The 126,920-nt window shown below is 57.2% G+C and overlaps 1 protein-coding gene across 1 annotated transcript; it reads left to right on the plus strand.

The window, feature by feature from the left end:
• The first annotated feature begins 66,878 nt into the window (after window positions 1-66,878).
• LOC122562330 (phosphoribosyl pyrophosphate synthase-associated protein 1) lies at window positions 66,879-120,137 on the plus strand. The gene is made up of 8 exons (XM_088000836.1): window positions 66,879-66,969; window positions 67,711-67,812; window positions 72,760-72,812; window positions 77,198-77,264; window positions 80,393-80,565; window positions 84,021-84,136; window positions 113,246-113,301; window positions 119,906-120,137. The coding sequence occupies exons 2-8, from the start codon at window positions 67,730-67,732 to the stop codon at window positions 120,123-120,125; spliced, it is 768 nt and encodes a 255-aa protein (XP_087856962.1). The 5' UTR covers window positions 66,879-66,969; window positions 67,711-67,729; the 3' UTR covers window positions 120,126-120,137.
• The last annotated feature ends 6,783 nt before the right edge of the window (window positions 120,138-126,920 follow it).

The following is a 126,920-nucleotide window of genomic DNA, read 5'->3' on the forward strand; positions in this document are numbered from 1 at the left end:
ATGCACTCCCCCACTGTGCTGTGCAGTGACGCACTCCCCCGCTGTGCTGTGCAGTAACGCACTCCCCCGCTGCACTGTGCAGTGATGCACTCCCCCGCTGCACTGTGCAGTGACGCACTCCCCCGCTGTGCTGTGAAGTAACGCACTCCCCCCGCTGCACTGTGCAGTGACTCACTCCCCCGCTGCACTGTGCAGTGACGCACTCCCCCGCTGTGCTGTGCAGTAACACACTCCCCCACTGCACTGTGCAGTAACGCACTCCCCCGCTGCACTGTGCAGTAACGCACTGCCTCGTTGTGCTGTGCAGTAACGCACTCCCCCGCTGTGCTGTGCAGTTACGCACTCCCCCGCTGCGCTGTGCAGTAACGCACTCCCCCACTGCACTGTGCAGTAACGCACTCCCCCGCTGTCCTGTGCAGTGACGCACTCCCCCACTGTGCTGTGCAGTAACGCACTCCCCCGCTGCGCCTTGCAGTGACGCACTCCCCCGCTGTGCTGTGCAGTGACGCACTCCCCTGCTGCACTGTGCAGTGACGCACTCCCCTGCTGCACTGTGCAGTGACGCACTCCCCCACTGTGCTGTGCAGTAACGCACTCCCCCCGCTGCACTGTGCAGTGACTCACTCCCTCGCTGCACTGTGCAGTGACGCACTCCCCCGCTGCGCTGTGCAGTAACGTGCTCCCCCGCTGCGCTGTGCAGTGACGCACTCCCCCGCTTTGCTGTGCAGTGACGCACTCCCCCGCTGCACTGTGCAGTAACACGCTCCCCCGCTGCACTGTGCAGTAACACGCTCCCCCGCTGCACTGTGCAGTGACGCACTCCCCCCGCTGTGCTGTGCAGTAACGCACTCCCCCCGCTGTGCTGTGCAGTAACGCACTCCCCCCGCTTCACTGTGCAGTGACGCACTCCCCCACTGTGCTTTGCAGTAACGCACTCCCCCGCTGTGCTGTGCAGTAACGCACTCCCCCGCTGCACTGTGCAGTAACGCACTCCCCCGCCGCACTGTGCAGTAACGCACTCGACCGCTGCACTGTGCAGTAACACACTCCCCCGCTGCACTGTGCAGTGACGCACTCCCCTGCTGCACTGTGCAGTGACGCACTCCCCAGCTGCACTGTGCATTGACGCACTCCCCTGCTGCACTGTGCAGTGACGCACTCCCCCCGCTGCACTGTGCAGTGACGCACTCCCCTGCTGCGCTGTGCAGTAACGCACTCCCCCGCTGCGCTGTGCAGTGCCTCACTCCCCTGCTGCACTGTGCAGTAACGCCCTCCCCTGCTGTGCTGTGCAGTAACGCACTCCCCCGCTGCGCTGTGCTGTGACTCACTCCCCCGCTGCGCTGTGCAGTGACTCACTCCCCCGCTGTGCTGTGCAGTAATGCACTCCCCCGCTGCGCTGTGCAGTAACGCACTCCCCCGCTGTGCTGTGCAGTAACGCACTCCCCCGCTGCACTGTGTAGTAACACACTCCCCCGCTGCACTGTGCAGTGACGCACTCCCCCACTGTGCTGTGCAGTAACGCACTCCCCCCGCTGCACTGTGCAGTGACTCACTCCCCCGCTGCACTGTGCAGTGACGCACTCCCCCGCTGTGCTGTGCAGTAACGCACCCCCCCGCCGCACTGTGCAGTAACGCACCCCCCCGCCGCACTGTGCAGTAACGCAATCCCCTGCTGCACTGTGCAGTGACGCACTCCCCCGCTGTGCTGTGCAGTAACGCACTCCCCCGCCGCACTGTGCAGTAACGCAATCCCCTGCTGCACTGTGTAGTGACTCACTCCTCCGCTGTGCTGTGCAGTAACGCACTCGCCTGCTGCACTGTGCAGTAACGCACTCCCCCCGCTGCACTGTGCAGTAACGCACTCCCCCGCTGCACTGTGCAGTAACGCACTCCCCCCGCTGCACTGTGCAGTAACGCACTCCCCCGCTGCACTGTGCAGTAACGCACTCCCCCGCTGCGCCTTGCAGTGACGCACTCCCCCGCTGTGCTGTGCAGTAACGCACTCCCCCGCTGCGCCTTGCAGTGACTCACTCCCCCGCTGCGCCTTGCAGTGACGCACTCCCCCGCTGTGCTGTGCAGTAACGCACTCCCCCGCTGCACTGTGCAGTGACGCACTCCCCCGCTGCACTGTGCAGTGACGCACTCCCCCGCTGCACTGTGCAGTGACGCACTCCCCCGCTGTGCTGTGCAGTAACGCACTCCCCTGCTGCACTGTGCAGTAACGCACTCCCCCCGCTGCACTGTGCAGTAACGCACTCCCCCCCCCTGCACTATGCAGTGACGCACTCCCCCGCTGCACTGTGCAGTGACTCACTCCCCCGCTGTGCTGTGCAGTAACGCACTCCCCCGCCGCACTGTGCAGTAACGCAATCCCCTGCTGCACTGTGCCGTGACGCACTCCCCCACTGTGCTGTGCAGTAACGCACTCCCCCGCTGTGCTGTGCAGTTACGCACTCCCCCGCTGCACTGTGCAGTAACGCACTCCCCCGCTGCGCCTTGCAGTGACGCACTCCCCCGCTGTGCTGTGCAGTAACGCACTCCCCCGCTGCGCCTTGCAGTGACTCACTCCCCCGCTGCGCCTTGCAGTGACGCACTCCCCCGCTGTGCTGTGCAGTAACGCACTCCCCCGCTGCACTGTGCAGTGACGCACTCCCCCGCTGCACTGTGCAGTGACGCACTCCCCCGCTGTGCTGTGCAGTAACGCACTCCCCTGCTGCACTGTGCAGTGACGCACTCCCCCGCTGCGCTGTGCAGTAACGCACTCCCCCGCTGCACTGTGCAGTGACGCACTCCCCCGCTGTGCTGTGCAGTAACGCACTGCCCCCGCTGCACTGTGCAGTGACACACTCCCCCGCTGTGCTGTGCAGTAACGCACTCCCCCGCCGCACTGTGCAGTAACGCAATCCCCTGCTGCACTGTGCAGTGACGCACTCCCCCACTGTGCTGTGCAGTAATGCACTCCCCCCGCTGCACTGTTCAGTGACTCACTCCCCCGCTGCACTGTGCAGTGACGCACTCCCCCACTGTGCTGTGCAGTGATGCACTCCCCCCGCTGCACTGTTCAGTGACTCACTCCCCCGCTGCACTGTGCAGTGACACACTCCCCCGCTGTGCTGTGCAGTAACGCACTCCCCCGCCGCACTGTGCAGTAACGCAATCCCCTGCTGCACTGTGCAGTGACGCACTCCCTCACTGTGCTGTGCAGTAATGCACTCCCCCCGCTGCACTGTTCAGTGACTCACTCCCCCGCTGCACTGTGCAGTAACGCACTCCCCCCGCTGCACTGTGCAGTGATGCACTCCCCCGCTGTGCTGTGCAGTAACGCACTCCCCCCGCTGCACTGTGCAGTAACGCACTCCCCCCGCTGCACTGTGCAGTGATGCACTCCCCCGCTGTGCTGTGCAGTGATGCAGTCCCCCGCTGTGCTGTGCAGTTACGCACTCCCCCGCTGTGCTGTGCAGTAACGCACTCCCCCGCCGCACTGTGCAGTAACGCAATCCCCTGCTCCACTGTGTAGTGACTCACTCCTCCGCTGTGCTGTGCAGTAACGCACTCCCCCCGCTGCACTGTGCAGTAACGCACTCCCCCCGCTGCACTGTGCAGTAACGCACTCCCCCGCTGCGCCTTGCAGTGACGCACTCCCCCGCTGTGCTGTGCAGTAACGCACCCCCCCGCTGTGCTGTGCAGTGACGCAGTCCCCCGCTGTGCTGTGCAGTGACGCAGTCCCCCGCTGTGCTGTGCAGTAACGCACTCCCCCGCTACACTGTGCAGTAACGCACTCCCCCGCTGTGCTGTGCAGTGACGCACTCCCCCGCTGTGCTGTGCAGTAACGCACTGCCCCCGCTGCACTGTGCAGTGACACACTCCCCCGCTGTGCTGTGCAGTAACGCACTCCCCCGCCGCACTGTGCAGTAACGCAATCCCCTGCTGCACTGTGCAGTGACGCACTCCCCCACTGTGCTGTGCAGTAATGCACTCCCCCCGCTGCACTGTTCAGTGACTCACTCCCCCGCTGCACTGTGCAGTGACGCACTCCCCCACTGTGCTGTGCAGTAACGCACTCCCCCCGCTGCACTGTGCAGTGATGCACTCCCCCGCTGTGCTGTGCAGTAACGCACTCCCCCGCTGTGCTGTGCAGTTACGCACTCCCCCGCTGTGCTGTGCAGTGACGCACTCCCCCGCTGCACTGTGCAGTGATGCAGTCCCCCGCTGTGCTGTGCAGTTACGCACTCCCCCGCTGTGCTGTGCAGTAACGCACTCCCCCGCCGCACTGTGCAGTAACGCAATCCCCTGCTCCACTGTGTAGTGACTCACTCCTCCGCTGTGCTGTGCAGTAACGCACTCCCCCCGCTGCACTGTGCAGTAACGCACTCCCCCCGCTGCACTGTGCAGTAACGCACTCCCCCGCTGCGCCTTGCAGTGACGCACTCCCCCGCTGTGCTGTGCAGTAACGCACCCCCCCGCTGTGCTGTGCAGTGACGCAGTCCCCCGCTGTGCTGTGCAGTGACGCAGTCCCCCGCTGTGCTGTGCAGTAACGCACTCCCCCGCTACACTGTGCAGTAACGCACTCCCCCGCTGTGCTGTGCTGTTACGCAATCCCCCGCTGTGCTGTGCAGTAACGCACTCCCCCGCTACACTGTGCAGTAACGCACTCCCCCGCTGTGCTGTGCAGTTACGCACTCCCCCGCTGTGCTGTGCAGTAACGCACTCCCCCGCTGCACTGTGCAGTAACGCACTCCCCCGCTGCGCCTTGCAGTGACGCAGTCCCCCGCTGTGCTGTGCAGTAACGCACTCCCCCGCTGCACTGTGCAGTAACGCACTCCCCCGCTGTGCTGTGCAGTTACGCACTCCCCCGCTGTGCTGTGCAGTAACGCACTCCCCCGCTGCACTGTGCAGTAACGCACTCCCCCGCTGCGCCTTGCAGTGACGCACTCCCCCGCAGTGCTGTGCAGTAACGCACTACCACGCTGCACTGTGCAGTAACGCATTCCCCCGCTGTGCTGTGCAGTAACGCACTCGCCTGCTGCACTGTGCAGTAACGCACTCCCCCCGCTGCACTGTGCAGTAATGCACTCCCCCCGCTGCACTGTGCAGTGACTCACTCCCCCGCTGCACTGTGCAGTGACTCACTCCCCCGCTGCACTGTGCAGTGACGCACTCCCCCCGCTGCACTGTGCAGTAACGCAATCCCCTGCTGCACTGTGCCGTGACGCACTCCCCCACTGTGCTGTGCAGTAACGCACTCCCCTGCTGTGCTGTGCAGTTACGCACTCCCCTGCTGTGCTGTGCAGTTACGCACTCCCCCGCTGCACTGTGCAGTAACGCACTCCCCCGCTGCGCCTTGCAGTGACGCACTCCCCCGCTGTGCTGTTCAGTAACGCACTCCCCCGCTGCACTGTGCAGTGACTCACTCCCCCGCTGCGCCTTGCAGTGACGCACTCCCCTGCTGTGCTGTGCAGTAACGCAGTCCCCCGCTGTGCTGTGCAGTAACGCACTCCCCCGCTACACTGTGCAGTAACGCACTCCCCCGCTGTGCTGTGCAGTTACGCACTCCCCCGCTGCACTGTGCAGTAACGCACTCCCCCGCTGCGCCTTGCAGTGACGCACTCCCCCGCTGTGCTGTGCAGTAACGCACTCCCCCGCTGCGCCTTGCAGTGACTCACTCCCCCGCTGCGCCTTGCAGTGACGCACTCCCCCGCTGTGCTGTGCAGTAACGCACTCCCCCGCTGCACTGTGCAGTGACGCACTCCCCCGCTGCACTGTGCAGTGACGCACTCCCCCGCTGTGCTGTGCAGTGACGCACTCCCCCGCTGCGCTGTGCAGTAACGCACTCCCCCGCTGCACTGTGCAGTGACGCACTCCCCCGCTGTGCTGTGCAGTAACGCACTGCCCCCGCTGCACTGTGCAGTGACACACTCCCCCGCTGTGCTGTGCAGTAATGCACTCCCCCGCCGCACTGTGCAGTAACGCAATCCCCTGCTGCACTGTGCAGTGACGCACTCCCCCACTGTGCTGTGCAGTAACGCACTCCCCCCGCTGCACTGTTCAGTGACTCACTCCCCCGCTGCACTGTGCAGTGACGCACTCCCCCACTGTGCTGTGCAGTAACGCACTCCCCCCGCTGCACTGTGCAGTGATGCACTCCCCCGCTGTGCTGTGCAGTAACGCACTCCCCCGCTACACTGTGCAGTAACGCACTCCCCCCGCTGCACTGTGCAGTGATGCACTCCCCCGCTGTGCTGTGCAGTAACGCACTCCCCCGCTGTGCTGTGCAGTGACGCACTCCCCCGCTGCACTGTGCAGTGACGCAGTCCCCCGCTGTGCTGTGCAGTTACGCACTCCCCCGCTGTGCTGTGCAGTAACGCACTCCCCCGCCGCACTGTGCAGTAACGCAATCCCCTGCTCCACTGTGTAGTGACTCACTCCTCCGCTGTGCTGTGCAGTAACGCACTCCCCCCGTTGCACTGTGCAGTAACGCACTCCCCCCGCTGCACTGTGCAGTAACGCACTCCCCCGCTGCGCCTTGCAGTGACGCACTCCCCCGCTGTGCTGTGCAGTAACGCACTCCCCCGCTGTGCTGTGCAGTGACGCAGTCCCCCGCTGTGCTGTGCAGTGACGCAGTCCCCCGCTGTGCTGTGCAGTAACGCACTCCCCCGCTACACTGTGCAGTAACGCACTCCCCCGCTGTGCTGTGCTGTTACGCAATCCCCCGCTGTGCTGTGCAGTAACGCACTCCCCCGCTACACTGTGCAGTAACGCACTCCCCCGCTGTGCTGTGCAGTTACGCACTCCCCCGCTGTGCTGTGCAGTAACGCACTCCCCCGCTGCACTGTGCAGTAACGCACTCCCCCGCTGCGCCTTGCAGTGACGCAGTCCCCCGCTGTGCTGTGCAGTAACGCACTCCCCCGCTGCACTGTGCAGTAACGCACTCCCCCGCTGTGCTGTGCAGTTACGCACTCCCCCGCTGTGCTGTGCAGTAACGCACTCCCCCGCTGCACTGTGCAGTAACGCACTCCCCCGCTGCGCCTTGCAGTGACGCACTCCCCCGCAGTGCTGTGCAGTAACGCACTACCACGCTGCACTGTGCAGTAACGCATTCCCCCGCTGTGCTGTGCAGTAACGCACTCGCCTGCTGCACTGTGCAGTAACGCACTCCCCCCGCTGCACTGTGCAGTAACGCACTCCCCCCGCTGCACTGTGCAGTGACTCACTCCCCCGCTGCACTGTGCAGTGACTCACTCCCCCGCTGCACTGTGCAGTGACGCACTCCCCCCGCTGCACTGTGCAGTAACGCAATCCCCTGCTGCACTGTGCCGTGACGCACTCCCCCACTGTGCTGTGCAGTAACGCACTCCCCTGCTGTGCTGTGCAGTTACGCACTCCCCCGCTGCACTGTGCAGTAACGCACTCCCCCGCTGCGCCTTGCAGTGACGCACTCCCCCGCTGTGCTGTGCAGTAACGCACTCCCCCGCTGCACTGTGCAGTGACTCACTCCCCCGCTGCGCCTTGCAGTGACGCACTCCCCGGCTGTGCTGTGCAGTAACGCACTCCCCCACTGTGCTGTGCAGTAACGCACTCCCCCGCTGCACTGTGCAGTGACGCACTCCCCCGCTGCACTGTGCAGTGACGCACTCCCCCGCTGCACTGTGCAGTGACGCACTCCCCCGCTGCACTGTGCAGTAACGCACTCCCCTGCTGCACTGTGCAGTGACGCACTCCCCCGCTGTGCTGTGCAGTAACGCACTCCCCCGCTGCACTGTGCAGTGACGTACTCCCCCGCTGCACTGTGCAGTGACGCACTCCCCCGCTGTGCTGTGCAGTAACGCACTCCCCCGCCGCACTGTGCAGTAACGCAATCCCCTGCTGCACTGTGCAGTGACGCACTCCCCCGCTGTGCTGTGCAGTAACGCACTCCCCCCGCTGCACTGTGCAGTGACTCACTCCCCCGCTGCACTGTGCAGTGACTCACTCCCCCACTGTGCTGTGCAGTAACGCACTCCCCCCGCTGCACTGTGCAGTGACGCACTCCCCCGCTGTGCTGTGCAGTAACGCACTCCCCCGCCGCACTGTGCAGTAACGCAATCCCCTGCTCCACTGTGCAGTGACGCACTCCCCCGCTGTGCTGTGCAGTAACGCACTCCCCCGCTGTGCTGTGCAGTAACGCACTCGCCTGCTGCACTGTGCAGTAACGGACATCCCCCGCTGCACTGTGCAGTAACGCACTCCCCCCGCTGCACTGTGCAGTGACTCACTCCCCCGCTGCACTGTGCAGTGACTCACTCCCCCGCTGCACTGTGCAGTGACTCACTCCCCCGCTGCACTGTGCAGTGACGCACTCCCCCGCTGCACTGTGCAGTGACGCACTCCCCCGCAGTGCTGTGCAGTAACGCCCTCCCCCGCTGCACTGTGCAGTAACGCACTCCCCCGCTGTGCTGTGCAGTAACGCACTCCCCCGCTGCACTGTGCAGTAACGCACTCCTCCGCTGCGCCTTGCAGTGACGCACTCCCCCACTGTTTTCTGCAGTAACGCACTCCCTTGCTGCACTGTGCAGTAACGCACTCCCCCGCTGTGCTGTGCAGTAACGCACTCGCCTGCTGCACTGTGCAGTAATGGACTTCCCCCGCTGCACTGTGCAGTAACGCACTCCCCCCGCTGCACTGTGCAGTGACTCACTCCCCCGCTGCACTGTGCAGTGACTCACTCCCCCGCTGCACTGTGCAGTGACTCACTCCCCCGCTGCACTGTGCAGTGACGCACTCCCCCGCAGTGCTGTGCAGTAACGCCCTCCCCCGCTGCACTGTGCAGTAACGCAATCCCCTGCTGCACTGTGTAGTGACGCACTCCCCCACTGTGCTGTGCAGTAACGCACTCCCCCCGCTGCACTGTGCAGTGACTCACTCCCCCGCTGCACTGTGCAGTGACGCACTCCCCCACTGTGCTGTGCAGTAACGCACTCCCCCCGCTGCACTGTGCAGTGACTCACTCCCCCGCTGCACTGTGCAGTGACGCACTCCCCCGCAGTGCTGTGCAGTAACGCAATCCCCTGCTGCACTGTGTAATGACTCACTCCTCCGCTGTGCTGTGCAGCAACGCACTCGCCTGCTGCACTGTGCAGTAATGCACTCCCCCCGCAGCACTGTGCAGTAACGCACTCCCCCGCTGCACTGTGCATTAACTCACTCCCCTGCTGCGCCTTGCAGTGACGCACTCCCCCGCTGTGCTGTGCAGTAACGCAGTCCCCCCGCTGCACTGTGCAGTGACTCACTCCCCCGCTGCACTGTGCAGTGACTCACTCCCCCGCTGCACTGTGCAGTGACTCACTCCCCCGCTGCACTGTGCAGTGACGCACTCCCCCGCAGTGCTGTGCAGTAACGCCCTCCCCCGCTGCACTGTGCAGTAACGCAATCCCCTGCTGCACTGTGTAGTGACGCACTCCCCCACTGTGCTGTGCAGTAACGCACTCCCCCCGCTGCACTGTGCAGTGACTCACTCCCCCGCTGCACTGTGCAGTGACGCACTCCCCCACTGTGCTGTGCAGTAACGCACTCCCCCCGCTGCACTGTGCAGTGACTCACTCCCCCGCTGCACTGTGCAGTGACGCACTCCCCCGCAGTGCTGTGCAGTAACGCAATCCCCTGCTGCACTGTGTAATGACTCACTCCTCCGCTGTGCTGTGCAGCAACGCACTCGCCTGCTGCACTGTGCAGTAATGCACTCCCCCCGCAGCACTGTGCAGTAACGCACTCCCCCGCTGCACTGTGCATTAACTCACTCCCCTGCTGCGCCTTGCAGTGACGCACTCCCCCGCTGTGCTGTGCAGTAACGCAGTCCCCCGCTGTGCTGTGCAGTAACGCACTCCCCCGCTACACTGTGCAGTAACGCACTCCCCCGCTGTGCTGTGCAGTTACGCACTCCCCCGCTGCACTGTGCAGTAACGCACTCCCCCGCTGCGCCTTGCAGTGACGCACTCCCCCGCTGTGCTGTGCAGTAACGCACTCCCCCGCTGCACTGTGCAGTGACTCACTCCCCCGCTGCGCCTTGCAGTGACGCACTCCCCCGCTGTGCTGTGCAGTAACGCACTCCCCCGCTGTGCTGTGCAGTAACGCACTCCCCTGCTGCACTGTGCAGTAACGCACTCCCCCCGCTGCACTGTGCAGTAACGCACTCCCCCGCTGTGCTGTGCAGTAACGCACTCCCCCGCTGCGCTGTGCAGTAACGCAATCCCCCGCTGCGCTGTGCAGTAACGCACTCCCCCGCTGTGCTGTGCAGTAACGCACTCCCCCGCTGCACTGTGCAGTAACGCACTCCCCCGCTGCACTGTGCAGTAACGCGCTCCCCCGCTGTGCTGTGCAGTAACGCACTCCACCGCTGCACTATACAGTAACGCACTCCCCCGCTGTGCTGTGCAGTAACGCACTCCCCCGCTGCACTGTGCAGTGACGCACTCCCCCGCTGTGCTGTGCAGTAACACACTCCCCCCGCTGTGCTGTGCAGTAACGCACTCCCCCGCTTCACTGTGCAGTAACGCACTCCCCCCGCTGTGCTGTGCAGTGACTCACTCCCCCGCTGCACTGTGCAGTGACGCACCCCCCCGCTGTGCTGTGCAGTAACGCACTCCCCCGCCGCACTGTGCAGTAACGCAATCCCCTGCTGCACTGTGCAGTGACGCACTCCCCCACTGTGCTGTGCAGTAACGCACTCCCCCCGCTGCACTGTGCAGTGACTCACTCCCCCGCTGCACTGTGCAGTAACGCACTCCCCCGCTGTGCTGTGCAGTAACGCACTCCCCCGCTGCACTGTGCAGTGACGCACTCCCCCGCTGCGCCTTGCAGTGACGCGCTCCCCCGCTGTACTGTGCAGTAACGCACTACACTGCTGCACTGTGCAGTGACGCACTCCCCCGCTGCGCTGTGCAGTAACGCACTCCCCCGCTGCACTGTGCAGTGGCGCACTCCCCCGCTGCGCCTTGCAGTGACGCACTCCCCCGCTGCAATGTGCAGTAACGCACTCCCCCGCTGTGCTGTGCAGTAACGAACTCCCCCGCCGCACTGTGCAGTAACGCACTCGACCGCTGCACTGTGCAGTGACTCACTCCCCCGCTGCACTGTGCAGTGACTCACTCCCCCGCTGCCCTGTGCAGTGACGCACTCCCCTGCTGCACTGTGCAGTGACGCACTCCCCCCGCTGCACTGTGCAGTGACGCACTCCCCTGCTGTGCTGTGCAGTAACGCACTCCCCCGCTGCGCTGTGCTGTGACTCACTCCCCCGCTGCGCTTTGCAGTGACTCACTCCCCTGCTGCGCTGTGCAGTGACTCACTCCCCTGCTGCACTATGCAGTAACGCACTCCCCTGCTGTGCTGTGCAGTAACGCACTCCCATGCTCGCTGTGCAGTGACTTACTCCCCTGCTGCACTGTGCAGTAACGCATTCCCCCGCTGTGCTGTGCAGTAACGCACTCCCCCGCTGCGCTGTGCAGTAACGCACTCCCCCGCTGCGCTGTGCAGTAACGCACTCCCCCGCTGCACTGTGCAGTAACGCACTCCCCCGCTGCACTGTGCAGTAACGCACTCCCCCGCTGCACTGTGCATTAACGCGCTCCCCCGCTGTGCTGTGCAGTAACGCGCTCCCCCGCTGTGCTGTGCAGTAACGCACTCCCCCGCTGTGCTGTGCAGTGACGCACACCCCCCGCTGCACTGTGCAGTAACACGCTCCCCCGCTGCACTGTGCAGTAACGCACTCCCCCCGCTTCACTGTGCAGTAACGCACTCCCCCCGCTGCACTGTGCAGTAACGCACTCCCCCCGCTGCACTGTGCAGTAACGCACTCCCCCGCTGTGCTTTGCAGTAACGCACTCCTCCGCTGTGCTGTGCAGTAACGCACTCCCCCGCTGCACTGTGCAGTGACGCACTCCCCCGCTGCACTGTGCAGTGACGTACTCCCCCGCTGCACTGTGCAGTAACGCACTCCCCCGCTGCACTGTGCAGTGACGCACTCCTCCGCTGTGCTGTGCAGTAACGCACTCCCCCACTGTGCAGTGACGCACTCCCCCGCTGCACTGTGCAGTGACGCACTCCCCCTGCTGCACTGTGCAGTAACGCACTCCCCCCGCTGCATTGTGCAGTGACTCACTCCCCCGCTGCACTGTGCAGTGACGCACTCCCCCGCTTTGCTGTGCAGTAACGCGCTCCCCCGCTGTGCTGTGCAGTGACGCACTCCCCCGCTGCACTGTGCAGTAACACGCTCCCCCGCTGCACTGTGCAGTGACGCACTCCCCCGCTGTGCTGTGCAGTAACGCACTCCCCCCGCTGTGCTGTGCAGTAACGCACTCCCCCCGCTGTGCTGTGCAGTAACGCACTCCCCCCGCTTCACTGTGCAGTAACGCACTCCCCCCGCTGCGCTGTGCAGTAACGCACTCCCCCCGCTGCACTGTGCAGTAACGCACTCCCCCGTTGTGCTGTGCAGTAACGCACTCCTCCGCTGTGCTGTGCAGTAAGGCACTCCCCCGCTGCACTGTGCAGAGACGCACTCCTCCGCTGTGCTGTGCAGTAACGCACTCCCCCGCTGCACTGTGCAGTGACGCACTCCCCCACTGTGCTGTGCAGTAACGCACTCCCCCCGCTGCACTGTGCAGTGTCTCACTCCCCCGCTGCACTGTGCAGTGACGCACTCCCCCGCTGTGCTGTGCAGTAACGCACTCCCCCGCTGCACTGTGCAGTAACGCACTCCCCCGCTGCACTGTGCAGTGACGCACTCCCCTGCTGCGCTGTGCAGTGGCTCACTCCCCCGCTGCACTGTGCAGTGACTAACTCCCCCGCTGCACTGTGCAGTAACACACTCCCCCGCTGCGCTGTGCAGTGGCTCACTCCCCCGCTGCACTGTGCAGTGACGCACTCCCCCGCTGCACTGTGCAGAGACGCACTCCCCCGCTGTGCTGTGCAGTAACGCACTCCCCCGCTGCACTGTGCAGAGACGCACTCCCCCGCCGTGCTGTGCAGTAACGCACTCCCCCGCTGCACTGTGCAGTGACGCACTCCCCCGCTGTGCTGTGTAGTAACGCACTCCCCCGCCGCACTGTGCAGTAATGCAATCCCCTGCTGCACTGTGTTGTGACTCACTCCTCCGCTGTGCTGTGTAGTAACGCACTCGCCTGCTGCATTGTGCAGTAACGCACTCCCCCCGCTGCACTGTGCAGTAATGCACTCCCCCCGCTGCACTGTGCAGTAACTCACTCCCCCGCTGCGCCTTGCAGTGACGCACTCCCCCGCTGTGCTGTGCAGTAACGCACTCCCCCGCTGCACTGTGCAGTAACGCACTCCCCCGCTGCGCTGTGCAATAACGCACTCCCCCGCTGCACTGTGCAGTAACGCACTCCCCCGCTGTGCTGTGCAATAACGCACTCCCCCGCTGCACTGTGCAGTAACGCACTCCCCCGCTGTGCTGTGCAATAACGCACTCCCCCGCTGCACTGTGCAGTAACGCACTCCCCCGCTGCGCCTTGCAGTGACGCACTCCCCCGCTGTTTTCTGCAGTAACGCACTCCCCCGCTGCACTGTGCAGTAACGCACTCCCCCGCTGTGCTGTGCAGTAACGCACTCGCCTGCTGCACTGTGCAGTAACGGACTTCCCCCGCTGCACTGTGCAGTGACTCACTCCCCCGCTGCACTGTGCAGTGACGCACTCCCCCGCTGTGCTGTGCAGTAACGCACTCCCCCCGCTGCACTGTGCAGTAACGCACTCCCCCCGCTGCACTGTGCAGTAACGCACTCCCCCCGCTGCACTGTGCAGTAACGCGCTCTCCCCGCTGCACTGTGCAGTAACTCACTCCCCCGCTGCGCCTTGCAGTGACGCACTCCCCCGCTGTGCTGTGCAGTAACGCACTCCCCCGCTGCACTGTGCAGTGACGCAGTCCCCCGCTGTGCTGTGCAGTAACGCACTCCCCCGCTACACTGTGCAGTAACGCACTCCCCCGCTGCACTGTGCAGTGACGCAGTCCCCCGCTGTGCTGTACAGTAACGCACTCCCCCGCTGCACTGTGCAGTAACGCACTCCCCCGCTACACTGTGCAGTAACGCACTCGCCTGCTGCACTGTGCAGTAACGGACTTCCCCCGCTGCACTGTGCAGTAACGCACTCCCCCGCTGCACTGTGCAGTAACGCACTCCCCCGCTGTGCTGTGCAGTAACGCACTCGCCTGCTGCACTGTGCAGTAACGGACTTCCCCCGCTGCACTGTGCAGTGACTCACTCCCCCGCTGCACTGTGCAGTGACGCACTCCCCCGCTGTGCTGTGCAGTAACGCACTCCCCCCGCTGCACTGTGCAGTAACGCACTCCCCCCGCTGCACTGTGCAGTAACGCACTCCCCCCGCTGCACTGTGCAGTAACGCGCTCTCCCCGCTGCACTGTGCAGTAACTCACTCCCCCGCTGCGCCTTGCAGTGACGCACTCCCCCGCTGTGCTGTGCAGTAACGCACTCCCCCGCTGCACTGTGCAGTGACGCAGTCCCCCGCTGTGCTGTGCAGTAACGCACTCCCCCGCTACACTGTGCAGTAACGCACTCCCCCGCTGCACTGTGCAGTAACGCACTCCCCCGCTACACTGTGCAGTAACGCACTCGCCTGCTGCACTGTGCAGTAACGGACTCCCCCGCTGCGCTGTGCAGTAACGCACTCCCCCGCTACACTGTGCAGTAACGCACTCCCCCCGCTGCGCTGTGCAGTAACGCACTCCCCCGCTGTGCTGTGCAGTAACGCACTCCCCCGCTGCACTGTGCAGTAACGCACTCCCCCGCTGCGCCTTGCAGTGACGCACTCCCCCGCTGTTTTCTGCAGTAACGCACTCCCCCGCTGCACTGTGCAGTAACGCACTCCCCCGCTGTGCTGTGCAGTAACGCACTCGCCTGCTGCACTGTGCAGTAACGGACTTCCCCCGCTGCACTGTGCAGTAACGCACTCCCCCCGCTGCACTGTGCAGTGACTCACTCCCCCGCTGCACTGTGCAGTGACTCACTCCCCCGCTGCACTGTGCAGTGACTCACTCCCCCGCTGCACAGTGCAGTGACGCACTCCCCCGCAGTGCTGTGCAGTAACGCCCTCCCCCGCTGCACTGTGCAGTAACGCAATCCCCTGCTGCACTGTGTAGTGACGCACTCCCCCACTGTGCTGTGCAGTAACGCACTCCCCCCGCTGCACTGTGCAGTGACTCACTCCCCCGCTGCACTGTGCAGTGACGCACTCCCCCACTGTGCTGTGCAGTAACGCACTCCCCCCGCTGCACTCTGCAGTGACTCACTCCCCCGCTGCACTGTGCAGTGACGCACTCCCCCGCAGTGCTGTGCAGTAACGCAATCCCCTGCTGCACTGTGTAATGACTCACTCCTCCGCTGTGCTGTGCAGTAACGCACTCGCCTGCTGCACTGTGCAGTAATGCACTCCCCCCGCAGCACTGTGCAGTAACGCACTCCCCCGCTGCACTGTGCATTAACTCACTCCCCTGCTGCGCCTTGCAGTGACGCACTCCCCCGCTGTGCTGTGCAGTAACGCAGTCCCCCGCTGTGCTGTGCAGTAACGCACTCCCCCGCTACACTGTGCAGTAACGCACTCCCCCGCTGTGCTGTGCAGTTACGCACTCCCCCACTGTGCTGTGCAGTAACGCACTCCCCCCGCTGCACTGTGCAGTGACTCACTCCCCCGCTGCACTGTGCAGTGACGCACTCCCCCACTGTGCTGTGCAGTAACGCACTCCCCCCGCTGCACTCTGCAGTGACTCACTCCCCCGCTGCACTGTGCAGTGACGCACTCCCCCGCAGTGCTGTGCAGTAACGCAATCCCCTGCTGCACTGTGTAATGACTCACTCCTCCGCTGTGCTGTGCAGCAACGCACTCGCCTGCTGCACTGTGCAGTAATGCACTCCCCCCGCAGCACTGTGCAGTAACGCACTCCCCCGCTGCACTGTGCATTAACTCACTCCCCTGCTGCGCCTTGCAGTGACGCACTCCCCCGCTGTGCTGTGCAGTAACGCAGTCCCCCGCTGTGCTGTGCAGTAACGCACTCCCCCGCTACACTGTGCAGTAACGCACTCCCCCGCTGTGCTGTGCAGTTACGCACTCCCCCGCTGCACTGTGCAGTAACGCACTCCCCCGCTGCGCCTTGCAGTGACGCACTCCCCCGCTGTGCTGTGCAGTAACGCACTCCCCCGCTGCACTGTGCAGTGACTCACTCCCCCGCTGCGCCTTGCAGTGACGCACTCCCCCGCTGTGCTGTGCAGTAACGCACTCCCCCGCTGTGCTGTGCAGTAACGCACTCCCCTGCTGCACTGTGCAGTAACGCACTCCCCCCGCTGCACTGTGCAGTAACGCACTCCCCCGCTGTGCTGTGCAGTAACGCACTCCCCCGCTGCGCTGTGCAGTAACGCAATCCCCCGCTGCGCTGTGCAGTAACGCAATCCCCCGCTGCGCTGTGCAGTAACGCACTCCCCCGCTGTGCTGTGCAGTAACGCACTCCCCCGCTGCACTGTGCAGTAACGCGCTCCCCCGCTGTGCTGTGCAGTAACGCACTCCACCGCTGCACTATACAGTAACGCACTCCCCCGCTGTGCTGTGCAGTAACGCACTCCCCCGCTGCACTGTGCAGTGACGCACTCCCCCGCTGTGCTGTGCAGTAACACACTCCCCCCGCTGTGCTGTGCAGTAACGCACTCCACCGCTGCACTATACAGTAACGCACTCCCCCGCTGTGCTGTGCAGTGACTCACTCCCCCGCTGCACTGTGCAGTGACGCACCCCCCCGCTGTGCTGTGCAGTAACGCACTCCCCCGCCGCACTGTGCAGTAACGCAATCCCCTGCTGCACTGTGCAGTGACGCACTCCCCCACTGTGCTGTGCAGTAACGCACTCCCCCGCTGCACTGTGCAGTGACTCACTCCCCCGCTGCACTGTGCAGTAACGCACTCCCCCGCTGTGCTGTGCAGTAACGCACTCCCCCGCTGCACTGTGCAGTGACGCACTCCCCCGCTGCGCCTTGCAGTGACGCGCTCCCCCGCTGTACTGTGCAGTAACGCACTACACTGCTGCACTGTGCAGTGACGCACTCCCCCGCTGCGCTGTGCAGTAACGCACTCCCCCGCTGCACTGTGCAGTGGCGCACTCCCCCGCTGCGCCTTGCAGTGACGCACTCCCCCGCTGCAATGTGCAGTAACGCACTCCCCCGCTGTGCTGTGCAGTAACGAACTCCCCCGCCGCACTGCGCAGTAACGCACTCGACCGCTGCACTGTGCAGTGACTCACTCCCCCGCTGCACTGTGCAGTGACTCACTCCCCCGCTGCCCTGTGCAGTGACGCACTCCCCTGCTGCACTGTGCAGTGACGCACTCCCCTGCTGCACTGTGCAGTGACGCACTCCCCCCGCTGCACTGTGCAGTGACGCACTCCCCTGCTGTGCTGTGCAGTAACGCACTCCCCCGCTGCGCTGTGCTGTGACTCACTCCCCCGCTGCGCTGTGCAGTGACTCACTCCCCTGCTGCACTATGCAGTAACGCACTCCCCTGCTGTGCTGTGCAGTAACGCACTCCCATGCTCGCTGTGCAGTGACTTACTCCCCTGCTGCACTGTGCAGTAACGCATTCCCCCGCTGTGCTGTGCAGTAACGCACTCCCCCGCTGCACTGTGCAGTAACGCACTCCCCCGCTGCGCTGTGCAGTAACGCACTCCCCCGCTGCACTGTGCAGTAACGCATTCCCCGCTGCACTGTGCAGTAACGCACTCCCCCGCTGCACTGTGCATTAACGCGCTCCCCCGCTGTGCTGTGCAGTAACGCGCTCCCCCGCTGTGCTGTGCAGTAACGCACTCCCCCGCTGTGCTGTGCAGTGACGCACACCCCCCGCTGCACTGTGCAGTAACACGCTCCCCCGCTGCACTGTGCAGTAACGCACTCCCCCCGCTTCACTGTGCAGTAACGCACTCCCCCCGCTGCACTGTGCAGTAACGCACTCCCCCCGCTGCACTGTGCAGTAACGCACTCCCCCGCTGTGCTTTGCAGTAACGCACTCCTCCGCTGTGCTGTGCAGTAACGCACTCCCCCGCTGCACTGTGCAGTGACGCACTCCCCCGCTGCACTGTGCAGTGACGCACTCCCCCGCTGCACTGTGCAGTAACGCACTCCCCCGCTGCACTGTGCAGTGACGCACTCCTCCGCTTTGCTGTGCAGTAACGCGCTCCCCCGCTGTGCTGTGCAGTGACGCACTCCCCCGCTGCACTGTGCAGTAACACGCTCCCCCGCTGCACTGTGCAGTGACGCACTCCCCCGCTGTGCTGTGCAGTAACGCACTCCCCCCGCTGTGCTGTGCAGTAACGCACTCCCCCCGCTGTGCTGTGCAGTAACGCACTCCCCCCGCTTCACTGTGCAGTAACGCACTCCCCCCGCTGCGCTGTGCAGTAACGCACTCCCCCCGCTGCACTGTGCAGTAACGCACTCCCCCGTTGTGCTGTGCAGTAACGCACTCCTCCGCTGTGCTGTGCAGTAACGCACTCCCCCGCTGCACTGTGCAGAGACGCACTCCTCCGCTGTGCTGTGCAGTAACGCACTCCCCCGCTGCACTGTGCAGTGACGCACTCCCCCACTGTGCTGTGCAGTAACGCACTCCCCCCGCTGCACTGTGCAGTGACTCACTCCCCCGCTGCACTGTGCAGTGACGCACTCCCCCGCTGTGCTGTGCAGTAACGCACTCCCCCGCTGCACTGTGCAGTAACGCACTCCCCCGCTGTGCTGTGCAATAACGCACTCCCCCGCCGCGCTGTGCAGTAACGCACTCGACCGCTGCACTGTGCAGTGACTAACTCCCCCGCTGCACTGTGCAGTGACGCACTCCCCTGCTGTGCTGTGCAGTAACACACTCCCCCGCTGCGCTGTGCAGTGACTCACTCCCCCGCTGCACTGTGCAGTGACGCACTCCCCCGCTGCACTGTGCAGAGACGCACTCCCCCGCTGTGCTGTGCAGTAACGCACTCCCCCGCTGCACTGTGCAGAGACGCACTCCCCCGCTGTGCTGTGCAGTAACGCACTCCCCCGCTGCACTGTGCAGTGACGCACTCCCCCGCTGTGCTGTGTAGTAACGCACTCCCCCGCCGCACTGTGCAGTAATGCAATCCCCTGCTGCACTGTGTTGTGACTCACTCCTCCGCTGTGCTGTGTAGTAACGCACTCACCTGCTGCATTGTGCAGTAACGCACTCCCCCCGCTGCACTGTGCAGTAATGCACTCCCCCCGCTGCACTGTGCAGTAACTCACTCCCCCGCTGCGCCTTGCAGTGACGCACTCCCCCGCTGTGCTGTGCAGTAACGCACTCCCCCGCTGCACTGTGCAGTGGCGCAGTCCCCCGCTGTGCTGTGCAGTAACGCACTCCCCCGCTGCACTGTGCAGTAACGCACTCCCCCATTGTGCTGTGCAGTTACGCACTCCCCCGCTGTGCTGTGCAGTAACGCACTCCCCCGCTGTGCTGTGCAATAACGCACTCCCCCGCTGCACTGTGCAGTAACGCACTCCCCCGCTGTGCTGTGCAATAACGCACTCCCCCGCTGCACTGTGCAGTAACGCACTCCCCCGCTGTGCTGTGCAATAACGCACTCCCCCGCTGCACTGTGCAGTAACGCACTCCCCCGCTGTGCTGTGCAATAACGCACTCCCCCGCTGCACTGTGCAGTAACGCACTCCCCCGCTGTGCCTTGCAGTGACGCACTCCCCCGCTGTGCTGCGCAGTGACGCACTCCCCCGCTGCACTGTGCAGTGACTCACTCCCCCGCTGCGCCTTGCAGTGACGCACTCCCCCGCTGTGCTGTGCAGTAACGCACTACCCTGCTGCACTGTGCAGTGACGCACTCCCCCGCTGTGCTGTGCAGTAACGCACTCCCCCGCTGCACTGTGCAGTAACGCACTCCCCCGCTGCGCCTTGCAGTGACGCACTCCCCCGCTGTGCTGTGCAGTAACGCACTCCCCCGCTGCACTGTGCAGTGACTCACTCCCCCGCTGCGCCTTGCAGTGACGCACTCCCCCGCTGTGCTGTGCAGTAACGCACTACCCTGCTGCACTGTGCAGTGACGCACTCCCCCGCTGTGCTGTGCAGTAACGCACTCCCCCGCTGCACTGTGCAGTGACGCACTCCCCCGCTGTGCTGTGCAGTGACGCACTCCCCTGCTGCACTGTGCAGTAACGCACTCCCCGGCTGCACTGTGCAGTAACGCACTCCCCCCGCTGCACTGTGTAGTAACGCACTCCCCTGCTGCACTGTGCAGTAACGCACTATCCTGCTGCACTGTGCAGTAACGCACTCACCCGCTGCACTGTGCAGTAACGCACTCCCCCGCTGTGCTGTGCAGTAACGCACTCCCCCGCTGCACTGTGCAGTGACGCACTCCCCCGCTGTGCTGTGCAGTAACGCACTCCCCCTGCTGCACTGTGCAGTAACGCACTCCCCCTGCTGCACTGTGCAGTAACGCACTCCCCTGCTGCACTGTGCAGTAACGCACGCCCCCGCTGCACTGTGTAGTAACGCACTCCCCTGCTGCACTGTGCAGTAACGCACTATCCTGCTGCACTGTGCAGTAACGCACTCACCCGCTGCACTGTGCTGTTATGCAATCCCCCGCTGCGCTGTGCAGTAACGCACTCCCCCACTGTGCTGTGCAGTAACGCACTCCCCCGCTGCGCTGTGCAGTAACGCACTCCCCCGCTGCACTGTGCAGTAACGCACTCCCCCGCTGCACTGTGCAGTAACGCGCTCCCCCGCTGCGCTGTGCAGTAACGCGCTCCCCCGCTGTGCTGTGCAGTGACGCACTCCCCCGCTGCACTGTGCAGTAACACGCTCCCCCGCTGCACTGTGCAGTGACGCACTCCCCCGCTGTGCTGTGCAGTAACGCACTCCCCCGCTGCACTGTGCAGTGACGCACTCCCCCGCTGAGCTGTGCAGTAACGCACTCCCCCGCTGCGCTGTGCAGTAACGCACTCCCCCGCTGCACTGTGCAGTAACGCACTCCCCCGCCGCACTGTGCAGTAACGCACTCGACCGCTGCACTGTGCAGTGACTCACTCCCCCGCTGCACTGTGCAGTGACGCACTCCCCTGCTGCACTGTGCAGTGACGCACTCCCCTGCTGCACTGTGCAGTGACGCACTCCCCCCGCTGCACTGTGCAGTGACGCACTCCCCTGCTGTGCTGTGCAGTAACGCACTCCCCCGCTGCACTGTGCAGTGGCGCAGTCCCCCGCTGTGCTGTGCAGTAACGCACTCCCCCGCTGCACTGTGCAGTAACGCACTCCCCCATTGTGCTGTGCAGTTACGCACTCCTCCGCTGTGCTGTGCAGTAACGCACTCCCCCGCTGTGCTGTGCAATAACGCACTCCCCCGCTGCACTGTGCAGTAACGCACTCCCCCGCTGTGCTGTGCAATAACGCACTCCCCCGCTGCACTGTGCAGTAACGCACTCCCCCGCTGTGCTGTGCAATAACGCACTCCCCCGCTGCACTGTGCAGTAACGCACTCCCCCGCTGTGCTGTGCAATAACGCACTCCCCCGCTGCACTGTGCAGTAACGCACTCCCCCGCTGTGCCTTGCAGTGACGCACTCCCCCGCTGTGCTGCGCAGTGACGCACTCCCCCGCTGCACTGTGCAGTGACTCACTCCCCCGCTGCGCCTTGCAGTGACGCACTCCCCCGCTGTGCTGTGCAGTAACGCACTACCCTGCTGCACTGTGCAGTGACGCACTCCCCCGCTGCACTGTGCAGTAACGCACTCCCCCGCTGCACTGTGCAGTAACGCACTCCCCCGCTGCGCCTTGCAGTGACGCACTCCCCCGCTGTGCTGTGCAGTAACGCACTCCCCCGCTGCACTGTGCAGTGACTCACTCCCCCGCTGCGCCTTGCAGTGACGCACTCCCCCGCTGTGCTGTGCAGTAACGCACTACCCTGCTGCACTGTGCAGTGACGCACTCCCCCGCTGTGCTGTGCAGTAACGCACTCCCCCGCTGCACTGTGCAGTGACGCACTCCCCCGCTGTGCTGTGCAGTGACGCACTCCCCTGCTGCACTGTGCAGTAACGCACTCCCCCCGCTGCACTGTGCAGTAACGCACTCCCCGGCTGCACTGTGCAGTAACGCACTCCCCCCGCTGCACTGTGTAGTAACGCACTCCCCTGCTGCACTGTGCAGTAACGCACTATCCTGCTGCACTGTGCAGTAACGCACTCACCCGCTGCACTGTGCAGTAACGCACTCCCCCGCTGCACTGTGCAATGACGCACTCCCCCGCTGTGCTGTGCAGTAACGCACTCCCCCTGCTGCACTGTGCAGTAACGCACTCCCCCTGCTGCACTGTGCAGTAACGCACTCCCCTGCTGCACTGTGCAGTAACGCACGCCCCCGCTGCACTGTGTAGTAACGCACTCCCCTGCTGCACTGTGCAGTAACGCACTATCCTGCTGCACTGTGCAGTAACGCACTCACCCGCTGCACTGTGCTGTTATGCAATCCCCCGCTGCGCTGTGCAGTAACGCACTCCCCCACTGTGCTGTGCAGTAACGCACTCCCCCGCCGCGCTGTGCAGTAACGCACTCCCCCGCTGCACTGTGCAGTAACGCACTCCCCCGCTGCACTGTGCAGTAACGCGCTCCCCCGCTGCGCTGTGCAGTAACGCGCTCCCCCGCTGTGCTGTGCAGTGACGCACTCCCCCGCTGCACTGTGCAGTAACACGCTCCCCCGCTGCACTGTGCAGTGACGCACTCCCCCGCTGTGCTGTGCAGTAACGCACTCCCCCGCTGCACTGTGCAGTGACGCACTCCCCCGCTGAGCTGTGCAGTAACGCACTCCCCCGCTGCGCTGTGCAGTAACGCACTCCCCCGCTGCACTGTGCAGTAACGCACTCCCCCGCCGCACTGTGCAGTAACGCACTCGACCGCTGCACTGTGCAGTGACTCACTCCCCCGCTGCACTGTGCAGTGACGCACTCCCCTGCTGCACTGTGCAGTGACGCACTCCCCTGCTGCACTGTGCAGTGACGCACTCCCCTGCTGCACTGTGCAGTGACGCACTCCCCCCGCTGCACTGTGCAGTGACGCACTCCCCTGCTGTGCTGTGCAGTAACGCACTCCCCGCTGCGCTGTGCAGTGACTCACTCCCCTGCTGCACTGTGCAGTAACGCACTCCCCTGCTGTGCTGTGCAGTAACGCACTTGCCCGCTGCGCTGTGCTGTGACTCACTCCCCCGCTGCGCTGTGCAGTGACTCACTCCCCTGCTGCACTGTGCAGTAACGCATTCCCCCGCTGTGCTGTGCAGTAACGCACTCCCCCGCTGCACTGTGCAGTAACGCACTCCCCCGCTGTGCTGTGCTGTAACGCACTCCCCCGCTGCACTGTGCAGTAACGCACTCCCCCGCTGTGCTGTGCAGTAACGCACTCCCCCCGCTGCACTGTGCAGTGACGCACTCCCCCACTGTGCTGTGCAGTAACGCACTCCCCCCGCTGCACTCTGCAGTGACTCACTCCCCCGCTGTGCTGTGCAGTAACGCACTCCCCCGCCGCACTGTGCAGTAACGCACTCCCCCGCTGCACTGTGCAGTAACGCACTCCTCCGCTGCACTGTGCAGTGACGCACTCCCCCGCTGTGCTGTGCAGTAACGCACTCCCCCGCCGCACTGTGCAGTAACGCACTCCCCCGCTGCACTGTGCAGTGACGCACTCCCCCACTGTGCTGTGCAGTAACGCACTCCCCCGCTGTGCTGTGCAGTAACGCACTCCCCCGCTGCACTGTGCAGTAACGCACTCCCCCGCTGCACTGTGCAGTGATGCACTCCCCCACTGTGCTGTGCAGTAACGCACTCCCCCGCCGCACTGTGCAGTAACGCACTCCCCCGCTGCACTGTGCAGTGACGCACTCCCCCACTGTGCTGTGCAGTAACGCACTCTCCTGCTGTGCTGTGCAGTAACGCACTCCCCCGCTGTGCTGTGCAGTAACGCACTCCCCCGCTGCACTGTGCAGTAACACACTCCCCCGCTGCACTGTGCAGTGACGCACTCCCCCGCTGTGCTGTGCAGTAACGCACTCCCCCCGCTGCACTGTGCAGTGACTCACTCCCCCGCTGTGCTGTGCAGTAACGCACTCCCCCGCTGTGCTGTGCAGTAACGCACTCCCCCGCTGCACTGTGCAGTAACACACTCCCCCGCTGCACTGTGCAGTGACGCACTCCCCCGCTGTGCTGTGCAGTAACGCACTCCCCCCGCTGCACTGTGCAGTGACTCACTCCCCCGCTGCACTGTGCAGTGACTCACTCCCCCGCTGTGCTGTGCAGTAACGCACTCCCCCGCCGCACTGTGCAGTAACGCAATCCCCCGCTGCACTGTGTAGTGACTCACTCCTCCGCTGTGCTGTGCAGTAACGCACTCCCCCCGCTGCACTGTGCAGTAACGCACTCCCCCCGCTGCACTGTGCAGTAACGCACTCCCCCCGCTGCACTGTGCAGTAACGCACTCCCCCCGCTGCACTGTGCAGTAACTCACTGCCCCGCTGCGCCTTGCAGTAACGCACTACCCCGCTGCACTGTGCAGTGACGCAGTCCCCCGCTGTGCTGTGCAGTCACGCACACCCCCCGCTGCACTGTGCAGTAACGCACTCCCCCCGCTGCACTGTGCAGTAACGCACTCCCCCCGCTGCACTGTGCAGTAACTCACTGCCCCCGCTGCACTGTGCAGTAACTCACTGCCCCCGCTGCACTGTGCAGTAACGCACTCCCCCCGCTGCACTGTGCAGAAACGCACTCCCCCCGCTGCACTGTGCAGTGACGCAGTCCCCCGCTGTGCTGTGCAGCCACGCCCTCCCCCGCTACACTGTGCAGTAACGCACTCCCCCGTTGTGCTGTGCAGTTACGCACTCCCCCGCTGTGCTGTGCAGTAACGCACTCCCCCGCTGTGCTGTGCAGTAACGCACTCCCCCGCTGCACTGTGCAGTAACGCACTCCCCCGCTGCACTGTGCAGTAACGCACTCCCCCGCTGCGCTGTGCAGTAACGCACTCCCCCGTTGTGCTGTGCAGTTACGCACTCCCCCGCTGTGCTGTGCAGTAACGCACTCCCCCGCTGCACTGTGCAGTAACGCACTCCCCCACTGTGCTGTGCAGTAACGCACTCCCCCACTGTGCTGTGCAGTAACGCACTCCCCCGTTGTGCTGTGCAGTGACGCACTCCCCCGCTGTGCTTGCAGTAACGCACTCCCCCGCTGCACTGTGCAGTGACTCACTCCCCTGCTGCGCCTTGCAGTGACGCACTCCCCCGCTGCACTGTGCAGTGACTCACTCCCCTGCTGCGCCTTGCAGTGACGCACTCCCCCGCTGCACTGTGCAGTGACGCACTCCCCCCGCTGCAGTGTGCAGTGACGCACTCCCCCGCTGCACTGTGCAGTGACGCACTCCCCTGCTGCACTGTGCAGTAACGCACGCCCCCGCTGCACTGTGCAGTGACGCACTCCCCCGCTGCACTGTGCAGTGACGCACTCCCCCACGCTGCACTGTGCAGTGACGCACTCCCCCCGCTGCACTGTGCACAGACGCACTCCCCTGCTGCACTGTGCAGTGACGCACTCCCCTGCTGCACTGTGCAGTGACGCACCCCCCTGCTGCGCTGTGCAGTGACGCACTCCCCTGCTGCGCTGTGCAGTGACGCACTCCCCCGCTGTGCTGTGCAGTGACGCACTCCCCTGCTGTGCTGTGCAGTAACGCACTCCCCCCGCTGCACTGTGCAGTAACGCACTCCCCCGCTGCACTGTGCAGTGACTCACCCCCCTGCTGCACTGTGCAATGACGCACTCCCCTGCTGCATTGTGCAGTGACGCACTCCCCCGCTGCACTGTGCAGTGACACACTCCCCTGCTGCACTGTGTAGTGACTCACTTCCCCGCTGTGCTGTGCAGTAACGCATTCGCCTGCTGCACTGTGCAGTAACGCACTCCCCCGCTGCACTGTGCAGTAACGCACTCCCCCCGCTGCACTGTGCAGTAACTCACTCCCCCGCTGCGCCTTGCAGTGACGCACTCCCCCGCTGCACTGTGCAGTGACGCACTCCCCTGCTGCACTGTGTAGTGACTCACTTCCCCACTGTGCTGTGCAGTAACGCATTCGCCTGCTGCACTGTGCAGTAACGCACTCCCCTGCTGCATTGTGCAGTGACGCACTCCCCCGCTGCACTGTGCAGTGACGCACTCCCCCGCTGCACTGTGCAGTGACGCACTCCCCCGCTGCACTGTGCAGTAACGCACTCCCCCGCTGCGCTGTGCAGTAACGCACTCCCCCGCTGTGCTGTGCAGTAACGCACTCCCCCGCTGCACTGTGCAGTAACGCACTCCCCCGCTGCGCCTTGCAGTGACGCACTCCCCCGCTGTTTTCTGCAGTAACGCACTCCCCCGCTGCACTGTGCAGTAACGCACTCCCCCGCTGTGCTGTGCAGTAACGCACTCGCCTGCTGCACTGTGCAGTAACGCACTTCCCCCGCTGCACTGTGCAGTAACGCACTCCCCCCGCTGCACTGTGCAGTGACTCACTCCCCCGCTGCACTGTGCAGTGACTCACTCCCCCGCTGCACTGTGCAGTGACGCACTCCCCCGCTGCACTGTGCAGTGACGCACTCCCCCGCAGTGCTGTGCAGTAACGCCCTCCCCCGCTGCACTGTGCAGTAACGCAATCCCCTGCTGCACTGTGTAGTGACGCACTCCCCCACTGTGCCGTGCAGTAACGCACTCCCCCCGCTGCACTGTGCAGTGACTCACTCCCCCGCTGCACTGTGCAGTGACGCACTCCCCCACTGTGCTGTGCAGTAACGCACTCCCCCCGCTGCACTGTGCAGTGACTCACTCCCCCGCTGCACTGTGCAGTGACGCACTCCCCCGCAGTGCTGTGCAGTAACGCAATCCCCTGCTGCACTGTGTAATGACTCACTCCTCCGCTGTGCTGTGCAGTAACGCACTCGCCTGCTGCACTGTGCAGTAATGCACTCCCCCCGCAGCACTGTGCAGTAACGCACTCCCCCGCTGCACTGTGCATTAACTCACTCCCCTGCTGCGCCTTGCAGTGACGCACTCCCCCGCTGTGCTGTGCAGTAACGCAGTCCCCCGCTGTGCTGTGCAGTAACGCACTCCCCCGCTACACTGTGCAGTAACGCACTCCCCCGCTGTGCTGTGCAGTTACGCACTCCCCCGCTGCACTGTGCAGTAACGCACTCCCCCGCTGCGCCTTGCAGTGACGCACTCCCCCGCTGTGCTGTGCAGTAACGCACTCCCCCGCTGCACTGTGCAGTGACTCACTCCCCCGCTGCGCCTTGCAGTGACGCACGCCCCCGCTGTGCTGTGCAGTAACGCACTCCCCCGCTGTGCTGTGCAGTAACGCACTCCCCTGCTGCACTGTGCAGTAACGCACTCCCCCCGCTGCACTGTGCAGTAACGCACTCCGCCGCTGTGCTGTGCAGTAACGCACTCCCCCGCTGCGCTGTGCAGTAACGCAATCCCCCGCTGCGCTGTGCAGTAACGCACTCCCCCGCTGTGCTGTGCAGTAACGCACTCCCCCGCTGCACTGTGCAGTAACGCACTCCCCCGCTGCACTGTGCAGTAACGCGCTCCCCCGCTGTGCTGTGCAGTAACGCACTCCACCGCTGCACTATACAGTAACGCACTCCCCCGCTGTGCTGTGCAGTAACGCACTCCCCCGCTGCACTGTGCAGTGACGCACTCCCCCGCTGTGCTGTGCAGTAACACACTCCCCCCGCTGTGCTGTGCAGTAACGCACTCCCCCGCTTCACTGTGCAGTAACGCACTCCCCCCGCTGTGCTGTGCAGTGACTCACTCCCCCGCTGCACTGTGCAGTGACGCACCCCCCGGCTGTGCTGTGCAGTAACGCACTCCCCCGCCGCACTGTGCAGTAACGCAATCCCCAGCTGCACTGTGCAGTGACGCACTCCCCCACTGTGCTGTGCAGTAACGCACTCCCCCCGCTGCACTGTGCAGTGACTCACTCCCCCGCTGCACTGTGCAGTAACGCACTCCCCCGCTGTGCTGTGCAGTAACGCACTCCCCCGCTGCACTGTGCAGTGACGCACTCCCCCGCTGCGCCTTGCAGTGACGCGCTCCCCCGCTGTACTGTGCAGTAACGCACTACACTGCTGCACTGTGCAGTGACGCACTCCCCCGCTGCGCTGTGCAGTAACGCACTCCCCCGCTGCACTGTGCAGTGGCGCACTCCCCCGCTGCGCCTTGCAGTGACGCACTCCCCCGCTGCACTGTGCAGTAACGCACTCCCCCGCTGTGCTGTGCAGTAACGAACTCCCCCGCCGCACTGTGCAGTAACGCACTCGACCGCTGCACTGTGCAGTGACTCACTCCCCCGCTGCACTGTGCAGTGACTCACTCCCCCGCTGCCCTGTGCAGTGACGCACTCCCCTGCTGCACTGTGCAGTGACGCACTCCCCTGCTGCACTGTGCAGTGACGCACTCCCCCCGCTGCACTGTGCAGTGACGCACTCCCCTGCTGTGCTGTGCAGTAACGCACTCCCCCGCTGCGCTGTGCAGTGACTCACTCCCCTGCTGCGCTGTGCAGTGACTCACTCCCCTGCTGCACTATGCAGTAACGCACTCCCCTGCTGTGCTGTGCAGTAACGCACTCCCATGCTCGCTGTGCAGTGACTTACTCCCCTGCTGCACTGTGCAGTAACGCATTCCCCCGCTGTGCTGTGCAGTAACGCACTCCCCCGCTGCACTGTGCAGTAACGCACTCCCCCGCTGCGCTGTGCAGTAACGCACTCCCCCGCTGCACTGTGCAGTAACGCACTCCCCCGCTGCACTGTGCATTAACGCGCTCCCCCGCTGTGCTGTGCAGTAACGCGCTCCCCCGCTGTGCAGTGCAGTAACGCACTCCCCCGCTGTGCTGTGCAGTGACGCACACCCCCCGCTGCACTGTGCAGTAACACGCTCCCCCGCTGCACTGTGCAGTGACGCACTCCCCTGCTGCACTGTGCAGTGACGCACTCCCCTGCTGCACTGTGCAGTGACGCACTCCCCTGCTGCACTGTGCAGTGACGCACTCCCCTGCTGCACTGTGCAGTGACGCACTCCCCCCGCTGCACTGTGCAGTGACGCACTCCCCTGCTGTGCTGTGCAGTAACGCACTCCCCGCTGCGCTGTGCAGTGACTCACTCCCCTGCTGCGCTGTGCAGTAACGCACTCCCCCGCTGCGCTGTGCTGTGACTCACTCCCCCGCTGCGCTGTGCAGTGACTCACTCCCCTGCTGCACTGTGCAGTAACGCATTCCCCCGCTGTGCTGTGCAGTAACGCACTCCCCCGCTGCACTGTGCAGTAACGCACTCCCCCGCTGTGCTGTGCAGTAACGCACTCCCCCGCTGCACTGTGCAGTAACGCACTCCCCCGCTGCACTGTGCAGTGATGCACTCCCCCACTGTGCTGTGCAGTAACGCACTCCCCCGCTGCACTCTGCAGTGACTCACTCCCCCGCTGCACTGTGCAGTGACGCATTCCCCCGCTGTGCTGTGCAGTAACGCACTCCCCCGCTGCACTGTGCAGTAACGCACTCCCCCGCCGCACTGTGCAGTGACGCACTCCCCCCGCTGCGCTGTGCAGTAACGCACTCCCCCGCTGTGCTGTGCAGTAACGCACTCCCCCGCTGTGCTGTGCAGTAACGCACTCCCCCGCTGCACTGTGCAGTGATGCACTCCCCCACTGTGCTGTGCAGTAACGCACTCCCCCGCTGTGCTGTGCAGTAACGCACTCCCCCACTGTGCTGTGCAGTAACGCACTCCCCCGCTGCACTGTGCAGTGACGCACTCCCCCGCTGTGCTGTGCAGTAACGCACTCCCCCGCTGCACTGTGCAGTAACACACTCCCCCGCTGCACTGTGCAGTGACGCACTCCCCCGCTGTGCTGTGCAGTAACGCACTCCCCCCGCTGCACTGTGCAGTGACTCACTCCCCCGCTGCACTGTGCAGTGACTCACTCCCCCGTTGTGCTGTGCAGTAACGCACTCCCCCGCTGCACTGTGCAGTGATGCACTCCCCCACTGTGCTGTGCAGTAACGCACTCCCCCGCTGCACTGTGCAGTGACTCACTCCCCCGCTGTGCTGTGCAGTAACGCACTCCCCCGCCGCACTGTGCAGTAACGCAATCCCCTGCTGCACTGTGCAGTAACGCACTCCCCCCGCTGCACTGTGCAGTAACGCACTCCCCCCGCTGCACTGTGCAGTAACGCACTCCCCCCGCTGCACTGTGCAGTAACTCACTGCCCCGCTGCGCCTTGCAGTAACGCACTACCCCGCTGCACTGTGCAGTGACGCAGTCCCCCGCTGTGCTGTGCAGTCACGCACACCCCCCGCTGCACTGTGTAGTGACTCACTCCTCCGCTGTGCTGTGCAGTAACGCACTCCCCCGCTGCACTGTGCAGTGACGCAGTCCCCCGCTGTGCTGTGCAGTCACGCACACCCCCCGCTGCACTGTGCAGTAACGCACTCCCCCCGCTGCACTGTGCAGTAACGCACTCCCCCCGCTGCACTGTGCAGTAACTCACTGCCCCCGCTGCACTGTGCAGTAACTCACTGCCCCCGCTGCACTGTGCAGTAACGCACTCCCCCCGCTGCACTGTGCAGTAACGCACTCCCCCCGCTGCACTGTGCAGTGACGCAGTCCCCCGCTGTGCTGTGCAGCCACGCCCTCCCCCGCTACACTGTGCAGTAACGCACTCCCCCGTTGTGCTGTGCAGTTACGCACTCCCCCGCTGTGCTGTGCAGTAACGCACTCCCCCGCTGCACTGTGCAGTAACGCACTCCCCCGCTGCGCCTTGCAGTGACGCACTCCCCCGCTGTGCTTGCAGTAACGCACTCCCCCGCTGCACTGTGCAGTGACTCACTCCCCTGCTGCGCCTTGCAGTGACGCACTCCCCCGCTGCACTGTGCAGTGACGCACTCCCCCCGCTGCACTGTGCAGTGACGCACTCCCCCGCTGCACTGTGCAGTGACGCACTCCCCTGCTGCACTGTGCAGTAACGCACGCCCCCGCTGCACTGTGCAGTGACGCACTCCCCCGCTGCACTGTGCAGTGACGCACTCCCCCACGCTGCACTGTGCAGTGACGCACTCCCCCCGCTGCACTGTGCACAGACGCACTCCCCTGCTGCACTATGCAGTGACGCACTCCCCCGCCGCACTGTGCAGTAACGCACTCCCCCGCTGCACTGTGCATTAACTCACTCCCCTGCTGCGCCTTGCAGTGACGCACTCCCCCGCTGTGCTGTGCAGTAACGCAGTCCCCCGCTGTGCTGTGCAGTAACGCACTCCCCCGCTACACTGTGCAGTAACGCACTCCCCCGCTGTGCTGTGCAGTTACGCACTCCCCCGCTGCACTGTGCAGTAACGCACTCCCCCGCTGCGCCTTGCAGTGACGCACACCCCCGCTGTGCTGTGCAGTAACGCACTCCCCCGCTGCACTGTGCAGTGACTCACTCCCCCGCTGCGCCTTGCAGTGACACACACCCCCGCTGTGCTGTGCAGTAACGCACTCCCCCGCTGTGCTGTGCAGTAACGCACTCCCCTGCTGCACTGTGCAGTAACGCACTCCCCCCGCTGCACTGTGCAGTAACGCACTCCGCCGCTGTGCTGTGCAGTAACGCACTCCCCCGCTGCGCTGTGCAGTAACGCAATCCCCCGCTGCGCTGTGCAGTAACGCACTCCCCCGCTGTGCTGTGCAGTAACGCACTCCCCCGCTGCACTGTGCAGTAACGCACTCCCCCGCTGCACTGTGCAGTAACGCGCTCCCCCGCTGTGCTGTGCAGTAACGCACTCCCCCGCTGCACTGTGCAGTAACGCGCTCCCCCGCTGTACTGTGCAGTAACGCACTACACTGCTGCACTGTGCAGTGACGCACTCCCCCGCTGCGCTGTGCAGTAACGCACTCCCCCGCTGCACTGTGCAGTGGCGCACTCCCCCGCTGCGCCTTGCAGTGACGCACTCCCCCGCTGCACTGTGCAGTAACGCACTCCCCCGCTGTGCTGTGCAGTAACGAACTCCCCCGCCGCACTGTGCAGTAACGCACTCGACCGCTGCACTGTGCAGTGACTCACTCCCCCGCTGCACTGTGCAGTGACTCACTCCCCCGCTGCCCTGTGCAGTGACGCACTCCCCTGCTGCACTGTGCAGTGACGCACTCCCCTGCTGCACTGTGCAGTGACGCACTCCCCCCGCTGCACTGTGCAGTGACGCACTCCCCTGCTGTGCTGTGCAGTAACGCACTCCCCCGCTGCGCTGTGCAGTGACTCACTCCCCTGCTGCGCTGTGCAGTGACTCACTCCCCTGCTGCACTATGCAGTAACGCACTCCCCTGCTGTGCTGTGCAGTAACGCACTCCCATGCTCGCTGTGCAGTGACTTACTCCCCTGCTGCACTGTGCAGTAACGCATTCCCCCGCTGTGCTGTGCAGTAACGCACTCCCCCGCTGCACTGTGCAGTAACGCACTCCCCCGCTGCGCTGTGCAGTAACGCACTCCCCCGCTGCACTGTGCAGTAACGCACTCCCCCGCTGCACTGTGCATTAACGCGCTCCCCCGCTGTGCTGTGCAGTAACGCGCTCCCCCGCTGTGCAGTGCAGTAACGCACTCCCCCGCTGTGCAGTGCAGTAACGCACTCCCCCGCTGTGCTGTGCAGTGACGCACACCCCCCGCTGCACTGTGCAGTAACACGCTCCCCCGCTGCACTGTGCAGTGACGCACTCCCCTGCTGCACTGTGCAGTAACACACTCCCCCGCTGCACTGTGCAGTGATGCACTCCCCCACTGTGCTGTGCAGTAACGCACTCCCCCCGCTGCACTGTGCAGTGACTCACTCCCCCGCTGCACTGTGCAGTGACTCACTCCCCCGCTGTGCTGTGCAGTAACGCACTCCCCCGCCGCACTGTGCAGTAACGCAATCCCCTGCTGCACTGTGCAGTAACGCACTCCCCCACTGCACTGTGTAGTGACTCACTCCTCCGCTGTGCTGTGCAGTAACGCACTCCCCCCGCTGCACTGTGCAGTAATGCACTCCCCCCGCTGCACTGTGCAGTAACGCACTCCCCCCGCTGCACTGTGCAGTAACGCACTCCCCCCGCTGCACTGTGCAGTAACTCACTGCCCCGCTGCGCCTTGCAGTAACGCACTACCCCGCTGCACTGTGCAGTGACGCAGTCCCCCGCTGTGCTGTGCAGTCACGCACACCCCCCGCTGCACTGTGTAGTGACTCACTCCTCCGCTGTGCTGTGCAGTAACGCAATCCCCCGCTGCACTGTGTAGTGACTCACTCCTCCGCTGTGCTGTGCAGTAACGCACTCCCCCCGCTGCACTGTGCAGTAATGCACTCCCCCCGCTGCACTGTGCAGTAACGCACTCCCCCCGCTGCACTGTGCAGTAACGCACTCCCCCCGCTGCACTGTGCAGTGACGCAGTCCCCCGCTGTGCTGTGCAGTCACGCACACCCCCCGCTGCACTGTGCAGTAACGCACTCCCCCCGCTGCACTGTGCAGTAACGCACTCCCCCCGCTGCACTGTGCAGTAACGCACTCCCCCCGCTGCACTGTGCAGTAACTCACTGCCCCCGCTGCACTGTGCAGTAACTCACTGCCCCCGCTGCACTGTGCAGTAACGCACTCCCCCCGCTGCACTGTGCAGTAACGCACTCCCCCCGCTGCACTGTGCAGTGACGCAGTCCCCCGCTGTGCTGTGCAGCCACGCCCTCCCCCGCTACACTGTGCAGTAACGCACTCCCCCGTTGTGCTGTGCAGTTACGCACTCCCCCGCTGTGCTGTGCAGTAACGCACTCCCCCGCTGCACTGTGCAGTAACGCACTCCCCCGCTGCGCCTTGCAGTGACGCACTCCCCTGCTGCACTGTGCAGTGACGCACTCCCCCCGCTGCACTGTGCAGTGACGCACTCCCCGCTGCGCTGTGCAGTAACGCACTCCCCTGCTGTGCTGTGCAGTAACGCACTCCCCCGCTGCGCTGTGCTGTGACTCACTCCCCCGCTGCGCTGTGCAGTGACTCACTCCCCTGCTGCACTGTGCAGTAACGCATTCCCCCGCTGTGCTGTGCAGTAACGCACGCCCCCGCTGCACTGTGCAGTGATGCACTCCCCCACTGTGCTGTGCAGTAACGCACTCCCCCCGCTGCACTGTGCAGTGACGCACTCCCCCACTGTGCTGTGCAGTAACGCACTCCCCCCGCTGCACTCTGCAGTGACTCACTCCCCCGCTGCACTGTGCAGTGACGCACTCCCCCGCTGTGCTGTGCAGTAACGCACTCCCCCGCTGTGCTGTGCAGTAACGCACTCCCCCGCTGCACTGTGCAGTAACGCACTCCCCCGCTGCACTGTGCAGTAACGCACTCCCCCGCTGTGCTGTGCAGTAACGCACTCCCCCGCCGCACTGTGCAGTAACGCACTCCCCCGCTGCACTGTGCAGTGACACACTCCCCCACTGTGCTGTGCAGTAACGCACTCTCCTGCTGTGCTGTGCAGTAACGCACTCCCCCGCTGCACTGTGTAGTGACTCACTCCTCCGCTGTGCTGTGCAGTAACGCACTCCCCCGCTGCACTGTGCAGTAATACACTCCCCCGCTGCACTGTGCAGTGACGCACTCCCCCGCTGTGCTGTGCAGTAACGCACTCCCCCCGCTGCACTGTGCAGTGACTCACTCCCCCGCTGCACTGTGCAGTGACTCACTCCCCCGCTGTGCTGTGCAGTAACGCACTCCCCCGCCGCACTGTGCAGTAACGCAATCCCCTGCTGCACTGTGCAGTAACGCACTCCCCCACTGCACTGTGTAGTGACTCACTCCTCCGCTGTGCTGTGCAGTAACGCACTCCCCCCGCTGCACTGTGCAGTAATGCACTCCCCCCGCTGCACTGTGCAGTAACGCACTCCCCCCGCTGCACTGTGCAGTAACGCACTCCCCCCGCTGCACTGTGCAGTAACTCACTGCCCCGCTGCGCCTTGCAGTAACGCACTACCCCGCTGCACTGTGCAGTGACGCAGTCCCCCGCTGTGCTGTGCAGTCACGCACACCCCCCGCTGCACTGTGTAGTGACTCACTCCTCCGCTGTGCTGTGCAGTAACGCAATCCCCCGCTGCACTGTGTAGTGACTCACTCCTCCGCTGTGCTGTGCAGTAACGCACTCCCCCCGCTGCACTGTGCAGTAATGCACTCCCCCCGCTGCACTGTGCAGTAACGCACTCCCCCCGCTGCACTGTGCAGTAACGCACTCCCCCCGCTGCACTGTGCAGTGACGCAGTCCCCCGCTGTGCTGTGCAGTCACGCACACCCCCCGCTGCACTGTGCAGTAACGCACTCCCCCCGCTGCACTGTGCAGTAACGCACTCCCCCCGCTGCACTGTGCAGTAACGCACTCCCCCCGCTGCACTGTGCAGTAACTCACTGCCCCCGCTGCACTGTGCAGTAACTCACTGCCCCCGCTGCACTGTGCAGTAACGCACTCCCCCCGCTGCACTGTGCAGTAACGCACTCCCCCCGCTGCACTGTGCAGTGACGCAGTCCCCCGCTGTGCTGTGCAGCCACGCCCTCCCCCGCTACACTGTGCAGTAACGCACTCCCCCGTTGTGCTGTGCAGTTACGCACTCCCCCGCTGTGCTGTGCAGTAACGCACTCCCCCGCTGCACTGTGCAGTAACGCACTCCCCCGCTGCGCCTTGCAGTGACGCACTCCCCCGCTGTGCTTGCAGTAACGCACTCCCCCGCTGCACTGTGCAGTGACTCACTCCCCTGCTGCGCCTTGCAGTGACGCACTCCCCCGCTGCACTGTGCAGTGACGCACTCCCCCCGCTGCACTGTGCAGTGACGCACTCCCCCGCTGCACTGTGCAGTGACGCACTCCCCTGCTGCACTGTGCAGTAACGCACGCCCCCGCTGCACTGTGCAGTGACGCACTCCCCCGCTGCACTGTGCAGTGACGCACTCCCCCAAGCTGCACTGTGCAGTGACGCACTCCCCCCGCTGCACTGTGCACAGACGCACTCCCCTGCTGCACTGTGCAGTGACGCACTCCCCTGCTGCACTGTGCAGTGACGCACTCCCCCGCCGCACTGTGCAGTAACGCACTCCCCCGCTGCACTGTGCATTAACTCACTCCCCTGCTGCGCCTTGCAGTGACGCACTCCCCCGCTGTGCTGTGCAGTAACGCACTCCCCCGCTGCACTGTGCAGTAACGCACTCCCCCGCTGCGCCTTGCAGTGACGCACTCCCCCGCTGTGCTTGCAGTAACGCACTCCCCCGCTGCACTGTGCAGTGACTCACTCCCCTGCTGCGCCTTGCAGTGACGCACTCCCCCGCTGCACTGTGCAGTGACGCACTCCCCCCGCTGCACTGTGCAGTGACGCACTCCCCCGCTGCACTGTGCAGTGACGCACTCCCCTGCTGCACTGTGCAGTAACGCACGCCCCCGCTGCACTGTGCAGTGACGCACTCCCCCGCTGCACTGTGCAGTGACGCACTCCCCCACGCTGCACTGTGCAGTGACGCACTCCCCCCGCTGCACTGTGCACAGACGCACTCCCCTGCTGCACTGTGCAGTGACGCACTCCCCTGCTGCACTGTGCAGTGACGCACTCCCCCGCCGCACTGTGCAGTAACGCACTCCCCCGCTGCACTGTGCATTAACTCACTCCCCTGCTGCGCCTTGCAGTGACGCACTCCCCCGCTGTGCTGTGCAGTAACGCAGTCCCCCGCTGTGCTGTGCAGTAACGCACTCCCCCGCTACACTGTGCAGTAACGCACTCCCCCGCTGTGCTGTGCAGTTACGCACTCCCCCGCTGCACTGTGCAGTAACGCACTCCCCCGCTGCGCCTTGCAGTAACGCACTCCCCCGCTGCGCCTTGCAGTGACGCACACCCCCGCTGTGCTGTGCAGTAACGCACTCCCCCGCTGCACTGTGCAGTGACTCACTCCCCCGCTGCGCCTTGCAGTGACACACGCCCCCGCTGTGCTGTGCAGTAACGCACTCCCCCGCTGTGCTGTGCAGTAACGCACTCCCCTGCTGCACTGTGCAGTAACGCACTCCCCCCGCTGCACTGTGCAGTAACGCACTCCGCCGCTGTGCTGTGCAGTAACGCACTCCTCCGCTGCGCTGTGCAGTAACGCAATCCCCCGCTGCGCTGTGCAGTAACGCACTCCCCCGCTGTGCTGTGCAGTAACGCACTCCCCCGCTGCACTGTGCAGTAACGCACTCCCCCGCTGCACTGTGCAGTAACGCGCTCCCCCGCTGTGCTGTGCAGTAACGCACTCCACCGCTGCACTATACAGTAACGCACTCCCCCGCTGTGCTGTGCAGTAACGCACTCCCCCGCTGCACTGTGCAGTGACGCACTCCCCCGCTGTGCTGTGCAGTAACACACTCTCCCCGCTGTGCTGTGCAGTAACGCACTCCCCCGCTTCACTGTGCAGTAACGCACTCCCCCCGCTGCGCCTTGCAGTGACGCACTCCCCCGCTGCACTGTGCAGTGACGCACCCCCCCGCTGTGCTGTGCAGTAACGCACTCCCCCGCCGCACTGTGCAGTAACGCACTCCCCCGCCGCACTGTGCAGTAACGCAATCCCCAGCTGCACTGTGCAGTGGCGCACTCCCCCACTGTGCTGTGCAGTAACGCACTCCCCCCGCTGCACTGTGCAGTGACTCACTCCCCCGCTGCACTGTGCAGTAACGCACTCCCCCGCTGTGCTGTGCAGTAACGCACTCCCCCGCTGCACTGTGCAGTGACGCACTCCCCCGCTGCGCCTTGCAGTGACGCGCTCCCCCGCTGTACTGTGCAGTAACGCACTACACTGCTGCACTGTGCAGTGACGCACTCCCCCGCTGCGCTGTGCAGTAACGCACTCCCCCGCTGCACTGTGCAGTGGCGCACTACCCCGCTGCGCCTTGCAGTGACGCACTCCCCCGCTGCACTGTGCAGTAACGCACTCCCCCGCTGTGCTGTGCAGTAACGAACTCCCCCGCTGCACTGTGCAGTAACGCACTCCCCCGCTGCACTGTGCAGTGACGCACTCGACCGCTGCACTGTGCAGTGACTCACTCCCCCGCTGCACTGTGCAGTGACTCACTCCCCCGCTGCCCTGTGCAGTGACGCACTCCCCTGCTGCACTGTGCAGTGACGCACTCCCCTGCTGCACTGTGCAGTGACGCACTCCCCCCGCTGCACTGTGCAGTGACGCACTCCCCTGCTGTGCTGTGCAGTAACGCACTCCCCCGCTGCGCTGTGCTGTGACTCACTCCCCCGCTGCGCTGTGCAGTGACTCACTCCCCTGCTGCGCTGTGCAGTGACTCACTCCCCTGCTGCACTATGCAGTAACGCACTCCCCTGCTGTGCTGTGCAGTAACGCACTCCCATGCTCGCTGTGCAGTGACTTACTCCCCTGCTGCACTGTGCAGTGACGCACTCCCCTGCTGCACTGTGCAGTGACGCACTCCCCCCGCTGCACTGTGCAGTGACGCACTCCCCTGCTGTGCTGTGCAGTAACGCACTCCCCCGCTGCGCTGTGCTGTGACTCACTCCCCCGCTGCGCTGTGCAGTGACTCACTCCCCTGCTGCGCTGTGCAGTGACTCACTCCCCTGCTGCACTATGCAGTAACGCACTCCCCCGCTGTGCTGTGCAGTAACGCACTCCCCCGCTGCGCTGTGCAGTAACGCACTCCCCCGCTGCGCTGTGCAGTAACGCACTCCCCCGCTGCACTGTGCAGTAACGCACTCCCCCGCTGCACTGTGCAGTAACGCACTCCCCCGCTGCACTGTGCATTAACGCGCTCCCCCGCTGTGCTGTGCAGTAACGCGCTCCCCCGCTGTGCTGTGCAGTAACGCACTCCCCCGCTGTGCTGTGCAGTGACGCACACCCCCCGCTGCACTGTGCAGTAACACGCTCCCCCGCTGCACTGTGCAGTAACGCACTCCCCCCGCGTCACTGTGCAGTAACGCACTCCCCCCGCTGCACTGTGCAGTAACGCACTCCCCCCGCTGCACTGTGCAGTAACGCACTCCCCCGCTGTGCTTTGCAGTAACGCACTCCTCCGCTGTGCTGTGCAGTAACGCACTCCCCCGCTGCACTGTGCAGTGACGCACTCCCCCGCTGCACTGTGCAGTGACGCACTCCCCCGCTGCACTGTGCAGTGACGCACTCCCCCGCTGCACTGTGCAGTGACGCACTCCCCCGCTGCACTGTGCAGTGACGCACTCCCCCGCTGCACTGTGCAGTGACGCACTCCCCCGCTGCACTGTGCAGTGACGCACTCCCCCGCTGTGCTGTGCAGTAATGCACTCCCCCACTGTGCAGTGACGCACTCCCCCGCTGCACTGTGCAGTGACGCACTCCCCCTGCTGCACTGTGCAGTAACGCACTCCCCCCGCTGCATTGTGCAGTGACTCACTCCCCCGCTGCACTGTGCAGTGACGCACTCCCCCGCTTTGCTGTGCAGTAACGCACTCCCCCGCTGTGCTGTGCAGTAACGCGCTCCCCCGCTGTGCTGTGCAGTGACGCACTCCCCCGCTGCACTGTGCAGTAACACGCTCCCCCGCTGCACTGTGCAGTGACGCACTCCCCCGCTGTGCTGTGCAGTAACGCACTCCCCCCGCTGTGCTGTGCAGTAACGCACTCCCCCGCTGTGCTGTGCAGTAACGCACTCCCCCCGCTGCACTGTGCAGTGACTCACTCCCCCGCTGCACTGTGCAGTGACGCACTCCCCTGCTGTGCTGTGCAGTAACGCACTCCCCCGCTGCGCTGTGCTGTGACTCACTCCCCCGCTGCGCTGTGCAGTGACTCACTCCCCTGCTGCGCTGTGCAGTGACTCACTCCCCTGCTGCACTATGCAGTAACGCACTCCCCCGCTGTGCTGTGCAGTAACGCACTCCCCCGCTGCGCTGTGCAGTAACGCACTCCCCCGCTGCGCTGTGCAGTAACGCACTCCCCCGCTGCACTGTGCAGTAACGCACTCCCCCGCTGCACTGTGCAGTAACGCACTCCCCCGCTGCACTGTGCATTAACGCGCTCCCCCGCTGTGCTGTGCAGTAACGCGCTCCCCCGCTGTGCTGTGCAGTAACGCACTCCCCCGCTGTGCTGTGCAGTGACGCACACCCCCCGCTGCACTGTGCAGTAACACGCTCCCCCGCTGCACTGTGCAGTAACGCACTCCCCCCGCGTCACTGTGCAGTAACGCACTCCCCCCGCTGCACTGTGCAGTAACGCACTCCCCCCGCTGCACTGTGCAGTAACGCACTCCCCCGCTGTGCTTTGCAGTAACGCACTCCTCCGCTGTGCTGTGCAGTAACGCACTCCCCCGCTGCACTGTGCAGTGACGCACTCCCCCGCTGCACTGTGCAGTGACGCACTCCCCCGCTGCACTGTGCAGTGACGCACTCCCCCGCTGCACTGTGCAGTGACGCACTCCCCCGCTGCACTGTGCAGTGACGCACTCCCCCGCTGCACTGTGCAGTGACGCACTCCCCCGCTGCACTGTGCAGTGACGCACTCCCCCGCTGCACTGTGCAGTGACGCACTCCTCCGCTGTGCTGTGCAGTAATGCACTCCCCCACTGTGCAGTGACGCACTCCCCCGCTGCACTGTGCAGTGACGCACTCCCCCTGCTGCACTGTGCAGTAACGCACTCCCCCCGCTGCATTGTGCAGTGACTCACTCCCCCGCTGCACTGTGCAGTGACGCACTCCCCCGCTTTGCTGTGCAGTAACGCACTCCCCCGCTGTGCTGTGCAGTAACGCGCTCCCCCGCTGTGCTGTGCAGTGACGCACTCCCCCGCTGCACTGTGCAGTAACACGCTCCCCCGCTGCACTGTGCAGTGACGCACTCCCCCGCTGTGCTGTGCAGTAACGCACTCCCCCCGCTGTGCTGTGCAGTAACGCACTCCCCCGCTGCACTGTGCAGAGACGCACTCCTCCGCTGTGCTGTGCAGTAACGCACTCCCCCCGCTGCACTGTGCAGTAACGCACTCCCCCGCTGTGCTGTGCAGTAACGCACTCCCCCCGCTGCACTGTGCAGTGACTCACTCCCCCGCTGCACTGTGCAGTGACGCACTCCCCCGCTGTGCTGTGCAGTAACGCACTCCCCCGCTGCACTGTGCAGTAACGCACTCCCCCGCTGTGCTGTGCAATAACGCACTCCCCCGCCGCGCTGTGCAATAACGCACTCCCCCGCCGCGCTGTGCAGTAACGCACTCGACCGCCGCACTGTGCAGTGACTCACTCCCCCGCTGCACTGTGCAGTGACTAACTCCCCCGCTGCACTGTGCAGTGACGCACTCCCCTGCTGTGCTGTGCAGTAACACACTCCCCCGCTGCGCTGTGCAGTGACTCACTCCCCCGCTGCACTGTGCAGTGACGCACTCCCCCGCTGCACTGTGCAGAGACGCACTCCCCCGCTGCACTGTGCAGTGACGCACTCCCCCGCTGCACTGTGCAGAGACGCACTCCCCCGCTGTGCTGTGCAGTAACGCACTCCCCCGCTGCACTGTGCAGAGACGCACTCCCCCGCTGTGCTGTGCAGTAACGCACTCCCCCGCTGCACTGTGCAGTGACGCACTCCCCCGCTGTGCTGTGTAGTAACGCACTCCCCCGCCGCACTGTGCAGTAATGCAATCCCCTGCTGCACTGTGTCGTGACTCACTCCTCCGCTGTGCTGTGTAGTAACGCACTCGCCTGCTGCATTGTGCAGTAACGCACTCCCCCCGCTGCACTGTGCAGTAATGCACTCCCCCCGCTGCACTGTGCAGTAACTCACTCCCCCGCTGCGCCTTGCAGTGACGCACTCCCCCGCTGTGCTGTGCAGTAACGCACTCCCCCGCTGCACTGTGCAGTGGCGCAGTCCCCCGCTGTGCTGTGCAGTAACGCACTCCCCCGCTGCACTATGCAGTAACGCACTCCCCCATTGTGCTGTGCAGTTACGCACTCCCCCGCTGTGCTGTGCAGTAACGCACTCCCCCGCTGTGCTGTGCAATAACGCACTCCCCCGCTGCACTGTGCAGTAACGCACTCCCCCGCTGTGCTGTGCAATAACGCACTCCCCCGCTGCACTGTGCAGTAACGCACTCCCCCGCTGTGCTGTGCAGTGACGCACTCCCCCGCTGTGCTGTGCAGTGACGCACTCCCCCGCTGCACTGTGCAGTGACTCACTCCCCCGCTGCGCCTTGCAGTGACGCACTCCCCCGCTGTGCTGTGCAGTAACGCACTACCCTGCTGCACTGTGCAGTGACGCACTCCCCCGCTGCACTGTGCAGTAACGCACTCCCCCGCTGCGCCTTGCAGTGACGCACTCACCCGCTGTGCTGTGCAGTAACGCACTCCCCCGCTGTGCTGTGCAATAACGCACTCCCCCGCTGCACTGTGCAGTAACGCACTCCCCCGCTGTGCTGTGCAGTGACGCACTCCCCCGCTGTGCTGTGCAGTGACGCACTCCCCCGCTGCACTGTGCAGTGACTCACTCCCCCGCTGCGCCTTGCAGTGACGCACTCCCCCGCTGTGCTGTGCAGTAACGCACTACCCTGCTGCACTGTGCAGTGACGCACTCCCCCGCTGCACTGTGCAGTAACGCACTCCCCCGCTGCGCCTTGCAGTGACGCACTCACCCGCTGTGCTGTGCAGTAACGCACTCCCCCGCTGCACTGTGCAGTGACTCACTCCCCCGCTGCGCCTTGCAGTGACGCACTCCCCCGCTGTGCTGTGCAGTAACGCACTACCCTGCTGCACTGTGCAGTGACGCACTCCCCCGCTGTGCTGTGCAGTAACGCACTCCCCCGCTGCACTGTGCAGTGACGCACTCCCCCGCTGTGCTGTGCAGTGACGCACTCCCCTGCTGCACTGTGCAGTAACGCACTCCCCCCGCTGCACTGTGCAGTAACGCACTCCCCTGCTGCACTGTGCAGTAACGCACTCCCCCCGCTGCACTGTGTAGTAACGCACTCCCCTGCTGCACTGTGCAGTAACGCACTATCCTGCTGCACTGTGCAGTAACGCACTCACCCGCTGCACTGTGCAGTAACGCACTCCCCCGCTGTGCTGTGCAGTAACGCACTCCCCCGCTGTGCTGTGCAGTGACGCCCTCCCCCGCTGTGCTGTGCAGTAACGCACTCCCCCGCTGCACTGTGCAGTGACGCACTCCCCCGCTGTGCTGTGCAGTAACGCACTCCCCTGCTGCACTGTGCAGTAACGCACTCCCCCTGCTGCACTGTGCAGTAACGCACTCCCCCTGCTGCACTGTGCAGTAACGCACTCCCCTGCTGCACTGTGCAGTAACGCACGCCCCCGCTGCACTGTGTAGTAACGCACTCCTCTGCTGCACTGTGCAGTAACGCACTATCCTGCTGCACTGTGCAGTAACGCACTCACCCGCTGCACTGTGCTGTAACGCAATCCCCCGCTGCGCTGTGCAGTAACGCACTCCCCCACTGTGCTGTGCAGTAACGCACTCCCCCGCTGCGCTGTGCAGTAACGCACTCCCCCGCTGCACTGTGCAGTAACGCACTCCCCCGCTGCACTGTGCAGTAACGCGCTCCCCCGCTGCGCTGTGCAGTAACGCACCCCCCCGCTGTGCTGTGCAGTGACGCACTCCCCCGCTGCACTGTGCAGTAACACGCTCCCCCGCTGCACTGTGCAGTGACGCACTCCCCCGCTGTGCTGTGCAGTAACGCACTCCCCCGCTGCACTGTGCAGTGACGCACTCCCCCGCTGAGCTGTGCAGTAACGCACTCCCCCGCTGCACTGTGCAGTAACGCACTCCCCCGCCGCACTGTGCAGTAACGCACTCGACCGCTGCACTGTGCAGTGACTCACTCCCCCGCTGCACTGTGCAGTGACGCACTCCCCTGCTGCACTGTGCAGTGACGCACTCCCCTGCTGCACTGTGCAGTGACGCACTCCCCTGCTGCACTGTGCAGTGACGCACTCCCCTGCTGCACTGTGCAGTGACGCACTCCCCCCGCTGCACTGTGCAGTGACACACTCCCCTGCTGTGCTGTGCAGTAACGCACTCCCCTGCTGCACTGTGCAGTAACGCACTCCCCTGCTGTGCTGTGCAGTAACGCACTCCCCCGCTGCGCTGTGCTGTGACTCACTCCCCCGCTGCGCTGTGCAGTGACTCACTCCCCTGCTGCACTGTGCAGTAACGCATTCCCCCGCTGTGCTGTGCAGTAACGCACTCCCCCGCTGCACTGTGCAGTAACGCACTCCCCCGCTGCACTGTGCAGTAACGCACTCCCCCGCTGCGCTGTGCAGTAACGCACTCCCCCGCTGCACTGTGCAGTAACGCACTCCCCTGCTGCACTGTGCAGTGACGCACTCCCCCACTGTGCTGTGCAGTAACGCACTCCCCCCGCTGCACTGTGCAGTGACGCACTCCCCCGCTGTGCTGTGCAGTGACTCACTCCCCCGCTGCACTGTGCAGTGACGCACTCCCCCGCTGTGCTGTGCAGTAACGCACTCCCCCGCCGCACTGTGCAGTAACGCACTCCCCCGCTGCACTGTGCAGTGACGCACTCCCCCACTGTGCTGTGCAGTAACGCACTCTCCTGCTGCACTGTGTAGTGACTCACTCCTCCGCTGTGCTGTGCAGTAACGCACTCCCCCGCTGCACTGTGCAGTAACACACTCCCCCGCTGCACTGTGCAGTAACGCACTCCCCCGCTGCACTGTGCAGTGACGCACTCCCCCACTGTGCTGTGCAGTAACGCACTCCCCCCGCTGCACTGTGCAGTGACGCACTCCCCCACTGTGCTGTGCAGTAACGCACTCCCCCGCTGCACTGTGCAGTAACGCACTCCCCCGCTGCACTGTGCAGTGACGCACTCCCCCACTGTGCTGTGCAGTAACGCACTCCCCCCGCTGTACTGTGCAGTGACTCACTCCCCCCGCTGCACTGTGCAGTAACACACTCCCCCGCTGCACTGTGCAGTAACGCACTCCCCCGCTGCACTGTGCAGTGACGCACTCCTCCACTGTGCTGTGCAGTAACGCACTCCCCCGCTGCACTGTGCAGTGACTCTCTCCCCCGCTGTGCTGTGCAGTAACGCACTCCCCCGCCGCACTGTGCAGTAACGCAATCCCCCGCTGCACTGTGTAGTGACTCACTCCTCCGCTGTGCTGTGCAGTAACGCACTCCCCCCGCTGCACTGTGCAGTAACGCACTCCCCCCGCTGCACTGTGCAGTAACGCACTCCCCCCGCTGCACTGTGCAGTAACGCACTCCCCCCGCTGCACTGTGCAGTAACTCACTCCCCCCGCTGCACTGTGCAGTAACTCACTGCCCCCGCTGCACTGTGCAGTAACGCACTCCCCCCGCTGCACTGTGCAGTAACGCACTCCCCCCGCTGCACTGTGCAGTGACGCAGTCCCCCGCTGTGCTGTGCAGTCACGCACTCCCCCGCTACACTGTGCAGTAACGCACTCCCCCGTTGTGCTGTGCAGTTACGCACTCCCCCGCTGTGCTGTGCAGTAACGCACTCCCCCGCTGCACTGTGCAGTAACGCACTCCCCCGCTGCGCCTTGCAGTGACGCACTCCCCCGCTGTGCTTGCAGTAACGCACTCCCCCGCTGCACTGTGCAGTGACTCACTCCCCTGCTGCACTGTGCAGTAACGCACTCCCCCGCTGCGCCTTGCAGTGACGCACTCCCCCGCTGTGCTTGCAGTAACGCACTCCCCCGCTGCACTGTGCAGTGACTCACTCCCCTGCTGCGCCTTGCAGTGACGCACTCCCCCGCTGCACTGTGCAGTAACGCACTCCCCCCGCTGCACTGTGCAGTAACTCACTCCCCCCGCTGCACTGTGCAGTAACTCACTGCCCCCGCTGCACTGTGCAGTAACGCACTCCCCCCGCTGCACTGTGCAGTAACGCACTCCCCCCGCTGCACTGTGCAGTGACGCAGTCCCCCGCTGTGCTGTGCAGTCACGCACTCCCCCGCTACACTGTGCAGTAACGCACTCCCCCGTTGTGCTGTGCAGTTACGCACTCCCCCGCTGTGCTGTGCAGTAACGCACTCCCCCGCTGCACTGTGCAGTAACGCACTCCCCCGCTGCGCCTTGCAGTGACGCACTCCCCCGCTGTGCTTGCAGTAACGCACTCCCCCGCTGCACTGTGCAGTGACTCACTCCCCTGCTGCACTGTGCAGTAACGCACTCCCCCGCTGCGCCTTGCAGTGACGCACTCCCCCGCTGTGCTTGCAGTAACGCACTCCCCCGCTGCACTGTGCAGTGACTCACTCCCCTGCTGCGCCTTGCAGTGACGCACTCCCCCGCTGCACTGTGCAGTAACGCACTCCCCCCGCTGCACTGTGCAGTGACGCACTCCCCCGCTGCACTGTGCAGTGACGCACTCCCCCGCTGCACTGTGCAGTGACGCACTCCCCCGCTGCACTGTGCAGTGACGCACTCCCCCCCGCTGCACTGTGCAGTGACGCACTCCCCCCGCTGCACTGTGCACTGACGCACTCCCCTGCTGCACTGTGCAGTGACGCACTCCCCTGCTGCGCTGTGCAGTAACGCACTCCCCTGCTGCGCTGTGCAGTGACGCACTCCCCCGCTGTGCTGTGCAGTGACGCACTCCCCTGCTGTGCTGTGCAGTAACGCACTCCCCCCGCTGCACTGTGCAGTAACGCACTCCCCCGCTGCACTGTGCAGTGACTCACCCCCCTGCTGCACTGTGCAATGACGCACTCCCCTGCTGCATTGTGCAGTGACGCACTCCCCCGCTGCACTGTGCAGTAACGCACTCCCCCGCTGCACTGTGCAGTGACGCACTCCCCCGCTGCGCTGTGCAGTAACGCACTCCCCCGCTGCACTGTGCAGGGTGATGCCCCGGTGCAGGGTGATGCCCCGGTTCAGGGTGATGCCCCGGTGCAGGTTGATGCTCCGTTTCAGGGTGTTGCCCCGGTGTAGGGTGGTGCCCCGGTGTATGGTGATGCTCCGGTTCAGGGTGATGCCCCGGTGTATGGTGATGCTCCGGTGCAGGGTGATGCCCCGGTGCAGGGTGATGCCCCGGTGCAGGGTGATGCCCCAGTGCAGCGTGATGCCCCGGTGTAGGGTGATGCCCCGGTGCAGGGTGATGTCCCGGTGCAGGGTGATGTCCCGGTGTAGGGTGATGTCCCGGTGTAGGGTGATGCCCCGGTGTAGGATGCTGTCCCGGTGCAGGGTGATGCCCCGGTGCAGGATGATGCCGGGTGCAGGGTGATGTCCCGGTGCAGGGTGATGTCCCGGTGCAGGGTGATGTCCCGGTGCAGGGTGATGTCCCGGTGTAGGGTGATGCCCCGGTGCAGGGTGATGCCACGGTGCAGGGTGATGCCCCGGTGTAGGGTGCTGCCCTCGTGTAGGGTGATGCCCCGGTTCAGGGTGGTGCCTCGGTGCCGAGTGATGCCCGGTGCAGGGTGATGCCCCGGTGCAGGGTGATGCCCAGGCACAGGGTGATGCCCCGGTGCAGGGTGATGCCCCGGTTCAGGGTGATGCCCCGGTGCAGGGTGATGCCGGGTGCAGGGTGATGCAGGGTCCTGCCCCGGTGCAGGGTGATGCCCAGGTACAGGGTGATGCCTGGTGCAGGGTGATGCCCTGGTGCAGGGTGATGCCCCGGTTCAGGGTGATGCCTCGGTGCAGGGTGATGCCCCGGTGCAGGGTGATGCCCCGGTGCAGGGTGATGCCCCGGTGCAGGGTGATGCCCCGGTTCAGGGTGATGCCTCGGTGCAGGGTGATGCCCCGGTGTAGGGTGATGTCCCGGTGTAGGGTGATGCCCCGGTGTAGGGTGATGCTGGGTGCGGGGTGATGCCCCGGTGCAGGGTGTTGCCCCGGTGCAGGGTGATGTCCCGGTGTAGGGTGATGCTGGGTGCGGGGTGATGCCCCGGTGCAGGGTGTTGCCCCGGTGCAGGGTGATGCCCCGGTGTAGGGTGATGCCCCGGTGCAGGGTGATTCCCCAGTGCAGGGTGATTCCCCGGTGCAGTGTGGTGCCCCGGTGCAGTGTGGTGCCCCGTGCAGTGTGGTGCCCTGGTGCAGGGTGATGCCCCGGTTCATAGTTATGCCCCGGTTCAGGGTGGTGCCCCGGTTTGCGGTGATGCCCTGGTGCAGGGAGATGCCCCGGTGCAGGGAGATGCCTCGGTGCAGGGTGATTCCTCGGTGCAGGGTATTGCCCCGGTGTATGGTGATGCCCTGGTGCAGGGTGATGCCCTGGTGCAGGGAGATGCCCCGGTGTAGGGTGATGCCCCGGTGCAGGGTGATTCCTCGGTGCACGGTATTGCCCCGGTGTATGGTGATGCCCCGGTGCAGGGTGATGCCCCGGTGCAGGGTGATGCTCCGGTGCAGGGTGATGCCCCGGTGCAGGGTGATGCCCCGGTGCAGGATGATTCCTCGGTGCAGGGTATTGCCCCGGTGTATGGTGATGCTCCGGTTCAGGGTGATGCCCCGGTGCAGGGTGACGCAGAGTGATGCCCCGGTTCGGGGTGATGCCCCGGTGCAGAGTGATGCCCCAGTGCAGCGTGATGCCCCGGTGCAGAGTGATGCCCCGGTGCAGGGTGATGCCCCGGTGCAGGGTGCTGCCCCGGTGCAGGGTGCTGCCCCGGTGCAGGGTGATGCCCCGGTGCAGGGTGATGCCCCGGTGCAGGGTGATGCCCCGGTGCAGGGTGATGTCCTGGTGCAGGGTGATGCCCCGGTGCAGGGTGCTGCTGGATGCAGGGTGATGCCCCGGTGCAGGGTGAAGTCCCGGTTCAGAGTGATGCCCCGGGGTAGGATGATGCCCCGGTGCAGGGTGATGTCCCGGTGCAGGGTGATGCCCCGGTGCAGCGTGATGCCCCGGTGCAGGGTGATGCCCCGGTGCAGGGTGATGCCGGTTGCAGGGTGATGCCCCGGTGCAGGGTGCTGCCCCGGTGCAGGGTGATGCCGGTTGCAGGGTGCTGCCCCGGTGCAGGGTGATGCCCTGGTGAAGGGTGATGTCCCAGTTCAGGGTGCTGCCCCGGTGCAGGGTGATGCCCGGTGTAGGGTGATGCCCCGGTGTAGGGTGATGTCGCGGTGTAGGGTGATGTCCCGGTGCAGGGTGATGCCGGGTGCAGGGTGATGCCGGGTGCAGGGTGATGCCGGGTGCAGGGCGATGCCCCGGTGCAGGGTAATGTCCCGGTTCAGGGTGATGCCCCGGTGCAGGGTGATGCCCGGTGTAGGGCGATGCCCCGGTGCAGGGTAATGTCCCGGTTCAGGGTGATGCCCCGGTGCAGGGTGATGTTCCGGTGTAGGGTGTTGCCCCGGTTCAGGGTGATGCCTCGGTTCAGGGTGATGCCCCGGTGCCGGGTAGTGCCCCGGTGCAGGGTGATTCCTGGTGCAGGGTGATGCCTGGTGCAGGGTGATGTCCCGGTGCGGGGTGATGCCCGGTGCAGGGTGATGCCCCGGTGCAGGGTGATGCCCCGGTGCTGGGCGATGCCCCGGTGCAGGGTGATTCCTGGTGCAGGGTGGTGTCCCGGTGCAGGGTGATGCCCCGGTGCAGGGTGGTGCCCCGGTGCAGGGTGGTGCCCCGGTGCAGGGTGATGCCCCGGTGCAGGGTGGTGCCCCGGTGCAGGGTGGTGCCCCGGTGTAGGGTGATGCCCCGGTGCAGGGTGATGCCCCGGTGCAGGGTGATGCCCCGGTGTAGGGTGATGCTGGGTGCGGGGTGTTGTCCCGGTGCAGGGTGATGTCCCGGTGCAGGGTGATGCCCCGGTGCGGGGTAATGTCCCGGTGTAGGGTGATGCCCCGGTGCAGGGTGATTCCCCGGTGCAGTGTGGTGCCCCGGTGCAGTGTGGTACCCCGGTGCAGTGTGGTGCCCCGGTGCAGGGTGATTCCCCGGTGCAGGGAGATGCCCCGGTGCAGGGAGATGCCTCGGTGCAGGGTGATGCCCTGGTGTAGGGTGATTTCTCCGTGCAGGGTTATGCCCCGGTGCAGGGTGATGCCCTGGTGCAGGGTGATTTCTCCATGCAGGGTGATGCCCCGGTGCAGGGTGATGCCCCGGTGCAGGGTGATGCCCTAATGTAGGGTGATGCCCCGGTGCAGGGTGATTCCTCGGTGCAGTGTGCTGCTGGGAGCAGGGTGATGCCCCGGTGTAGAGTGATGTCCCGGTACAGGGTGATGCCCCGGTGCAGGGTGATGTTCCGGTGTTGGGTGGTGCCCCGGAACAGGGCGATGCCCCGGTGCAGGGCGATGCCCCGGTGCAGGGTGATGTCCCGGTGCAGGTTGATACCCCGGTGTAGGGTGATGCCCCCTGTCGGTGGTGATGCCCCTTGTAGGGTGGTGCCCCGGTGTAGGGTGATGTCCTGGTGCAGGGTGATGTCCCGGTGCAGGGTGATGCCCCGGTGCAGGGTGTTGCCCCGGTTCAGGGTGATGCCCCGGTGCAGGGTGATGCCCCGGTGCAGGGTGATGCCCCGGTGCAGGGTGATGCCCCGGTGCAGGGTGATGTCCCGGTGAAGGGTGATTCCCCGGTGCAAGGTGATGTCCCGGTGCAGGGTGATGTCCCGGTGTAGGGTGATGCCCCGGTGCAGGGTGATGCCCCGGTGCAGGGTGATGTCCCGGTGCAGGGTGATGTCCCGGTGAAGGGTGATTCCCCGGTGCAAGGTGATGTCCCGGTGCAGGGTGATGTCCCGGTGTAGGGTGATGCCCCGGTGCAGGGTGATGCCCCGGTGCAGGGTGATGTCCCGGTGAAGGGTGATTCCCCGGTGCAAGGTGATGTCCCGGTGCAGGGTGATGTCCCGGTGCAGGGTGATGTCCCGGTGAAGGGTGATTCCCCGGTGCAAGGTGATGTCCCGGTGCAGGGTGATGTCCCGGTGTAGGGTGATGTCCCGGTGCAGGGTGATGCCCCGGTGCAGGGTGTTGCCCCGGTTCAGGGTGATGCCCCGGTGCAGGGTGATGCCCCGGTGCAGGGTGATGCCCCGGTGCAGGGTGATGCCCCGTTGCAGGGTGATGCCCCGTTGCAGGGTGATGCCCCGGTGCAGGGTGATGCCCCGGTGCAGGGTGATGCCCCGGTGCAGGGTGATGTCCCGGTGAAGGGTGATTCCCCGGTGCAAGGTGATGTCCCGGTGCAGGGTGATGCCCCGGTGCAGGGTGACGCCCCGGAGCAGAGTGACGCCCCGATGCAGGGTGACGCCCCGTTGCAGGGTGACGCCCCGTTGCCGGGTGATGCCCCGTTGCAGGGTGATGCCCCGGTGCAGTGTGATGCCCTGGTGAAGGGTGATGTCCCAGTTCAGGGTGCTGCCCCGGTGCAGGGTGATGTCACGGTGCAGGGTGATGCCCTGGTGAAGGGTGATGTCCCAGTTCAGGGTGCTGCCCCGGTTCAGGGTGATGCCCCGGTGCCGGGTAGTGCCCCGGTGCAGGGTGATGCCCCGGTGTAGGGTGATGCCCCAGTGCCGGGTGATGCCCCAATTCAGGGTGCTGCCCCGGTGCAGGGTGATGCCCCGGTGCAGGGTGATGCCCCGGTGCTGGGTGATGCCCCGGTGTAGGGTGATGCCCGGTGCAGGGTGATGTCCCGGTGCGGGGTGATGCCCGGTGCAGAGTGATGCCCGGTGCAGGGTGATGCCCCGGTGCAGGGTGATGCCCCGGTGCTGGGCGATGCTCCGGTGCAGGGTGATTCCTGGTGCAGGGTGGTGTCCCGGTGCAGGGTGATGCCCCGGTGCAGGGTGGTGCCCCGGTGCAGGGTGATGCCCCGGTGCAGGGTGGTGCCCCGGTGTAGGGTGGTGCCCCGGTGCAGGGTGATGCCCCGGTGCAGGGTGATGCCCCGGTGTAGGGTGATGCTGGGTGCGGGGTGATGTCCCGGTGCAGGGTGATGTCCCGGTGCAGGGTGATGTCCCGGTGCGGGGTAATGTCCCGGTGTAGGGTGATGCCCCGGTGCAGGGTGATTCCCCGGTGCAGTGTGGTGCCCCGGTGCAGTGTGGTGCCCCGGTGCAGGGTGATGCCCCGGTGCAGCGTGATGCCCCGGTGCAGGGTGATGCCCCGGTGCAGGGTGATGCCCCGGTGCAGGGTGATGCCGGTTGCAGGGTGATGCCCCGGTGCAGGGTGCTGCCCCGGTGCAGGGTGATGCCGGTTGCAGGGTGATGTCCCGGTGTAGGGTGATGTCCCGGTGTAGGGTGCTGCCCCGGTGCAGGGTGATGCCCCGGTGTAGGGTGATGCCCGGTGCAGGGTGATGCCCCGGTTGCAGGGTGATGCCCCGGTGTAGGGTGATGCCCGGTGCAGGGTGATGCCCCTGTGCAGGGTGCTGCCGGGTGCAGGGTGATGCCCCGGTGCAGGGTGATGCCCCTGTGCAGGGTGCTGCCGGGTGCAGGGTGATGCCCCGGTGCAGGGTGATGCCCCGGTGTAGGGTGATGCCCCGGTGCAGGGTGATGCCCCGGTGTAGGGTGATGCCCCGGTGCAGGGTGATGCCCCGGTGTAGGGTGATGTCCCGGTGTAGGGTGCTGCCCCGGTGTAGGGTGATGCCCCGGTGTAGGGTGATGCCCCGGTGTAGGGTGATGCCCCGGTGCAGGGTGATGCCCCGGTGTAGAGTGATGCCCGGTGCAGGGTGATGCCCCGTTGCAGGGTGATGCCCCGTTGCAGGGTGATTCCTAGTGCAGGGTGATGCCCTGGTGCAGGGTGATGCCCTGGTGCAGGGTGATGCCCTGGTGAAGGGTGGTGCCCCGGTGCAGGGTGGTGCCCCGGTGTAGGGTGGTGCCCCGGTGTAGGGTGGTGCCCCGGTGCAGGGTGATGCCCCGGTGCAGGGTGATGCCCCGGTGCAGGGTGATGCCCCGGTGCAGGGTGATGTCCCGGTGTAGGGTGATGCCCCGGTGCAGGGTGATGCCCCGGTTCGGGGTGATGCCCCGGTTCGGGGTGATGCCCCGGTTCGGGGCGATGGTCTGGTTCGGGGCGATGGCCCGGTTCGGGGCGATGTCCCGGTGCAGGGTGATGCCCCGGTGCAGGGTGATGCCCCGGTGCAGGGTGATTCCCCGGTGCAGGGTGATTCCTCGGTGCAGTGTGGTGCCCCGGTGCAGTGTGGTGCCCCGGTGCAGGGTGATGCCCCGGTTCATAGTTATGCCCCGGTTCAGGGTGGTGCCCCGGTTTGCGGTGATGCCCCGGTGTAGGGTGATGCCCCGGTGTAGGGTGATGCCCCGGTGTAGGGTGATGCCCCGGTGTAGGGTGATGCCCCGGTGCAGGGTGATGTCAGGGTGCTGCCGGTTGCAGGGTGAAGCCCCGGTGCAGGGTGATGCCCCGGTGCAGGGTGCTGCTGGGTGCAGGGTGATTCCCCGGTGCAGGGTGGTGCCCCGGTGTAGGGTGGTGCCCCGGTGTAAGGTGATGTCCCGGTGCAGGGTGATGCCCCGGTGTAGGGTGATGTCCCGGTGTAGGGTGAGGCCCCGGTGTAGGTTGAGGCCCCGGTGTAGGTTGAGGCTCCGGTGTAGGATGATGTCCCGGTGTAGGATGATGTCCCGGTGTAGGATGATGCCCCGGTGCAGGTTGCTGCCCCGGTGCAGGATGATGTCCCAGTGCAGGATGAGTCCCCGGTGCAGGGCGATGCCCCGGTGTAGGGTAATGCCCCGTGTGTAGGGTAATGCCCCGTGTGTAGGGTGATGCCCCGGTGCAGGGTGATGCCCCGGTGCAGGGTGATTCCTCGGTGCAGTGTGGTGCCCCGGTGCAGGGTGATGCCCCGGTTCATAGTTATGCCCCGGTTCATAGTTATGCCCCGGTTCATAGTTATGCCCCGGTTCAGTGTGGTGCCCCGGTTTGCGGTGATGCCCCGGTGTAGGGTGATGCCCCGGTGTAGGGTGCTGCCCTGGTGCAGGGTGATGTCCCGGTGTAGGATGCTATCCCGGTGCAGGGTGATGCTCCGAGTCAGGGTGCTGCCGGTTGCAGAGTGAAGCCCCGGTGCAGGGTGATGCCCCGGTGCAGGGTGATGCCCCGGTGCAGGGTGATTCCCCGGTGCAGGGTGGTGCCCCGGTGTAGGGTGGTGCCCCGGTGTAGGGTGGTGCCCCGGTGTAAGGTGATGTCCTGGTGCAGGGTGATGCCCCGGTGTAGGGTGATGTCCCGGTGTAGGGTGAGGCCCCGGTGTAGGTTGAGGCCCCGGTGTAGGGTGAGGCTCCGGTGTAGGATGATGTCCCAGTGCAGGGTGATGTCCCGGTGTAGGATGATGTCCCGGTGTAGGATGATGCCCCGGTGCAGGTTGATGCCCCGGTGAAGGTTGATGCCCCGGTGCAGGATGATGTCCCAGTGCAGGATGAGTCCCCGGTGCAGGGTAATTCCCAGGTGCAGGGTGCTGCCCGGTGCAGGTTGGTGCCCGGTGCATGGTGTTGCCCCGGTGCAGGGTGTTGCCCCGGTTCGGGGTGATGCCCCGGTTCGGGGTGATGCCCCGGTTCAGGGTTATGCCCCGGTTCGGGGTGATGGCCTGGTTCGGGGCGATGGCCCGGTTCGGGGTGATGGCCCGGTTCGGGGTGATGTCCCGGTGCAGGGTGATTCCCCAGTGCAGGGTGATTCCTCGGTGCAGTGTGGTGCCCCGGTGCAGGGTGATGCCCCGGTTCATAGTTATGCCCCGGTTCAGGGTGGTGCCCCTGTTTGCGGTGATGCCCCGGTGCATGGAGATGCCCCGGTGCAGGGTGCTGCCCTGGTGCAGGGTGCTGCCCTGGTGCAGGGTGATGCCCCGGTGTAGGATGCTGTCCCGGTGCAGGGTGATGCCCCGGTGCAGGATGCTGCTGGGTGCAGGGTGATTCCCCGGTGCAGGGTGATGCCCCGGTGTAGGATGCTGTCCCGGTGCAGGGTGATGCCCCGGTGCAGGGTGCCGCTGGGTGCAGGGTGATTCCCCGGTGCAGGGTGGTGCCCCGGTGCAGGGTGATGCCCCGGAACAGGGTGATGCCCCGGTTCAGGGTGAGGCCCCGGTTCAGGGTTATGCCCCGGTTCAGGGTTCTGCCCCAGTTCGGGGCGATGCCCCGGTGCAGGGCGATGCCCCGGTGCATGGTGTTGCCCCGGTGCATGGTGTTGCCCCGGTGTAGGGTGATGCCCCTGTGTAGGGTGATGCCCCGGTGTAGGGTGGTTCCCCAGTGCAGGTTGATGCCCCGCTTTAGAGTGATGCCCCAGTTCAGGGTGGTGCCCCGGTGCAGGGTGATGCCCCGGTGCATGGTGTTGCCCCGGTGCAGGGTGGTGCCCCGGTGCAGGGTGATGCCGGTTGCAGGGTGATGCCCCGGTGTAGGGTGATGTCCTGGTGTAGGGTGCTGCCCCGGTGCAGGGTGATGTCCCGGTGTAGGGTGATGTCCCGGTGCAGGGTGATGTCCCGGTGTAGGGTGATGTCCCGGTGTAGGGTGCTGCCCCGGTGCAGGGTGATGCCCGGTGCAGGTTGATGCCCCGGTGCAGGGTGATGCCCCGGTGCAGGGTGATGCCCCGGTGTAGGGTGATGTCGCGGTGTAGGGTGATGTCCCGGTGTAGGGTGATGTCCCGGTGCAGGGTGATGTCCCGGTGTAGGGTGATGTCCCGGTGCAGGGTGATGCCGGGTGCAGGGTGATGCCCGGTGCAGGGTGATGCCCCGGTGCAGGGTGATGCCAGGTGCAGGGTGATGCCGGGTGCAGGGTGATGTCCCGGTGCAGGGTGATGTCCCGGTGCAGGGTGATGCCGGGTGCAGGGTGATGCCCGGTGCAGGGTGATGCCCCGGTGCAGGGTGATGCCGGGTGCAGGGTGATGCCCCGGTACAGGGTGATGCCCGGTGTAGGGTGATGCCCCGGTGCAGGGTGATGTTCCGGTGTAGGGTGTTGCCCCGGTTCAGGGTGATGCCCCGGTGCAGGGTGATGCCCCGGTGCAGGGTGATGCCTGGTGCAGGGTGATGCCTGGTGCGGGGTGATGCCCCGGTGCGGGGTGATGCCCCGGTGCAGGGTGATGCCTGGTGCAGGGTGATGCCCCGATGCTGGGTGATGCCCCGGTGCTGGGTGATTCCTGGTGCAGGGTAGTGTCCCGGTGCAGGGTGGTGTCCCGGTGCAGGGTGGTGTCCCGGTGCAGGGTGATGCCCCGGTGCAGGGTGGTGCCCCGGTGTAGGGTGGTGCCCCGGTGCAGGGTGATGCCCGGTGCAGGGTGATGCCCCGGTGCAGGGTGGTGCCCCGGTGCAGGGTGATGCCCTGGTGCAGGGTGATGCCCCGGTGTAGGGTGGTGCCCCGGTGTCGGGTGATGCCCGGTGCAGGGTGATGCCCGGTGCAGGGTGATGCCCCGGTGCAGAGTGATGCCCCAGTTCAGGGTGATGCCTCGGTGTAGGGTGGTGCCCCGGTGCAGGGTGATGCCCCGGTGCGGGGTGATGTCCCGGTGCAGAGTGATGCTGGGTGCGGGGTGATGTCCCGGTGCAGGGTGATGCCCCGGTGCAGGGTGATGCCCCGGTGCAGGGTGATGCCCTGGTGTAGGGTATTGCCCCGATTCAGGGTGATGCCCCGGTGCAGGGTGATGTCCCGGTGCAGGGTGATGCCCCGGTGTAGGGTGATGCCCCGGTGTAGGGTGATGCCCCGGTGCTGGGTGATGCCCCGGTGTAGGGTGATGCCCCGGTGTAGGGTGATGCCCCGGTGTAGGGTGATGCCCCGGTGCTGGGTGATGCCCCGGTGTAGGGTGATTCCCCGGTGCAGTGTGGTGCCCCGGTGCAGTGTGGTGCCCTGGTGCAGGGTGATGCCCCGGTGTAGGGTAATGCCCCGATTCAGGGTGATGCCCCGGTGCAGGGTGATGCCCCGGTGCAGGGTGATGCCCCGGTGTAGGGTAATGCCCCGATTCAGGGTGATGCCCCGGTGCAGGGTGATGTCCCGGTGCAGGGTGATGCCCCGGTGTAGGGTGATGTCCAGGTGTAGGGTGATGTCCCGGTGTAGGGTGAGGTCCCGGTGTAGGGTGAGGCCCCGGTGTAGGGTGAGGCCCCGGTGTAGGTTGAGGCCCCGGTGTAGGTTGAGGCCCCGGTGTAGGTTGAGGCCCCGGTGCAGGGTGATGACCCGGTGCAGGATTATGTCCCAGTGCAGGATGAGTCCCCGGTGCAGGGTAATTCCCAGGTGCAGGGTGCTGCCCGGTGCAGGGTGGTGCCCGGTGCATGGTGTTGCCCTGGTGCATGGTGTTGCCCCGGTGCAGTGTGTTGCCCCAGTTCGGGGTGATGCCCCGGTTCGGGGTGATGCCCCGGTTCGGGGTGATGCCCCGGTTCGGGGCGATGGTCTGGTTCGGGGCAATGTCCCGGTGCAGGGTGATGCCCGGTGCAGGGTGGTGCCCCGGTGCAGGGTGATGCCCCGGTGCATGGTGTTGCCCCGGTGCAGGGTGATGCCCCAGTGCAGGGTGATGCCCCGGTGTAGGGTGGTTCCCCAGTGCAGGTTGATGCCCCGGTGCAGGTTGATGCCCCAGTTCAAGGTGATGCCTGGTGCAGGGTGATGCCCCGGTTAAGGGTGATGCCCCAGTTCAGGGTGATGCCCCGGTTCAGGGTGATGCCCCGGTTCAGGGTGATGCCCCGGTTCAGGGTGATGCCCCGGTGCAGGGCGATGCCCCGGTGCAGGGCGATGCCCCGGTGCAGGGTGATGCCCCGGTGCAGGGTGATGCCCGGTGCGGGGTGATGCCCCGGTGCAGGGTGATGCCCCGGTGCAGGGTGATGCCTGGTGCAGGGTGATGCCCCGGTGCTGGGTGATGCCCCGGTGCTGGGTGATTCCTGGTGCAGGGTAGTGTCCCGGTGCAGGGTGGTGTCCCGGTGCAGGGTGATGCCCCGGTGTAGGGTGATGCCCCGGTGCAGGGTGGTGCCCCGGTGTAGGGTGGTGCCCCGGTGCAGGGTGATGCCCGGTGCAGGGTGATGCCCCGGTGCAGGGTGGTGCCCCGGTGCAGGGTGATGCCCCGGTGCAGGGTGATGCCCCGGTGTAGGGTGGTGCCCCGGTGCAGGGTGATGCCCCGGTGCAGGGTGATGCCCCGGTGCAGAGTGATGCCCCAGTTCAGGGTGATGCCTCGGTGTAGGGTGGTGCCTCGGTGCAGGGTGATGCCCCGGTGCGGGGTGATGTCCCGGTGCAGGGTGATGCTGGGTGCGGGGTGATGTCCCGGTGCAGGGTGATGCCCCGGTGCAGGGTGATGCCCTGGTGTAGGGTATTGCCCCGATTCAGGGTGATGCCCCGGTGCAGGGTGATGTCCCGGTGCAGGGTGATGCCCCGGTGTAGGGTGATGCCCCGGTGTAGGGTGATGCCCCGGTGCTGGGTGATGTCCCGGTGTAGGGTGATGCCCCGGTGTAGGGTGATGCCCCGGTGTAGGGTGATGCCCCGGTGCTGGGTGATGCCCCGGTGTAGGGTGATGCCCCGGTGTAGGGTGATGCCCCGGTGCAGGGTGATTCCCCGGTGCAGTGTGGTGCCCCGGTGCAGTGTGGTGCCCCGGTGCAGGGTGATGCCCCGGTGCAGGGTGATGCCCCGGTGCAGGGTGATGCCCCGGTGTAGGGTAATGCCCCGATTCAGGGTGATGCCCCGGTGCAGGGTGATGTCCCGGTGCAGGGTGATGCCCCGGTGTAGGGTAATGCCCCGATTCAGGGTGATGCCCCGGTGCAGGGTGATGTCCCGGTGCAGGGTGATGCCCCGGTGTAGGGTGATGTCCCGGTGTAGGGTGATGTCCAGATGTAGGGTGATGTCCCGGTGTAGGGTGAGGCCCCGGTGTAGGGTGAGGCCCCTGTGTAGGTTGAGGCCCCGGTGTAGGTTGAGGCCCCGGTGTAGGTTGAGGCCCCGGTGCAGGGTGATGTCCCGGTGCAGGATGATGCCCCGGTGCAGGTTGATGCCCCGGTGCAGGATTATGTCCCAGTGCAGGATGAGTCCCCGGTGCAGGGTAATTCCCAGGTGCAGGGTGCTGCCCGGTGCAGGGTGGTGCCCGGTGCATGGTGTTGCCCTGGTGCATGGTGTTGCCCCGGTTCGGGGTGATGCCCCGGTTCGGGGTGATGCCCCGGTTCGGGGTGATGCCCCGGTTCGGGGCGATGGTCTGGTTCGGGGCGATGGCCCGGTTCGGGGTGATGCCCCGGTTCGGGGCGATGGTCTGGTTCGGGGCGATGTCCCGGTGCAGGGTGATGCCCGGTGTAGGGTGATGCCCCGGTGCAGGGTGATGCCCCGGTGCATGGTGTTGCCCCGGTGCAGGGTGATGCCCCAGTGCAGGGTGATGCCCCGGTGTAGGGTGGTTCCCCAGTGCAGGTTGATGCCCCGGTGCAGGTTGATGCCCCAGTTCAAGGTGATGCCTGGTGCAGGGTGATGCCCCGGTTAAGGGTGATGCCCCAGTTCAGGGTGATGCCCCGGTTCAGGGTGATGCCCCGGTTCAGGGTGATGCCCCGGTTCAGGGTGATGCCCCGGTGCATGGTGTTGCCCCGGTGCAGGGTGATGCCCCAGTGCAGGGTGATGCCCCGGTGTAGGGTGGTTCCCCAGTGCAGGTTGATGCCCCGGTGCAGGTTGATGCCCCAGTTCAAGGTGATGCCTGGTGCAGGGTGATGCCCCGGTTAAGGGTGATGCCCCAGTTCAGGGTGATGCCCCGGTTCGGGGTGATGCCCCGGTTCAGGGTGATGCCCTGGTGCAGGGCGATGCCCCGGTGCAGGGCGATGCCCCGGTGCAGGGTGATTCCCCGGTGCAGTGTGGTGCCCCGGTGCAGTGTGGTGCCCCGGTGCAGGGTGATGCCCCGGTTCATAGTTATGCCCCGGTTCATAGTTATGCCCCGGTTCAGGGTGGTGCCCCGGTTTGCGGTGATGCCCCGGTGTAGGGTGATGCCCCGGTGTAGGGTGCTGCCCTGGTGCAGGGTGATGCCCCGGTGTAGGATGCTATCCCGGTGCAGGGTGATGCTCCGAGTCAGGGTGCTGCCGGTTGCAGAGTGAAGCCCCGGTGCAGGGTGATGCCCCGGTGCAGGGTGATGCCCCGGTGCAGGGTGATTCCCCGGTGTAGAGTGGTGCCCCGGTGTAAGGTGATGTCCTGGTGCAGGGTGATGCCCCGGTGTAGGGTGAGGTCCCGGTGTAGGGTGAGGCTCCGGTGTAGGATGATGTCCCAGTGCAGGGTGATGTCCCGGTGTAGGATGATGTCCCGGTGTAGGATGATGCCCCGGTGCAGGTTGATGCCCCGGTGCAGGTTGATGCCCCGGTGCAGGATGATGTCCCCGGTGCAGGATGAGTCCCCGGTGCAGGGTAATTCCCAGGTGCAGGGTGCTGCCCGGTGCAGGGTGTTGCCCCGGTGCAGGGTGTTGCCCCGGTTCGGGGTGATGCCCCGGTTCGGGGTGATGCCCCGGTTCAGGGTTATGCCCCGGTTCGGGGCGATGGTCTGGTTCGGGGCGATGGCCCGGTTCGGGGTGATGTCCCGGTGCAGGGTGATTCCCCGGTGCAGGGTGATTCCCCGGTTCAGGGTGGTGCCCCTGTTTGCGGTGATGCCCCGGTGTAGGGTGATGCCCCGGTGTAGGGTGCTGCCCTGGTGCAGGGTGCTGCCCTGGTGCAGGGTGATGCCCCGGTGTAGGATGCTGTCCCGGTGCAGGGTGATGCCCCGGTGCAGGGTGCTGCTGGGTGCAGGGTGATTCCCCGGTGCAGGGTGATTCCCCGGTGCAGGGTGGTGCCCCGGTGTAGGGTGGTGCCCCGGTGTAGGGTGGTGCCCCGGTGTAAGGTGATTTCCTGGTGCAGGGTGATGCCCCGGTGCAGGGTGCTGCTGGGTGCAGGGTGATGTTCCGGTGTTGGGTGGTGCCCCGGAACAGGGTGATGCCCCGGTTCAGGGTGAGGCCCCGGTTCAGGGTTATGCCCCGGTTCAGGGTTCTGCCCCGGTTCGGGGCGATGCCCCGGTGCAGGGCGATGCCCCGGTGCATGGTGTTGCCCCGGTGTAGGGTGATGCCCCTGTGTAGGGTGATGCCCCGGTGTAGGGTGGTTCCCCAGTGCAGGTTGATGCCCCGCTTTAGAGTGATGCCCCAGTTCAGGGTGGTGCCCCGGTGCAGGGTGTTGCCCCGGTGCAGGGTGATGCCGGTTGCAGGGTGATGCCCCGGTGCAGGGTGATGCTGGGTGCGGGGTGATGTCCCGGTGTAGGGTGATGTCCCGGTGTAGGGTGATGTCCCGGTGTAGGGTGCTGCCCCGGTGCAGGGTGTTGCCCCGGTGCAGGGTGTTGCCCCGGTGCAGGGTGTTGCCCCGGTGCAGGGTGATGCCCCGGTGCAGGGTGATGCCCGGTGCAGGTTGATGCCCCGGTGCAGGGTGATGCCCCGTTGCAGGGTGATGCCCCGGTGCAGGGTGATGCCCCGGTGTAGGGTGATGTCGCGGTGTAGGGTGATGTCGCGGTGCAGGGTGATGTCCCGGTGCAGGGTGATGTCCCGGTGTAGGGTGATGTCCCGGTGCAGGGTGATGCCGGGTGCAGGGTGATGCTGGGTGCAGGGTGATGCCCGGTGCAGGGTGATGCCCGGTGCAGGGTGATGCCCCGGTGCAGGGTGATGCTGGGTGCAGGGTGATGCCGGGTGCAGGGTGATGTCCCGGTGCAGGGTGATGCCGGGTGCAGGGTGATGCCCGGTGCAGAGTGATGCCCCGGTGCAGGGTGATGCCGGGTGCAGGGTGATGCCCCGGTACAGGGTAATGTCCCGGTTCATGGTGATGCCCCGGTACAGGGTGATGCCCGGTGTAGGGTGATGCCCCGGTGCAGGGTGATGTTCCGGTTCAGGGTGTTGCCCCAGTTCAGGGTGATGCCCCGGTGCAGGGTAATGCCCCGGTGCAGGTTGATGCCCCGGTGCAGGGTGATACCTCGGTTCAGGGTGATGCCCCGGTGCCGGGTAGTGCCCCGGTGCAGGGTGATGCCTGGTGCAGGGTGATGCCCCGGTGCAGGGTGATGCCCCGGTGCAGGGTGATGCCTGGTGCAGGGTGATGCCCCGGTGCTGGGTGATGCCCCGGTGCAGGGTGATTCCTGGTGCAGGGTGGTGTCCCGGTGCAGGGTGATGCCCCGGTGCAGGGTTGTGCCCCGGTGCAGGGTGATGCCCCGGTGCAGGGTGATGCCCCGGTGCAGGGTGGTGCCCCGGTGCAGGGTGATGCCCCGGTGTAGGGTGATTCCTGGTGCAGGGTGGTGTCCCGGTGCAGGGTGATGCCCCGGTGCAGGGTGGTGTCCCGGTGCAGGGTGATGCCCCGGTGCAGGGTGGTGCCCCGGTGTAGGGTGGTGCCCCGGTGCAGGGTGATGCCCGGTGCAGGGTGATGCCCCGGTGCAGGGTGATGCCCCGGTGCAGAGTGATGCCCCGGTGCAGAGTGATGCCCCGGTGCAGGGTAATGCCTCGGTGTAGGGTGGTGCCTCGGTGCAGGGTGATGCCCCGGTGCGGGGTGATGTCCCGGTGCAGGTTGATGCTGGGTGCGGGGTGATGTCCCGGTGCAGGGTGATGCTCCGGTGCAGGGTGATGCCCTGGTGTAGGGTATTGCCCCGATTCAGGGTGATGCCCCGATTCAGGGTGATGCCCCGGTGCAGGGTGATGCCCTGGTTCGGGGTGATTCCCCGGTGCAGTGTGGTGCCCCGGTGCAGTGTGGTGCCCCGGTGCAGTGTGGTGCCCCGGTGCAGGGTGATGCCCCGGTGTAGGGTAATGCCCCGATTCAGGGTGATGCCCCGGTGCAGGGTGATGTCCCGGTGCAGGGTGATGCCCCGGTGTAGGGTAATGCCCCGGTGTAGGGTAATGCCCCGGTGTAGGGTATTGCCACGGTGCAGGGTGATGTCCCGGTGCAGGGTGATGCCCCGGTGTAGGGTGATGTCCAGGTGTAGGGTGATGTCCCGGTGTAGGGTGAGGCCCCGGTGTAGGTTGAGGCCCCGGTGTAGGTTGAGGCCCCGGTGTAGGGTGATGTCCCGGTGCAGGGTGATGTCCCGGTGCAGGATGATGCCCCGGTGCAGGATGATGCCCCGGTGCAGGTTGATGCCCCGGTGCAGGTTGATGCTGGGTGCGGGGTGATGTCCCGGTGCAGGGTGATGCTCCGGTGCAGGGTGATGCCCTGGTGTAGGGTATTGCCCCGATTCAGGGTGATGCCCCGGTGCAGGGTGATGTCCCGGTGCTGGGTGATGCCCCGGTGTAGGGTGATGCCCCGGTGTAGGGTGATGCCCCGGTGCAGGGTGATGCCCCGGTGCAGGGTGATTCCCCGGTGCAGTGTGGTGCCCCGGTGCAGTGTGGTGCCCCGGTGCAGGGTGATGCCCCGGTGTAGGGTGATGCCCCGGTGCAGGGTGATGCCCCGGTGCAGGGTGATGCCCCGGTGCAGGGTGATGCCCCGGTGTAGGGTAATGCCCCGGTGTAGGCTATTGCCCCGATTCAGGGTGATGCCCCGGTGCAGGGTGATGTCCCGGTGCAGGGTGATGCCCCGGTGTAGGGTGATGTCCAGGTGTAGGGTGATGTCCCGGTGTAGGGTGAGGCCCCGGTGTAGGTTGAGGCCCCGGTGTAGGTTGAGGCCCCGGTGTAGGTTGAGGCCCCGGTGTAGGTTGAGGCCCCGGTGTAGGGTGATGTCCCGGTGCAGGATGATGCCCCGGTGCAGGATGATGCCCCGGTGCAGGTTGATGCCCCGGTGCAGGTTGATGCCCCGGTGCAGGTTGATGCCCCGGTGCAGGATTATGTCCCAGTGCAGGATGAGTCCCCGGTGCAGGGTGGTGCCCGGTGCATGGTGTTGCCCTGGTGCATGGTGTTGCCCTGGTGCATGGTGTTGCCCCGGTGCAGGGTGGTGCCCGGTGCATGGTGTTGCCCTGGTGCATGGTGTTGCCCCGTTGCAGGGTGTTGCCCCAGTTCGGGGTGATGCCCCGGTTCGGGGTGATGCCCCGGTTCAGGGTCATGCCCCGGTTCGGGGCGATGGTCTGGTTCGGGGCGATGGCCCGGTTCGGGGCGATGTCCCGGTGCAGGGTGATGCCCGGTGTAGGGTGGTGCCCCGGTGCAGGGTGATGCCCCGGTGCAGGGTGATGCCCCGGTGCATGGTGTTGCCCCGGTGCAGGGTGATGCCCCGGTGCAGGGTGATGCCCCGGTGCAGGGTGATGCCCCGGTGTAGGGTGGTTCCCCAGTGCAGGTTGATGCCCCGGTGCAGGTTGATGCCCCAGTTCAAGGTGATGCCTGGTGCAGGGTGATGCCCCGGTTAAGGGTGATGCCCCAGTTCAGGGTGATGCCCCGGTTCAGGGTGATGCCCCGGTTCAGGGTGATGCCCCGGTTCAGGGCGATGCCCCGGTGCAGGGCGATGCCCCGGTGTAGGGCGATGCCCCGGTGCAGGGTGATGCCCCGGTGTAGGGTGATGCCCCGCTGTAGGGTGATGCCCCGGTGTAGTGTAATGCGCCGGTGTAGGGTAATGCCCTGGTGTAGGGTATTGCCCCGATTCAGGGTGATGCCCCGGTGCAGGGTGATGCCCCGGTGCAGGGTGATGCCCCGGTGCAGGGTGATGTCCCGGTGTAGGGTGATGTCCCGGTGCAGGGTGATGTCCCGGTGCAGGGTGATGTCCCGGTGCAGGGTGATGCCCCGGTGCAGGGTGATGCCCCGGTGCAGGATGATGCCCCGGTGCAGGATGATGCCCCGGTGCAGGTTGATGCCCCGGTGCAGGATGATGTCCCAGTGCAGGATGATTCCCTGGTGCAGGGTAATTCCCCGGTGTAGGGTGGTGCCCCGGTGCATGGTGTTGCCCCGGTGCAGGGTGTTGCCCCGGTTCGGGGTGATGCCCCGGTGCATGGTGTTGTCCCGGTGCAGGGAGTTGCCCCGGTGCAGGGTGATGCTCCGGTGCAGGGTGCTGCTCCGGTGCAGGGTGATGCTCCGGTGCAGGGTGCTGCCCCGGTGCAGGGTGATGCCCCGGTGCAGGGTGATGCCCCGGTGTAGGGTGATGCCCCGGTGTAGAGTGATGCCCCGGTGCAGGTTGATGCCCCGCTTCAGATTGATGCCCCAGTTCAGGTTGATGCCCCGCTTCAGATTGATGCCCCAGTTCAGGGTGCTGCCCCGGTGCAGGGTGATGCCCCAGTTCAGGGTGATGCCTCGGTGCAGGGTGATGCAGGGTGATGCCCCGGTTCAGGGTGATGCCCCGGTGTAGGGTGCTGTCCCGGTGCAGGGTGCTGTCCCGGTGCAGGGTGATGCCCCGATTCAGGGTGATGCCCCGATTCAGGGTGATGCCCCGATTCAGGGTGCTGCCCCGGTGCAGGGTGATGCCCCGGTGCAGGGTGATGTCCCGGTGCAGGGTGCTGTCCCGGTGCAGGGTGCTGTCCCGGTTCAGGGTGATGCCCCGGTGCAGGGTGATGTCCCGGTGCAGGGTGATGCTCCGGTGCAGGGTGCTGTCCCGGTGCAGGGTGCTGCCCCGGTGCAGGGTGATGCCCCGGTGCAGGGTGATGCCCTGGTGTAGGGTGATGCCCCGGTGTAGTGTGGTGGCCCGGTGTAGGATGATGCCCCGGTGTAGAGTGATGCCCCGGTGCAGGTTGATGCCCCAGTTCAGGGTGCTGCCCCGGTGCAGGGTGCTGCCCCAGTTCAGGGTGATGCCCCAGTTCAGGGTGCTGCCCCAGTTCAGGGTGCTGCCCCGGTGCAGGGTGCTGCCCCAGTTCAGGGTGATGCCCCAGTTCAGGGTGATGCCCCGGTTCAGGGTGCTGTCCCGGTGCAGGGTGCTGCCCCGGTGCAGGGTGCTGCCCCGGTGCAGGGTGATGCCCCGGTGCAGGGTGATGTCCCGGTGCAGGATGATGTCCCGGTGCAGGGTGCTGTCCCGGTGCAGGGTGCTGTCCCGGTGCAGGGTGATGTCCCGGTGCAGGATGATGTCCCGGTGCAGGGTGCTGCCCCGGTGCAGGGTGCTGCCCCGGTGCAGGGTGATGCCCCGGTTCAGGGTGATGCCCCGGTGCAGGGTGCTGTCCCGGTGCAGGGTGCTGTCCCGGTGCAGGGTGCTGTCCCGGTGCAGGATGATGTCCCGGTGCAGGGTGCTGTCCCGGTGCAGGGTGCTGTCCCGGTGCAGGGTGCTGTCCCGGTGCAGGGTGATGTCCCGGTGCAGGGTGCTGTCCCGGTGCAGGGTGATGTCCCGGTGCAGGGTGCTGTCCCGGTGCAGGGTGATGTCCCGGTGCAGGGTGCTGTCCCGGTGCAGGGTGCTGTCCCGGTGCAGGGTGATGTCCCGGTGCAGGGTGCTGTCCCGGTGAAGGGTGATGTCCCGGTGCAGGGTGATGTCCCGGTGCAGGGTGCTGTCCCGGTGAAGGGTGATGTCCCGGTGAAGGGTGATGTCCCGGTGCAGGGTGCTGTCCCGGTGCAGGGTGCTGTCCCGGTGCAGGGTGATGTCCCGGTGCAGGGTGCTGTCCCGGTGAAGGGTGATGTCCCGGTGCAGGGTGCTGTCCCGGTGCAGGGTGCTGTCCCGGTGAAGGGTGATGTCCCGGTGCAGGGTGATGTCCCGGTGCAGGGTGCTGTCCCGGTGCAGGGTGCTGTCCCGGTGCAGGGTGCTGTCCCGGTGCAGGGTGCTGTCCCGGTGCAGGGTGATGTCCCGGTGCAGGGTGCTGTCCCGGTGAAGGGTGATGTCCCGGTGCAGGGTGCTGTCCCGGTGCAGGGTGCTGTCCCGGTGAAGGGTGATGTCCCGGTGCAGGGTGATGTCCCGGTGCAGGGTGCTGTCCCGGTGCAGGGTGCTGTCCCGGTGAAGGGTGATGTCCCGGTGCAGGGTGCTGTCCCGGTGCAGGGTGATGTCCCGGTGAAGGGTGATGTCCCGGTGCGGGGTGCTGTCCCCTGTCGGTGCTGCCCCCTGTCGGTGATGCCCCCTGTCGGTGCTGCCCCCTGTCGGTGCTGCCCCCTGTCGGTGATGCCCCCTGTCGGTGCTGCCCCCTGTCGGTGATGCCCCCTGTCGGTGCTGCCGGGTGGAGGGTGAATGTCAGTCTCTTCAGTCCCAGCTCCGAGAGCGGAAGTGCCGCCCATTCCCCTGGTGCTGATTGGTTCGAGCGGCTGTCAGTCAGGGTCCGGGTTAAAGGTCGCAGTCAGGGTTGGCGAGGCTTCCGGTGAGGAGGGAGATCGGCTCCGGAGCGCGAGTGGGATCTATACCCGACCACAGTATAGATCCTATAGGGTGAGGGGTGCGGGGGGAGGGGGCCTGGTTTTGTGGGGTCACTCCCCCCCCCCCCCCCCCCCGTTCCTGCCCCTTTGACCCCGGCCCTCCCGGTCCGGCGGCGTGTTCATTGCCGGGTGTTTACTCTCGGGGCCGCCGTCAGTCAATGAGTAACCGGCTGTTTCTGTTATTCACCCCCCACCCCCTCCCCCACCCCCCTCCCCCACCCCCCTCCCCCACCCCCCTCCCCCACCCCCCTCCCCCACCCCCCTCCCCCACCCCCTCCCCCCCTCCCTCCCCTCCCTCCCCCTCCCCCCCCACCCACCCCCCTCCCTCACCCCTCACCCCCCTACCCCGACCCCTCACCCCCCTCCCCCGACCCCTCACCCCCCGACCCCTCACCCTCACTCCCCCGACCCCTCACCCTCACCCCCCCTCCCCCGACCCCTCACCCTCACCCCCCCTCCCCCGACCCCTCACCCCCCCCTCCCCCGACCCCTCACCCTCACCCCCCCCTCCCCCGACCCCTCACCCTCACCCCCCCCTCCCCCGACCCCTCACCCTCACCCCCCCTCCCCCGACCCCTCACCCCCCCTCCCCCGACCCCTCACCCCCCCCTCCCCCGACCCCTCACCCCCCCCCTCCCCCGACCCCTCACCCCCCCCTCCCCCGACCCCTCACCCCCCCCTCCCCCGACCCCTCACCCTCACCCCCCCTCCCCCGACCCTCTGCCTGACCCTCTCCCTCTGCCTGTTCCTGCAGAATTGTGGAATCTCCAAAGATGAATGTGGCCAAGGGTGGTTATCGTGTATTTTCGGCCAATTCCAATGCAGCCTGTACTGAACTAGCCAAACGCATCACTGAGTAAGTGGAACACCTTTGTTTTTGCTGTTTTGTAATCAATAGTGCATGGAAAAGTTTACTGCAGCTGAAGGCAGCTCAGCTTTTGCTTGCCCTACATTTCACATGTCAACTGGAACTCTGGTTTCCTCCCACATTCCAAAGATGTGCAAGTTAGGTTGATTGGCAATGCTAAATTGCCCATAATATTTGGGGATGTGTAGGTTAGTTGTGTCAACCATGGGAAATAGAGTTTCAGGGATAGATTAGAGGGATGGGTCTGGGTGGGATGTTCTTTGAAGGGTCGGTGCAGATGTGTTAGGCCAAATGGTCTGTTTCCACACTGTGGGGGTTCTATATAAAAAAAATCTGTGAGGGTCTGTGCACTCGGGTTGGAGAGGGAGTGTAGTGGGGTGGCAGTGAGGCTGTGGGGGAGATCATTTACTGGCACTTCCAAAGCAGTCCACATATTCTCATTTTCCCACTTTCTGGGAATATCCCAAATGATGTATATTTAGGTATTCCATTGACAGTGCCGTTACTCTTTGGGAGATCTTAAATGTGTCACCCTGATATATTTTCTGAATTCTGACCAGTAAAGTCTGATAGGTTGCTCAAACAATCAGGTCTCCTAAATTTTCTTGCAACTAGACAGTCGTTATTTCCTTTGCTTATGAATAAGTCTATCTTTTCTGATCATTTAGTCTTCGCTACTACATCTCCTGGCCTATTACCTTGTTGAATGAAGTGTTTGAAACTAATCAGTAGATTTGTGTAATTTTATGGAGGGAAATTACATTCTAGTGAAAATCTCCTTGGGTAAAATATAAAGTTTGCATGTTTTACTTATAAACAATATCCTGTGAGAGCAGGGAATGCTTCAATAACTACTGTAGGTTGAGGCAGTCTGTCGAGACTGGTGAACTTTAGCATGATGAGCCTTACGTTTATTCCTTCAAGGAGGTGGTGTGAGCCGCTGTCTTGATCTACTGTACTCTATGGTGGTCATTTGGAGAGGGAGTTAGGGATTTTGACTCAGGAACAATGAAAGAATAGCGAAACACTGTTAAAGATACCTTGGCAAGTTGCAGCATTGCCTCTTGTGAGTAGTATCTGTTGCCACAACAGTGTCTGTGTTGGAGGAGTGAAAACTTAAGATGATGAAACTGATAACTGATCTGCTTTGTCCTGGATCGTATCAGAAACTGCTGAAGATGCTCTCATTCCAGGCAGGCGGCATGAACTCCATTCGGGAATATTTCAACAGATTCAATGAGTCGTTTGACACAATGTCCAGTCTCTGACCTATTCTTGTAGCTACTGTATTTCTATGGCTGCTCTAGTTCAGTTTCTGGTCAGTTGTAACCTCCAGGATGCTGATAGTGGCAGAGTCAGTCAAAAGGAGATGGTCAGATTGTCCTTTGTTGATGTTCATTGCATGACACTTTTGTGGCATGGATAATATTTACCACTTACCCCAAGCCTGGAATTGTCCAGATCTTGTTGCGTTTGAACATGGACTGGCTCAGTATCTGAGTGGTGGTGAATGGTGCTGAACATGGTGCAATCATCGGTGAACATCCTCATGTCAGACCTTATGACAGAGGGAAGGTCATTGATGAAGCAGCTGAAGATAGTTGGGCCTATGGCACTATCCTGAGGAACTCCTGCAGAGATGTCCTGGACCTGGGATGACTGACCTCCAACAACCATGACCATCTTCCTGTGTGCCAGGTATAACTCAGTGGAGAGATTTCCCCCAGATTTCCAACTACTCCAGTTTTGTTAGGGCCCCTTGCAGCCTTGATGTCAAGGGCAATTATTATCATCTCACTTCTGGAATTCAGCTCTTTTATTCCAATTTGGACCAAAATTGTAATGCCCTCAGATGTTGAATGATCCTTGCAGAACCAAGCAAAGTGTCAGTGAATTTAAATGTTTTTCATGGAATGTGAAAAATGCTGGCCCAGCATTTATTGCCTATTCCTAGCTGCCCTCTAGTTGGTGGTCAGCTAGCTACTTTCTCGCTGTTGCAGTTCTTTGGGTTAAGTAGATGGATTTAATGCTTTTCGGGAGGGAGTTCTAGGATTTGAACCCAGCGACAGGGAAGGAATAGCAATTTTACTTCCATGACAGGGTGATGAGTGGCTTGGAGGGGAACTTACTGGTAGTGGTGTTCCCATGTATCTGCTGTTCTTGTCCTTCAAGATTGTTGTTTTAGAAGGTGCCATTGATGAAGACTTTGCAAATTACTCATTGCATTTTAAGTAGGCTGTGTTGTTGGGACAGAAAGTGTATGTGGTTGATAGTGCCAGTAAGACTGGCTGCTTTGTTCTGAATGATGTTTGACTTGTGATATTGGAGCTGTGCTCATTCAGGCAAGTGGACAGTCCCTGGGTTTCAAGGTTGTGAGAAGCTGGGTCAATTACCACACAATTACCTGCTTTTGACCACTCTTTTACCCATGTTATTTATGGGTCTAATTACCATTCTGGTCAATCTGGCCATCCTGCAGGGTGGTGATCTTGTGGATGGGGTGAATTCAGTGAGGGTAGAGCTGTTGTTGAAGTATCAGTGAAGATGTCAGCCATCTTGAGCACCTCTAATGGGCCCAGGTGGAGGCAATAGAAGGAATGTGTGTGTAAACATGTGCCCCCCTAGCCTCTTCGGGTACCACCACCACCACCACCAAACCTCGCCCCCATCCCCAGCTTCAGGGTGGAATAAAGTCATCATCAATCTCTGGAATGTGCTTTGCTGGAGATGTGGACTTGGTTCTTGATGAACATTGGCTGTGTTGAACAACACAGTCAAAGTTAATTTGCTCCTTTAAACTGAAAGTAACACTCCGTCTGTGTTGTGCCCATTGAATACTGCCACAATGTCGACAGCGCAGGATTAGATACACAGTAAAGCTTTCTCTGCTCTCTCTCAATTGAAAAACCAACGCCGTCTACTCTTTTAAACCAAAATTAAAACTCCATCGACACTGTTCCCATCAAACATACTCAGGAAAGGTGTAACTTGTGGTTAGATACGGAGTAAAGTTCCATTGATCTGAGGAATCCTCCCAAGGTTACTATTTGACTAGGTAACGCCCTGAGTTCATAAATGTTTCCAAGTGGCTTTGTGACTTTACTCTTTGAGAGTTGTAATTATACCCTGGTTGTACTGTGATACAGATACGTCATCTGTTAATCAGTTCTCTGTTTTCCAATGATAGTAAACTGATAGTGACTATCTGTGCTTCCCTTTTCACTGCTGCTTTTAGCATTTTGTGTTCCATAGCTGTTTTTAGTGGTTATGTTACTAGGCTAGTAATTTAGTGGCCTGGGTTAATCATCTAAAGAGATGAAATCTGAACTCCCCATACATTTGGTGAGCTGAACTTTAATTAAAAAGACAGTGCTGAAGAAACTTGCTACTTTTTTTCAGAAGAGTTGTTTCAGACTTGAAGCATTAACTCTGTTCCCATCCCCACAGATACTGCCAGACTCGCTGAATTTCTCCAGCACCTTTTTTGTTTTATTTCAGATTTCCAAAATCTGCGATACTTTATTTTTCTTTGAAGTTTGATTAAATTTAGAATAAATATCTAGTGTTAGGAATAGTGACCATGCAATGACCAAGCTGTTGTAGAAAGCTGCCTGGTTCACTAACATCCTTAACCAAACTAATGTTAATGTAATTCGACAGCAATGAGATTGACTTTTAATAATGCTCTTGAAATGGCTGACCTCAGCTACTTCCTTCAAGGCAATTATACAATGAATGTTGACCTTGCCTCAATTTCTGCATCTCCGATGAGTGTCACGCTTCACTGTGGTCATGAGGAAGTCACACTGCTATTCTCCTCAAAAGTTAACGATTTTATAAAAATCCAGAAAATTCCTAATTTACCTGACTTCAATCATGGTATCAATGAAATTGCCCATTTCCAGCTCCGTTAAAATATTCACCTTCATCTTGGTTCAGATCATTGCAGCTGAAACACCCGTTCACCTTGTCATTACTTCTGATTTTTAGTTCTGTTCAAAAGCATTACTGGCTGGTCTCTCACAACTTTACCTTTTGAGGGATCCAGAACTTTGTCGGTTTCATAATTCAGGGCAAGTTCTGGATTCCTGTCACCCCTATGCACACCAAGTGTCCTGTTCAAGCAGTGTGTGGATTTTAAAATTCTTATTCTTGCTTTCCGATCTCTCCATTCCTGTCCACATCTCTACAATCTTAAATCCCCTGAAATATTAGTTGTACTCTTTATTCTGTTTATCCTTTATTTTAATTCGTCCAATGCTGTTATGTCCTGAACTCTAGAATTCACTCTCTGCATATCTCGATCTTGCTTCCTAAACCCCACCATAAAAGTCCTCTTTCCAAACTCTGATCAGGCCTCATATCTCCAAACAGAGCTCAGTATTCCACTTAGTTTTGTAATGTGTGTGTGAAGCCTCACTGCATCATTTATTGTCTTAAAGGTGGTTTCTAGTTTGAGTTGTTGAGAAATCCATTTACAATCTGTCCTTTCAGATTCTGCGATGATGCAGAATTGCAGGACATTGAATGATCATTTTAAGTCACTCCTTTTTAATTAGATACCAATTACTTGGTGTGTATCCAGCTTCAAACAGCTAAAACTTTGAAAAGACCTATTGAGCTAGCGGAAATATTACACTTGTAATTTTTCCCATGACTTTAATTGAACTTGGAACTGGTTCTGTGGTTTTTTTGAAATGAAAATTGTGCAGTTTGATCTCCTGTGGACTAAAAAGTTAATAACCATTAACCAAAAGTTAATTTGAAAGAAATCAGGAATTGCGTGGCCTTGAGATCTTCAAATGTCTCTTTGTGGTACAATTGCTGTTAGTTGCTCTGAGTCACAGACTAAGTTTGAAGCTAAAATCTTGATCACATTGAACAGCACTGAGCCTGCAATTATAAATGTTTAATCTCGTCTCTGTTTTTCTTTAGACGTCTTGGAGTCGAACTTGGCAAAGCTGTGGTGTACCAGGAACCGAACCGGGGTAAGGGGCTCTGTTCTCTACTGTAAACGGTGAAGTGATGGTATCGGTATATTGATGTACTGTTCAGTGCTGTAAGCATGCATGACATCTATATATGTAGCCTGTAATTATCTAGCTTCCTTGTTTCTCCTCTGCAATTCCACCCCCACCACCAGCCTGTGAGAAATAGTAATTCTGTGATACAGACTGCAGGGACCATGTTAGCTCGGAATCTCCTACTGAATTTGTGGGCTGCCTGTGGTGTACGGGCTCTGGGGGCAGATCGAATTCATGGGGAGCACTTCATATTTACATAGTGCTTTCTTAACCCCATCAGAGGTCTTGAAAATAATTGCATCCCTTCAGTGGGGCCTGTTTGGGGGTGAAGAGTACTACCAAAATAGGGAGGGTGAAGTGGTGGGGGACAGGGGTTGCAATTGTGAACGTGGGTGCCTGTTTGCGCACCATCTCTGCTCCTATGCACCTTTTGGAAAGCCCAGAATTGCCCTGACTGGATGCTTTCAGATAAACCAGGTGACTCAGTGGTTAGCACTGCTGCTCCACCAGTTCAAAACCAGCCTCAGGTGACTGTACAATCTCCACACAGACATTCTCCTTGTGTCTGTGTGGGTTTCATTTGGTTCTTCCGGTTCTTCTCTCTCTCTCTCTCTCTCTCTCTCTCTCTCTCTCTCTCTCTCTCTCTCTCTCTCTCTCTCTCTTTCTCTCTCTCTCTCTCTCTCTCTCTCTCTCTCTCTCTCTCTCTCTCTCTCTCTCTCTCTCTCTCTCTCTCTCTCTCTCTTCCCTCCCCGCCCCCCCCCCAGTCCAAAGATGTGTGGATTAGCCTCAGCAAATGCAGGTTTGCAGGATGGGAGTGGGGAGGTGGGTCTAGGTTGGGAAGCTGTACTGAGGGTCAGTGTGGATTTGATGGGCTGAATGGCCTGCTTCCCCACTGTAGGGATTCTCTGATTCTAAAGAGATAACTATCTGCTTACACGAAGCAATGATCCTGAGGGCACGCACAAAGCAACATGTTGCAAATGCTGGAAATCTGAAATATAAGTAGAATATTTGAAAAAAGTCCATAGTTAGGCATCATTCATGGGGCGCCTGGGAAACTTCAGCTTCTGATGATATATCATCCGAACTGAGGATTTCTGATGAAAACTCATCTTGGCTTGAAACATTTGGCTCTGGTTCTCCAGAAAAAGTCTGACCTGAGTATTTTCAGCACCTTTTTATTACATCAGAATTAAGACCCTTTGCTGTTGCTCCTTCCCCATCTCTGAAATGACCAATACTAATGAGAAACTTGTTGACTTTCTAACTGACAAGTTACCAAAGTGCAGCCATTTCTGTTGGTATCCGAATTGGACAGTAATGAATTGGGAAAGAGCACACTTCCTGATACTGGGTCTGTAACATGTGAATACACTTACCTGTTCACTTTGGGAACAGACTGGGCTAAGGATGGAGCTCACTGTGCTGCTTGTATGTCAAACACTTCCAGTGAATCAGAGCAGGAACTTTGTCAAATGTCTGAGTTTGTGTGTAGGTTCACATTGTGAATGCAGGATATGAACCTTGAATTCCGATTAATACCAATGCCAAGGGAGTGCTGTGCTATAGGGGCTAAATGCTGAGGGAGCACCACACCATGACAAAGGGGAGGTTGGTGGCCAAGACTAAAGGAGCACCATGTCACGGGGGCTCAATGCTGAGGGAGCACTGTTCTCCAATCAGAAGTTAGACATAGGCCTGTTCTCGTGGACATGGTGTGCTGTATAGTATAATGCAGACTCCCTGGCTAAGATGTTTCCTCAAATTTGACCTTGTGGTGTTTTGGTTTGTTTTTTTTTAACTTTCTGCTCTTCCTGTCTGCACTTCCTCAGCTTTCCTGGAAGCTGATTTCAATCTTGTAGCTATTGTGCTAATCATGCAGGATTCTACTCCAGGCTGGCTATGCTGAAAATAACACTGGCATATTTGTCAATGATTGGACTAAATGAATTACTGCTCTAAGTGACAGTGAGATCGATGTCTCATCATGTATTCTTGGATGCACCATTCTGAGTTGCTTCACTGTATCTCTGCTGAGTATTCATGACCTGGAATCATAGAGACAATCATGTGGACTGCAGCTGACCACCACCACCTCAAGGGCAACTAGTCACTGGCAATAAATGTTGGCCAACCAGTGGTGCCTATGTCCCATGAGTGAATGGGAACAAAATAAGGAAAACAAAACAAATATTGAAAAAAAAACCTGGAAATATGAATTTTAAAAAATCTGCTGAAATAGAGTTCTGGTGTCACTTCTGGAAAGAGAACAGTTAACTTGAAAAATTAAATAGCAAAGACCATTCAACCCAATGTGCCTGTGTGGGCTGTTTTAAAAGAGCTCTCCAGTTGATACCAGCCCCTTTTGGCTTTCCCAAGAAACCTGCACACCTTTCCCCTTGTGTCATTTCTAATTTGCTTTCCAAAGTTACTCATTGATAAGCTCCCATTGGTCTTTAAGGGAGCATGTTCCAAATTATAAATCATATCTTCAAAAAGAAACATTTTCCCGTCACTGTTGGTTTTAATTTTGAGCATGTTACCTTTGGGAAACAATCCCCTTTTGGTTTACAGACCCAAACCGTTTATGATTCTAAAATACACATTGAACCCATTCATAAGGAAGCACAGACAAGAACAGAAAGTAACAAAATAAGAGCAAACCAAAATGCCACAAACTTAATTTGAAGCAACAAAAATAATGATCCATATTCTTCAAATTCTGCATGTAACTGAAATCCCTTACCTTTGGTATGTTTCCTGTAAATCTCCACTGAACTGCTGTGAACCTTTTCTGAGGTTTCAACTGGGGTTTTATAAAACTTGCCTGTGGCCTCCTTGCTATGTACTTGATGCTTCTATTATGTGAGCATCTCTCATACGTTTTCACAACTTTCTTTCAAGCGTTTCAGGACATACACCACCAGGTCGATCTTTCTTTCTATATCCCATTGGAGACAGTTGAATGAATTTGAGCTCAGCCTTAGTACACAAAGTGTGAGGATAGAGAGAATGATGCAATTGAGTATATCTATGTATTTCCCCGATTGGACTGTTATCTCTGAAATAGTTTGTATGTAGGCTTATAGTATTGAACTTCAGTTACATTGATCAAAAGAACATAGAACAACACAGCGCAGAACAGACCCTTCGGCTTGTGAATTAATCTAAGCCCATCTAACCTACACTATCCCATATCATCCATGTGCTTATCCAAGGATTGTTTAAATCTCCCTAATGTTGCTGAGTTAACCACATTGGCAGGTAGGGCATTCCACGCCCTTACCACTGAGTAAAGAATCTATCACCCCTTACTTTGTAGTTATGCCCCCTCGTACAAGCTGACGACATCATCCTAGGAAAAAGACTTTCACTGCCTACCCTATCTAATCCTCTGATCATCTTGTATGTCTCTATCAAATCTCCTCTTAGCAGCCGCCTTTCCAATGAGAACAGACCCAAGTCTCTCAGCCTTTCCTCATAAGACCTTCCCTCCTGAACAGGCAACATCCTGGTAAATCTCCTCTGCACCTTTTCCAATGCTTCCATGTGCTTCCTGTAATGGGGCGAACAGAATTGTACACAATATTCCAAGTGTGGCCATACCAACGTTTTGTATAGTTACAGCATGACTTTGCGGCTCTGGAACTCAATCTCTCTACCAATGAAACCTAACACGCCGTATGCCTCCTTACCCGCACTATCCACCTGGGTGACAACTTTCAGGGATCTATGTACATGGACTCCAAGGTCCCTCTGCACATCCACACTACCGAGGATCTTTCCACTGACCCACTACTCTGCCTTCCTGTTATTCTTCTCAAAGTGCATCACCTCATATCTAGCTGCATTGAACGCCATTTGCCACCTCTCAGTCCAATTCTGCAGTTTATCCAAGTCCCCCTGCAACCTGTAACATTCTTCCACTGTCCACTACTCCACCGATTTTAGTGTCATCTGCAAATTTACTAACCTGTCCACCTATGCCTGAGCCTAAGTCATTTATGTAAATGACAAACAGCAGTGGTCCCAAAACAGATCCTTGTGCCACACCACTAGTAACCGGACTCCAGGCTGAATACTTTCCATCAACCACCTGCTGCCTAATAGAAAACCAGTTTTTAATCCGAACTGCTAAATCACCCTCAATCTCACGCCTCTGCATCAACAGCCCACCAAGTGGAACCTTATGAAAGGCTTTACTGAAGTCCATGTATACCACGTTAACCGCCCTACCCTCATCTACATACTTGGTCACCTTCTCAAAATCACTCAGTGAGGTTTGTGAGACATGACCTGCCCTTGATGAAAAGGTCTCTTATTTCTCTGTATGTCGCATTGTCTTGCAGAAACCCGTGTAGAGATAAAAGAATCGGTTCGTGGACAGGATATTTTCATCATACAGACCATCTCCAGGTCAGTGTCGGGTGCCTGAGTAATCAGCGTTGTTCTCTGTGATGGAGACTGTCACTGGAGAGGGATGAGGTGGGCACTCAGCAGGTGATGCAATCCTTCTGTTGTATTTCACAATGTGATTGCAGCGGGTGGTTGGATACACGTTAGTCAGTGTGAGGAAAGCAGGAGCCCCGTGTCACTTGCTGTTCTGTATTATAGAAACAAGCAAGCTTTGGCAACGCAATGTTTCCTCATTCTGTATTCCACAAGGAATTGATTGTTCTGTTTGCTTCCTTATTTTGCAAATTACTCAGGCTGCTCAGTGCACTTGCTTTTGTAGTGTTGTAATGGTCTGAGTTTGTCCAGAGGCCCCTCTGTGGATAGTGGCTGGAGTAAGGGGGTGTTGGAGGAATAGCTTTATCAGTTTGGTTTTCTCATTGCCATAGAGCATAGAGTACAAGAGCAAGGAGGTGACATTGAACTTGTACAAGGCACTTTGTAAGACCTCAGCTCGAGTATTGTGTACAATTGTGGACAGCACATCAGAGACGGTACAAATTCATAACAGTGGTTCAAGGGATGAGAAACCTTTTAGTTACAAGGACAGATTGAGGAAGTTGGAGAGAGATATGATAGAGATTTTCAATATCATGAGTGAGCTGAACAGAATGGATAAGGAGAAGCTGTTCTGCTCACAAAAGGAAAAAAAGAGAAGGCATAGATTTGGAGTGATGTAATCCTATGAGATAGGAGAAGGAGTAGGCCATTTGGCCCTTTTGAGCCTGTTTGCCCCATTCAATGTGACCATGGCTGATCATCGAGCTCAGTATCCAAATCTCAACTCCAAACCATCAGAAGCAGGTGGTAACTTTCCCCGTTCACTCCGTGTGCCCCGTTAAATTCCTGTGTGCCCCGTTCACCTTCCGTGTGCCCCGTTCACTGGGGACTGAATAGGCCGAGAAGCTCCTAATCTATTGATTTTTGAAAGGGGTGCAAATATGTGGTTCATGCTCTCCTTATCATTTCCCTGCTCGGACTACAAATCTTTGCATTCCCAATCGCTGGAGAATTGGTGAATTGGTAAACTGGAGAACTTTTTACAAATCTACCAGTTAGAGGCTACTCTTATTTGTTTGCATGTTGAACTGATTTTATAATCCGTTTTACACTGAAAGGAACAAGAGTTTTTGGGCAGCTTCAAAGGAGCTTACTTCCACGAGGTGGCAGAGCCGAAGGCAGTTTAAAATCCAGCAGTGAGATTGAGAGTTTCCATAGGGGATGGACTAAACCGCTTCCCTAGATTCCGAATCCAGCAAAGGAGGGTGGAATATAAAAACTGACAGTAAATGCTGCTTTAAATATATAGAAAAGAAGAGAGGGGTCAAAAAGTGCACAAAGGCCCCTTCAAAAATTAATCTGAGACAGTTTTGAGGAACAAGGAAATGGTAGAGGAGTTTGACAGATATTTTGCATCAGTCTTTACAGTGGAAGATGCTTTGAACATTCTATTAATACTGGAGTTGAAAGGTGTGGTGCTGGAAAAACGCAACTGGCCAGGCAGCATCCGAGGAGCAGGAGAATCGATGTTTCGGGCATAAGCCTTTCTTCAGGAATGAGGCTGGTGTGCCAAGCGGGCTGAGATAAAAGGTGGAGGGGGGGTCTTTGGGGGAGGGGCGCTGGGAATACGATAGGTGGAAGGAGGTGAGGGTGAGAGGACGGAGAGGGAGTGGGGGCGGAGAGGTCGGGAAGAAGATTGCAGGTCAAGAGGGCGGTGCTGAATCCGGGGGTTGGGACTGAGGTAAGGTGGGGGGAGGGGAAATGAGGAAGCTCATTCAATTGATGTATGACTCAATTTATTAAGGATTTTTCTGGGAAGTCTCAACCAGAGTGGATAGAGGGGAACCAATAGATATGTTGTATTTGGACCTCCAGAAAGTATTCACCAAGGTACCCCTCAACATATTAAGTTACAAAATGAGAACCTGCGGTGTTGAAGCTAATGGATTGGCATGGGCAGAGAATTAGCCAATGGGCAGGAAACATTGAGAATAAGGAGTTCATTTTCCGTTTTGGAGACCTGTAATCAGTGGGTTCCATGGGGTTCACTGCTTGGATCACAACTCTTTACAGAATTTATAAATGACTTTGAAAAGGAAGTGAATGTACTGTAGCTAAATTTGAAGATGACACAAAAGCAGGTGGAAAGGCAACTTGAGATGGATGCAGACTGTGTCTGTAAATAGTGATTGGTAAAGGGGGCAAAACATTGGCAATGGAGTGTAACGTGGGGAAAATGTTCATTTTGGAAGGAAGGAACGATAAAAGAACAGTATTTAAATGGAAGAAAGTTGCAGAAAGCTGCCTAGCAAAGGGATTTGGGTGGAACTTGTGCCTGAAACACGGAAAGCTAGCACCCAGGTAATCAGGAAGGCGAGTGGAATGTTGGTCCTTATTTCATGGGGATTGGAGTATCAGAGTAGGGAAGTCTTACTGCAAGTGTACAAGGTGCTGGGGAGACCCCACCTGGAGTACTGTCAGCAGGGTTGGTTCACCTATTAAAAGAGCCCCTTCTCCTCATCTTGCACTGCAGTTCAGAGAAGGTTCGCCAGGTAAGGAGGGATTCTTATGACAAAGGCTAAACAGGTTGATTGTATTTAAAGTTTACAAGAATGAGGGGTGATCTCATTGAGAAATATAGGATTATTGAGGGGCTTGACCGGGTCAACGCTGACAGGCTGTTTTCCTCTCGGGGAGAATCTAGGATCAGAGCATACTCTCGGAATAAAGGGACATCAATTTAAGACTGAGATAAGGATGAATTTCTTCTGAGGGTTAAGTCTTTGGAATTCCACGAGGAGCTGTAGGGGCAGAGTCCTTTTGTATATTTAAGGCTGAGATAGATGGATTCTTGATAAGTTGGAGAATCAAGGGTTACAGAGAAGAACGTGAACATGAGGAATGTCTGATCTTTATTGGTGGAGCAGGCTCAAGGGGCAGAACAGCCACCTTCTGTTCCTACTGCCTTTCGGGGTGTATCTTTACCTTTTTGGAAATGAATGGTTAAGTGGGATTGTGACACTGGCTGTGCTGGTAATGTTGAGTCAACGCGAAAAGACTTTGAGCAGGCTTAACATGTCATTCTTTTGCAGAGATGTTAATACGGCTGTAATGGAACTGCTGGTCATGGCCTATGCCTGCAAAACATCATGTGCCCGGAACATCATTGGTGTAATTCCGTACTTCCCCTACAGCAAGCAGTGCAAGATGAGGAAAAGGGGCTCGATTGTGTGTAAACTACTTGCATGCATGCTAGCTAAAGCAGGTGAGCAATATAGGGGAGGAGCAGAGTTTGTGTGGCTCTTGGTATGTTACTACTTACCGTGAATAGTAACTGATGTTCAATTGGCAAAGTTATAAATTCCTTGAAGTGATGATAACAATAGAGGTGGGACTGATAGTGACTCCTGGAAACATGCTCTTGCCTTTCTCTCTCCATCTGTTTTCATTAAATGTATTTGTGATTATCTCCTCGTTCACCACAAGGAAAAGCCAGTGCTAGCTCAAAGGGTCTGCCTGATAGCCGAGGGCTTGGGTCTTGTTGAAGCGGGTTCAGTATTTAAGAATTTCTTCAGCAAGTGTTGGAGAAACTCAGCAGGTCTGACAGCACTTGTATAGTGAAAAACAGAGTTAATGTTTTGAGTCTAGTGATCCTTTGTCAGAACTCCAAAATGAAGAGTCACTGGATTCAACATTAATTCTGCTGAGTTTCTCTTCATGGTTTTTGTTTCAGATTTCCAGCATTCACAATTTTGTTTTTATTTCCGTATCGGAGACTGTTAATTTGTTTACTGGCAGGTTTGGACAGTCAGCATGGATTTAGGAAAGGGAAATCACACTTGACAAATCTCTGGCATTCTTCGAGGATGTAACTAATAGAGCTGATGATAGGAAGCTGGTGGATTTGTTTTGTTTGGATTTCAGAGGGCTTTTGACAATCTCCATGAGAGATTCTAGTGTTAAATTTAAACTAGAGACCCAGACAGACACCCAGCGACTATGGCAAGGACTGAATGACATCACAGGTTCTGAAAAGAGACAGTGCAAGATAGCAGATGATGACACATCCTTCCCAGATAGTCTCACTGCCTTCTATGCTCACTTTGAGCAGAATTTCGGCGGAGAGGTAACCTGATGAACCAATCTTAACAGTAATTGCATCAGAGATCAGATCAGTTTTCCTTCATGTGAATCTAAGGAAAGCGATGGGACCAGACGGAGTACCAGGCCGTGCACTCAGACCATGCACAGAACAACTGGCAGAGGTCTTCTCGGACATTTTTAGCCTCTCCCTGCAGCAGGCCACTGTCCCTGCCTGTTTCAAGAGGGCCAACATCATCCCTGTGCCTAAGAGGCTCATGCAGCATGTCTCAATGACTACCGCCCAGTGACCCTAACGTCGGTGGGCATGATGTGCTTTGAAAGGCTGGTCATGGCATTAATCAACACCAGCCTCCCCACTACTCTTGACCCACTGCAATTTGCGTATCAGGCCAACAGATCCACATCAGATGCCATATCACTTGCCCTTCATTCCTCCCTAGAACATCTTGACACCAAGAACAGCTACATAAGAATCCTACTCATTGACTACAGTTCAGCCTTCAACACTATCAATCCCTCGAGACTGATTACTAAACTTAGTTATCTCGGACTAAGCCCCACTCTCTGCAACTGGATCCTCAGTTTCCTGACCCACAGGCCACAGTCAGTGAAGACTGGGGACAATATTTCATCCTTACTGACACTCAACACTGGAGCCCCCCAAGGGAGCGTACTCAGCCCCCTACAGTACTCACTGTATACCCATCAAATACCCGACTAATGACATTTGCAAGTTCGCTAATGACACCACCATAGTCGGTCAAATCTCCAGATGGTGATGAAACAAACTACAGACGGGAGATGGAAGACCTGGAAAAATGGTGCACTGAGAACAACCTAGCTCTCAATGCTGGCTAAACCAAGGAACTCATTATTGACTTTAAACTTATTTAAACTTATGTTACTTATGCCCCCTGACACATTAACAGCACAGAGGTCGAACGGATGGAGAGTGTCCAGCTCCTGGGAGTGGTCATCCACAACAAGCTTTCTTGGACTCTTCATGTGGACACACTGGTTACAAAGGCCAGTGAGGAAATTTGGCATGATGGCGAATACCCTTACCAACTTTTATAGGTGCGCTATTGAGAGCATTCTGTCTGGATGTATCAGTACCAGGTACAGCAACTGTACCACTCAAGATCAGAGACGGTTACAGAGAGTGGTGAACTCGGCCCGGACAATCACAAAGTCCAACCTCCCATCTATAGAATCCATCTACCAGGCTCGCTGTCAAGGAAAGGCCGCCAGCATTCTCAAAGATCCATCCCACCCTGGCAATGCTTTTCTACAACCTCTACCATCGGGGAGAAGGTACAGAAACCTGAACACACCTCCGCACCCGCACCCACACACACACCAGCCGGCTTCGAGACAGTTTCTACCCTACTGTTGTTAGAATACTGAATGGATTCTCAAACTCTTAGCATTTGCCTGTACCTGTGATTTTGTACTTTGCTGTGTTTCCCTATTATTTACTATCTATGCTACTTCACTCTGTGATCTGCCTGTATTGCTCACAAGGCAAAGCTTTTCACTGTGCCTTGGTACACGTGACAATAAATTCAGTTCAATTCAATAAATGAAAGCACGTGGGGCTTTGGAGTAGTATAATGCGATGGATAGAGAATTGGCTGGCAGACACAAAACATATGGATCTTTTTCCGAATGGTAGGTAGTGATTAATAGGATTCTGTAGAGATCTGTGCTCTGTCCTCACTAATTACGGTATATATTACTAATTTAGATGAGGGAACTAAATGTAATATCTCCAAGATGCGACATAATGTGAATAAATGTTAGGTTATTCACTTTGGGATCAAAAACAGCAAAGCAGATTATTATTTGGTGTTAAATTGCGAGAGGAGAATGAGCCGTGAGACCTGGGGGTCCTTGTACACCAGTCACTGAAGGTCAGTATGCAGTTGCAGCAGGCAGTTAAGAAAGTAAATGGCTTTTGTAGCGAGAGGATTTGAATATAGGAGCAGGGATGTCTCGCTGCAATTATGCAGGGCCTGGTGAGACCACACCTGGAGTACTGTGTGCAGTATTGGCCTCCTTATCTGGGGAAGGATGCTCCTACTGAGGTAGTGCAGCAAAGTTTACTGGACTGATCCTTCACTTGGCAGGACTGACGTGAGGACAGGTTAAATCAGTTACCATTATGTTCACTGGAGTTCAGAAGAATGAAAACGGATCTCTATGAAACCTGTAAAAGTCTAACAAGACCTGACAGAGTAGATGCAGGAAGGATGTTTCCAATATCTGGAGTGTCTAGAACCAAGAGTCACAGTCTAAGGATATGAGGTAGGTCATTTAGAATTGAGATGAGGAGAAATCTCTTCACCTAAGAAGTGGTGAACCTCTGAAATTTGCTACAAAGGAAAGTAGTCAAGACCAAAACATTGCATGGTTTCGAAGAGGGGTTGGATATAAAGCTTCGCTGAAGCGAAGCTGTAGGAACAAGGGACTGAGATGATCAGCCATGATTGTATTGAATAAAGGTGCAGGCTTGAAGGGCTGAACAACCTAGCTCTCCTGTTTTCTCTGTCCGTTTCTGGCCTTGGTTTGGAATCTGTTTGAGTGTTTGATGAGACTTGTGTACTGTGTCCTCAGGTTTAACCCACATCATCACCATGGACTTGCATCAGAAGGAAATCCAGGGCTTCTTCAACATTCCTGTTGACAATCTTCGAGCATCACCGTTCCTCCTGCAGTACATCCAGGATGAGGTGAGATTGTGGAACCTTGTCAACTGGTGGGAATCCCGGGGCTTCCTAGGGAGGTTCTCCAAGTAGTTTCAGAGATGCTAATAAGCTGTTTCAGTGTTGATTAGACATGAAATAATTTGGTGTTTACAACATAACCATTTTCCTAATTGTGTCTTCATCTTTACAAGGGAAACTCAGGAGTAACCTAACTGTCCCACTGTCTCTCACCATTAGTCTCATAGAGATGTATAGCATAGAATCAGACCCTTTGGTCCAACCCGTCCATGCCGACCAGATATCCCAACCCAATCTAGTCCCACCTGCCAGCACCCGGTCCATATCCCTCCTAATCCTTCCTATTCATATACCCATCCAAATGCCTCTTAAATGTTGCAATTATACCAGCCTCCACCACTTCCTCTGGCAGCTCATTCCATACACGTACCACCCTGTGTGTGAAAAAGTTGCTCCTTCGGTCTCTTTTATATCTTTTCCCCTCTCAACCTATGCCCTCTAGTTCTGGACTCTCCGACTCACCCTCTTTTACTTCTTAAAAATATTCAGCTAGATCTCTTAACCACTTTACGGGAACCTAACTAGGAGCAGGAGTAGGCTGTCTGGCCCTTTGAGCCAATCCCCATTCAGTAAGACCATGCCTGATCTTTTTGTGGGCTCAGCTCCACTCACCTGCCCTCTCACCATAATTCTTAATTCCTTTACAGTTCATAAAATTATCTATCTCAGCTTTGAAAATGTTTACTGAGGAACCATTTCTCTGGGCAGGGAATTCCATCGATTCCTAACCCTCTGAGCGAAGAGGTTCCTTCTCGACTCAGTCCGAAATCTGCTCCCCCTAAGTTTGAGGCTATGCTCTCTTGCCCTTATACTTCCACCTGGCAGTGGAGACATCCTCTCTACTTCTATCCTATCTATTCACTTCATAATTTTATATGTTTCTATAAGACTTACCCCTCATTCTTCTAAATTCCAATGAATATAATCCCAGGCGCCCCTCAACTCTGGAATCAACCCAGTGAACCACCTCTGCACCCCCTCCAGTGCCAGTACATCCTTTCTCAAGTAAGGAGGCCAAAACTACATGCAGTACTCCAGGTGTGGCCTCACCAGTGCCCTGTATAGCTGCAACATAACCTCCCTGTTATTAAACTCAATCCCTTTAGCAATGAAGGACAAAATTCCATTTTTTTCTTTATTACCTGTTGCACCTGCAGACCAACCTCCTGTGATTAATGTGCAAGGATACCCAGGACAGTCTGCACAGCAGCATGCTGCAATTTTTTACTGTTCAAGTAATAGTCCTTTTTACTGTTACTCCTACCAAAATGGATGGCTTCACATTTATTAACATTGTACTCCATCTGGCAGACCTTTGCCCACTCACTTAAACTATCTATGTCCCTTTGCAAAGTTTCACAGTCCTCTGCACACTTTGCACTATCACTCATCTCAATGTCATCCGCAAGCTTTGACACACTACACATGGTTCCCAACTCCAAATCATCGATGTAAACTGTGAATAATTGTGGTCTGAGGCATACCACCAGCTAGAAAAGCACACGTATCCCCACTCTTTGCTTCCTATTAGTTAACCAATCCTCTGTCCATGCTAATATTTTACCCATAACGCCTTGCATCTTTATCTTATGCAGCAGCCTCTTGTGCGGCACCTTGTCAAATGCCTTTTGGAAATCTAGATACACCACATTGACCGGTTCCCTGTTGTCCACTGTTTGTAATGTCTTCATAGAGTTCCTAAAGATTTGTTTAGCGTTACCTGCCCTTCGTGAGCCCATGCTGTGTCTGCCCAAGGGGACGATTTCTATTGAGATGTCTTGCTATTTCTTCCTTTGATAATCGTGCAGTGTGGAGGGCATAGGGATGTTGAATGATCTTCACTTGGTTAGAACTAATCTCTAGGACCCGAATGGACAGCATTTGAGCGGCTTGTTACTAACTGAACGATAGTTAGAGGAGAATGTGAGAGTCCTCTTGGCCCATCAAGCCTGCTCTGATATTGAACAAGGTCGTAGCTCACCCAATTGTGGCCTTCACTTCATTTTCCTGCCAGGGTTTGCTTCTTCTCTGTCCATTTGTCTGTGCCTGGTTATCCAGTGAAAGGAAGTGGGTGGGGTGACCAGCAGTGGACTTAATACCTTCCAGAACTATTGGACCCTCCGGATACAGTGTGTCTAACAGACACTGAGAAACACATTCTGATTTAGTTAGACAGCTTCCCATCTCCCATTCCATTGTTTTGGACTTTGTTGCTGATTTTGGTTTACTTTAAATTGATTGGATTATATATTGAGTGAACAAAACAGCAAAGAAGAAGCTCCTTCAGGTCGCTATACAGAGGCTGTAAGTTCTCCCAGTGACTGTATAAAAAGCCCATGGACTGTTCTCAGCCCCTGCCCAGTGCTCTCTCCCTTCACATTGGTGAGGGTGCTGACTGGGTGACAGGTTCCCATCCCTGATGAACGCGAGTGAATCCTTTGGTGATTTAACAACAATCTGATAGCTTTTATGGTCACTATTCCTTATTGCCAAACCCACTAATTACTACATTAATGCCCCTTGATTTCACAAGCTGCTTTCAGTTTAATCTTTATCTCTCATTTTAAAAAAAATTTTAGGTCAATTCTAACGTGTTTTATAAATTGGGGACGTGCAGTTAAGAGACAGACCAAACATCTCACCAGGATCTGAGAGATGTTTCATTTAATGTAAAATGAGTAGCGTTAGATTTTAGAACATGGAAGAGGGATGCACCATTCACAGTGAGGAGAAACTGTACACAATCTGTGTGGTCTGGGCTTCAGGTTAACATGTGACTTTTTGAAACTAAACCAATGTCACATTGAAAAGAAACTGTGGATATTTGGGGACTGTGGGAAGGGTTTCAATTACTCATCCAATCTGTAAATACATTGGCAAAATCACATCAGGGAGAAACCGTTCCCCTGCTCCAAGTGAGGGAAGGCCTTCATAAAGTCCCCTCACCTCCTGGCTCAGCAGTGTCTTCACTCTGTTCCCCTGCCCTGTGTGCGACAAGGAATCCCCCATTCTCACATTCCAACACACACTCTTTTCATCCCTGTCACTCCCCCAAGCAAACTCAGATATTATTACTTGTTCTGTCTTCATCTCTGTGTTTCCTGAACAATTATCCTGCAGTCCCTTTCTAGTGCAGCTTTCTACAGTTTTCACCATTTAAATGATATGCTGTTCTTTTATTATCTCTACTACAATAAACAATTTTATATTTTCCCACATTATGCTCCATGTGAACTTATTGCCCACTCACCTTCTCATTATCTCTCTGTAAACTGTTTGTGACTTTCTCAGATGGAGGATCTGAGCTATAGGGAGAGGCTGAACAGGCTGGGCCTGTTTTCCCTGGAGAGTCGGAGGCTGAGGGGTGATCTTATAGAGGTTTATGAAATCATGAGGGGCATTGATAGGAGTCTTTTCCCTGGGGTGTTGGAGTCCAGAACTATAGGGCATAGGTTTAGGGTGAGGTTGGAAAGATATAAAAGAAACCTAAGGGGCAACCTTTTCATGCAGAGAGTGGTAGGTGTATGGAATGAGTTGCCAAAGGAAGTGGTGGAGCTGAAAATGTGATGCTGGAAAAGCGCAGCAGGTCAGGCAGCATCCAAGGAGCAGGAGAATCGACGTTTCGGGCATAAGCCCTTCTTCAGGGCTCATGCCCGAAACGTCGATTCTCCTGCTCATTGGATGCTGCCTGACCTGCTGCGCTTTTCCAGCAACACATTTTCAGCTCTGATCTCCAGCATCTGCAGTCCTCACTTTCTCCTAAAGGAAATGGTGGAGGTTGGTACAATTGCAACATTTAAGAGGCATTTGGATGGGTATATGAATAGGAAGGGTTTGGAGGGATATGGGACGGCTGCTGGCAGGTGGGACTAGATTGGGTTGGGATATCTGGTCGGCATGGACGGGTTGGACCGAAGAGTCTGTTTCCATGCTGTACATCTCTATGACTCTCTGACTCAAGCACCTTCCCCACTACAGAGGTTAAGCTAGCCAGTCTATAATTCCCCATCTTTTTTGTCCACCTCCCTTTTTAAACTGTGGCGCCATTTTTGCTGTTTTCCAATCTGCTGGAACTGCCCCAGGGCCAGGAAACTTGTCCACCCTTGGCTTCATTAGTTTGCCCAATGCCACCTCCTTCGTGGTGGTTGTTTCTAGGTCCTCACCTGCCTTTGTCTCTTTGTCAAGCACTGGCATGAAGGGAATAGAAACATAACTTTGCAGTTGTTGTGGGGATGTCCCCCGAGCTGGGAATTTGGTTTGCAGATGTTTTGTTCCCTTGGACACCCTCAGTGTTGAGGAGCCTCCTGTGGAGTGGTGCTTATGTCTCTTCTGGAATATGTTTGGTTTTGTTCCCACAGCTTCCAGTTGCCAGTTCCGCTTGTTGCAGTGGTCTGGATGTTGGGTCTAGGTCAACGTGATTATTGATGGAGTCTGTGGATGAGTGCCATGGTTCTAGGAATTTTCTGGCTGTCCTCTGTTTGGCTTGTCCTATTATTGTTGTGTTGTCCCAGTTGAATTGTGGTCCTTGTCATCAGTGTGTATAGATAGTAGGGACAGCTGGTCGTGGGGTTTCTTGGCTAGTTGGTGTTCATGAATGTGGATAGCTAGTTGTCTGCCAGTTTGTCCTTTATAGTGTTTCGTGCAGTCTCTGCAGTGTTTGTCCTGCACATAATGGGTACAGGGTCTTTTGTTCTGGTTGTTAAAGTACCTATTTGGGATGGCTGAGGGAATCCCCGATGGACTCGACCTGTAGCCTCTCTTGGTTTGTCCCAGAGATCATACTCTGGTAGTCTGCAATATAAAACTCTTAACAGACAATTCAGTTTAAATTATTACCTTTTATTTACCAATGGAATCAATGTTACACTATAACATAGATACCTAAAAGCCAGGCTTGAGCTAAGGTTCTAAAACCTTTAGCATAGTAGCAGCACCAGCTCTTGCCCCTAAGAGCTCTCTCGGCTCCTCCCCTTATTGCTGCAAACAAGCTGTCTTTATACAGAAATTAGTATTAAACTGACAGAAAAAGCCACATGTCCTTAATCAGAGAAGCAGCAATAAAATGGCAAAAGTTTGCAGAGAAAGAGAAACTCTGACAGGTCTGTGTACACTTGACTAATTAAGCTACATGCACATCAAAGTGGGAAACTTTGATCCAGCCATGATCCAAATGGTCGATTGCTTTGGCTAGATAACCTTCCCTTTTAACGGTACAGCATTGGATGATGTGGAGTCTGTGTGGGTGGAATTGAGGAACCACAAAGGCAAAAAAACCATAGTGGGAGTTATGTACAGACCTCCTAACAGTGGTCAGGACCAGGGGCGCAACATGTTTCAGGAAATAGAGAAGGCATGTCAGAAAGGCAAGGTCACGGTGATCATGGGAGACTTCAATATGCAGGTGGACTGGGTAAATAATGTTGCCAGTGGATCCAAAGAAAGGGAATTCGTGGAATGCTTACAGGATGGCTTTTTGGAACAGCTTGTCATGGAGCCCACAAGGGAGCAGGCTATTCTGGACCTAGTGCTATGTAATGAACCAGACTTTATAAAAGATCTTAAAGTAAGGGAACACTTGGGAAGCAGCGATCATAATATGGTAGAGTTCAGTCTGCAGTTTGAAAGAGAGAAGGCAAAATCGGATGTAATGGAGTTACAGTTAAATAAAGGTAACCAAGAGGGCATGAGAGAGGAACTGACAAAAATAGACTGGAAGCAGAGCCTAGCGGGGAAGACAGGAGAGCAAAAATGGCAGGAGTTTGTGGGTAAAATTGAGGACACAGTACAGAGGTTCATCCCCAAGAAAAGAAAGATTATCCGGGGAGGGATTAGACAGCCATGGCTGACAAAGGAAGTCAGGAAACCTATCAAAGAAAAAGAGAGAGCCTATAAAGTGGCCAAGAGCACTGGGAAATCAGAAGATTGGGAAGGCTACAAAAACAAACAGAGGATAACAAAGAGAGAAATAAGGAAGGAGAGGATCAAATATGAAGGTAGGCTAGCCAGTAATATTAGAAATGATAGTAAAAGTTTCTTTCAGTACATAAGAAACAAACGACAGGCAAGAGTAGACATTGGGCCACTTCAAACTGATGCTGGAAGCCTAGTGATGGGAGATAAGGAAATAGCAGGAGAACTTAATGAGTACTTTGCATCAGTCTTCACAGTGGAAGACATGAGTAATATCCCAACAATTAAAGGGAGTCACGGGGCTGAGTTGAGTATGGTTGCCATTACAAAAGAGAAAGTGCTAGAAAAGCTAAAAAATCTTAAAATTGATAAATCTCCTGGCCCCGATGGGATACACCCTAGAGTTCTGAGAGAGGTGGCTGAGGAAATAGCAGAGGCGTTGGTTGAGATCTTTCAAAAGTCACTGGAGTCAGGGAAAGTCCCAGATGATTGGAAGATGGCTGTTGTTAACCCCCTTGTTCAAAAAAGGATCAAGGCAAAAGATGGAAAATTATAGGCCAATTAGCCTAACCTCGGTTGTTGGTAAAATTCTAGAATCCATCATTAAGGATGAGGTTTCTAAATTCTTGGAAGAGCAGGGTCGGATTAGAACAAGCCAACATGGATTTAGTAAGGGGAGGTCGTGCCTGACAAACCTGTTGGAATTCTTTGAAGAGGTGACAAGTAGGTTAGACCGGGGAAACCCAGTGGATGTGGTCGACCTAGACTTCCAAAAGGCCTTTGATGAAGTGCCACACAGCAGGCTGCTGAGCAAGGTGAGGGCCCATGGTGTTCGAGGTGAGCTACTGGCATGGATTGAGGATTGGCTGTCTGACAAAAGGCAGAGAGTTGGGATAAAAGGTTCTTTTTCGGAATGGCAGCCGGTGACAAGCGGTGTCCTGCAGGGTTCAGTGTTGGGGCCGCAGCTGTTCACATTATATATTAATGATCTGGATGAAGGGACTGGGGGCATTCTAGTGAAGTTTGCCGACGATACAAAGTTAGGTGGACAGGCAGGTAGTACTGAGGAAGTGGGGAGGCTGCAGAAGGATCTAGACAGTTTAGGAGAGTGATCCAGGAAATGGTTGATGGAATTCAATGCGAGGTCTTGCACTTTGGGAAAAAGAATAGAAGCACGGTCTACTTTCTAAACGGTGAGAAAATTTGTAAAGCCAAAGTACAGAGGGATCTGGGAGTGCTAGTTGAGGATTCTCTAAAGGTAAACATGCAGGTTGAGTCCGTGATTAAGAAAGCGAATGCAATGTTGTCATTTATCTCAAGAGGGTTGTGCTACTGAGACTTTATAAAGCTCTGGTTAGGCTCCATTTTTGGAGTACTGTGTCCAGTTTTGGTCCCCACACCTCAGGAAGGACATACTGGCACTGGAGCGTGTCCAGCGGAGATTCACACGGATGATCCCTGGAATGGTAGGTCTAACATACGAGGAATGGCTGAGGATCCTGGGATTGTATTCATTGGAGTTTAGAAGATTAAGGGGAGATCTAATAGAAACTTACAAGATAATACATGGCTTGGAAAGGGTGGACGCTAGGAAATTGTTTCCGTTAGGCGAGGAGATTAGGACCCGTGGACACAGCCTTAGAATTAGGGGGGGTAAATTCAGAACAGAAATGCGGAGACATTTCTTCAGCCAGAGAGTGGTGGGCCTGTGGAATTCATTGCCACAGAGTGCAGTGGAGGCTGGGATGCTAAATGTCTTTAAGGCAGAAATTGATAAATTCTTGATGTCACAAGGAATTAAGGGCTACAGGGAGAATGCGGGTAAGTGGAGTTGAATTGCCCATCAGCCATGATTGAATGGCGGAGTGGACTCGATGGGCCAAATAGCCTTACTTCCGCTCCTATGTCTTATGGTCTTATAACAAGGGACTAGTCTAACCTATGTGGAAAAGGTCATGAGGTAACCTCGCTCAGCTAACATGCCCAGCAGCATCATTGTCCTACAAAATGGCATTTTCTTTCAAAATCGTCTTAGATTCCCAGAATGCAAATTAAATTCATAACCCTCCTGGATCTCGAGCTCCAGGGAACAAGACACAAACATTCAATCCATGACAAACCAGTGCTCACTCAATTCAGACCATAAAGAGTTAATCTTTCTGCCAACTTCTGTCCTGTCTGGCTCTGTGTCCCTTGAACCCTTCAGTCAATGAATGTAATGTACAGAATAATGTCCTCTCTTCCCCCTCTCTCTTCCCCCTCTCTCTTCCCCCTCTCTCTTCCCCCTCTCTCTTCCCCCTCTCTCTTCCCCCTCTCTCTTCCCCCTCTCTCTTCCCCCTCTCTCTTCCCCCTCTCTCTTCCCCCTCTCTCTTCCCCCTCTCTCTTCCCCCTCTCTCTTCCCCCTCTCTCTTCCCCTCTCTCTTCCCCCTCTCTCTTCCCCCTCTCTCTTCCCCCTCTCTCTTCCCCCTCTCTCTTCCCCTCTCTCTTCCCCCTCTCTCTTCCCCCTCTCTCTTCCCCCTCTCTCTTCCCCCTCTCTCTTCCCCCTCTCTCTTCCCCCTCTCTCTTCCCCTCTCTCTTCCCCTCTCTCTTCCCCCTCTCTCTTCCCCCTCTCTCTTCCCCCTCTCTCTTCCCCCTCTCTCTTCCCCCTCTCTCTTCCCCCTCTCTCTTCCCCCTCTCTCTTCCCCCTCTCTCTTCCCCCTCTCTCTTCCCCTCCTCTTCCCCCTCTCTCTTCCCCCTCTCTCTTCCCCCTCTCTCTTCCCCCTCTCTCTTCCCCCTCTCTCTTCCCCCTCTCTCTTCCCCTCTCTCTTCCCCCTCTCTCTTCCCCCTCTCTCTTCCCCCTCTCTCTTCCCCCTCTCTCTTCCCCCTCTCTCTTCCCCCTCTCTCTTCCCCCTCTCTCTTCCCCCTCTCTCTTCCCCCTCTCTCTTCCCCCTCTCTCTTCCCCCTCTCTCTTCCCCCTCTCTCTTCCCCTCTCTCTTCCCCCTCTCTCTTCCCCCTCTCTCTTCCCCCTCTCTCTTCCCCCTCTCTCTTCCCCCTCTCTCTTCCCCCTCTCTCTCTCTCTCTTTCCCCTCTCTCTTCCCCCTCTCTCTTCCCCCTCTCTCTTCCCCCTCTCTCTTCCCCCTCTCTCTTCCCCCTCTCTCTTCCCCCTCTCTCTTCCCCCTCTCCTCCCTCTCTCTTCCCCCTCTCTCTTCCCCCTCTCTCTTCCCCCTCTCTCCCCCTCTCTCTTCCCCCTCTCTCTTCCCCCTCTCTCTTCCCCCTCTCTCTTCCCCCTCTCTCTTCCCCCTCTCTCTTCCCCCTCTCTCTTCCCCCTCTCTCTTCCCCCTCTCTCTTCCCCCTCTCTCTTCCCCCTCTCTCTTCCCCCTCTCTCTTCCCCCTCTCTCTTCCCCCTCTCTCTTCCCCTCTCTCTCCCCTCTCTCTTCCCCCTCTCTCTTCCCCCTCTCTCTTCCCCCTCTCTCTTCCCCCTCTCTCTTCCCCCTCTCTCTTCCCCCTCTCTCTTCCCCCTCTCTCTTCCCCTCTCTCTTCCCCCTCTCTCTTCCCCCTCTCTCTTCCCCCTCTCTCTTCCCCCTCTCTCTTCCCCCTCTCTCTTCCCCCTCTCTCTTCCCCCTCTCTCTTCCCCCTCTCTCTTCCCCCTCTCTCTTCCCCCTCTCTCTTCCCCCTCTCTCTTCCCCCTCTCTCTTCCCCCTCTCTCTTCCCCCTCTCTCTTCCCCCTCTCTCTTCCCCCTCTCTCTTCCCCCTCTCTCTTCCCCCTCTCTCTTCCCCCTCTCTCTTCCCCTCTCTCTTCCCCCTCTCTCTTCCCCCTCTCTCTTCCCCCTCTCTCTTCCCCCTCTCTCTTCCCCCTCTCTCTTCCCCCTCTCTCTTCCCCCTCTCTCTTCCCCCTCTCTCTTCCCCCTCTCTCTTCCCCCTCTCTCTTCCCCCTCTCTCTTCCCCCTCTCTCTTCCCCCTCTCTCTTCCCCTCTCTCTTCCCCCTCTCTCTTCCCCCTCTCTCTTCCCCCTCTCTCTTCCCCCTCTCTCTTCCCCCTCTCTCTTCCCCCTCTCTCTTCCCCCTCTCTCTTCCCCCTCTCTCTTCCCCCTCTCTCTTCCCCCTCTCTCTTCCCCCTCTCTCTTCCCCCTCTCTCTTCCCCCTCTCTCTTCCCCCTCTCTCTTCCCCCTCTCTCTTCCCCCTCTCTCTTCCCCCTCTCTCTTCCCCCTCTCTCTTCCCCCTCTCTCTTCCCCCTCTCTCTTCCCCCTCTCTCTTCCCCCTCTCTCTTCCCCCTCTCTCTTCCCCCTCTCTCTTCCCCCTCTCTCTTCCCCCTCTCTCTTCCCCCTCTCTCTTCCCCCTCTCTCTTCCCCCTCTCTCTTCCCCCTCTCTCTTCCCCCTCTCTCTTCCCCCTCTCTCTTCCCCCTCTCTCTTCCCCCTCTCTCTTCCCCCTCTCTCTTCCCCCTCTCTCTTCCCCCTCTCTCTTCCCCCTCTCTCTTCCCCCTCTCTCTTCCCCCTCTCTCTTCCCCCTCTCTCTTCCCCCTCTCTCTTCCCCCTCTCTCTTCCCCCTCTCTCTTCCCCCTCTCTCTTCCCCCTCTCTCTTCCCCCTCTCTCTTCCCCCTCTCTCTTCCCCCTCTCTCTTCCCCCTCTCTCTTCCCCCTCTCTCTTCCCCCTCTCTCTTCCCCCTCTCTCTTCCCCCTCTCTCTTCCCCCTCTCTCTTCCCCCTCTCTCTTCCCCCTCTCTCTTCCCCCTCTCTCTTCCCCCTCTCTCTTCCCCCTCTCTCTTCCCCCTCTCTCTTCCCCCTCTCTCTTCCCCCTCTCTCTTCCCCCTCTCTCTTCCCCCTCTCTCTTCCCCCTCTCTCTTCCCCCTCTCTCTTCCCCCTCTCTCTTCCCCCTCTCTCTTCCCCCTCTCTCTTCCCCCTCTCTCTTCCCCCTCTCTCTTCCCCCTCTCTCTTCCCCCTCTCTCTTCCCCCTCTCTCTTCCCCCTCTCTCTTCCCCCTCTCTCTTCCCCCTCTCTCTTCCCCCTCTCTCTTCCCCCTCTCTCTTCCCCCTCTCTCTTCCCCCTCTCTCTTCCCCCTACCTAGCTTGTAAGGGTAATAAGGCATTCACATTCCACATGAAAGAGATAGAACAATACAGCACTGAACAGGCCCTTCGGCCCACGATGTTGTGCCGAACATCTGTCCTAGCTTAAGCACCCATCCATGTACCTATCCAATTGCCGCTTAAAGGTCACCAAAGATTCTGACTCTACCACTCCCACAGGCAGCGCATTCCATGCCCCCACCACTCTCTGGGTAAAGAACCCACCCCTGACATCTCCCCTATACCTTCCACCCTTCACCTTAAATTTATGTCCCCTTGTAACACTCTGTTGTACCTGGGGAAAAAGTCTCTGACTGTCTACTCTATCTATTCCCCTGATCATCTTATAAACCTCTATCAAGTCACCCCTCATCTTTCACCGTTCCAATGAGAAAAGGCCTCGCACTCTCAACCTATCCTTGTACGACCTATTCTCCATTCCAGGCAACATCCTGGTAAATCTTCTCTGCACCCTCTCCAAAGTTTCCACATCTTTCCTAAAGTGAGGCGACCAGAACTGCACACAGTACTCCAAATGTGGCCTAACCAAAGTCCTGTACAGCTGCAACTTCACTTCACGACTCTTGAATTCAATCCCTCTGCTCATGAACGCTAATACACCATAGGCCTTCTTACAAGCTCTATCCACCTGAGTGGCAACTTTCAAAGATCTATGAACATAGACCCCAAGATCCCTCTGTTCCTCCATCTTACTAAGAACCCTACCGTTAACCCTGTATTCCGCGTTCTTATTTGTCTTTCCAAAATGGACAAGCTCACACTTGGCAGGGTTGAACTCCATCTGCCACTCCTCAGCCCAGCTCTGCATCATATCTAAGTCCCTTTGCAGCCGACAACAGCCCTCCTCACAACTCCACCAATATAGAATGCAGGAAAATAGATGATATCATCTGCAAATTTACTGACCCACCCTTCGACTCCCTCTTCAAGTCATTAATAAAAATTACAAACAGCAGAGGACCCAGAACTGATCCCTGCGGAACTCCACTTGTAACTGGGCTCCAGGCTGAATATTTACCATCTACCACCACTCTCTGACTTCGACCGGTTAACCAGTTTTCTATCCAATTGGCCAAATTTCCCTCTATCCCATGCCTCCTGACTTTCCGCATAAGCCTACCATGGGGAACCTTATCAAATGCGTTACTAAAATCCATGTACACTACATCCACTGCTCTACCCTCATCCACATGCTTGGTCACCTCCTCAAAGAATTCAATAAGACTTGTAAGGCAAGACCTACCCTTCACAAATCCGTGCTGGCTGTCCCTAATCAAGCAGTGTCTTTCCAGATACTCATAAATCCTATCCCTCAGTACCTTTTCCATTACTTTGCCTACCACCGAAGTAAGACTAACTGGCCTGTAATTCCCGGGGTTATCCCTATTCCCTTTTTTGAACATGGGCACAACATTCGCCACTCTCCAGACCCCTGGTACCACCCCCGTTGACAGTGATGACGAAAAGATCATTACCAACGGTACTGCAATTTCCTCTCTCGCTTCCCACATAATCCTAGGATATATCCCGTCAGGCCCGGGGACTTGTCTATCCTCAAGTTGTTCAAAATGTCCAACACATCTTCCTTCCTAACAAGTATCTCGTCTAGCTTACCAGTCCGTTTCACAGTCTCCTCTTCAACAATACGGTCCCTCTGAAGAAAATACTGAAGAAAAGTACTCATTCAAGACCTCTCCTATCTCTTCCGACTCAATACACAGTCTCCCACTACTGTCCTTGATCGGACCTACCCTCGTTCTCGTCATTCTCATGTTTCTCACATACGCATAAAATGCCTTTGGGTTATCCTTGATCCTATCCGCCAAAGATTTTTCATGCCCTCTCTTAGCTCTCCTAATCCCTTTCTTCAGCTCCCTCCTGGCTATCCTGTATCCCTCCACTGCTCTGTCTGAACCCTGTTTCCTCCACCTTACGTAAGCCCCCTTCTTCCTCTTTACAAGACATTCAACCTCCCTCGTCAACCAAGGTTCCCTCACACGACCATTTCTTTCCTGCCTGACAGGTACATACATATCAAGGACACGTCGTATCTGTTCCTTGAAAAAGTTCCACATTTCCACGACATCCTTCCCTGACAGCCTATGCTCCCAACTTATGCTCCTCAGATCCTGTCTTACAGCATCGTATTTACCCTTCCCCCAATTGTAAAACCTGCCCTGTTGCACGCACCTATCTCTCTCCATAACCAAGGTGAAAGTCACAGAATTGTGGTCACCATCACCAAAATGCTTACCCACTAACAAGCCCATCACTTGTCCCGGTTCGTTACCAAGTACCAAATCCAATATGGCCTCCCCTCTGGTCGGACAATCTACATACTGAGTTAGAAAAGCTTCCTCGACACACTGCGCAAACACCGCCCCATCCAATCTACTTGATCTAAAGAGCTTCCAATCAATATTTGGGAAGTTGAAATCGCCCATGACTACTACCCTGTGGCTTCTGCACCTTTCCAAAATCTGTTTCCCAATCTGTTTCCCAATCTGTTTCTCCATATCTCTGCTGCTATTGGGGGGCCTATAGTAAACACCCAACAAGGTGACTGCTCCTTTCCTATTTCTGACTTCAGCCCATACTACCTCCAAAGGCAGATCCCCCTCGAACTGCCTTTCTGCAGCCGTTATACCATTTCTAATTAGCAACGCCACCCCCCCCTCCTTTTTTACCACCCTCCCTAATCTTACTGAAGCATCTGTAACCAGGAACCTCCAACAACCATTCCTGTCCCTCTTCTATCCACGTTTCCGTGATGGCTACAACATTGTAGTCCCAAGTACCGATCCATGCCTTAAGTTCACCCACCTTATTTCTGATACTCCTTGCGTTGAAGTATACGCACTTGAACCCATCTCTGTGTCCACAAGTATTCCCTGTCAGTGCTACCTTCTTCACAGCCTCCCTACATTCTTGGACATCCTGACAAACAGCTAGCCTCCTTGCTGGACTACAAGTCCGGATCCCATCCCCCTGCCAAATTAGTTGAAACCTCCCCCCGAAGAGTGCTAGCAAACCTACCCCCCAGGATATTGGTGCCCTTCTGGTTCAGGTGCAACCCGTCCTGCTTGTACAGGTCCCACCTTCCCCAGAATGCAGTCCAATTGTCCAAATACCTGAAGCCCTCCCTCCTACACCATCCTTGCAGCCACGTGTTCAACTGCACTCTCTCCCTATTCCTTGCCTCACTGTCACGTGGCACCAGCAACAACCCAGAGATGACGACTCTGTCCGTCCTAGCTTTTAGCTTCCAGCCTAACTCTCTGAGTGTTCAAAGTTTGTGAGAAGATTTGTAGCTCGGGTGCTCGTTGTTGTGGTTCTGTTCGCCGAGCTGGAAGTTTTTGTTGCAAATGTTTCGTCCCCTGGCTAGGTGACATCATCAGTGCTTGGGAGCCTCCTGCGAAGCGCTGCTTTGATGTTTCCTCCGGTGTTAAAAGTGGTCTGTCCCTGCCGCTTCCGGTTGTCAGTTTCAGCTGTCCGCTGTAGTGGTTGGTATATTGGGTCCAGGTCGATGTGTTTGTTGATTGAGTTTGTGGATGAATGCCATGCCTCTAGGAATTCCCTGGCTGTTCTGTCTGGCTTGCCCTATGATAGTACTGTTGTCCCAGTCGAATTCATGTTGCTTGTTGTCTGCGTGTGTGGCTACTAAGGATAGCTGGTCATGTCGTTTCGTGGCTAGTTGATGTTCATGTATGCGGATTGTTAGCTGTCTTCCTGTTTGTCCTATAACTCCCTGAGCTCTTGAATGACCTCCCCACCCCTCTTCCTACCTATGTTGTTGGTGCCAACGTGCACCACGATTTCTGGCTGCACACCCTCCCCCTTAAGGATTCTGAAGACACGGTCCGAGACGTCTCGGACCCTGGCACCCGGGAGGCAACAAACCATCCGAGAGTCTCGCCCATGTCCACAGAACCGCCTGTCCGTCCCTCTAACTAGAGAGTCCCCTATAACTAGCGCTCTCCTCCTCTCCCCCTTCCCTTCTGAGTCTCAGAGCCAGACCTCGTGCCACAGACCCGGTCACTGCAGCTTACCCCTGCTAGGCCGTCCCCCCCAACAGAATCCAAAGCGGTATACTTATTGTTGAGGGGAACGACCACAGGGGATCTCTGCACTGCCTGCTTCCTCCCCTTCCCACCTCTAACTGTTACCCAGCTACCTCTGTTCTCTGGCGTAGCTATGTCCCTGTAGCTTCTATCTATCTACCTCTCAGCCTCTCGAATAATCCTCAGTTCATCCAACTCCAGTTCCAGTTCCCTAACTCGTTCTGTGAGGAGCAGAATCTGACTGCACTTCCTGCAGATGAAGTCAGCAGGAGCATCGGTGGTCACCCCTACCTCAAACATCCTGCAGGAGGAACATTCCACTGCCTGCGCTGCCATTACTCTACACCTCGTCTCCAAAACAAGAACACTGAGTAGCTTACCTGTGGACTTTAGAGTTAGGTTAGAGGAGGAGGATGGGAGGGAGGCCCTACGTAGTAGGGCCTGGGGGCTAGAACACACCCACTCAAATATCAATCACTTACCTTCCCGACCAGCTCTGCGCTCCAACCTCACTTCCGCCCAGCTCGCGCCGCTCTCTGCTGTGAAAAGACCGTTGGCATCGAGGTAAGTTCTTTATATATCAATCACTTACCTTCCCGACCAGCTCTGCTGATGACGTCGTGAAAAAATCCATATTACAGAGGAGGAAGTGCTGGATGTCTTGAAACGCATAAAAGGAGATAAATCCCCAGGACCTGATCAAAAGTGTACACTGGAACTCTGTGGGAAGCTAGGGAAGTGATTGCTGGGCCCCTTGCTGAGATATTTGTATCATCGATAGTCACAGGTGAGGTGTGGGAAGACTAACGTGGTGTCACTGTTTAAGGTGGTAAGGACAAGCCAGGGAACTATAGACCAGGGAGCCTGACGTCGGTGGTGGGCAAGTTGTTGGAGGGAATCCTGAGGGACAGGATGTAAATGTATTTGGGGTAGAGTGGTGCTGGAAAAGCTCAGCATCCGAGGAACAGAAAAATCTCTCCACCCTTCAGGCACTCTGCCTGTATTCCTGATGAAGGGCTTTTGCCCGAAACGTCGATTTTCCTGCTCCTCGGATGCTGCCTGAACTGTACTTTTCCAGCACCACTCTACTCCAGAATCTGGTTTCCAGCATCTGCAGTCATTGTTTTTACCCTGTAAATGTATTTGGAAAGGCAAGGACTGATTAGTCAACATGGCTTTGTACGTGGGAAATCATGTCTCACAAACTCGATTGAGTTTTTTTGAGGAAGCAACAAAGAGGATTGATGAGGACGGAGCGATAGATGTGATCTATATGGACGTCAGTAAGGCGTTCAACAAGTCTCCCTACAGGAGACTGGTTAGCAAGGTTAGATCTCATGGAATACAGGGAGAACTAGCCATTTGGATACAGAACTGGCTCAAAGGTAGAAGACGGAAGGTGGTGGTGGTGGAGGGTGGTTTTTCAGACTGGAGGCCTGTGACCAGTGGAGTGCCACAAGGATCGGTGCTGGGTCCACTACTTTCGTCATTTATATAAATGGTTTGGATGTGAACATAAGTTAGTACGTTTGCAGACGACACCAAAATTGGAGGTGTAGTGGACAGCGAAGAAGGTTACCTCAGATTACAACAGGCTCTTGAATAGATGGGCCAATGGGCTGGGGAGTGGCAGATGGAGTTTAATTTAGATAAATGCGAGGTGCTGCATTTTGGGAAAGTAAATATTAGCAGGATTTATACACTTAACGGTAAGGTCCTAGGGAGTGTTGCTGAACAAAGAGACCTTGGAGTGCAGGTTCATAGCTCCTTGAAAGTGGAGTTGCAGTTAGATAGGATACTGAAGAAGGCATATGGTCAGAGTATTGAGTACAGGAGTTGGGAGGTCATGTTGCGGCTGTACAGGACATTGGTTAGGCCACTGTTGGAATATTGTGTGCAATTCTGGTCTCCTTCCTATCGGAAAGATGTTGTGAAACTTGAAAGGGTTCAAAAAAGACTTACAAGGATGTTGCCAGGGTTGGAGGATTTGAGCTACAGGGAGAGGCTGAACAGGCTGGGGCTGTTTTCCCTGGAGCGTCAGAGGCTGAGGGGTGATCTTTTGGAGGGGTTTATAAAATTATGAGGGGCATGGATAGGGTAAATAGACAAAGTCTTTTCCCTGGGGTGGGGGAGTCCAGGACTAGAGGGAATAGGTTTAGGGTGAGAGGGGAAAGATATAAAAGAGACCTAAAGGACAATTTTTTTCAAGCAGAGGGTGGTGCGTGTATGGAATGAGCTGCCAGAGGAAGTGGTGGAGGCTGGTACAATTGCAACATTTAAAAGGCATCTGGATGGATATATGAATAGGAAGGATTAGGAGGGATGTGGGCCGGGTGCTGGCAGGTGGGACTAGACTGAATTGATATATCTGGTCGGCATGGACGGGTTAGACTGAAGGGTCTGTTTCCATGCTGTACATCTCTGACTCTGAGTTAAGGTGAGGGAGCTGTGCTTCATAAGTCCAAATTTGTTCAGTGTGGTATACATGAAAATGTATCAGGATTTTTCTATTATATGTATATTCCAGTCAGCTTATTAAATTACAAGTTCTTTTCCTATTGAGTATAAGTTTTTTGTTCAGAGTCTTTGATATAAACAGAAATTTAGTTATCAGACACCCTACTGTGAAATATGCGCCCCTCCTGCCCCCGGGGTGAGAAGGAAGTACTGCTACATGTTTCACAAGTGAACAAATGTTATCACCTTATTTACACCGATCCATTGACACTAAGAACAGATGTCTTTAATTCTTCTGAACAAGTGCCCCTACCAACCCCTGGCCGTGGTCAAGCGCTTTCATGCATTTCCTTAGCAGATGTGTAACATCTAAGGCTACCAACTTTCTCATGGTGAGTTGTCTGAGCGTGGCTGTCGGTTTATGTACTGTCATAAATCTGAGCAGTTGGAGGAGTCTGACTGTCTGTTCCAAGACATCATTTATATAAAGTAGTGTGGTTAGTGTCTTGGGTCGTGGCATGTCCTTGTTGTGCGGATAAAGTTGTGGGATATACGTTCTTGGCAAAGACTGTGTAGTGGTGTTCTTTTCCTTCTCTTCACAGCTTGGTAGTGCTGCAATATGTTGTGACCAGAGTCCTAATGCAGCTTCTCTTATGCATTTGGGTAGTTTGCTGTTATAATTCCGGATCTGGTCTGTGTGTATGGCCTTTCTGTACACTTTTGTTGTGCATTACTGTCTTATGTTTTTTCTGCCATCACATCTAGGAATGGGGGTTGGTTATTAATTTCCTCTTGTCTCGTAAATTTGATCCCTGTGAGCATGGTGTTAATAATTCAGTGTGTGCTCTTGATCTCTGTTCTTTTAATCAAATTTGACCAGGACAACGTGACAATAATAGGGCAAACCAAACAGAGAATAGCCAGAGAGCTAGAAGCACGGCACTCATCCATGGACTCTTTCAATAATCATGTTGACCTAGACTCAATATACCGATCACTGCAACAACAATCTGAACCAGGAGGAGCAAAACCAAATAAATTCCAGCTGACACAGGAGACAGCACTTCCCAGGAGGCTCCACAGCACTGAGCTTGTCACCTAGAAAGGGGACAGAACGCCTGCAAACCAACTTCCTGGCTCGGGGAACATACCCACAACAAATACAACCAGCACCTGAGCTACAAATCTTTACACCAACCTTGAACATAACTTTCTTTCAAACTTAGATCTGAGATAATTTTACATTAATAAGTGCTCTTCACTGATTCCCCAACCAGAAAAATTTGATGTTTCCCTATCTCAGACTACAAAACAATCACTTCTCTTTTAAACCTCTGCTAAGTTTCCCATTTGCTTTCTTTACTCTAGTACAGAACTCTCTTGTTTTGCATGATAACCATATTTGTTTGTTCTGACCACCTCCTGGTGAATCAGTGTTCCTGGAATGTCCTTTTCAAACTGAGTCACCCAGAACACTAGTTTAACCACTGCCTTGTACAAATCAATCCTGATTTAATTACCATTCTATTCTGGTTACTCCCAAAATTAAACTATAAATCAACCTTCCTTATTTGGTGATCCGTGTTTTTGGTGCCGAACATGTGCAGGTATGTGCTCAAAATATAAATTGGCCATCACCCTGTTTTTCCCTCCAGAACAAAAAAAAATACAGTTTAATGCAGGATCTCACGGAGTGTAATGTAGGAAAGGATGAAGTTGAACATTTTTGGGAGAGCAAACAAGCAGAGTATTATTTAAATAGAATATTACAGCGCTGTACAGGCCCTTCGGCCTTCTGTTGCACCGACCTGTGAAACAGTCTGAAGCCTATCTAACCTACACTATTTTCATCCAAATGCCTAACCATTCAAGTGTCCGTAAAGTTAGCAAGTCTAATACTGTTGCAGGCAGTGCATTCCATGCCCCTACTACTCTGAGTAAAGAAACTACCTCTAACATCTGTCCTATATCTATCCTATCACCCCTCAATGTACAGCTATGTCCCCTTGTGCTAGCAATCACCATTTGAGGAAAAAGGCTCTCACAGTCCACCCTATCTAACCCTCTGATTATCTTTTGTCTCAACCAAGTCACCTCTCAACCACCTCTCTAACAAAAACAGCCTCAACTCCCTCAACCTTTTCTCATAAGACCTTCCCTCCACACCAGGCAATATCCTCGTAAATCTCTTCTGAAACCTTTCCAAATCTTGCATATCCTTCCTATAATGAGGTGACCAGAACTGCGTGCAGTACTCCAAGTGCGGCCGCACCAGAGTTCTGTACAGCTGCAGCGTGACCTCATGGTTCCAAAACTCAATCCCTCTACTTATAAAAGCTAACGCACCATAAGACTTAACAACCCTATCGACCTGGGTGGCAACGTTTGTGGGATCTATGTGCATGGACACAGATCTCTGCTCATCTACACTACCAAGAATCTTACCATTCCCCCAGTACTCGGCATTCCTGTTACTCCTTCCAAAATGAATCACTTCACACTTTTCTGCATTAAACTCCATTTTCCTCCCCCCCCCCCCCCCCCCCCCCCCCAGCCCAGCTCTGCAACTTATCTACAACGTCCTTCAGCACTATCCACAACTCCACCGACCTTAGTGTCATCTACAAATTTACTAACCCGTCCTTCTACTCCCTCATCCAGGTTGTTTATAAAAATGACAAATATCACTGGACCCAAAACAGATCCTTGCAGGACACCACTGGTAACTGAACTCCAGGATGAGCATTTCCCATCAACCTCCACCTTCTGTCTTCTTTCAGCTAGCCAATATCTGAATCTCCCTCAATCCCATTCCTCCATATTTTGTGCAGTAGCCTACAATGGAGAGTTTTATCAAATGCCTTATTCAAATCCATATGCACCAATGGCTTTACACTCATCTACCTGTTTGGTCACCTCCTCAAAATACCCAATAAGGTTTGTGAGGCATGACCTCCACTTCACAAAATCATTTTGACTATCCCTAATCAACTTATTGTCTATAATCATCTCTATAGGAATAGGTGCAGGATTAGGCCATTCTGCCCTTCGAGCCAGCACCACCATTCAATATGATCATGGCTGATCATCCTCAATCAGTATCCTGTTCCTGCCTTATCCCCATAACCCTTGATTCTACTATCCTTAAGAGCTCTATCCAACTCTTTCTTGAAAGTACCCAGAGACTTGGCCTCCACAGCCTTCGGGGCAGAGCATTCCATACACCCACCACTCTCTGGGTGAAGAAGTTTCTCCTCAACTCTGTTCTAAGTGGCCTACCCCTTATTTTTAAACTGTGTCCTCTGGTTCGGCACTCACCCATCAGCGGAAACATGTTTCCTGCCTCCAGAGTATCCAATCCTTTAATAATCTTATACGTCTCAATCAGATCCCCTTTCAGCCTTCTAAACTCAAGCCCAGTCGCTCCAATCTTTGAGCGTAAGATAGTCCCGCCATTCCGGGAATTGACCTCATGAACATACGCTGCACTCCCTCAATAGCCAGAATGTCTTTCCTCAAATTTGGAGACCAAAGCAGCGCACAGTATTCCAGGTGCAGTCTCACCAGGGCCCTGTACAGCTGCAGAAGAACCTCTTTGCTTCTATACTCAATCCCTCTTGTTATGAAGGCCAGCATGCTATTAGCTTTCTTCACTGCCTGCTGTACCTGCATGCTTGTTTTCATTGACTAATCTACAAGAACACCTACATCTCGTTGTACTGCCCCTTTACCTAACTTGACTCCATTAGGTAGTAACCTGCCTTCCTGTTCTTGCCACCAAAGTGGATAACCATACATTTATCCACATTAAACTGCATCTGCCATGCATCCATCCACTAACCTAGCCTATGCAGGTCACCCTGTATTCTCCTAACATCCTCCTCACATTTCACCCTGCCACCCAGCTTGGTGTCATCAGCAAATTTGCTAATATTACTTTTAATACCTTCATCTATATCATTAATGTACATTGTAAAAGCTGCGGTCCCAGCACTGATCCCTGCGGTATCCCACTGGTCACTGCCTGCCATTCTGAAAGGGAGCCGTTTATCACAAAGGAAACTACCCTTTGTTTCCTGTCAGCCAACCAATTTTCAATCCATGTCAGTATTTTGCCCCTAATACCATGTGCCCTAATTTTGCTCACTAACCTCCTATGTGGGACTTTCTGAAAGTCCAGGTGCACCACATCTACTGGATCTCCCTTGTCCATCTTCAGAGTTACATCCTCAAAAAACTTCAGATTATTCAAGCATGATTTCCCCTTCATAAATCTGACCTATCCTGTTACTGCTATCCAGATGTGTCATAATTTCATCCTTTATAATTGATTCCAGCATTTTTCCCACCACTGAGGTCAGACTAACTGGTCTATAATTCTCTGTTTTCTCTCTCTCTCCACTTTCTTAAAATGTGGGGCAACATTAGCCACCCTCCAACCCGCAGGAACTGATCCTGAATCTATAGAACATTGGAAAACGATCACCAATGCATCCACGATTTCTCGAGCCACCTCCTTCAGTACCCTGGGATGTAGACCGTCAGGCCCTGGGGACTTATCAGCCTTCAGACCTAACAGTCTCTTCAACACCATTTCCTGCCTAATATAAATTCCCTTCAGTTCAGGTCCTTCAGCCACTATTATATCTGGGAGATTGCTCGTGTCTTCCCCAGTGAACACAGATCTAAAGTACCAATTCAACTCTTCTGCCATTTCTTTGTTCCCCGTAATATATTCCTCTGTTTCTGTCTTCAAGGGCCCAATTTTGGTCTTAACCATTTTTTTCTTTTCACATACCTAAAAAAGCCTTTACTATCCTCCTTTATATTTTTGACCAGTTTACCCTCATGCCTTATTTTTTCTTTGCGTATTTCCTTTTTAGTAATCCTCTGTTGTTCTTTAAAAGCATCCCAGTCCTCCGATTTCCCACTTATCTTTGCTATGTTATACTTTTTCCCTTTTGTCTTTATATGGTCCTTAACTTCCCTCGTCAGCCACAGCCATCCCTGCCTTCCCTTGGGATCTTTCTTCCTTTATGGAATGAACTGATCCTGCATCTTCTGCATTATACCCAGAAATACCTGCCTTTGTTGTTCCACTGCCATCCCTGCTAGGATATTGCACCATTGAACTTTGGCCAGCTCCTCCCTCAGTTCCATAGTTCCCTTTATTCAACTGAAATATTGTCACTTTCGATTGTACCCTCTCCCTTTCAAACTGCAGATTAAAGCTTATTGTATTGTGGTCACTACCTCCTAATGGCTCCTTCGAGGTCCCTGATCAAATCCGGTTCGCTGCACAACACCAGATCCAGAATTGCCTTCTCCCTGGTCGGCTCCAGTACAAGCTGTTCTAAGAATCCATCTCAGAGGCACTCCACAAACTCCCTTTCTTTGGGTCCAGTACCATCCTGATTCTCCCAGTCTACCTGCATGTTGAAATCCCCCATAACAACTGTAGTAATATCTTTGCCACAGGCCAATTTCAGCTCCTTATTCAACTTACACACTACATCCAGGCTACTTTTTGGGGGCCTGTAGATAAATCCCATTAGGGTCTTTCTACCCTTAGAATTTCTCAGCTCTATCCACACTGACTCTACATCCCCTGATTCTAGGTCCCTCCACGCAAGGGACTGAATATCATTCCTTACCAACATGGCCACCCCACCCCCTCTGCCAGTCAGTCTGTCTTTACAATAGCACGTATAGCCTTATAAATCCCATCTCTTCTAATCTTTTCCAACAGTTTACCCACAACCGAAGTAAGGCTCACTGATCTATAATTTCCAGGGTTGGCTCTACTGCCCAGTCTTATCCTCCAGGCACTATTCCTGTAGACAATGACGACATAAAGGTCAAAGTCAAAGGCTCGGCAATTTCCTCCCTGGCTTCCCAGAGAATCCTAGGATAAATGCCATCCGGCCTAGGGGATCTATCTATTTTCACACTTTCCAGAATTGCTAATACCACTATCTTATGAACCTCAATCCCATCTAGTTTAGTAACGTTGGCTTTTTCTGTGCGAATAGTGACAAAAAATATTCATTTAGCGCTTCCCGCTTAGTGGGCGGCACGGTGGCACAGTGGTTAGCACTGCTGCCTCGCAGCGCCAGAGACCCGGGTTCAATTCCCGCCTCAGGCGACTGACTGTGTGGAGTTTGCACGTTCTCCCCGTGTCTGCGTGGGTTTCCTCCGGGTGCTCCGGTTTCCTCCCACAATCCAAAGATGTGCAGGTCAGGTGAATTGGCCATACTAAATTGCCCGTAGTGTTAGGTAAGGGGCAAATGTAGGGGTATGGGTGGGTTGCACTTCGGCGGGTCGGTGTGGACTTGTTGGGCCTAAGGGCCTGTTTCCACACTGTAATGTAATGTAATGTAATCTAATCTAATCATCTCTTCTGACTCCACACACAACTTCCTCTACTGTCCTTGATTGGCCCTAACCTTACTCTAGTCATTTTTTTTATCCCTTGTACACTGATAGAAAGCTTTAGGGTTTTCCCTGATCCTATCCGCCAACAACTTCTCATGTCTCATCCTCGCTCGTCTTAGCTCTCTCTTTAGATCTTTCCTGTCTACTTTGTAACGTTCAATCACCCTAACTGAGCCATCACATCTCACCCTAACATGAGCCACCTTTGTCCTCTGGACAAGAAATTCTGCTTCCTTTGTAAACCATGGCTCCTGTGCTCGACAACGCCCTCCCTGTCTGACAGGTACATCAAGGACACATGGTAGCTGCTCCTCGAATAAGCTCCATATTTCTATTGTGCCCATTCCCTGCAGTTTCCTTCCCCATCCTATGCATCCTAAATCTTGCCTAATCGTATTGTAATTGCCTTTCCCCCAGATGTAGGTCTTGCCTTCCGGTGTGAAGGGAAACTGCAGAAAGCTGCAACACAAAGGGACTTGGTGGAGCTTGCACATGAAAGACAGAAATCTAGCACCCAGGTAAACAGGAAGGTGAATGGAATGTTGGCCCTTATTTCAAGGGGATTGGAGTATAAGGGTAGGGAAATCTTACTGCAACTGTATGAGATGCTAGTGAGATCACGTCTGGAATACCATGAGCATATTCTTGATCAGTAAAGCATTTAATCATGGGAAGAGGCAGGAGAGTGGATGTGAGAAATGTTAGATCAGCTATGATCCTTTTGAATGACTGAGCAGGCTCAAGGAATTGAATGGCCTACTCCTGTCCCTACCTCTTATGGTTTTAAAAAGCTGGTTTCTTGCTAATGTTATATTATCTGCTAACTTGTCAAATGACTGGTCTGTTGCGGGAACTCTGTTTTAGTGAAAACTGATACCAAACTGCAAGATGATGGAATCAACCCTGAAACACCAAAGGCAGAATGAGAATAGGCACCAGTCACTGGCCTCATCTCGGGGAGCATCCATAGGAATGGTTCCTCAAATCATCAAAGTGATTGTCATACCAAATGCAGTATGTTCACTGGCCTATATTTGCAACAAATCAAACTGATTCCAACAAAGATTTCAGAATAGCAGCTATTTGGTGGAGTCACTCATGAAACAAAACTGTCTTGTGCACTAAACCAAGGTACCTCAAGGCTACCGAAGATCCAGATGGCAAAATGGCCACTTAGCTGCAACTTACTGTCACGCAGCAACAAAAACTCCAGCACAGATTTTACCCCATTATCAATGAGGAGAAGCCATCCATGATTTCTGATACACCCAGTACCTGGCTGGTGGAGTGGAAAGGTTCAAAAATAATCGAGTGAAAACCATGGTATGAGATGGTAATATTGGGCTGCACGGCCAAAGCAGCAAAACTAAATCCCATGGCAGTTCTCAAATATAAAATACAGATTGCTTATATATCACACAGCCAATGTAACAGATAGTGATGCTTTCACGCTGAGTGACGTTTTAGAGTTTCCCAGCTGTTGGTATTGGAATCTTGCTTTTCCCGATATATATTAATGATCTAGATCTTGCCTTGCAAGGGGCAATTTCAGAGTTTGCAGGTGATGTGAAACTTGAAAGAATTGTCAGCTGTGAGAACAGTGTAGAATTCCAAGAATTGGTGAAGTGGGTGGATAGGTGGCAGATGAGGTTCAAAGCAGAGAGAAGTGTGAGGTGATGCACTTTGATAAGAAAGATAATGAACTGCAATATAGAAGTGGGCACAGTTGAAAGGAGCTGCGTGAACAGAGGGACCTATGTGTATATATGCCCAGATCATTAAAGGTGGCAAAACATGTAGAGGGAGCAGTAAGTAAAGTGCGCAGCATACAGCAAAGAAGGTTCCTTCCAAGTACAGTGGACTGAGGATTGTCAGATGGAGTTTAATCTAGGTAATGTGAGGTGCTGCATTTTGGCAGAGCAAATCAGGGCAGGATATGTACACACAACGGTAAGGCCCTGGGAGATTTGCCAAACAGAGACCTTGAAATGCAGGTTCCTAGTTCCTTGAAAGTGGAGTCCCAGGGAGACAAGATAGTGAAGGTGGTGTTTGGTATGCTTGCTTTTATTGGCCAGTGCATTGAGTGAGAGGCCAATAAAAGATTTGCAAGGATGTTCCTAGGGTCCAAGGGTTTCAGCTATAGGGAGAGGCCGAATGGGCTGGGGCTATTTTCTGTGGGCTGTTGGGGGTTGAGGGGTGATCTTGTAGGTGTTTATAAAATCATGAGGGGCATGGATAGAGTGAATAGTCAAGATATTTTCCCCAGGGCTGGGGAGTCCTAAAATAGAGGGGATACATTTAAGGTGGCAAAGATTTAGAAGGAACCTAAAGAGTACATTTTTCTCAGTGGGTTATACGCATATGGAATGAACTGCCAGCAGAGTAATGGAGGATGGTACAATTATAACATTTAAAAGGCATCTGGATGGATGTACAAATAGGAAAGGTTTAGAGGGGTATGGGCCAAATGCTGGCAAATGGAACTGGGTTCATTTAGGATATCGGGTCTGCATGGATGTGTTGGACCAAAGGGTCTTGCTCTGTGTTGTATGTCTCTATGGCAATGACTCTATAATAAGGGCAGAGTGTGCAAGGGCAAGAAAGTGATATTGGACCCCATGCAAGGCACCTGTCCGACCTCAGCTGCAGTATTATATACAGTTCTGGGCGACACACCAGAGGAAAGGTGTGAATGCATCGGAGAGTGTGCAGAAGCAGTTTACGAGAATGGTTCCAAGGGTGAAAAGCTTTAGCTATGGGGATAGAATTTGGGACTGTGCTTCTTGGAGAAGGGAATACTAAGATGAGATATAATAGACAATTTCAAAATCGTGTGGGCTGGGCAGTGTAAATAGGGAAAAACTGATGCTCCCTGTAAAAGGAAGGAGGAGGTCTAGGTTTAATGTGACCTCCAAGAGGTTAAAGAATGAAGTGAGGGGGTAAAAAGCATTCTCTCAGCAATTAGCCAGAGAGCTCTGCTGCACAAAAAAGGAGCCTTTGGCCCATCACACCTGCACTAGTCCAAAGCAACCACCTAACAATTCTAATCCCCGCTGGGTCTGGAGTGAACTGCTGTGAAATGTGGTGAGGTTGGTTCAGTTGAGGTGTTTGGGGGAGCATTGGACGGTTTTTCAGATGGCAATGTAGTGCAGGAATTTGAGGGGAGAAGGAGATTGGCATTACATAATGATGCTCGTTTAACGAGTGGTGCAGTCATGATTGGCACAGTGGCCTCCTTTTACACCGCAATATGTATGTTATTCTATGATAAAACCATGTGAAACTCAAATTGATTATTAGATTGTTTTGTGCATTATACATGTGAATTAGGGCAAGAGGAGACCATTTATCCCCTCGAGCTTGCTCTGCCATTTGTTAAGATTGTGGCTGATCTTTAGTGTTCCAAAATCCACATTCCCATCTATCTCCAAACACTTAATTCCCATACCTAACAAGAATCTATCCACTGCCATCTGAACAATGTTTAACGACTCCTTTGTCACCATTTGGAGGCAGAGAATTTCAAAGTTACTACAACAATCTGAGAGAAAAAGAAAATCTCCCCCCCCCCCCCCCCCCCTAAAAGAATGACCCATAACTTTGAACCATACATTGGAATCTTTTAAAGTTCATCTTTGGACACCGTGTACTTCCTGAAAATCCATATACTGCATCATCTACTGCATTCCCTGAATTGAAATGCCTTCACTTACTGCATTCAGTTAGGAAGGACAAGGCCACACATGAAGGACTCTGTACAGTGAAGAGGAAAGCAGTTAACATTCCGAACTGAGTACCCTTTCTTCAGAATTCCAATGAAGGGTCAGTAGACTCGATGTTAATTTGTTTCTGCTCTCCACAGATGCTGTCAGACTTGCTGAGTGTCTCCACTTCCAGTTTTTTGTTTCAGATCTCTGGCATCCACAGTTCTTTGTTTTATTGTAAGAATGTCTTGGCCTCCCTGTTGAGGAAAGGTGCATCAGGTGGAAGCTGATCAGAGAGGTTTTACCAAACTGCTGCCTGCAGTGGATATGTTGCCTTGTAAGGAAAGTTTGGACAGGTTATGTTTGGATCTTATGGACTGTAACAGAGTAGGAGACAACTTGATTGAAACATATAAAATCCTGAGGGACCTGCAGATGTTTTCATTTCTGGATGAATCTAGAACGAAGGGTCACTGTGTAAAAATCAGTTAGCCCACTTAAAACCAAGATAAGCTGAAATATTTTTGAGGTCCCTGAGTCTTTGGAACACTTCCTGAAAAGGCAGTGGAAGCAGAGTCCTTGAATATTTTTAAGGCTGAGGTAAATAGATGCTTGTTAAGCAAGAGGTGGGGTGGTGGAAGATTATCAGTGGTAGGTGGGAAAGTGGCTTTAGTCGGGTTAGGTATAATCTTATGATGAGGCCAAGTAAATTAGAGGGGTTGAATGGCCTAGCCCTGTTCCTGTTTGTATATTCCCTTTCAATATTTGTTTCTTCAAAGAAAACATGGGAATGTAAAGTGCCTTTCTTTGTCTTTGCCTCTGAAAACAGAAAGCTAAAAATGAGGGTGAATGAAATGGTCAGTTGAGACAGTGGTGTGTAATTTGGAACAAATGTAAGCATATTCTGACCTTGCTAATTGTTTCAATATAATTAATAATTTTTGTGTAAAATTGAACTATTGCAAAATATAAAATTTTCTTGTGTTTTTTTCTGGGTTAATGAAGAATCTTTGGGGTACTGTAGGAGGCCACTCAGCTCATCGAGTCCAGCACCTCCTGTGCTTACAGAATTCTCCCAATAGACACCTATTTACTTTGACCTAACCAGTGATGTCAATAGGTGTAGTGACCTTGCTGTCTAACTACATTTCCAGGATAAAATAAGATTCCTACTGCTGTTACTGGTGACAGGAAGTGGGCTCTTATGAGCTACCGTTTTAACCAGAAATATTTTGTGATCTAGTATTTTATTTAAGCCCAAGCATGATCTTTCTAATCTTAATTGTATGATGCGTTGCATGGAGTTCTGTCACAGCCTTTGATACTGGCATGGAAACAGTCTTTAAAACAGGCCCAGATAGATGATGAAGCAAATTCAATAATTCACACATCCTTCAGAATTCTTAAAGTTGTATGTTTTTTCCCTACAGATTCACGATTATAGAAATGCAATTATTGTTGCCAAGTCACCAGCAGCTGCCAAGAGGTAAGAATGGTCTACTCTGTTGCATGCTGGTTTCGGTTGGAGGACAAGGAATATTCTAAGCTTGTCCATGCCCCATCTCGAAGTGTCTTAATTTGCAACTCACCTGGGATTTTTTATCTTTAATCAGGCTCATCTGTCATGCTGTCTCCTTATGCAGCTCAGTCAAAATTTGTTGGTAACACTCCTGTGAAACACCTTAGACCATTTTGTAATGTTAACAATGTTATATAAATGTAAGTTGTTCTGTTGAAACTATAGTGCCTTATGGTGGGCTTTCATAAATGGTATGAAAAATATTTTTTGTAGTCCACAGGGGCTGTTCGGCCCTCCCAGTCACAACCCATTTCAATTCCTCCAACCACTCCCTTTCCAACAGGGCCATCCTTGGCCTCCTCTATTGTCGTAACAAACCACAGCTCCTATTGGAGGAACAACACTTCTCTTCTGCCTGGACACCCTACAACCCAGAGAACTCAACATTGAGTTCTCCAATTTCAAATAACGTCCCTTCGCACCCCTGACTCCCTACCCAGTCCCTCCCCCTCACTTCCACTGCTCCCTGCCACCAACCGGATCCATCCCTCCCATTGACCAACCAGGTCATACCCTCTGCCTGTCTTCACCTATTCCCACTTCACCACCCTGCCCCCACCCCCCTCTCCCCCCTTACACCCACCCCCAGCCCTGAAGAAGGGTTACACTCGAAACGTCTACTTCTTCCCCCTCCTGGTGCTGCCTGCCTTGCTGTGTTCCTCCAGCCTCCTGCCTGTCCCTCCTGATGCTGCCTGCCTTGCTGTGTTCCTCCAGCCTCCTGCCTGTCCCTCCTGATGCTGCCTGCCTCGCTGTGTTCCTCCAGCCTCCTGCCTGTCCCTCCTGATGCTGCCTGCCTTGCTGTGTTCCTCCAGCCTCCTGCCTGTCCCTCCTGATGCTGCCTGCCTCGCTGTGTTCCTCCAGCCTCCTGCCTGTCCCTCCTGATGCTGCCTGCCTTGCTGTGTTCCCCCAGCCTCCTGCCTGTCCCTCCTGATGCTGCCTGCCTCGCTGTGTTCCTCCAGCCTCCTGCCTGTCCCTCCTGACGCTGCCTGCCTTGCTGTGCTCCCCCAGCCTCCTACCTGTCCTTCCTGATGCTGCCTGCCTTGCTGTGTTCCCCCAACCTCCTGCCTGTCCTTCCTGATGCTGCCTGCCTTGCTGTGTTCCTCCAACATCCTGCCTGTCCCTCCTGATGCTGCCTGCCTTGCTGTGCTCCCCCAGCCTCCTGCCTGTCCTTCCTGATGCTGCCTGCCTTGCTGTGTTCCCCCAGCCTCCTGCCTGTCCCTCCTGATGCTGCCTGCCCACTGTGTTCCCCCAGCCTCCTACCTGTCCCTCCTGATGCTGCCTGGTGAGGTGTGTTCCCCCAGCCTCCTACCTGTCCCTCCTGATGCTGCCTGGCTTCACTTTTGAAATCCTAATCTCAAACGTGCTGCAAACTATGATTTGGTCTTGCCTCAATGACCACTCGCATCCTGGGAGTTGAACGCTTTCTTCAGAGTCAGAGTTCTCCAGGATTCCTGAGACAGCTCATTTTTGCCCACCTGGCAAACGCTTCCTTTCCACTCCGTGAAAATGATGTGTTCCATTGTTTCCTTGAGCCCACCAGTCCTGCAGCTTGGAGCTACCAAACAATATCTCGGTGGTCTTCCTTAAACCCCAACGATACTGAACTGGCATAACAGCAGCACTTTAGCTGGCGAGAGCCTCGAACTCTGCTCCGAACTCACTGACATTGAGTGTCCAGCCTACATCAGTAGGTGGAATCAAATGTCACTTTTGTAATAGTCTGTGCTTAGCTGTTCCAAACTTCTAGTTAATGCCACACAAACGAATGCTTGAAAATTGATTTCATTGTAATAATAACTTCCAGAATGTTCATGAGAGAATGAGGTGGTGATGCCATTGAACATCTGGGATAGATGGTTATTGCCTGGTATTTTGGTGGTGAGATTGTTATTTGTCATGTAGCAATCGATGTTGTGGTCTAACCAAAGCTCTAAACAGGTTTGATATATCATTGCTCATATATTCTATTTATTTTTTAAAAATCGATTGCTCCTTTTTCTCCTTGGGATTATTACTTTCCAAGATATACATAGTCATCTCATTATTGTTGCCAAAATGTCTGTGAATTTCCAGTGACTGAACAGGTTATGTGACAATGTTTCATGTTTTAAACCTTTTGACTGTAATGGCCAAGTTAATAGCAACATTCTCCAAACATGGAAGCACAAATTGTCTGCAAAATAAATTACAGAAAAGTGGTTGCCCATTAACTTAGAGTATGATTGAAGATCTCCTGTTAAGTTACACTTTGTTAGCACTCTCCCTTGAGTACACATCTTTGACCTTCATCCTGATGGCTTCCTTCCTATATCCTTCACCAGCTAGGTAAACTTGCTAATTTCAGAACTGACTTTCACTCAGGGTTACACTGGAGATTCATTTCCTTCAGCCCAAGTTCAGTGAATCTTCAAGCTATTTTTAAATACTCATGAGCTCAATCTCTTCAAACATGGCCCAAGCTGTCTGCCAGTGTTCTTCCTTGTGCACGTCAGAGGTCAGTGTTTTCTCTGTGTCAGGCAAAGGATTAGCTTTCTGTCTCTTTCTCTCTGTCTTCCAACAACTGCAGACTGATTTGTATCTGAGTTTGTTATCTTCAAAATCCCTGAAGCTAATGCCATGGACTTTTCCTTTCTCAAAGCTCTCCTCTCAAACATGAATCACATGGGCTCTTTATCCAGGTGGAACTGTTAATTAGCCATCTTCTAGATTCCTTTCTGTCATGAAATTGCAGACTATTCAAAGTGAATCATTTATGAAATCTGATATTATTGATATCTGTCTGAAGAGAAAGTGATGGGAAAACTCAGCATTTTTATTTTGGATTCCCAGTATCCTCAGTGTTTTGATTTTGGGAATAACCAGTTAGCCAGTCAGTGTAGCTGCTTTCACTATTGTCGGTGGGTGTGAACAGCTTCTTAGTAATCTGTTGACTTTTGTCCCATCAAGCCACAGGTGCTTGTTGTCAGGCTGGATGCAGAGGAAGTCACGAGTCCCCTTAATTTCTTTGTATTTTTTTTAACCTTACATTTAAAGAAGGTTCGTTTTCAGACATTTTGTCACCATATTCGGTAACATCTTCAGTGAGCCTCTGAATGAGGCTTTGAAATTAGAGTTCAGATTTTTTTCAGGGTGAAGTAAGTGAAGAGCCAAGCCCCAACACTTTCCTATGGGTCACCGTACCTCCCCACTCCCCTGTGCATGTCATTTACTCACGGGAGTGACTACCCATGAACCCTTTCTCTCTTTTCTGTTTTAGCGATTGGTATCTGTTTTACTCCATGTAGTTCCATTTTGTCCAGTTGGTTTTGATGGCTCAGATTCTGAGAATGCTGTTTCCAGCAGATACAGAGTAAATGGATTTGCATCAGAACTCAGGTCATACTCCAAGAAAAAGGACCAGTCATTCTGAGAGGAACTGACTTGGTCCCTCCCACTTAGCAACCGGATTAAACCTAACTGAGGAACACAGTAAAGGATCTGATTTCACTTTGTGGGAAGTATAGATATTAGAATGTCTGCATCTTGAATGCTACTGATTTTTCTTACACTTCTCAACCTTGGGCTTGGTGAGTGTTGGTGAGTAGATTGGGAGATTGTTATAAAAGTATACTATCCTAGTTGTAACATCATTGAACTGAGAACATAGAAGAATACAGCACGGATTCAGCCCTCGATGTTGTGCCGGCCTCTTATCCTACTCTAAGATCAGACTAACCTACATACCCTTCATTTTACTATCATCCATGTGCCTATCCACAAGAGGCTTAAATGTCCCTAATGTCTCTGACTCTACTCCCACCGCTGGCAGTGCATTCCACACACCAACCACTCTCTGTGTAAAGAACCGACCTCTGACATCTCCCCTAAACCTTCCTCCAATCACCTTAAAATTATGCCCCCAAATGATAGACATTTCCATCCTGGGAAAAAGTCTCTGGCTATCCACTCTCTCTCTGCCTCTCATCATCTCGTACACCTCTATCAAATCACATCTCATCCTTCATCGCTCCAATGAGAAACCCCTAGCTCCCTCAACCTTTCTTCATAAGACATGCCCTCCAGTCCAGGCAGCATCCTGGTAAATCTCCTCTGCACCCTCTCTAAAGCTTTCACATCCTTCCTATAATGAGGCGACCAGAACTGATCACAATATTCCAAGTGTGGCCTAACCAGGGCTCTGTAGCACTCCACCATAACTTTGTGGCTCTTAAACTCAATCCCCCTGCTAATAAAAACCAACGCACCTTACTCTGTCTTAACAACCCTATCAACTTCAGTGGCAACTTTGAGAGATCTATGGACGTGGACCCAACATCTCTGTTCCTCCACACTGCTGAGAATCCTGCCTCTAGCCCTGTATTCTGCATTCAAATGTGACCTTCCAAAGTGAATCACCTCACACTTTTCTGGATTGAACTCTATTTGCTACTTATCAGCCCAATCCCAATTCTGCATCTTGTCAATGTCCCGTTACAACCTACAACAATCCTCCACACTATCCACAACTCCACCAACCTTTGTGTCACTGGCAAACTTACTAGCACACCCTTCCACTTCCTCATCCAAGTCCTTTATAAAAATCACAAAGTACAGAGGTCCTACACCAATCCCTGCAGAACACCACGAGTCTCCGAGCTCCAGGCTGAATACTTTCCATCTACCACCACCCCCTGTCTTCAATGGGTCACCCAACTCTGTATCCAGGCAGCCAGATTTCCCTGTATCCCATGTTGCCTCACTTTCTGAATGAGCCGACCATGTGGAACTTTATTAAATGCCTTGCTGAAATCCATGTACACCACATCCATTGCTCTACCACCTTCAACGTGTTTTGTCACATCCTCAAATAATTCAATAAGTTTTGTGAGGCATGACCTGCCCCTCAAAGCTATGGTTTTCCAAGTAATCATAAATCCTGTCTCTCGGAATACTCTCCAGTACTTTGCCCACCACTGACCTAAGACTGACTGGTCTATAATTTTCAGGATTATCCCTATTCCCTTTCTTGAACAAGGGAATAACATTTGCCACCCTCCAATCATCTGGTACAACTCCAGTGGACAGCGAGGACACAAAGATCATCGCCAAAGGTGCGACAATCTCTTCCCTCGCTTCCTGTAGTAACCTGTTTACCTGTTCAATATTTTCAGCACATTCTCCTTCTTAACATCAACCTGTTTTAGCATATCAGTCTGTTTCATGCTGTCCTTTGAAACATCAAAGTCCCTCTCAGTAGTGAATACTGAAGCAAAATATCCATTAAGCAACTCCCCTACTTCCTCCAAATCCATGTGCAAGTTCCCTCCACTATCCATGATTGACCCTACCCTCACCCTGGTCATCCTCTTGTTCCTCACCTAAGCGTAGAATGCCTTAGGGTTTCCTTTATCTTACCCACTAAAGCTTTTCATGCCCCCTTCTAGCTGTCCTAAGTCTGTTCTTCAGTTCCTTCCTGACTACCTTGTAAACCTCTAAAGCCTGTCTGATCCTTGCTCCTCAACCTTAAGTAACCTTTCTCCTTCCTCTTGACTAGATATTTCACATCCCCTGTCACTCAAAGTTCTTTCATCCTACCGTCCCTTCCTTGCTTAATCAACTCTTAACTTAAGCCCCTGTGCCAGTTCAGAATGGCTTTATAGAGTCAGATGTACAGCACGGAAACAGACCCTTCGGTCCAACCCGTCCATGCCGACCAGATATCCCAACCCAATCTAGTCCCACCTGTCAGCACCCGGCCCATATCCCTCCAAACCCTTCCTATTCATATACCCATCCAGATGCCTTTTAAATGCTGTAATTGTACCAGCCTCCACCACTTCCTCTGGCAGCTCATTCCATACACATACCACCCTCTGTATGAAAAAGTTGCCCGTAATGTCTCTTTTATATCTTTCCCCACTTACCCTAAACCTATGCCCTCTAGTTCTGGACTCCCCCACTCTGGGGAAAAGACTGTTGCCTATTTACCCTATCCATGCCCCTCTTGATTTTGTAAACCTCTATAAGGTCACCCCTCAGCCTCCGACGCTCCAGGGAAAACAGCCCCAGCCTATTCAGCCTCTCCCTATAGCTCAAACCCTCCATCCCTGGCAACATCTTTTGTAAATTGTTTCTGAACCCTTTCATGTTTCACAACATCTTTCCGATAGGAAGGCGACCTGAACTTTGGAAGATTTTCAGCAGCTACGACCGAAGGCTGTATGCACAAAGGAGCTCCATAACACTGACTTTTCATCTTGCTTCGGTGAAACTAATGTATGGAGTGTACAGGGATGGCAAAAAGCAGGAATTAAAATATATATTTCCTTAAAATTTTGCAGAAATTTTACACAATTGTTCAAGTTTTAAGTGAACTGTGTTGCTTAGAATGAGGGATTCATGTTTCACTGAATGCATTTTTTTAAAAACCCGATCAAAGTCAGAAGGAATGCACATCAAGCCATAAACATCTTGCAAAAGAGAAGCGTATTTACTGATTGACATGCTGCTGTCTGACATCCTTGTCTCTCAGAGCACAATCTTATGCAGAGCGATTACGCCTGGGACTGGCCGTAATACATGGAGAAGCTCAGTATGCAGAATATGATCTGGTGGATGGTCGTCACTCCCCTCCAGCTGTGAAGAACACAACAATACATTCTGGCTTGGAGTTACCATGTAAGAAATATACTGGATGTAATTTCTCAGGATTGTTGCTGTTTAAGGTTCTGATACAACTTCAAACAAGCTGAGTATAAAGACTGATTCTAATCCCTTGCCAGGCAGTTGTTTTCACACTGTGGGCAGTATTGGGAATTCTGCATATTGATAGACTGTGCTTGAATTCAAGTTGCAATCATTCGATTTTCTTCATTAAAATGGGTGACTATTGCTTGAAAACTTGGCACAGAAAATTAAATGTCCAATCCATGCATAATCTATATTAACAGGTAGGGCTGCTTTGACTAACTGTTGTTGCTGTTTTATTGTTCTTCCTAAAATCAATTTCAGAAAGTTTGATTTCGCTACCATTGTTATCAAACATGTTATGATACATAGCCTCTGTCCTTTTTTGTTCAACCATTGTCCCTTGAATGGGTATCATTTAGTCTCTTTCCTGTGATGCTCTGGCTTTGTACTATATGTTTGTGCAAGAGCGCGTGCACTCTTTCTCTCTTTCTTTCTCTCTCTCTTTTTCTTTCTCTCTCTCTCTCTTTTTCTCTCTCTCTCTCTCTTTTTCTCTCTCTCTCTCTCTTTTTCTCTCTCTTTATCTATCTTTCTTTCTCTCTCCCTCTCTCGTGCGCGCTCTCTTCCCCCCCCCGTCTCTCTCTCTCTCTTTTTCTCGCTCTCGCACTCGCGCTCTCTCTCTCTCTCTCTCTCTCTCGTTTCTCGCTTCTCTGTCTCTCTCGCTCTGTCTCTCTCGCTCTGTCTCTCTCTCTCGCTCTGTCTCTCTCTCGCTCTGTCTCTCTCTCTCGCTCTGTCTCTCTCTCTCGCTCTGTCTCTCTCTCTCGCTCTGTCTCTCTCTCTCGCTCTGTCTCTCTCTCTCGCTCTGTCTCTCTCTCTCGCTCTGTCTCTCTCTCTCTCGCTCTGTCTCTCTCTCTCTCGCTCTGTCTCTCTCTCTCTCGCTCTGTCTCTCTCTCTCTCGCTCTGTCTCTCTCTCTCTCGCTCTGTCTCTCTCTCTCTCGCTCTGTCTCTCTCTCTCTCGCTCTGTCTCTCTCTCTCGCTCTGTCTCTCTCTCTCTCTCTCTCGCTCTGTCTCTCTCTCTCTCGCTCTGTCTCTCTCTCTCTCGCTCTGTCTCTCTCTCTCTCGCTCTGTCTCTCTCTCTCTCGCTCTGTCTCTCTCTCTCTCGCTCTGTCTCTCTCTCTCTCGCTCTGTCTCTCTCTCTCTCGCTCTGTCTCTCTCTCTCTCTCGCTCTGTCTCTCTCTCTCTCGCTCTGTCTCTCTCTCTCTCTCGCTCTGTCTCTCTCTCTCTCGCTCTGTCTCTCTCTCTCTCGCTCTGTCTCTCTCTCTCTCGCTCTGTCTCTCTCTCTCTCGCTCTGTCTCTCTCTCTCTCGCTCTGTCTCTCTCTCTCTCGCTCTGTCTCTCTCTCTCTCGCTCTGTCTCTCTCTCTCTCGCTCTGTCTCTCTCTCTCTCGCTCTGTCTCTCTCTCGCTCTGTCTCTCTCTCGCGCTCTCCCTCGCGCTCTGCCTCGCGCTCTCCCTCGCGCTCTCTCTCGCTCTCTCTCTCGCGCTCTCTCTCGCTCTCTCTCTCGCTCTCTCTCTCGCGCTCTCTCTCGCCCTCTCTCTCGCCCTCTCCCTCGCGCTCTCCCTCGCGCTCTCCCTCGCGCTCTCCCTCGCGCTCTCCCTCGCGCTCTCTCTCGCCCTCTCCCTCGCCCTCTCCCTCGCCCTCTCCCTCGCGCTCTCTCTCGCGCTCTCTCTCGCGCTCTCTCTCGCGCTCTCTCTCGCGCTCTCTCTCGCGCTCTCTCTCGCGCTCTCTCTCGCGCTCTCTCTCGCGCTCTCTCTCGCGCTCTCTCTCGCGCTCTCTCTCGCGCTCTCTCTCGCGCTCTCTCTCGCGCTCTCTCTCGCGCTCTCTCTCGCGCTCTCTCTCGCGCTCTCTCTCGCGCTCTCTCTCGCGCTCTCTCTCGCGCTCTCGCTCGCTCTCGCTCGCTCTCGCTCTCGCTCTCGCTCTCTCTCGCTCTGTCTCTCTCTCTCTCGCTCTCGCCCTCTCTCGCCCTCTCTCTCGCCCTCTCTCTCGCCCTCTCTCTCGCGCTCTCTCTCGCTCTCTCTCTCGCGCTCTCTCTCGCTCTCTCTCTCGCTCTCTCGCGCTCTCTCGCGCTCTCTCGCGCGCTCTCTCACGCGCTCTCTCTCGCGCGCTCTCTCGCGCGCTCTCTCTCGCGCTCTCTCTCGCGCTCTCTCTCGCGCTCGCTCTCGCGCTCGCTCTCGCGCTCGCTCTCGCGCTCGCTCTCGCGCTCGCTCTCGCTCTCTCGCGCTCGCTCTCGCTCTCTCGCGCTCGCGCTCGCTCTCGCTCTCTCTCTCGCTCTCTCTCGCTCTCTCTCGCTCTCTCTCGCTCTCTCTCGCTCTCTCTCGCTCTCTCTCGCTCTCTCTCGCTCGCTCTCGCTCGCTCTCGCTCGCTCTCTCGCGCTCTCTCTCGCGCTCTCTCGCGCTCTCTCTCGCGCTCTCTCGCGCTCTCTCGCGCTCTCTCGCGCTCTCTCGCGCTCTCGCGCTCTCTCTCGCGCTCTCTCTCGCGCTCTCTCTCGCGCTCTCTCTCGCGCTCTCTCTCGCGCTCTCTCTCGCGCTCTCGCTCGCGCTCTCGCTCGCGCTCTCGCTCGCTCTCGCTCTCTCTCGCTCTGTCTCTCTCTCTCTCGCTCTCGCCCTCTCTCGCCCTCTCTCTCGCCCTCTCTCTCGCCCTCTCTCTCGCGCTCTCTCTCGCGCTCTCTCTCGCTCTCTCTCTCGCTCTCTCTCTCGCGCTCTCTCTCGCTCTCTCTCTCGCTCTCTCGCGCTCTCTCGCGCTCTCTCACGCGCTCTCTCACGCGCTCTCTCTCGCGCGCTCTCTCTCGCGCGCTCTCTCTCGCGCTCTCTCTCGCGCTCTCTCTCGCGCTCGCTCTCGCGCTCGCTCTCGCGCTCGCTCTCGCGCTCGCGCTCGCTCTCTCGCGCTCGCTCTCTCGCGCTCGCTCTCGCTCTCTCTCGCTCTCTCTCGCTCTCTCTCGCTCTCTCTCGCTCTCTCTCGCTCTCTCTCGCTCTCTCTCGCTCTCTCTCGCTCTCTCTCGCTCTCTCTCGCTCGCTCTCGCTCGCTCTCTCGCGCTCTCACGCGCTCTCTCTCTCGCGCTCGCTCTCGCGCTCGCTCTCGCGCTCGCTCTCGCGCTCGCTCTCGCTCTCGCTCTCTCGCGCTCGCTCTCGCTCTCTCTCTCGCTCTCTCTCGCTCTCTCTCGCTCGCTCTCTCGCGCTCTCTCTCTCGCTCTCTCTCGCTCTCTCTCGCTCTCTCTCGCTCTCTCTCGCTCTCTCTCGCTCTCTCTCGCTCGCTCTCTCGCGCTCTCTCTCGCGCTCTCTCTCGCGCTCTCTCGCGCTCTCTCGCGCTCTCTCGCGCTCTCGCGCTCTCTCTCGCGCTCTCTCGCGCTCTCTCTCGCGCTCTCTCTCTCTCTCGCGCTCGCTCGCGCTCTCTCTCGCTCGCTCTCGCTCTCGCTCTCGCTCTCGCTCTCGCTCTCGCTCTCGCTCGCGCTCTCTCTCGCGCTCTCTCTCGCGCTCTCTCTCGCGCTCTCTCTCGCGCTCTCTCTCGCGCTCTCTCTCGCGCTCTCTCTCGCGCTCTCGCTCTCGCGCTCTCTCGCGCTCTCTCGCGCTCTCGCGCTCTCTCTCGCGCTCTCTCTCGCGCTCTCGCTCGCGCTCTCGCTCGCGCTCTCGCTCGCGCTCTCGCTCGCGCTCTCGCTCGCGCTCTCTCGCGCTCTCTCTCGCGCTCTCGCTCTCGCGCTCTCTCGCGCTCTCTCGCGCTCTCTCGCGCTCTCTCGCGCTCTCTCGCGCTCTCTCTCGCGCTCTCTCTCGCGCTCTCTCGCGCTCTCTCGCGCTCTCGCGCTCTCTCTCGCGCTCTCTCTCGCGCTCTCTCTCGCGCTCTCTCTCTCTCTCGCGCTCGCTCGCGCTCTCTCTCGCTCGCTCTCGCTCTCGCTCTCGCTCTCGCTCTCGCTCTCGCTCTCGCTCGCGCTCTCTCTCGCGCTCTCTCTCGCGCTCTCTCTCTCGCTCTCTCTCGCGCTCTCTCTCGCGCTCTCTCTCGCGCTCTCTCTCGCGCTCTCTCTCGCGCTCTCTCTCGCGCTCTCTCTCGCGCTCTCTCTCGCGCTCTCTCTCGCGCTCTCTCTCGCGCTCTCTCTCGCGCTCTCTCTCGCGCTCTCTCTCGCGCTCTCTCTCGCGCTCTCTCTCGCGCTCTCTCTCGCGCTCTCTCTCGCGCTCTCTCTCGCGCTCTCTCTCGCGCTCTCTCTCGCGCTCTCTCTCGCGCTCTCTCTCGCGCTCTCTCGCGCTCTCGCTCTCGCGCTCTCTCGCGCTCTCTCGCGCTCGCTCGCGCTCTCTCGCGCTCTCGCTCGCGCTCTCTCGCGCTCTCGCTCGCGCTCTCTCGCGCTCTCGCTCGCGCTCTCTCTCGCGCTCTCTCTCGCGCTCTCTCTCTCGCTCTCTCTCGCGCTCTCTCTCGCGCTCTCTCCCGCGCTCTCTCCCGCGCTCTCTCCCCCGCTCTCTCCCGCGCTCTCTCCCGCGCTCTCTCCCGCGCTCTCTCCCGCGCTCTCTCCCGCGCTCTCTCCCGCGCTCTCTCCCGCGCTCTCTCCCGCGCTCTCTCCCGCGCTCTCTCCCGCGCTCTCTCCCGCGCTCTCTCCCGCGCTCTCTCCCGCGCTCTCTCCCGCGCTCTCTCCCGCGCTCTCTCCCGCGCTCTCTCCCGCGCTCTCTCCCGCGCTCTCTCCCGCGCTCTCTCCCGCGCTCTCTCCCGCGCTCTCTCCCGCGCTCTCGCTCTCGCTCTCGCGCTCTCTCGCGCTCTCTCGCGCTCTCTCGCGCTCTCTCGCGCTCTCTCGCGCTCTCTCTCGCGCTCTCTCTCTCGCTCTCGCTCGCGCTCTCTCTCTCGCTCTCTCTCTCGCTCTCTCGCGCTCTCTCTCTCGCTCTCTCTCGCTCTCTCGCGCTCTCTCTCGCGCTCTCTCTCGCTCTCTCTCGCGCTCTCTCTCGCGCTCTCTCCCGCGCTCTCTCCCGCGCTCTCTCGCGCTCTCTCCCGCGCTCTCTCCCGCGCTCTCTCCCGCGCTCTCTCCCGCGCTCTCTCCCGCGCTCTCTCCGCGCTCTCTCCCGCGCTCTCTCCCGCGCTCTCTCCCGCGCTCTCTCCCGCGCTCTCTCCCGCGCTCTCTCCCGCGCTCTCTCCCGCGCTCTCTCCCGCGCTCTCTCTCGCGCTCTCGCTCTCGCGCTCTCTCGCGCTCTCTCGCGCTCTCTCGCGCTCTCTCGCGCTCTCTCGCGCTCTCTCGCGCTCTCTCGCGCTCTCTCTCGCGCTCTCTCTCGCGCTCTCTCTCTCGCTCTCGCTCGCGCTCTCTCTCTCGCTCTCTCTCTCGCTCTCTCGCGCTCTCTCTCGCGCTCTCTCCCGCGCTCTCTCCCGCGCTCTCTCTCTCGCTCTCTCTCGCTCTCTCTCGCGCTCTCTCTCGCTCTCTCCCGCGCTCTCTCCCGCGCTCTCTCCCGCGCTCTCTCCGCGCTCTCTCCCGCGCTCTCTCCCGCGCTCTCTCCCGCGCTCTCTCTCGCGCTCTCGCTCGCTCTCTCTCGCGCTCTCTCCCGCGCTCTCTCTCTCGCTCTCTCTCGCTCTCTCGCGCTCTCTCTCGCGCTCTCTCTCGCTCTCTCTCGCGCTCTCTCCCGCGCTCTCTCTCGCGCTCTCGCTCTCTCTCGCGCTCTCTCTCGCGCTCTCTCCCGCGCTCTCTCTCTCGCTCTCTCTCGCTCTCTCGCGCTCTCTCTCGCGCTCTCTCTCGCTCTCTCTCGCGCTCTCTCCCGCGCTCTCTCCCGCGCTCTCTTCTCGCTCTCTCTCGCTCTCTCGCGCTCTCTCTCGCTCTCTCCCGCGCTCTCTCCCGCGCTCTCTCCGCGCTCTCTCCCGCGCTCTCTCCCGCGCTCTCTCTCGCGCTCTCGCTCTCTCGCGCTCTCTCTCGCGCTCTCTCCCGCGCTCTCTCTCTCGCTCTCTCTCGCTCTCTCGCGCTCTCTCTCGCGCTCTCTCTCGCTCTCTCTCGCGCTCTCTCCCGCGCTCTCTCTCGCGCTCTCGCTCTCTCTCGCGCTCTCTCTCGCGCTCTCTCCCGCGCTCTCTCTCTCGCTCTCTCGCGCTCTCTCTCGCGCTCTCTCTCGCTCTCTCTCGCGCTCTCTCCCGCGCTCTCTCTCGCGCTCTCTCCCGCGCTCTCTCCCGCGCTCTCTCCCGCGCTCTCTCCGCGCTCTCTCCCGCGCTCTCTCCCGCGCTCTCTCCCGCGCTCTCTCCCGCGCTCTCTCCCGCGCTCTCTCCCGCGCTCTCTCCGCGCTCTCTCCCGCGCTCTCTCCCGCGCTCTCTCCCGCGCTCTCTCTCCGCGCTCTCCTCCCGCGCTCTCTCCCGCGCTCTCTCCCGCGCTCTCTCCGCGCTCTCTCTCCCGCGCTCTCTCTCCCGCGCGCTCTCTCCCGCGCGCTCTCTCCCGCGCGCTCTCTCCCGCGCGCTCTCTCCGCGCTCTCTCTCTCGCGCTCTCTCTCTCGCGCTCTCTCTCTCGCGCTCTCTCTCTCGCGCTCTCTCTCTCGCGCTCTCTCTCTCGCGCTCTCTCTCGCGCTCTCTCTCTCGCGCTCTCTCTCTCGCGCTCTCTCTCTCGCGCTCTCTCTCTCGCGCTCTCTCTCTGCGCTCGCTCTCTCTCTCGCGCTCTCTCTCTCGCGCTCTCTCTCGCGCGCTCTCTCTCTCGCGCGCTCTCTCTCGCGCGCTCTCTCTCTCTCGCGCTCTCTCTCGCGCTCTCTCCCTCTTCCTCTGTCTCTTGTGGGCGGCACGGTGGCACAGTGGTTAGCACTGCTGCCTCACAGCGCCTGAGACCTGGGTTCAATTCCTGCCTCAGGCGACTGACTGTGTGGAGTTTGCACGTTCT

Source organism: Chiloscyllium plagiosum, unplaced genomic scaffold (genome assembly GCF_037043375.1).
Source record: "Chiloscyllium plagiosum isolate Xiang-an unplaced genomic scaffold, Cpla_swu_hap1 HiC_scaffold_25, whole genome shotgun sequence".
NCBI classification, from domain to species: domain Eukaryota; kingdom Metazoa; phylum Chordata; class Chondrichthyes; order Orectolobiformes; family Hemiscylliidae; genus Chiloscyllium; species Chiloscyllium plagiosum.

What these genes read in the sequence shown, in the direction of transcription:
- LOC122562330 (XM_088000836.1), top strand. Translation starts at nt 67,730, where the DNA reads ATGAATGTGGCCAAGGGTGGTTATCGTGTATTTTCGGCCAATTCCAAT. An exon ending in CTAGCCAAACGCATCACTGA is followed by an intron (nt 67,813 to 72,759) that starts GTAAGTGGAACA and finishes GTTTTTCTTTAG; the next exon opens with ACGTCTTGGAGTCGAACTTG. An exon ending in ATGCATGCTAGCTAAAGCAG is followed by an intron (nt 80,566 to 84,020) that starts GTGAGCAATATA and finishes CTGTGTCCTCAG; the next exon opens with GTTTAACCCACATCATCACC.